General features: G+C 32.3%; 5 protein-coding genes and 1 long non-coding RNA gene across 6 annotated transcripts; 1 reads left to right on the top strand and 5 right to left on the bottom strand.

The window, feature by feature from the left end:
- Positions 1–30565: 30565 nt before the first annotated feature.
- Positions 30566–46524, bottom strand: LOC132732089 (ADP-ribosylation factor-like protein 5B). Its single transcript, XM_060718436.1, is given in 7 exon segments — positions 30566–31650; positions 32732–32841; positions 32844–32885; positions 34794–34877; positions 38006–38153; positions 38710–38770; positions 46292–46524. Coding segments are annotated over 7 exon segments (540 nt in total). The 5' UTR covers positions 46338–46524; the 3' UTR covers positions 30566–31601.
- A 1062-nt stretch (positions 46525–47586) lies between these two features.
- On the top strand, positions 47587–72561 carry LOC132732090 (ATP-binding cassette sub-family B member 6-like). Its single transcript, XM_060718437.1, has 19 exons — positions 47587–47769; positions 48686–49217; positions 49738–49876; positions 50654–50840; positions 51742–51867; positions 52793–52895; positions 53301–53390; positions 57051–57172; positions 57720–57829; positions 58540–58605; positions 59502–59716; positions 60688–60751; positions 61604–61689; positions 62181–62238; positions 62720–62824; positions 63336–63510; positions 64946–65058; positions 65608–65771; positions 70683–72561. The coding sequence occupies exons 2-19, from the start codon at positions 48721–48723 to the stop codon at positions 70819–70821; spliced, it is 2559 nt and encodes an 852-aa protein (XP_060574420.1). The 5' UTR covers positions 47587–47769; positions 48686–48720; the 3' UTR covers positions 70822–72561.
- A 4492-nt stretch (positions 72562–77053) lies between these two features.
- On the bottom strand, positions 77054–80035 carry LOC132732091 (synaptosomal-associated protein 47-like). Its single transcript, XM_060718438.1, has 3 exons — positions 79893–80035; positions 77942–78938; positions 77054–77226 (listed from the first exon to the last, which is right to left on the bottom strand). Exons 2-3 carry the CDS (start codon positions 78921–78923, stop codon positions 77054–77056), a joined length of 1155 nt encoding a protein of 384 aa, XP_060574421.1. The 5' UTR covers positions 78924–78938; positions 79893–80035.
- A 7427-nt stretch (positions 80036–87462) lies between these two features.
- Positions 87463–89019, bottom strand: LOC132732094 (uncharacterized). The gene is made up of 3 exons (XR_009625982.1): positions 88853–89019; positions 87954–88065; positions 87463–87640 (listed from the first exon to the last, which is right to left on the bottom strand). It is a non-coding gene; the product is annotated as an uncharacterized LOC132732094 (long non-coding RNA).
- A 2160-nt stretch (positions 89020–91179) lies between these two features.
- Positions 91180–97260, bottom strand: LOC132732093 (uncharacterized). Its single transcript, XM_060718440.1, has 3 exons — positions 97088–97260; positions 94777–94837; positions 91180–93179 (listed from the first exon to the last, which is right to left on the bottom strand). The coding sequence occupies exons 2-3, from the start codon at positions 94820–94822 to the stop codon at positions 91666–91668; spliced, it is 1560 nt and encodes a 519-aa protein (XP_060574423.1). The 5' UTR covers positions 94823–94837; positions 97088–97260; the 3' UTR covers positions 91180–91665.
- A 7600-nt stretch (positions 97261–104860) lies between these two features.
- LOC132732092 (scavenger receptor cysteine-rich type 1 protein M130-like) lies at positions 104861–111537 on the bottom strand. Its single transcript, XM_060718439.1, has 4 exons — positions 111240–111537; positions 108824–108998; positions 106294–106451; positions 104861–105763 (listed from the first exon to the last, which is right to left on the bottom strand). The coding sequence occupies exons 1-4, from the start codon at positions 111535–111537 to the stop codon at positions 105372–105374; spliced, it is 1023 nt and encodes a 340-aa protein (XP_060574422.1). The 3' UTR covers positions 104861–105371.
- Positions 111538–117297: the final 5760 nt, after the last annotated feature.

Here is a 117297-nt window from a genome sequence, read left to right as displayed (position 1 = left end):
TCCCAATATAAGGCCACGAGATACTATGGGTCGTGGCCTACGAGTTACTAAAAAGTCGCGGCCACGAGTTACTAAGTCGTGGCCATTGAGATAGCTAACTTGTGGCCACGAGATACTATGTCGTGGCCACGAGTTACTAAGTCGTGGCCACGAGATAGCTAACTCGGTGGCCACGAGATACTATATCGGTGGGCCACGAGTTACTAAGTCGTGGCCACGGAGATAGCTAAACTCGTGGCCACGAGATACTATGTCGTGGCCACGAGTTAGTATAACCAATCAGATTACACCATTTATATGAATTTCCCTAATTAACTAGACATGTGCTATAGTACAAGGATTCCCCTATTTCACAGCCTGTAGAAGTGCCATTTATACAACTTATTGACTGGTCAATAATTTTACATTTAGCGTCACTGTGACCCTGATTTTGACCCAGTGACCTCGAAATTATTAGATGTTATCTACTGATCAAGATGCAATGATCTTTCTAGGTTATATAAACCATGGCCTATCCCTTTCTAAATTATTCATCAGAACAAGGACTATACCTTATAGGCTATCTACTGTCCATGGCAATGTCCCTTCCAAATAAAATAAACCAGGACTTATTCCTTCTCATTTTATCGTATGAACAAGGTTAACAGGCCGTAGTACGTACAAACAGACCAATTCGATCCCAAAATTGTCCCAACAAAGAGCTATAGTCAAAATTAATGTCTGATGGGCCTTGGAAGGTGACTTTCTAATATGATCCAAAAGACAATTTTAAAGTGAATATCTTCAGTATTTTCAAAGATTAATGTTGCATGTAAAAGTAAGTTGTTAAGCTAAAAAAAAACCCATAATATATATAGTGTATTCTGATTGGTTAATTATCTCGTGGCCACGACATAGCTATCTCGTGGCCACAACTTAGTAACTCGTGGCCACGACATAGTATCTCGTGGCCACGACTTAGCTATCTCGTGGCCACGACGTAGTAACTCTTTATTATAATTTGTAACGTTGTTATAGTAATGGAACGTACTTTTTATTTATAGATGTATATACTCATACACAGATATCTGTCATTATCACAAATCCAGGACGTCTGAAAATAGATAAGTTTATATAGATTGAACCAGCGCGGTACCTTGACAACTTTGTAAATTTGATTTAACCTGCCTTCACATGATTATAATTTTGTAAAGAGCCAGACATGTGACCAAATATTCATGTCATGATGGATTACACGATTACTGAAGGTCTATCTTCTCCTGTAACATACTCACCATGACATAAACTATTGACGTATATTTTCCAATTCAATATAATACGTAATTGCAGTTGTAAGGCATTGGCCCACATTTCTAAAGCTGTTCAATGTAAAAAACAAAAATAAAAATCAACAAGGCAAAGGAAAAGTTCACAGGACGCATAAGACATAAATAACAATATTTAAATGATTTTTTTATAAAACAATTACACATATAATGTCACATTCGTGTATTTGTTTTTTGTTAATAAAAAACGTATCGTCGGTCGGTTAGTATGGAACAGAATTAATGCATTTATTCTATCTTGCTTGATGACATTGAAACTTGCATTATTCTTAATTCCATCTTGCTTGATGACATTGGAACTTGCATTATGCTTGATTCCATCTTGCTTGATGACATTGGAACTTGCATTATGCTTAATTCCATCTTGCTACATGACATTAGAACTTGCATTATGATTGATTCCATCTTGCTTTATGATATTTAAACGTTGCATTATTCTGGATTCCATTTTTCATTATTTCGTAGTGACCAATTCTTTCATTGAGTGATAACTATTAAACTGGAACAAGCCATTTGGAATACTAAAATGTTAACGTCTTATACCTTTATGTATAAGCTACCTTTCTTCATGCTCTATAAAAACTTTTTACGGTTTATTTTTTTGTATTACTTTTATGTAGAAGTCATTTAAAATTGACTATTTTTTGTTCCCTGATGGATTTTGTTAAAATGTGACTTATTTGATTTACAGCTCGCATGGCGTGATTACTATTAGCTTTCGCTTATATCCATTATTCAGTATTTATGCTTAATAAAGCTCGGTGTCTGCAAAGGGGTACGGCTCATTGAATGTTCACAAAATATGTATTTGATGGTAGAAAACATTTATCCTAAGTCAGAAATGAATTCTAAGTCCATTCCCATTACACTATATACTAATATATAGACAAGGGTAACAACTCCCATAAGAAGGTGTCTATGCCCAATCAGGGGTTTTTGCCTCGCATTTTTTACACGATACAGCATAAATAAAAAGGAATTATGCTATTTGTAGTCGAATGATTTATCTATCGAACCAATGTAAAACTTTTCTTATATCTCTTATATTTAACGAGTACTGGCCGTCAAAGTAACAAAAAACTGTTCATTTCGCGAGGTCGACATCGATCGTGGCTACGCAGGAAAACACAAAAGTTACACGACTGTTGCAATCGTTGGAGATAATATCACAAGCATTTATCATGCTGGGCAATTAAAAATACATAAAAGTAATCAAAATATACCAATAACCTATAATGACAATGTGATATAAACTCACCTTCAGCTTCAAAATATTTCCCCGTTGAAATTTCTATAAAAACACGCCATCTTGACGAATGTAAAACAACCGTCATCTGATTGGTCGGTATTTTTCGGAAATTAACGGGTATATTTTCGGGAAATAAATCGACCATCAAATGACGGTTGTTTACATTCGTCAAGATGGCGGTGTTTTATAGAAATTTCAACGGGGAAATATTTTGAAGCTGCAGGTGAGTTTATATCACATTGTCATTATAGGTTATTGGTATATTTTGATTACTTTTATGTATTTTTAATTGCCCAGCATGATAAATGCTTGTGATATTATCTCCAACGATTGCAACAGTCGTGTAACTTTTGTGTTTCCTGCGTAGCCACGATCGATGTCGACCTCGCGAAAATGAACAGTTTTTTGTTACTTTGACGGCCCAGTACTCGTTAAATATAAGAGATATAAGAAAAGTTTTACATTGGTTCGATAGATAAATCATTCGACTACAAATAGCATAATTCCTTTTTATTTATGCTGTATCGTGTAAAAAACTGCGAGGCAAAAACCCTGATTGGGCATAGACACCTTCTTATGGGAGTTGTTACCCTTGTCTATATATTAGTATATAGTGTAATGGGAATGGACTTAGAATTCATTTCTGACTTAGGATAAATGTTTTCTACCATCAAATACATATTTTGTGAACATTCAATGAGCCGTACCCCTTTGGGTGTCTGAGGCTTTGTGGATTATGTTTGATCATCTTACATTATGATAAACAATTTAAACAATGTCTAGCGATTTGTGAACTGTTTAGGGGCGAGAACTCTGTTATCCGATATCAACGGATTTTTTCCATGATTCGCCTATCATCGGAATTTTCCGTACATGTATATATTACGGAATACCGTTAGGGCCATCGTGGTTATACGTTAAAATACAGAGGGGCGACAATGCTATCAATACGTACCAAGCGCTTAATACATAAATTGCAGTGGAAAGAATATAAATACAAGTAGTAAGGATTATGTAATATAATTTTATACATGTATATGTATACAGTCTAATAGAAAAAATATGCTCGTAAACAGTTATTCAATGGGGCAGTTATACGTACAGTGGCGGATTCAGGCTTTGGCTTAAGGGCTGCACCTACCCCTAAGATACGTTGATGAGCTGGGATGGAATATATACGTGTAAGTTTCATGCAATAGTGGTCATTAGTGTACTCCCTTATCAAAACATATAATGCTGTCATCCAGTTGTTAAGCAACCTGCCTAGGTACTGCGATTGCGAAGGTCTTTATCTAATGACTTGGACATTAAAAAGCAAAACTTATTAATTGGCCTTTTAACTTAATAAATGTCTCAGAGTCACTAATAGTGGCGAATAGGTATGTAACACATTAAAATATACATGTATAATAAGGAAAGAAGGAAGTTGTTTATTTTTGTGACATGTGCATAGTCAATTACAAATGTTGGGCATATGTGTGTCTGATTATAGATCAGACATCCCGCACACACCACCACATTCACATACATTTGTGCTTCAGTAATATATTTTTATCACAGAAATTTATTGAAATCTATAAAATTCTTACTAAATATGTTTTATTTAAATAAAAACACATACACATAATGTATAGGAATCTGCTTTCCTTATTATAAGGCCCATAAATCAGACATAATTTTGACTAAGTTATAGCCCTTTGTTGGGACAATTCTATGATAGAATTGGTCATTTTGTACGTACAAAGGCCTGTTAACATTGTTTACTAGTATACCATAACTTGAGAGGGACTTAGTCCATGGAAGGGACATTGCCCATGGACAGTAGATATCCTACAAAGATGTTTGAGGTCACAGGTCAGATAAACATGACACTTCATGTAAAATCCTTGTCTGATGAATGTTTTAGAAAGAATAAGCCGTAGTTTATATAACCTTAAAAGATCAGTAGATGACACCTAATAATTTTAGGCAATTTGGTCAGAAATCAGGGTCACAATGACGCTAAATCTTTGACCAATCAATAACTTGTATAAATGGCACTTTTACGGGCAGAGTAAAGTAGGGGCATCCCTTGTTAGGAACATTCATATAATAGTGTAATTTGATTGGTTATTTATTCGTCACACGACTTAACTTTCTCGTAGCCACGACTAAACTTTCTCGTGGCCACGACATAGTAAACTTGTTCAACGACTTATTTATCTCGTGGCACGACTTAGTAACTCGTGGCCACGACTAAGTTATCTCGTTCCCACGACTTAAATTACCTCGTGGCCACGACTTAGTAACTCGTGGCCACAACATAGTATCTCGTTTCCCACGACTTAACTATCTCGTGGCCACGACTTAGTAACCTGTGGCCACGACACAGTATCTCGTGCGCACGAGATAATAAAAAAAATACACAAATGTCACCTTTGTGCCGACCTTAAGTTTGATAAAATTCAATTTTCACTTATCACACACGCTCAAAAAGAAGTGTAAACAATTGTATAAGAGGTGAGTTTTTGCCACTGTTGATGAGTTATTAGAGACATATATAACTTTTTTTCCACATGCTGGCGGAATCTTCAAAAACGCACTTTTCGTCTGTCGCATCGTGTTCTCTTTGTTTTCAGTAAATTTACATGTCAGTCTCCAACTAACACTGTTCTGTATACGCCCCTATATAAAGTGGACGTAACTTTGCCAAAATACGGGATCATCGGAAAATAACGGGATGTACCGACAAAGCGACACCTGCTGTCATAATATGAACACAACTTATTGCAACTCGCATTATGCTTACTGCCAACTGCTTAGTGCGTACTGTCACATGCGACTATAATATCGTTATCGTTGTCATCTTCGTTGTTGATGCGCAGTGATCATGTATGCATTGTATTTGTAATCAGTGAATATATTGAAGCATGTGAATGCTAAGACACATTAAATCAGCCAATTATTGATCAAATGAATAGTTTAATTTGACATAATGTCGACAATATAAGTGGCAGATTTATAGCAAATTAAAGATACAACTACCATGTTACATATAGTTATAAAGAATGTTATCTTAAACACCAAACATAATACGTTGTCCTTAAAAAAAGATGCAATTAAACATATAGCATATTAAAATATGTGAGTTTGATGGTTTAGTAGGGAACACACAAGGTTGCAATTACATGAAAGTGCATTCAGTAATCATAAGGCATGATTGAATTCAGCAAAACGAAGGTTTTCATTGTCATAAAGAAGTATAGAAGCAAGCATAATGTAAGTTCCGATATCATAAAGCAAGATGGAATAAATGCATTAATTCTGTTCCATAGGTTAGCCACGGTATATAATCCGTACATGCTACGTCGTTATTAAATATGTACGGAATAGAATAGAATAGAATAGAATAATTTTATTGAACAAAAGGCAAATGCCTGTGAGTACATATATACAAACATATAATACAATATTTTTTTTACAAAATAATCAGTGGCGGTCCAATTCTATATAAATCATCATAAATGTATGTAATCGTAAAAAAATATCAATCATCACTGCATGCAATCATTATCATTTTGCAAACTATAAGAGGTAAGGTCTCAACCCGGTACGGAATTAGACCCAGCCCATTGTAGTCTAGAAAGTAGTTCTTTAAAATTATGAAATGGCCCAATTTAAGTCATCTCTAGTTAGATTGTTCATAATTAAAGTGTATTTATTGCATGTGTGTAGTTTTTGTGTGTTATATGATGACTTTAAAAGTTGTTTTTTGTGTATTCTCCAGGAACTCATTTGTTGGTGGAAGGATTAAAGATGTACTACCCACCAGCTGTCAGGAGTTTTTAAAGTGGTGAATTTAAACAGTGTTACAACAGAATGAAGATTTCTGAAAAAAAGTAGATGGCTAACCTATTATATTTTGGGCATCATTTGACTTAGATAGTGTTAATGTTTAAAGTTGAAGACAGTATATAATTCATCAAGAACATTGGAATCCAGAATTAAACCTCAAATTTGACTGATTTACTAAGAACTAATAGTACGAAAATTCACCGGGCCGAGTCCAAGATAAGAAATGTCAAAAATGGGAACTGGTCGATGGATATGGGATGAAACTTTGCATCAGTGTTGTGTTTATGAATAGAAGTCAGGAAAATAAAGGATTACTGACAGGTTTGAAAAATTTTTAAATTTTATTTCAAATTTTAAAATTTGACATTTTAAATTGGGACATATGTTGTTGTTGTTATCTCCCCTTCAAATGTAGATGTCTGCTACTGTGTCAGTAAGCAGGGAGAAGGGTACAGAGCTTTGCATGAAAGAATAACCACATTTTTATTGAATTAAAAACTGTAAAAATAAATTTAGAATTAAAAAATGTAATTTAAATTTTGTAAAAAGCAGTTTATAAATTGATAAATTTATTTTTGCACCTGTGTGTTAAGCAATATGCTATAAATCTGGCTTATTTTTATAAGATTTATATAGAAAATGATAATTTTTAGAGAAATTTATCTTAAATTATGGATAAATTATGAATTGAAGGAATTGGGGAGTGTGTGGTTTCAGATTGGTTACATTGGTAAAAAAGTGATTGGCAAGCTCATTCCAGAGATCTCTAAGGGGCCCAAGATTCACCGGCCATGGGATTCGAACAAGCACCATAATAGCCTATTGCTCATATGGACCACACATTATATGTTTTGATGTTTTAGCAAAGGATTGATGCTGTAGTAATCAGTATGTAAATATTCACTATTGTCCTGTATTTAAATGAAGAAGAACTTACAATTGAACAGGACAAATGTGATTTATATTTTGGAAATCTAGGCATTTTCAGTGTAGTGAAATTTGATGTTTTGCTGTGTTTCAGAATGTATTTGCTAGTAATATATACACATAAAAGATTTTCTAGTCATTTATGGATAATTGGCTCATTTAGAATAACACAGTTGATATAATTGTTGTTGTTGTTGTTGTTGTAGCTGCTGCTACAGCAGTTAAATTAGGTTAGGTTTATAATGTCTAAACTGCTATTTTCATGCAGGCATGCATTTTTCAGAACACACACAATATTTATATCAGCTCTCCTGTGTGAATTAGCAAATCTAGCCATTTATTAATTAAGACATTATTTTCTTTCTTTTTCAGATATTAGAATTACAGCATAAATGCCCCTTATAATTTTCTTAAGCATGTACTAGTGTTGCATATTTTTTCAGACCATGCAGTTACCAAAGCCTGGGTTTGAGTATATGACCTTACCTTATCCTGGTAAAGATCTATAAAAGGACTCCTTCAGCTCTGTTTGGCAGCAGCTTTGTCAGGACACATTGAAAGGTAATAACTTATGTCTAGTTTGAAAAATTCAGCTATTGGCGGTAGCGCCTCCCAATGCTCGGGCAATATTTGATAGTTATTTTGATGTATTTCAGGAGAAAATTTTCTCTAATTCTGACTATATTAAGACTTCTCAATGATTTAAAGCGGGGGACAGTGTGTGTCATCTTTTGAAAGCCTTATTTGTGTGAGAGTTGGCTAATCTTACTTTGTCAGAAGACATAGGCCCATGGTGATATGGTAACCTCTTTGCTAACCTTAAGATTACCTCTGTTTGTCTTTATTGATATCTTAAGCAAACAATGTAGGATGTGTATGTTGGTTCTTTACTTTATTTACCATGGTATATAGGTAAAAATCATAATCAGTAAGTTTTATTACAATATTGAAGGAAAAAAAATTTGAAAAAAGCACATTTAATTGTGATTACTTGTATTTTAACCCAAAATTTCATGCTCTCATTTAAAAGAAATTGAGTTTCTATTACAATTTTTAAGCAATAAGGTCTTATTCTTTCATAGAAGTAACTGTATCACATTAGCCGGTAACATTAAACTTTATTCAAAGAAAATCCATTTACAGAATCAAAAGATATGACAGAATTTGTAATATAAATTTTCGCGTAAAAATTCTATTGGCCGAGCCTGACTTTCGCATGAAGGTTCATATTTAAGAAATTGTACCGCATTAATGTAATTTGTTAGAGACATGTCAAACCTATATGACTGTATTTGTATAACACTAAATTACTAGGAAATGAGTATAAAAGTTTGGCTTAAACTTAAATTTTGGATTCATTTAGGTCTCAACCCGGTACGGAATTAGACCCAGCCCATTGTAGTCTAGAAAGTAGTTCTTTAAAATTATGAAATGGCCCAATTTAAGTCATCTCTAGTTAGATTGTTCATAATTAAAGTGTATTTATTGCATGTGTGTAGTTTTTGTGTGTTATATGATGACTTTAAAAGTTGTTTTTTGTGTATTCTCCAGGAACTCATTTGTTGGTGGAAGGATTAAAGATGTACTACCCACCAGCTGTCAGGAGTTTTTAAAGTGGTGAATTTAAACAGTGTTACAACAGAATGAAGATTTCTGAAAAAAAGTAGATGGCTAACCTATTATACTTTTTGGGCATCATTTGACTTAGATAGTGTTAATGTTTAAAGTTGAAGACAGTATATAATTCATCAAGAACATTGGAATCCAGAATTAAACCTCAAATTTGACTGATTTACTATAGAACTAATAGTACGAAAATTCACCGGGCCGAGTCCGTAATTGGTGAAACAACAGTATCAATCAATAAAATATAAATGCTTTTATGTTAATCTTCTCAAATTTTCAAACAGTTATACAACTATTATAGACATCGTCAATAAGATTTTGAAGAATACAGAAAGTATACGCGAGTATTCAACTTCGCACACGCACGCACACACATGCACACACGCGCGCGCGCACACACACATGCACACGCATACAATAATATTATTTAATATATCAAAATAGAGTCTTCCACAAGAGAAAAATGTAAAAATATACTACATGTTGTATTTTGTGCTACGATATTTCATTCTCACCTCATATTTGGAATCTACTCATCTTTTTCGATGCATGCTGTTATTTAACATCACAAAACAATAAACAAACAAACAGTATTAGAATAACATTGATACAAATCGGGGGGGGGGGGGGGGGGTGGTCCGGGGGGATAATTATACTAAGTTAAACGTTGAATGATTTTGAAAAAAAAATATGATAATTAAAATGAGTGTCGCTTTAACAATAATGTACATACAAAACAAACCTTTGTTTTCAGACCAAAAAGACCACTTGAAACGGTCTAACGCACTAATTGGCATTACATTATCGAAGAAAGGGACCTATTCCTTACCAACATATTTATATCACCCAATAAAAACTATATAGGTTATAGCACAGCTTTAACTGGGGGTATAATTAATACTGTTTACAAATATTTCATTTTGAACGTTGATTGTAATTCAAAAAAAGTGACTTCAGTTAAATGTTTTAATTAATGCACAATATGACACAATGTATATTGTGCACTGACCCACAAACATAGATCCGACATCATTGTCGTGTAATTCATGTTTAATTAAGGTGATTCTGCTTTGTCAGCCATGTTTGTTTTCACTATGTGGGTCCAAAGTGAAAGTAGGCCAAAATTCATATAACAACAAAGCTCACATTGTTATATGATGAGCCATTTGCAAGAACACTTCCAGTTCTATGTTTTAAAGACTATTTTAAACAAAAATAAAAATGTTAACAATAAGAAAAATTACCTTGAATGTGCTACATTTCTGAAGACCAAAAACATTTTGTTGCAAAGTTTTATGCACATTTCATGAATGGCAAAATCCTTTTTAAACTCTGTTTTAGTGCCTACAAAAGCTACTTTTTGCAGAAAATACAAAAAACTTTAAAAAATATAAACCTTAGGAAAGTAGTTTATCTGACCTTGAAAAACATGGCCACCATGACATGTGTAAAAAAGTAGTACCATGAAAATAAACATCATTTATCTATCTCTTGTGTACATGACAAACAGACACACTTCACTGTTACACATAAAAAAGGTTAGATTTTAAAGTTTGATTGTGTTTTCATTTTAATTGTAGTTCATAAGGCTATAAATGATGATTGTTTTCTTGCACTACTTTTTTACAAAAATAATGGAGGCCATGTGCTTAGAAGGACATGAGATATGGATTTATTTGGAGTTAAGTTTTGAAAGATTTTTGTATTTGCTGCAAAAAATAGCTTTTGTAGGCACTAAAACAGACTTAAAAAAGGATTTTGCCATTCATGAAATGTGCATAAAACTTTGCAACAAAATGTTTTTGGTCTTCAGAAATGTAGCACATTCAAGGTAATTTTTCTTATTGTTATCATTTTTATTTTTGTTTAATATAGTCTTTAAAACATAGAACTGGAAGTGTTCTTGCAAATGGCTCATCATATAACAATGTGAGCTTTGTTGTTATATGAATTTTGGCCTACTTTCACTTTGGACCCACATAGTGAAAACAAACATGGCTGACAAAGCGGAATCACCTTAAACAATTTACTGTCACCATTATAACGAATGTTTGTCATGGAGAAAAATAAGATCGATTTGTTAAACGGTTTTTTCTGTGATTTATGTTGAAAATTCACTAAACCCTAATGGTATCTGTTGAAAAGATAGTCACTGAGAAAAAATCAAATTAATATCAGCGATCAGTTATCGTGTTATTATAATTTGAAATAACTGGTACTAGGTTAAAACCGCTTTCAGGACGGATTTGAATACATTAAAATAATAAGACGTCGTCGGAGTTTTAATAAATTTCATAAAAAAATAATAATTGGATGCAAAAAAAGGTATGTAGCATTTATGTTTGGATCAATATATTCGTAACTCAGATTGAAAGTGTGTTTCTACACTTTTAAGTAAACTTTTGCATTTGAAATGTCTTTCATACCACATTATTTCATTATGTTGATAGAATTTAGTACCTTACATGGCGCACAAACACAAAACAATAACTCTAAAAATACTAAAATAATCCACACGAAAATACCCAGGTGCACAACTTCACATGCTGAGCAACATTCCTGTAAGGTTTCATGACTCTAGATCAAATACTTTTGAGTTACGTGCGACACAATATGAGAACGGACGGATGGAAGACGGGCGGACGGACAAGGGTAAATCTAAATGTCTCACCCCCCCCCCCCCCCAAAGTGGGGGCACAAAAATAATTGATTAACTCTCTTGTTTTTGACAGGCCTAGTATAGTTCAGCGTCGGATACCCACGGCCGAACCATTAACATTTATCAGCCGTGGGATTTTTTGCCGATATTCAGTCGATTAGAGGTGTGTCAAAGGCAGCTATTTCATTGGCTGCCTCATGATTTCATGAGGCGATTAAAACCAATCAAAACGCTTGTTCTGTACGACGTTCGGTATAACAGACAACCATAAACGACGTTAAAAGTTCAACATCGAAAAATTAAACGATTTCCAGCAAGAAAGTATTGATAATTTACTTTTACAGCGTGATGTTTTCCTTTTTGATTGATATCTGCTTGAAGAAGAACTGATTTGGCGATAGTTTTTGCCATTGATTTCAGCAAGACACGTACAACAGTTTTTAATCGTGGGCGCTGCCATTTTGTTTCTTATTGTTTTTTACCTCCGCTGTTGAAGAATGTAGATTTGTTAAACGCGATGTCATTGGTAGATATTTTACGCACCTGTTGCCGTAAATCGACGCAAATCGATTCATTTTACCCACGGTTGATTGCATGTTATGTGACATGATTATCAATCGTGGGTATCCGACGATGAGTATAGTTTAGTCAGATTAGCTCATGATGTACCACTATGTGTATGATGCATTAATTGCTGTATCTATGATACACCATTTGGTGTATCAGTCTATTATGCGAATATTTGACGACACATTATTTCAAATATATAGTAGTGCGAATAGTTGCATGTGCACTTACTATAGATAATATTCCTAGAAATATCCTGAAATATGCATGAAACACTTAAACTGGCGCATTAAAAATTGGATGTATGTCACAGGGTCATTTTGTCTTTGCTAGAATACTCTGTAATTCATACCCATACTCTATATCATTCCCCTATCGTCTCTTATTCAATCATTCATATCATTATTCAACTTCATACTAATAACTTCATTTGACCTGTAACGTTGACGGGCCTCATTCACTTCATTTTTGAATTCGGTCATGCTAACCTTTACGCATGCGCGAAAGAAATGAGAAATTTTAGCGAGAGCTGTTGTTTTTTTCATTGATTCCGTATTACTATTTTATTGTGTGCCAACAAGATATTTACAGGTTCCTCTTTGAACGCCCTATCCGGAGTGAGAACTCACGTATATCCGTGACGTGTGGTTATTTTTTTTACTTTCCAGTCAAGAAACAATTTTAAAACTAAGTATGTCTCATCAGAATAAAAGCTTGATATGAAATATGGAAATTAATTCATGGCTGAAAGTGGATAAAACAGTAAAATCTCTTGAAGTTCATTTACAACAGAAGTGTTTATTCCTTGTTGATAAAACAGACTAAAAACAATATCATGTTCTGGTCCAAAAACTAAACAACAAACAATTTACAAATACACATTCATCCAAATATTTAATAAACACCGATCGGTGTGTGATTAAATACACCAATTTGTGATGCATCATACACTAACCTGGCAAAAATGTTTGGTCCCCGCATTGGGCCAGCTTTGGCATTGGGCTTGACGCTATAGGTGGTGGGGTAAAGGAAACAGACTGTCAGCTGTATTTCAACAATTTCAAATAAAAAATATTACCTCTTAAACGACTTTCCTAGAGATTTCCACAGGAATTGGCTTTTTTCATTTGCGCTGGTTAATTCAAAGCAAAACAGAAGAATGAGTTGTAAAGTGATTCGCCATTTTCAGACAGTTTCTGATTGGTCAGGAGGCAAGCGTATTAATATTGCTACATGTCATATTTCAACACGCGTTTTCAAAACGGTAAAAAAATAAACCCGACTTGAAATAAGTTTATAATTAGAAAATTATCCATCAATCAGTTCATCATAACATAACAATCCTTTGTGCATACTACACATTATAAACATAAATTTCGTGATTTTCGTGCAAAATCAATGATGTACAGTCACGTGTTCGGTGCCACAGTGTGCACGCGGCGGTGAACGCGGATAGTAGAATGCATTCGTCCATACAGCAATGGGGCAAATTTTAGGCTTGCTTTTGTTATTTTTTTTAAACAAAATAACACTGTTTCAGCTTTTCTGATTTACAACTGTGACTTACGTTAGAGGGTTGCCGCCTTTTTGTCGCGCATTAGCATTCGTAGAAGCACAAGGCCTTTAATACTTTGCGGAAAAGAAATCAACATAACGGAACAAACATTGGGGCGCAACACGGGGCACAGCAATTTGTTTTCCTAATATGTTTCCTTAAATGAAAATTGAAACTGCCGAGCGAACAGTCGATCGAACTGAACCGTCTGAATACTCACATCTAAATGGACATAACTTTTATAAAATCTTCGAGACTGCAAACAGCTATTCCGTTTCGTGCCGCAAAGTATAAATATGCCATAAGGAATTATGATATTCTACTAACGGAACAAGACATTTATTTTTCTTGTCAATGGAATTTTGTATCACGTGTTCATTAAGAAAAGATCAGGATCAAGTCATCCTGATTTTTGATTTTCTTTTTATTGTTTTACGTTAATAAAATTATTTAGATGTTTTGGTAGAATTAAATGGTAAAAATGTAGAAAATGCTGATTTACAAAGAAATCAAACTATTTGGGGATAAAAACAACAAATAACAAAAAAATTAAAAAATGTTCCAATCAAAACAAGGATCAATTTTAGGATCAGGATCAATTTTTTGATCAACTGTAAAATGGCCTGCAAAAATAAAAATAAATTTATAATAAAATTTCATAAACTTGCTATTGCAAGTCCAGCTTTATCAAATTAATATTAGATATTTAATCTATGAGGATAGACAATGAAAAATATTAGAGTTTTTTTTTAATGTGATTCTGATCTTGATCCTGATCCTTAACCCATTACTTCATGAGCATTTTGTGAAAAATGGCTGTTTTCATTGAAAAGTCTCCCGTTACAAGTTCAAATTGCTATAATACTATAAAAACTGCTTCAACACTAATCAAACTTGGCACAAATGTTGACTGGACCATTGCCCTTGCAACAACATGCTCAGGCTTAAATTTTCTGTTACCATGGCAACGAGGGGACATCTCAAAATTGCCAAAAATCACTATTTTGCGTTGATTTTTTCCATCAAAATTGATTTCAAAGTAGTGCAACTTCTCAATGGATTGAGATAGAGTCAAATGCTTTTCAGCGTTGGTTACACGTTACCTTATGATCAATCTGGGGTCATTTACAGCCTCTCACAAGTCCAAAATTTTCTTGGCGATGAGGGGGACTCCGCCCCCCTTCAAACCCCCCAAACAGAAGGGGGCACATCCCCCTTCTGGCAACCCCCTGATGTATCTTTTGGTTGGGGGGCCGCGCCGAAAAAGAGGTCACTTTTTTAACAACATTTCTCAAACAAAAACAAGTGTTGGGGGCCTAAATAAGGCATTTTTTCATCATTTGAGACAACAAAAAAGGGGGGGGGGGGTGAAAAAGGCGTTAAAAGGCGTGTATATGAAGAAATGGGTTAAAACTTTGTGAACACGGGAGTGGTTTATTACAGATACATGAATTTATTACATGCAAGCAGTTTTAAAAATACTATGTTCTTGACTTATTCTATCTAGGAAATCCTATTGCCATAAAATTTATATATTTAAATGTTTCGCACTTGTTGCAGTTATTTAATATCTATTATTCATAACAACTGACAAAAAAAATAATGGACAATCTAAATATTTTGGCAATATCAGGACCTCTTTAATATGTATCGGATGGCCGTCCTATCCAGTACACACCTTATTATAAATATATAAAATTCTAAAAAATATTAATAATCATCGTAAATTAATTAAATTTAAAAAATGTTTGCCAAATATAATTTGAAACAGGCACCAATAAAGCTGAAATAACACTACTATTATTTAATTTGTTTACGATAATTGTATAAGTTTCCAACCCGCCCATTTAGATCAATAGGTAGGAGCGTCGATGTCGCGAGTTCGATCTTTGGCGGGCAATATTCTCCTGGCATTGTGTATGACATTATTCTTCCTCCACCTAAGATTCACGTGGGGAAGTTGGTGAGAACTCGCGGAGAACAGGTATGTACGGTTGCAGAATCCAGGAATACTGGTTAGGTCTACTGCCCACCGATATATAACTGAAATAACTATTAAAAAGGGTAGAAGAAACATATATAGTTTCCACATTTCTGTATTTGATTTATATGGTGTCATTTCTAAAAGTGATCAGTCTTCATTAGCAGGATATATATAGATAGCTTGCTGTTTTGTTTATGCATCGTGAATGATTATTTATGGCGCGAACACTCTATCAACCGGTATTTGGAAGGAAAACGAATCGTGTAAAAACAAAAAAAGAATAAGATTTGAATATTATTTCTTTTGCAAAAAGATGTCCTTAACTTCTAGTTTTAATATTCCAAATGCCTTGAAACAACTCTTCCCTATCTCGTCAGTATTTCACGCTGAAATGCGTTTGGATTCTGGATACTGTGTACACCCGGCGTTGAAATGTTACACAAATTGAGAAGTGTCGATTGAACTGACAGTTTCTGACGATTCTTAGTTATGTCATTGTAGAACGATTTCAAAACGTATTTTAAACCTTGTTCTTTCTTATTTGTCCGAAAAATGTTGATGGCCCATAATGACCTATGTAGTGAAGTGGCTTTTCTGACTGTCACATATTTGAAACGTCATTCCTCTGAACACAAGTAGGAGGGGGATGATCCAGATTTTTTTACCTGGAATTTGCTTATAATTCTGATAAATTTCATGTTTTCTTCATTAAATTTATTACCCGCGTAAACATTGATGTTTCATCTATTTAATTGCAAAATATTATTGATTTAATTTCATTTAGTACCATTTCGGGCCTCCTTCAATAACCATGGAAACGTCACAGCGGCACAGCTCAAAGAACGCGCCGCCCGTTGAAACTTTATAATACATCGAAGTGCCTGATACAAAAATGTATCTTGTCAAAAATTTGCCGGAGCTTGGTGTAAACCCCGAAAAACGTCATATTAAAAATTTACGCATTTGAACAATTGAATATTCTGTATTCAAGTTTCAACGGTTTATAGGTGCAACGTTTATTTATTCGAAAATGTCGTCATTACGTCACTTTCACAAACATTTGTCAACAGTTCGGATAGTCTCCTTCAGAATATGTAATAATTATATTACTAGTACGCATAAATATAGTTTGAAAATAGATATCAATTCTGAGTGCATTGTTGTAGAATAATGCACGGTTTCAGTTCAAATGCATAGGAATATAGTCACGAAGGCCGATAAGAGTGATTAATTACAAAGCAGTTGAACTATTATACTACATGTATAATGCACGAAGAACGCAATCGCATTCATCGCGAAATACTGACTAGAAAGGAAGATTTGTTTCAATGCATTTGGAATAATAAAACAAGAGCTGTCGGTAGGACAGCATGCTCGACTATTCTAAGTGCTTGATAGTAAAAGAGCCTTGATAATGTTAAATTGTTTAAGTTCACAAAAGGGCTAATTTTTTTTTATAAATTCATGTTATAGGCCTTAGAGAGAGTCTAATTATACAGTATTGGCTTGACTATTCGGAAGGTAATGTCACAAGGGTGTTTTATTGAGTATAATAATACTAATTACCTATGAACACATAAATTTGACAGACAAGGTACAAAGGCTTGTTATAAAGATGTTTTATCAAGTAAATCACTGCTTTATTATTATGAATGCATAAAATTGTCCCAAAAAAGGCACAAACCCTTCAGTAGTTATTGAGATAACAGCTTACAAACAAAACTTTACCATGAATTTCTAAGTTGAAAAAGGGGAGAAAAATCAGCCTAAATGCAAGATAGAATTATGGATCTTTGTCAGTGACCTACAATTATGACCCTAAATGCATATGTGAAGTTTTAAATAAATATCTTTAATAGTTATTGGGATATGTAAAACTTGCATGTAAACATTAACCAAGAGACTAAGTAGAAAAGGGGATATGAATCAGCCTTAATGCAAGATAGAGTTATGGAACTTGGTCAGTGACATACAATTATGACCCTCAAATTATGACCCTAAGTGCATGTGTAAAGTTTCAAGTAAATACCTTTGAAGACCTTTAACCTTTAACCAAATTTACTAAGTTTCAAAGGGGCAAATAATTCTGCAAATATTGCAGGCAGAGTTATGCAATTTTGCAAACCGATGTACATTGTTACTACAAAAAGTATTTTAAATTTCAATTGAATATCTCAAGCAATAATTGAGATATTTGACTTTACAAAAAAACTTTAACCAAAATTTCTAAGTTCCAAAGGAGCATAATTCTGTCAATATTGTAGGCAGAGTTATCCAACTTGTCAATCTGATGTACCTTGTTACTATAAATAAGTATTGTAAGTTTAAATTGGATATCTCAAGCAATAATTGAGATATTTGACTTTACAAAAAACTTTAACCAAAATTTCTAAGTTAAAAAGGGGCATAATTATGTCAATATTGTAGGCAGAGTTATCCAACTTGTCAATCTGATGTATCTTGTTACTATAAATAAGTATTGTAAGTTTAAATTGAATATCTCAAGCAATAATTGAGATATTTGACTTTACAAAAAACTTTAACCAAAATTTCTAAGTTAAAAAGGGGCATAATTCTGTCAATATTGTAGGCAGAGTTATCAAACTTGTCAATCTGATGTACCTTGTTACTATAAATAAGTATTGTAAGTTTCAATTGAATATCTCAAGTAATAATTGAGATATTTGACTTTACAAAAAACTTTAACCAACGCAGACGCCGACGCGGACGCTGACGCAGACGCCGGGGCGACTACAATAGCTCTCATATTCTTCGAATAGTCGAGCTAACTAGAAGTAAGTACATTTTGCAATAGGAAATAAATTCAAATCTTTCATTTTTTACATGATTCGTTTTTCTTCAAAATATCAGTTATATCAGAATTTTTCACGAAAATAAACATGAGTCGGAAGGTCTAAAGCTCCATTCATTGCAATTCAAACAAGAACTGTCAGTAGTACAGCACGCTCGACCATTCTTAGTGCTTGATAAAAGAGCCATGTTAATGTAAAATTTTCTAAGTTCAAAAAGGGCAATTTTTGTCCTCAAAGAATTGTATATAATTTCAACTTGTTTCAAAGCCAGATTTCAATGGAATATGAAAATATCTGAGGTGGTACCCAATCTTTAAAAAAGGGCTTATTCTGTCAAAATGCTTGATACAGTTACCTCCTCCTGTTTACAGGTTTGGGTCATGATGGTGAACATGTGTGCAAAGTTTCAAAGCCATATGTCAATGGACTATGAAAATATCTGAGGTATTACAAAAACTTTAACTTAAATTCAAGTCAAAAAGGGGCATAATTCTGTCGTAATGCTTTAGACAGTTACCTCTCCCTGTTTACAGGTTGGGGTCATGATGGTGAACCAGTGTGCAAAGTTTCATAGCCATATGTCAATGGACTTTGAAAATATTTGAGATATTACAAAACTTTAACATAAGTGGTTACGCCGACGCCACCGCCCAGTGGCCTCGACACTCGGGTGACTAGAATAGCTCTACTTTAAAAGAAAAGAAACGTCCTATACAAATATACATATTTTATTTCATTGTTTCTGTATGGTCAACAATAGAGCACATTAGATCATACATGTACAAATTTAACAAGATGATGCAAAATAAATATAATACGCAAATCAACAGCTAAAATACAATAAAATAAGGGGAACAACTCATGTTACACTTTAACCAATTCTACACTCAAAGAGAAACCATTCACATAATCAGAAATATAAATGGAATCAGGGGCAATAACTCAGTCAATCATCAAAAACACCAGTACCAGTATATAAAGGATCTCTACAGGACTATGAAAAAACAATTTTTCTGCAATAAAACTGTAGTACCTCTAGTTAATGAAAAGGGGGATAATCAAATTTTCTTAAACAGTAATAACACAGTTACTGACATGTAGTTTTTTTAACATATATAATGAATTAGAAAGAATTCTGTAGACCTAATAATACTTAGCAAACCAACAAAAATGAACCAGTTCAATTGCTTCATGATATCCGTAAACCACTCAGTTATATATTAAAAATTTCAGAGGTCTAACCTACTACCAAAACAGCATGCAGAGAAATCTAGATTTAACAATACTATTAACTAAATAACAGTTCATTTTTCAGCCGAATTTCAAAATATTAATAAGGAATAATATTAAAAATCAAATATAGAACTTTATATAAACAGTATTGCACTTTTTATGAATTTTTTTTCAGTATTACAAAATAAAAGTTGAATTTTAAGCATTATATAAAGTGAGTTTTTCAGTAACATGTAAAATGAAGGAACATAAGAAATACATTTTATAATTTTTAGTTTTCCAAATAAACAATATTTATCATCTTTTCAACCCTTTTCTGTTTATACTTTTTGCAATCTTAGGATATGTTCAGAAATTAAAAAAAAATACATAAGTACATGTTTAATCAATTATGGAAAAAACTAATTATATTGAAGTCTCTTTATAAATTTTGAAACATGAGCACAAATTATGATAACATTGAGAGACTTGAACATTTATGAAAGGTGCTTAAAATAATCTATAAGGCAGTTTTTTATCTATTCCAATTACTGAATGACCTTTCATAATACATCAAGTACTGTGTACTTGGCACATGTTATAAAAGAGAGATATCTGACAGATATTTTATACATTTAAACACTAAAATTCAGTGAGTTTAGACACCTAAATTTTACATAGACACGAAGAAAAGTTCATATTCTCCCAAATATTTCTCCTACACTGCTTAAATATGTTCTATAAATAAACTCCACATGTTTTCATTACCCTTTAATTAATCTGTTATTTGACAACTAAGGCAGTTCAGACAACTTAATATTTAAAGCATTTGGTCTTCAACAGTGTACACATGAAAAACCATACAAATGATAGGAAAATTCATACAAATGATAGGAAAAACCATACAGATGACAGGGGAAAAAAACAATGATAGGGAAAACCAATACAAATGATAGAGCAAAACCATACAAATGATTGGTTTTTAAACCTTACAAATGACTGGTAAAATCATGAAACCATTGGAACACTGTAAAAATGACAGTAGAAGCTAGCTAGATCCATTCAAATAAAGGGAATTTCATACAAATAACTTGAACTCAATGCAAAATAAAACCATACAAATGACAGAAAAAAAACCTCACAAATGACAGGGGAAAAATGCTGATGCTTAAATAAAATGCTGATAAAAATTAATCTGCTAGTAGCTATATACAGTATGAATAACTCTACAGTGACCATGAAAGATATTTCAAATTTTCTACTAATTTTACTTGTATTTTCATTGATTCAAGTATATAATATCCAAGTTATGTATGCCTGAAAAATCAGCAGCCACAATAAAGATGAATAGCTATGTGGAAGCCTCATTCACAACAAAATATTTAAAATATTCAGTCACATGACATCAACCTCTCTCATTCTTAACATTCAGAAGCGCTTTTGCAATTTAAAATTTCCGAGTCGCGAATCAATTATTTACAAATGTAAACACTAAAATTATTGCAGTTTCAAACACAGAGATACCAAATTGAAGTCACTGCTAGTGAAATGTTGTTATCATATCACATAATTAGTAAGCTTACCGATCCAATTAAGCCATTGTGAACAAATAAATTTTCATTTATCACAGAATAATTAATTCACTAGTTAAACAATAACATCAAAAGAGTTCATTGATTAATCTGACAGCACTGAACAAAATGTCTTACTTTTTTTGCCTTTCTACTATAATTTAACCTTTTCGACCCCAAAATTTGTACAATAGACTTTTCTTTTGAATTTGTTTTTGAATTTGGATGAGTCCATTTGTAATTTAGGCCATTTCAGTATCAAAATATTAGTAACAAAATTGTGATGTAATTTCTATATAGATTTTGCAGTACTACAATTATTTAACCTTTCCACCCCTTAATTTGTACAATAGACTTGCCCTGCCTTGGTCTTGGAACTGTACATTTATAAAGTAAGGGGTGTCAGTATCAAAATGATAAAAAAATTAACAGCTTATATTGCAATATTTATCAGCCTTCACAGAAATAATGACTGGTCTGGCTTTATACTGGTTTAAACAATCTAAAAGTAAAAGTTAATTGCATTAAAACAGTGTACAGGCATTCTTACATACAGGAAAGACATTTGAAAAAGAAAATATTTGATATAAGGGAGACAACAACTGAGACATTCTTAGGTAAAGCTATTTAATGCCCATTGAATTACCTCCCTTCACACTGAAGTTAAAGTTAATATCTCTATGACACACACACACTTCAACAAGCAAACTTTTATTATAGGACACTTAAAAACTTTCTAGTAAGGTTAAATCATAAAGAATTATTTCAAACGGCACACCTAAAGAAGATGTTCCAAAATGGTGAAGACAGATTTATAGTTCTAAGTTTCTCTCTCTCAACTTTTGAAAGCAATACATGTACATGTACATAATATGTTCAATATGCTAAAAAACATGCCACTGAATAAAAGGTCAATCTCCCATCTTACTACTATAAATTACATAGAAAGGGCCAGAACTATCTTGAATTAAACAACTACATTTTGTTTCACATCACTAAATTATGTAATACAGACGGATGCATCTTTTTACCTATATTTAACAATATGGTTTCTGTTGAAAGAACTGGTAGATCTATATAGGTTATGGGGTGACCGCAACTTATACAACCCTAACCCACAGCCAAGAGCACTTTATCCCCCCTCAAGCTTTGTATGATATAAGGTTTTACTAGACTGATAAAAATATCTCGCCACATTATTATCTATTGCCTACTTTTTATCACCTTTGATCAACACCTTATGGTAAACGAACACTTTACATATATATAATTCAACATTTTAACCACACCTGAATAGCCAAAGGCAATTAAGAAATGACTTAAAAAATATATGTGAACAAATGTGTGAAATTAGTGTTTTTTCTGAAGCATTTTAAGCCTATATACATTTGTACATTCATATTTATTTGTAAAAATACTATTTATTTGTGTATATATGTAAACTCAATTAATTATTTAATTAAATTAATTCATGTATTAATGATTTACTAAATTTGTAACTACATTTGCATGTATTTTAAATAATTGAGCATAGCGTTCTCTATTTTTGATAAAACCCATGCTATAATGCATTAGAGATCTTGCATTATCCAGAATTTCCAACAAACGACTTGATCAAAACAAGCCCACGATCTTTTCACAAATTATTTTAACTTTTGTTGATCTCAAGGCTTTACCCTCTCAATAATTATTGACTCAATTGCTTCTTTTAATGAATAACTCTTGAAAATCAACCTTTAATGTTGAATGGAAAATTTATAAAAAAAATTGATCAGGATTCAAAACATATCAATATCAATGAGGAATGAGACAATAACATTTTCCACACCACTGCTTGCAGGGCTGATGGAATTCTATACGAGAATCTATTATAAATATTGCCACAGCGTGTAAGATACTCTATCATATTGACTTATCAATTAGCATGGATGATTGATGCTGGTGTAATGTCTCTGTATTGTTTCACATAAAAACAATAGATTCCAAACTGCTCTAAACTTTTCTTTATATATTTACAATCTACAGTTGAGTTCACACAAAGTGCACTTGGTATGCACTACATGTGCACTTCAATGTGAATATCAAGTGAACTTTGAAGAGCACATTGAAGTTCACTTCCAGTGCACTAGACCATTTATGCACTGGAGAATGTTTCAGTTTGTATAGCAGTTACCTTTCATTTCAACAAATATGTTTACGACTTTCAAAAAATAGATTCACCAAGAAAAACGTAGTATGTATTCAGGTGCTGTTACCAGGCTACCAGGTTTGAGGATACAGCTTTTTGCATGTATATACTCTAGGCTTAATGAGGGTCCATCTGCCCTTTCAGGCACTGAGAGTACGGACCCCGGATATGACATCATTCATGTCCTTAAATATTATTATCTACCCAAAAGGTGACCTATACATTGTGAATTTAGTTATATGAATGATACTTTTTTAATTATTCAATGAATGATACTAAATATGTATGCAAGTTGATTTTTGTGATGATACTTTTTTGATGCACAAGGAGGCCAATGACATAAAAATTATGCATCATGGGAGAAAAATAAGGTATTTTCTTGATATTTCAGTTAAATATCAGTGTGACAGTAACTTTCTTACTATAATTTAATATACCATTGCAAGAAATCTTCATGTTTATCAATAATAGAATAAAGAATCATTTTTCAAAAAAAACCCCTTAAAGAACCCCCTTTGCATGTGGAAAAATTCAGTAGATTCAACTTGGTGAAGTGTTTATTGGTAAAGTTTGATAAAGCACAGTGATAATGAAAAATTAACAACAAATCTATCACTAGCATCAGATCACTGACTTATAAACTGTCATAGACTGAAAAATATTATCATCTTGATATGTATTTTTGTTATGTCCTGAATGGATGCAAAAAGAAGTAGTTGGTTGCTCTTTGGCCCTCATTTTTACTCAAAAGGGGGAGGTGAGACGAGAAAATGAAGGGGTTACCAAGTGTAAAAGCATCTTGGAATAACTGAGGGATATCCTTATTATTGAGTTTAAATCCTCATTAAAAGAGCTTAAAAAACCTAAATCAATGAGTCATCCAAACAAACCAAATCATACATTGGGAGGAAATTTCTATAAATAACATCATATTTTCTGAAAAATTCTTACACTCTCACTTACACTGTTTAAAAACAATTCATATTCTAAATACATGTACAATCATGTAGAATACATCACACGATGCACCGTAGAATAAAAACTGGCCGATATATGAGAATTATACAAAATGAACAATGTAAATAAATGATACAGTATTATATGAAGAACGTGTAATGTGAAGAAAAGTTCATGTGGTCAACACAAACAGTCATATTTCCAGACTATGATTTATTCTTAGTGAAATTATGTTCATAATATTTTGCAGTGATGTACATTTTAAGTTAAAGGGAAAAACAAGGTTAGAATAAAAACTTGATTTCAGAAAAAGAATACTATAAATAATAAGTCTTAAAATTTTCTGCCGCCAAATAATAATATTAAACGAATGATAACAAAATTTAAATCGCTAAATCACCGATTTCTACAAATCTGTAAGCGCGGCCATTTTGTGTATTGGCCGTATAAAAACAGGTGCGCGTGATGTCATTTCCCCACATCTTTAGATTCATGATAAATCTAGTTGAATCGTAAGGAAATATCAATATGATAAAGTATTGATCAGACAATTTTATTTTCACAGGAGGTGTACAGGAGATTTTTTATGGTTCAAAATACGTAACAATATCAAAAAAAAAAAAAAAAAATAATAATAAAAATAAAGAAACGTACGGCTAGCCAAAAGTTCTAGCCGTACGCGAGTCACGAACGACTAGCCAGGATGCACTGTATTGTCTAGCCGTACGTCAATTTTCAAAATTATATGGAAGTCGAACGTAATAAAATTGTTGATTTACGTGCTTATCATTTGTTGTTTAGTTTGTATGAATTATTAAATCATTTTTGTTTTTATTTTATTTTTAGCACATGAATCGAATAAAAAATGATCGGAGTGGAGTAAATAAATAAAAAGAACATTGAATGGAAAAAAAAAACGGTGAAATGCAAAAATGATTATATAATTTTCAAAACAGTAGATAAATATCGAACATAAAAGCACAGTCAATCAATTAATTAGCCTTAATTAAAACCTATCCAGGGACTGACAATAGAATTTTAGAATGCCTTTCACGTAACATACAAACTTTCCTTGATACAGTACCGTCGGTAATTGTCGCAATTATCAAGAGCCTAACAACAATCATTTTCAGTGTTTGTTTTTTGTTGTTTTTTTTTTCATATAAAAGGTGTCGAAAATTAAACTTAATGAATCAAAAAAGGATTATATATTATCAAAAATTTGTAAACTCTTTCAATTGGTGTAAATGCAAGCAAAGGCTATTTTTTCTCGACATCTTGCGATGACAAAGATCGATATATATAGCGATCAAGGCGATTAATCTCTAAAAAGTTTACATCCAAAGACAATTAATGCTGTTTCTTGGTTAAAATCCTCGCTTAAAGTCATAAAATAACATATGCATTTTCGACTTCCATAAAATTTTGAAAAGTGCCGTACGGCTAGCCAATACAGCGTGTCCTTGCTAGTCGTACGTGACTCACGTACGGCTAAGACTTTTGGCTAGCCGTACGGGCCCGTGCGCTAGCCACTTCCATTATAAAAACCCTACTAAAACGTGTTTTAATAGTACATATAATTCATTTTTTTGCAGTTTGATTCTGACTTTCAAATTTAACGGTGTCAACATATGTTATAATTGATGTACACATTTCAAAAATATAAGCAACTGTTTTGAAAAGTAAATTGTTAACATGTCTGTCAACGTATGATGCTGCGCATCGTAATCGTAGCCTAATATTAACTGCAAGCAAATCATTTTTATTGGCTGCTCAAAAATCTAATTTGCATAATTTATTCACACAATTGCTGGTTCTTACTACTTATGTCTAATATTGCGCATTGTCCATTTTAATTGTTCCTAATTTGCACCAAATGCTCCTGTCATACTGTGTACTGACGATTTTTATTGGCCCTTGTATGCCTCTGTGCCGGCAGACCTTTTGATCATGCACAATGTTGCCCTAATTGGTTAATCACCCTTGCCAAATATTATAATGACGAAATAGACATCTATTTTTTTACGCTTCATCAGTGAACTGAATGACCTTAGGGGGAAATCGGTTCCACACCTGTCAAATTATACTGTAGTAAATTACAGCACGTCATAAAATAGCAACACATTTTTTTTCAGTTACCAATAATCATTTTTAAACATTAAGTAGATTTATGATTTTTTGTTTTATTGGATTAAATTTACGGTAGTGAATGCGTATCTGTCGGGGAAAGGAATTTGGTAAGTAGATAACGTGGAAAAAAGCTTTGGGGAACTGGATAAACCCGAGAATATGCGTAATTATAGGGGAATGGGCAACCTAGCTGTTGGTACCAGTTTTGACTGGGTGCCTAAATAACTTTACGGACAGTTTTGTTTTCATACGATATAAGTCTGGCTGCCGATTTTCCTGCGCCTTTCTCATTTTTAGCGTCAATGGCGGAAAATCGCGTCCTCAGCATATTGGATTTAGTTGATATTTTACCTGAAAAAAAGTACATGACCGGCGATGTACCCTATTTGGACAGCTTGTCTAGCGAAAATTAAGTACAAAATAAAAGGATATATCGTCAATTTGAAGAAGTTTCTCGTAGTACCCAATGTAAATTTATGGTTTATCTTTGAAAATTAAGCAGTCATTGCTTAAATCATGTGGTGGGATCATCAGCAAGCTTGAATATCGGACAAATGATAATTAATGTCGCGGCGTCTTCAATTAATTAATTAAAGCAATTCAGTTCCATATGATGTTTTCATAAATAATATATAATGTACGCAATTTAATTAATAAGTTCTTCATCAAGATATATTTCAGTTGTACCAGCGTGTACACCTATACCGGAAGTGGGTATAACACGTCACAATCTCGGTCTCGTCTGTCTCGCGAGAATGACAGAACGCCAAAATGGCGGCGCCCATGAACTTATTTCTCAAGTAAAAAATAGTGTCTTTAAACACGAATTTCTCTCTTATATGGTTGATGTCAATAGGAAAACTGTCATGGTTCCTCTTTTTAAATGATGAATATTTATATTAGACAAACATCAATCCATCCATTCTTATTCCTTTAACAATATTTTTGAGTGTGTTTTTTTTAATAAAATAAAAATTTTAAGTTTAACTTAAGAATGGTGGCAAAGGCAACAACTATTTTAACATTTCATTTTTAGGATACATGTTATAAATAAATTTACCAGATAGTTGCTTTTTATTTGCTAAACTGTTATAATCAAAAATTAAAATTTCTTGTCCGACTATAAAATAACTTAACTTCACAGTTTCCATGGAAACATGTTATGTACAAAGTCAGTGACAAAAATGAACATTCATGAAATATAACAACAGGATGATGATGTAAAATATAATACATGTTTATGAATACTGGGTATATTTTTAATGGTAAATGAGGAAAAATGATATGATTTTATATCTTGATCAAAACAACAGCATTTCATTAAAAAAAAATCAAAAACTAATAAAATGAACAGACATTTTCACGAAGCCAGATTTTTTGCCAATATTAAATAAGTCAGGGGAAAAACACCAAAGGAACCATAAAAGCTAAAATCATAAAATTCTGCAAATATGCATCTGGGCACTTAATGAAGATTATTCTGTGAAATTTGAGTTGAAATAACCTTGGGAAATATAGGAGTGAATATTAATTTACAAGCCAGCCGCCTACTGTTATTTACCAATCAAATAACAAGAGTTTTCTGATGGAAAATCTGGTTAAAACATCGCCAAAATCTCGCAAAAAAAAACAACAAAACAAACTAAAATGATGATAAAATCACAAACAACATCATTTATTACACATGATAAAATACTGAACTTTTTATAAATTATCAATAAAGCCGTAAAAACAAAATAGTTACACGCATGATATATACACTCTTAAGGCAATCTACAATCTTACACCGAGTCGGAAAATGTTTAATATTATCAATTTAGTAATGTTTTGTTATCTGAATGTAGGAAAAATGGTTTGAAAAATTCAAATATATGAAACCGTATCAACCTATTGTCTAACTTAAATGAAATAAATTCCGATTTTCATACCAGTAACAATGAGACATGATGTTCTTAAAATAACTTTCAGTATTCCCAATTAAAATGCTAAGTAAGTTTTTTTTTCTTAATGCTGAAATTTTTTGCTGGAGTTATAGTAGAGTCTGTGCTTCAGTATAACCTGACAAAATTTGCACAGAATTTATATTTATATTAAGAGTAGTTATATTTTCAGTCAACAGCTAAGCTTCAAACAGGTGAAACTCTTAATCTCTACCTAGCATATTTTTTATGGGACTTACCTTTACTTTGAATTTGGAAAATTTTATTTATGATTTAAGGTATTTCAGTCTCAGAATACTAAGTGAGTAACTGTATTTAAAGTATTGTCTGATTGCACAGGCATGCAAGGCTGTCCTGGCTTTATTCTCAGACTGCATGGACATGCAATGCTGGCCTGGCAAAGCAATGCTGGCCTGTCTTTTTTAAAGATGACACTCAAACAGTAAATAAACGACACCTCTAATATACTTCCATCACAAATATAAACTGATCTACATTTTCATGTTTATCAGATATAATGTGGAAAATGATTATACTAATGAAGCTTCACATTCTTCCAAAATTTCACTTGCTAAGCTAACCGTCCTAAACTATAAAGTGTACAAGAATAACAATATAAGAATGACTAGGTTCACTATATGGTATGACTGAATAGACAAGTTTACTTGGAATAAGCAAATATCGACTGTATAATGAACTTAAGGCAAGCACATTCAAATTGATTCAATCAAATTAAGCATCACTGGTCACTCTCTTATACTTTCACAGTCACCCATGCAACTTTCACAGTTGCCCATGCATGATATCTTCATTTTTTTTTTGTTCATCATTCTTACCTGATGTTAGATAAAAAAAAAGTTTGCAATATAGATACTGCATAATATTACAGAACCCAAAAGCTTATCATGAAAAATTAGAAAGTATATAAAAGATGAGAAAGGAAAGGAAAAATTGTTCTTTATTTCTTCTGAGTTATGGCAGTGTTAATTGCCTTAAAACTGTAAATACTACTGTCTCATAAACGATTCAAAAGATTAACCCCTATTCTAATTCTAATATGAGAATGGTTGGAAATAGTTGTTTTTTTCTTCATTGTAAAATGAATTGACAGCAAATCTAGAAGATCATCATGCCAAAAAAAAAAAAAACCAAATCCGCCTATCAAGCCCCCTTAAAAGATACCTAAATTTATGTTGACTTCATTAAATTTCAATTGATAAAAATAAAACAATTGACTACATATTTCTGACAGCATCCCCTTATTTCCTTGTTTAATTTACTAACAATTATATTTAGTTTAAGTTGATAACAAATATCCTTAATTGAGCCTTGTCATCACAAAACCAACATAATGGGTTTGCGACCAGCATGGATCCAGACCAGCCTGCGCATACGCCCAGTCTGATCAGGATCCATGCTGTTCGCTTACAAACCGTATAACAGGTAAAGAAACTGATAGCGAACAGCATGGATCCTGATCAGACTGTGCGGATGCGCAGGCTGGTCTGGATCCATGCTGGTCGCAAACCCATTATGTTGGTTTTGTCATGACGCGGCTCAATTGTATAATTTTCTTCATCATATAAATTTCATAACAGCACTTCAATGCTCTCTGCACTTTCATTGACTCTCATATCTACTACTGTTCTATAAATAGAATCACCTAAATCTAGCTATATATACAAATATAACCCTGTAAAACCTAACCACTCATTCTTATAATAGGTCAATATATACAAAAGGTAAAACATGCACCCATCCTTCTCAAACTATTTTTTTTGTCTAAGAATAATGTTGGCACATGAATAAAGATTCCTACACCAATAAACTAATCCCTGGCTGCTTGTTGTTGTTATTGTTGAAATACGTTTTCCACAGTTGAAACTGGACCTGCCTTTTTTACATCTTTATGCACTTCTTTTAAAAAATTATCAGAACTTTTTTCATCTTAATGCACTTCCTTTTGAAATCATTAGACATCCTTTTTTTCATCTTTACAAAATTATTGGACTTGTTGTTCTTTTTCCCCATCTTTATGCAATTCCTTTCGACAATATTGGACCTGTTTTTTTCCATCTTTATGCACTTCCCTTAAAACTTATTGGACCTATTCATCTTAATGCACTTCCTTTTGAAATTATTGGACCTGTTTCTTGATCTTTATGCACTTCCTTTTGAAATTATTGATCATGTTTTATTCCCCATCCTTTCACACTTCCTTTAGAAATTATTGGACATGTTTTCTCTCTCTCTCCTTTAGACACTTCATTTTGAAATAATTAAATCTGCATTATCTTATTAGTCTTCCTTTTGAAATTATTGACCTATTTCTTCATCTTTATGCACATATAAAAGGCTTTCAGGTAATGTGATGAATCATGTAGTGTTTGAGCCAAATAAACTTTGAGAATGAGATAAAAATCCTATTTTGACTAAAAATATATCTAAAACATTCAAATTAAAACCATTTTTAGTGTGTTTCTCTATTTAGTATCATACACATTTTTCTTCTTGTTCAAAATTTCCTTTTTTTCATGCATGCCATTCAAGTGGTTTCCCAAATTCATATTTTCCATTACAATCTAGAGTGATGTTTTCTCAATAAATTAGGCAATAAATCACAGGACCAACAGATCTTGGTCAAAATCAAATCACAAAATCACCTTTAAGCATTAACATTGACTAATGGCATAAAAGGTGAAGGTGGTAAAAAGGAATCAGTTGATTTGAATATTTCAGTAAATGACAAAACTATAGTTTGTTATTGTCATTATGGCAGTATTTCGCTTTGATTTTCAATTTCTTGTCCTTCAATCACACACTGTTTAAATACTGGTACTTTTTTGTCAATATCAAATTCACCAGCCTTCATATTAGGAACACAAAACTTTGTATCTACTTCCTGTTTCCTGAAATACTCTCCAATTTTGAAGGAGAATTTTTGGCTTTCACTTCCTGTGGCAGATCTATCAAAAATCCACCAGGACAAGAATGCCTTTATAATCTGGCAAGTATTTATACACTTATATATAATAATTTCCTAATATAAAACAAGACCTCTAGGTCATCGTTTCTTTAAATTATTTGTGATCCACTCCAGTCCCTGATACAATCTGAAACAGAAAAGAAAAATTTCTCTTATTGTCTTTATACAAACATAGATTAATATGAACAAGAGGGCCATGATGGCCCTGAAGAGCGGGGCATTTTTAAACCCTTCTTTTTCTTAACAAATTGGTAACACCAAATTTAAAAGATGTTTATTAACAAAAACTCAACGTTATTTTTAAAAAAGTTTTTCAGTTTACCCAAAAATTAGTTGAAACAATGACACCCCCCGGGGATTTTACCCCGGATTTGAAAAATTAAGACATACTAGAAATGCGGCATTTTATCAGAATTTGTTTTTCGAATTTTTAAGTTTTTTGGTCCCACAAATATAAGAAATTTATGTAGGGGCGGCAATTATTGACCCCTTTTTTTTTTATTTGCCTTTTAAATACTAAAATTTAGTTTTAGTATCTAAACAGGGATTGGCCTAAGATGATTTTTTTTAAAAATCAAACAATTAAAGAAAAATCATTCCACGGATGACCAAACCATTTTTTGACCCCAGGGGCCAAAACAAATTTTTAAAATTATCACCCTCCAAAATAAAATTTATGGTCAGCTTTTGTCCCTTTAAGGGAATAAAAAATGATTACTAATGCTACTAACAATAAGCTTCTGTGGGCCCAATTATTGAAAAAAAAAAAAACCAAAAATTTCATTAAAAATATTTTTTCTTAAAAAAAGAAATTTTTTAAAATTTTACTTATCATATAAGGGAAAAATTACCCCGGGGGGCTACCCCACTGTATTTGAACCACTTGTAGACAACATGGTGTTCCCTGCTCTAAATTTTTGTTATTTAGTTTTTAAGAAAAATTACTTTAAGTTTTTTTTCTTTGGTTGGCAAAAAAAATCTGCTGTTTAAATCTTTAAAATTTCAAGGCAATAAAAATTCTTTAATTTATAAATTGACTCTCAGATTTTAATGAAGAGCAAAGTTTTTTTTAAAATTCGGCAAACCCCAGGATGCCAAATTACTGTTGAGTCAAAATAAGTTTAAACATACATAATACAGATTTAAATGTCAATGTATTCTATTTTCTACATGGATGGATGGATGGCTAAACAGAAATATGAACCTACCCTTCACCAGTTAGAGCACAGCATGCCTGTATATGCCAGGGTGGTCTTTTTATTGTTGTCAGATTTAAATGTTGAGAAATCTCAGCGGCTGACATTGAACCTTTGATGTTCCTTGTTTGTTGGCAAATATTAATACAGCTGACTTCTTCAAGTCCTAAAAAAATTACAGAGATATATAATTATTTATATATACATGTACAATAAATATAACCTCATCAGAATTTATATAAAAGGTCATCAAGAAGTAAGCAGAAAGGTTTTTTTTCCTTCCAAAATTTGGCAATATTTCCTCAGGAGTGCAAAATCAATCGTCTGTATTGCCAAACTTTTTTTTTAGAATTCATTATAAATTTTTAAAATATAAATATCATAAAGACAAATAAAGAAACTTTCAGATAAAATGGTCAAGGTAGTTCAAAACAAATTTTTCTCGCACTGCCTCATACTAGAATAAACCAGTTTAGAATGTTAAAATAGACCATAATTAAAATGTCAGAACAACTGATATTAACAAAATACATGTATATTGATTTATAATTATGAAACATACAAAAACACCAACAAGTAAAGATTCTACTTGAAACAGTCAAATTATAATATAATAGTATAAAGATGGTGTTTTTTTCATGACTTTTTATGAGAAACTTTACATTAATTTTTCTCTTTGATCAATGATGTAATGACAGTTAATGGATATGAATATTCCATTAACTTTTATGATAATGCTTTAACACACTGTAAAATATCCTTTTTTACAACCCTACAGCTGTTTGTAAGTCTAATTTTTATGCCAATTTCCAGTATTAATTATCAATTTCTCTGCAAGTGACTGACAACTAATCTCACATGATTTCCACTGACTTAGAAATATTGTGGGATAAGTAGCTGCAATCACTTGCTGAGAACTGGAAAATACTGGTCAGTAAAATATCAAGAAAAGCTGGAAAGCCGGTTTGGTGGAACATGCCAAGATATGACCAAAAAAGGTTAAAACTGGCGTAATAAATAAAACTACTGTAGCATTATAGCATCCATAAATGAAAGTTAATGAAATATTCATATCCCTTAATAACTGTTACAACGTCATGAATCAAAAAGATAAAATAAAAATTTCTTAACAACACCCTGTAATGATGCCTCTAACATAAGCCTACGACATAACATGCCATATTAATGCTTTCGTCAATAATTTATTATGGTTTTTAATTGAATAAAGCAGGTGTTATACTGAAGCTGAAGTAATTAAAACTCCAATTCCTGTTTTATAACATCTTAGTCGGGGAACAAATTGACATGAAGTTTTCTAACTTGAGCATTCTATGAACAGATATCGGCTTTCTGCATCACTTATTTATGTCAGTAAATTGAACATGCAAGCTATATACATTTTAACTTCAAGTTTTCCCTTCTCACTTTTTGTTTGTTATTGGTGTGTTTACGTTAAATGCTAGGTTGTAAATTAGCACGCCTCTCAATTTCATGATATTTTTTTTCCAGAGAAATTTAAACAGTACAAATATTGTCAAGAGATTTTACCATTTAGTCTGCTAGAGACATCATGAATGTGCTATATCCAATGTAAATCACACATGTTGGGTAAATAGTTTACACAAACAGTGATTTTTAAGACATACATTGTAAATAAGAATCTTTGTAGGTCTTGTCTATTGGATAAGGCCTTCATTCTCTTTCACATTAAAAAATGACAATCTACTGTTTAGAAATACTGTACTGTCAAAAATTGTCAGAGTAAAACATTGTGTTTCAACTAGTACTTCAATTCAGTAAATCCTGAGACCAGACACTCCCACTGCTGTTATAAGATACTCCCCCCTGCTGTTAAAAGACACTCCCCCTGCTGTTATAAGATACTCCCCCCCTGCTGTTAAAAGACACTCCCCTTGCTGTTATAAGTTACTACCCCCTGCTGTTACAAAATACTCCCCCTGCTGTTATAAGATGCTCTCCCCTGCTGTTATAAGATACTCCTCCTGCTGTTATAAGAAACTGTAAGATGTTGGATTATGGAAGATTACTGTGTTATATTTTCATACATACGTACCTCATTGGCCATCATTTTGCACAACTCTTCTTTGGTAATTGACAATCTTTCCCTATCTGTACTGTCCACCACCAGTATTATATACTGAAATATAAACAATGTCATCAGTAACTATATGTATAACTGGTAAAATTTGATCACGAAATCTAATTTACAAAAAAACTACTAAGAGGCTACATGCATATTTTCATTTGAGTGAAATATGAAATATATTTTCACACTGAACATCTGGATTTTCTGATCCCTGATAAAGGCCTTATACTGCATTTTGATTCTGATGGTAAATGCATGACTGGGAGTTGAACATATCCCCCAGTAATTTGGTGCCGGCACAAAACCACCTGACTGACCTGGATGTGAGGCTAAACACCAGGCTCAATTACCCCTGCTTCCACTTACAAGTCCTCAGGGTTGATGGGAGGGTCTGGGATGTTGCATGATTACACATATATGACACCCCTTTTTATATAGATACATCTTCATTTATATAGATACATGTATACATAAAAATACTCAACTTCAAATGAATTTAAATCATAGTTCATTCCCTCTACAAATAAATTTATATATATTTCTACCCTTCAAACAAGTTTTGTGGCGCTAAATATCTGCCACCACCCATTTTGTCAATTTGTCAATGCACTGTCAACAATTATCAACAATATGTTATATACAGAGTAAATATGATATCACAGTTACATTCAGGAATTAATGTATACAACCATGTTTTCTTACAACTACAGACTTTAACATGTTATCAAATTACACATCAAAAGTTTGAAAAGCAATTCAATATAGAGCTCTTAAAATAGTTCTCTTCTTGACTCAAAAAAGTTTTTTTCTGAATTAAAATGTTTGTCTGTTGAATGCTTGAGTTTTAATTTATTGTCCAATACATAAAACTACAGTATTAACTAAAGGATGTTAGAATGTTTATCATTTTGTATGTTGCTATTCATGTCACCTGACTATGAAATTTGGCCATCTTTTATATTTGTGTTGTCTGACAAAACTGTAATGCAAAATGGCATATATATTGCTCTATGTACATTGTTAAGTATAACATAGGGACCACATAAGTTCTGACTTCAAAATTTTTATGTACAAATTTAAAATATTTTGCTCTTTCATTTTGATGGGGCATTCCTGTCACAATAATAACAATAGGTATGCTGAAGACCTTATGTTAAGGTGACATATTCATTTGAAAGAATGCCTCATGTATGTAACTCCCTGAACTTTAAACCTTCAACTCGAATTCATCTACAAATCAAGCAAGACAGCAAATTACATGTATCTCACAAGCTAGGTCTTATTATAAGGTTCTAAACTCTGCATCAGGTATGCATCTTTGTGGTGTATATGGTCACACTTGTGTTTTAGTAAATGACTTCCTTTTGAACTTTTTTTTGAACTTTTCAGTATTTTAGTTATGATAAAATTATATCTTAATTGATATGCTTGATAAAAGATGCATACCTGATGCAGAGTGTAGAACCTTAAAATAAGACCTAGCTTGTGAGTTACATGTATTTTGTAAGATTCACTTACATGAAACAATTATGGGCAGCAAATGCATTATGGTTAAGAAGTATAATCAAAATCAACCTCGGGATCATAGGACAGGGTATGAATCAACAACCTCAGGATCGTGGGTTTGAATAAAAACCACATCAAACAATTTGCCACATCCAATTTATATACAAACTTGCAAAAAAGTGTCTATTACTACAGAATATTATACAATGCGCACTGACTGCTATTGCCAAAGTTAATTGGTGAACATAAATCCTCTCCAGAAATTCTGTCATCGGAGGAGACAAACGATACCATAAAACAAGATTGTAAAATCGTGACCGAGGTAAATTAAGACTTTATGAACATAATTCCACTGAGAATATCTTGTTTGTCCTTTCACCGATGTACATGTTCAAAGCATTACCATACACTGGGACAAGATAAACTTGCAAATAATCTCCCTGCAGGAATATAAAGATGGTGAAAGGTTTTTGTTTCAATTTACAATACAAAAAGGTTTTAACAGTGGGGAGAGGGACATTATGTGTGTGCCCGATTAGTTTAATTTTTTTATTTTCCTTGTTTTTTGTTTTTTTTCGTTTTTTTTGTTGTTGTTTTATTTTTTTTTCAAAGTAAGTCTAGATATATGACTTTTACTACAAAAGCGCTTGAAAAAGCATCAAAACAAGTTTATTTTCATTGGTTTTAGAACTATTATTAATTTCAAAACGTTAAGTCATATGATTTAAAAGATTCTCATATTACTTTCTCATATAATTTAAAATTTTTATTAAAACTCATCTAAGAAAATGCTATAAAATTTATAACAATTTTCATGAACATGTTAAATAAATTTTTATATAATATGTTTATGACAGCTCATGGGAGATCCAAAATATATTATATATAAGTATGAAACTTAAACAATCAAACCTGCAACTTCAAAAGCATAGAAAAGTATGAGCATGCTATCAAAAACACAATCCCCATGATGACAATGTAAAATATATATAAGGTCTAACTATTGTCATCTATGGTAAATGATTTTCTACCATACAGGGGAATTTTAAAACTCGTACACATATTTGGGTGGTTAAAATTACACCTACCAAGCTATAAATGTTAGTTTTGCCTATCAGGATCATATACTCACAAACTTGGTCAATAAATACAAATTCAGAATGTAATATATTTTGTTTGATAGAATTGTTTTGTTCATATTTGATCAGATAGACAAGACAGGAATGGACATTTTGTTTGACTGAAAATGTTTGACATCATGTTATCAGAGGGACTGACTGAAGGGACATCTTACTTATGTCTAAGGTTTCTTACCAAAGAATCCCCGAATTGACATTTTACTTATGTCTAAGGTTTCTTACCAAAGAATCCCTGAATTGACATTTTACTTATGTCTAAGGTTTCTTACCAAAGAATCCCCGAATTGACATTTCACTTATGTCTAAGGTTTCTTACCAAAGAATCCCTGAATTTCCTTTTTAACCACTAGATAACATCCATATACATTCAGAGATCCAAAATACCACTCGTCTACTTGAAATTATGAGTAGAATTTAAGAGAACTTGATGCAGGACGATTTGTACATTCGATTTGCAGGACAAGTGACACTAAAATATTTTTTGATGCCTGACATTGTTCAATGAGAGGAAGTCTTATTTTGTTATTTGCCTACCTGAGCGTTAGTGTAGTATGTATTCCACGCAGAACGTAGAGACTCCTGCCCACCTATATCCCACATCAAAAAGTGTATATTTTTCCATACCACTTCCTCCACATTACTGCCTATGGTTGGTGACGTATGTACAACTTCATTCATTAAACTGAAATAGAAAACAGTAAAAATTGTGAACAATATTCAAGAAAGAGGACGGATTTCAACTATATTACAAGAGCTATATAATTAATAGTAGAGACTGTGATATGTTACTTTCCAAGGAACCTTTAGAAAAAGGTCATATATAACAGGGAGTCCATGGGGACCAGACAATTAGGGATATGGTATAATTCAGACCATTTATATAGGAATACAAGTTGAGATGGGGGGGGGGAGTGAAACAAGAGAGTTGCTGACATCCGGGGGTCGCTCAGGCAGTCTCTACTGTATTCAAAGCTTGATTTATATATGTAGCAAAATTGATATTATAGAAATTCAGCAAGGTAAAGAAAATAAAGAGCTCCAGTTACCTTTAGCTTGCAAGCAAGAGATATTTTAACTTTGTTTAAATTTGTTAACATAGACTCATGTATGGAGGCAAAGAGTACAAAAACACTATTTATGAGTATAATGACCACAAATCAAGTGATGTAGGGGCATAAATTATTAGTGTGCTACTTGTACTTTGTTACAATGATGATAATCTAATATATAGAACTTACAACTGGTATAATATAGTAGTTTTTCCTGCATTATCTAGGCCAACGATGATCACTTTATGTTCTGAAAGAAACAAAACAAATACATGTAATAAAATTGTAACAAGAATACTTAAAATATTACAAGCTCGTTTTATTTCAGGCCACATTAATATGTTATAATTCATACATGTTCATTGTATAGCAGAATTCCAGTTTCCACTGGTCAAAATTTTATACAATATCATAGATGCATATGTGCATTATTTCGGAGCAAACGCCAGAACCATGGTTCCGAATTCACCTTCAAGCTTTACTTGAACACCAAGTGTATATTTTCTTTAATTTGATGTATGGACAAATATCCTCTTTGAAGTGAGATTCTGACCCTAAACTGCTTCTGACCCTAAACTTAAGTTGCAAAAAAATCTGCTTAATTAACACACCAAACTATTCTGACTACAATTAACAAACCCACCAACTTAACCCAGCAAATAGCTAAATAGCTTCCTCTAACCAGCAGCAGTGAGGGTCAAATGATTTAAATTATAGCAACCTTAACCCTTTCCATGCCTTTAATTATAGCTAAAGATCTAAAATGGACATCTTTCAACCTGAACAAAACCATTTGAGCCACGTCATGACAAAACCATCATAATGGGTTTGCAACCAGCATGGATCCAGACAAGCCTGCGCATCTGCGCAGTCTGATCAGGATCCATGCTGTTTGCTGTCAGTTTCTCTACTTGTTAAGGGTTTGTAAGCGAACAGCTTGGATCCTGATCAGACTGCGTGGATGCACAGGCTGGTCTGGATCCATGCTGGTCGCAAACCCATTATGTTGGTTTTGTTGTGATGCGGCTCATTTATCATAATTATTTAAGGGAGAATGTCAAGATGAATACATGTACTGACAGAATAGCAGAAAGTTCAGACCATGATCAGATGGCAAGAATACCACAGCTGATCTTGGTCTGCACTGGTGGGATCGCATGGGTAGATTCAGTCATAACCAGCTGGCTAAAGTGTTAAACCACTCAGCCATTTATCCAATGAAGTCATTCAAACATATATCATTTAATATTTTTCTTACATACACCACTCACTCAACTTTTTTTGTTGTTGTTGTGCTTCAATTCATTATATGTATATTTATACTCTTGCTGTAGCTTGGATAAAACATTGGCTCAACAAGTATTGTGTTGAACTTAAGTCTGACCTTTTGTGGTATTTGACCTACATGTATACTGTTTTACTTTCTCTTTATCATCTTCATGATACTATCATCACACTAGCTTAAAGCTTCAGTTTTTCTTAGGGTTAAATAATAATGCTATTTTTAGATAAATCGTTTTCATAAAATAATAAAATCAAAAGAATAAAGGTGAAAAATGAAATTTGCGGACAAAAGAATACATGAACAATAAGGAAATCCCTCAATACTAATCTACCGGTCTGCTCCTCTATATTTAAATAAGTAAAGCGGACGGTTTGTTTCCTGATCTTCTATTTTTAGAAACAGAACATCACTGACATGTTATAAATAGCTCTTGGGACCCTGTTTTGAAGAAGGCTTAACAGTGATAAGGTGCATTTTTCCAAGATAAAATTACTGAAATACCAGTAGTTTGAAACAACACAGAATTGTTTAAGTGTAACTATTTCCTTGAAACAAAACAAAACATTATATGAATGACATTAAAGCATACCTAATTAAGTGTAAATGCCATTCTTTACACATCATTCTCACTGTATATAATATGCAAACATTTATCTCTCTTAAAACAGCTTGTTATTTGCATTCTATTTACATATGAAAAGATTTCATGGCATAAAACAAAATTATATATAGATGTACAAGGACAATGCACGGAATTTTCACCTTATTACCACTGGAATTGGCAAATTGGCCCTACTGGCTCTCTTTTATCTGGTGACAAAGGCAAGTCTGAAGTCTCCATCTGTGAGAGAGCTAATTATTAATAAGATAAAAGCAATGTTAACCTTCCTGTCACACTGCAGAAAACACTCACATCTCTACATTAACAATAATCAATCATACAGCATTATGGTTAAATAATTTAAACACTATATACCTCACCAGTTATAATGGCAGTCTACATGTATATGACAGTTGAGACAGGGTCAATTAACAGGCTAATTAATGTTGTTTACCAGGGACTTGAACTTAAGTACATGTGTGTATTTTGTGATCATAGGTTAAAACAACCATTTGATGTAATGTCTAAAGTCCGTTTATCCTGTAGGAAAATTTAATAAACATCTTCCCCACTCTTCGTTGAATTTTTGTATCATTTTAAGTACTATATTGTATAATATAATATGAGACACATTTTTATAGCAATATGCAAATTCATGACTTTATACTACACTCTACTACTTTATTTTACTACTTCAGCAGTTATTTTATTACTCAAACAGCCAATTTCTTCCTAAATGAGAAATTTGAGTGTTAAACTTGGATAAAAATGAATAAATACTTTAAAGGACATCAAATTATTGTTAAGTTGTTTGAAAAGCCATTCAATTATCATTAAAGGCATTTATATGTATTAATATTTGCATGAGGCAGATGCCTCTATTAGAATCAACCTTAATTTCTTCTAAATTTTGGGGAATTTTCAATGTTTAATTTGAAATTTTCAACTATTTTGCTTATTGTAAAAAGCACCTATATTTGGTAGATGTATTTTAGGCAAGAAATCACTATCAAATTGTATTGATACTGTGTCACTCTTACTGCATTGTATTAAATTTTAGTCATATATGAGTCACTTTAAAGTATATGTACCTTAAAAAAATGAAACTGTGCCTTAAGTGATGACATTAGTGTAATAAGTTTCATTTCTTGTTATGAAGTAATATCAATTTACATTCACTGCTTCACTTGCACAAGTTTGTTAGTGTAAAGAAAAGGTTAAATGTACGACAGCATTTTCCTATTTTGTCTTGCATTTTGCTAGTTTGCGAGTGCTCAATTCCAGCCACTGACCCGACACCAAAACTGTATTTTAATTTACCAGCTTCATATATTTTCACAGTTAATAAACCAAGTAACTAACACCTAATTCAAAGTAATGCCAATATAGCTGAATTGTCTCATGTCCACTCTGATTTATATGCAGGAAATTCTGTTAAACTGAGGTGGGAAATTATTGACTTCCAGACATAACATGAGATAAAAATATTAAGGTGATAATTAAGAATGTGTGATATTACCAGAGCTGTCAAAGTAGTAACATTTTAGTAGCTACAAAACAACTAACAATACATGGGTCAGATTTGTAGTAATCTGATAAAGCAGGGCTTCTATTAATGTAATTTTGGGAGTAATCTCCTTTATTTTGGCTTACGACTTCCAAAATAGACTTACTCCGGAATCAAGAATATTTTGGGTTTTTCCAGGCATAATTCCGGGGGTACAAACAAACTTTTACAGTTACAGCTTCGAAAATATGTGCAACAACTTATCTTTTGTGACCAATGGTAAACTGTGAAGCTATAACAGTAAGAGTTAGTTTGTACCGACAAACATTTGCCAAGTTCCGGAATCCGGATAACATCTATTGTAATGCTTTTCTTTCTTTACCTATATAATGATATATATCAATAATCATATTGATATAATGTGACTCCCAATATCAGAGATTTTGCAGTCTCTAACCTCCAGATTTAGGAACTTAACGGAAGCCCTATGAAGTCTAAAAATCTCACCTGTTTTTATTAAAAAAAGACGACCAGGATGGTATAATTTTCACTTAACTGAGTATGTCACAGACTATGGCTTTATTTACATCTGGTGATACTCGGATGGGTGTGAGTTGTAATATTTGATAAAAAGTACAAAGTTCCCGGTATATATATAAGTTCACATTCAGCGTTTGTTTATGTAACTTTCATCAGGTGATTTAAGTTTTAACATGCTCTTTTTAAACTAGTATTAAAAGTTAAAAAACTCAAACTTGTGTGTATTCTAAAGAAGGAAACATTTATTTGTTTTCAATGGCATACATTGTAATGGGCCATAATAAATTTCTGTCAGACAACTTATATACAATGCATATCATAATATTTCTATCTCAGCCTATCAAATTTCTTAACAAGGTATAACATTTTTTGGTCAGCATAACCCCTATGTACAATATCATTTTCTTTACATATATAAATATTGAATTATATAACTGACCTATATGGTGATAACATGGCCTAGATGTATTTATTCTCACATAACCAAGATTGCCACTATGTTTAATGCAACGCTGATTATGAACAGACTCTGGACAAAACAAATAGGTCTCACTATTTATAGATAACCCTATCTACCTTAGTAATATGAATTATATAATCAAGAAAAATATAAGCACTTAAAGACAATGGTCTAGTTTGAGGAAAGAAAAATTTTAGCATGCTTACTCAAGCAGGAAAGTTGTAAACCACAAGAATATAGTAATTTAATTATGATGTTGGTAAATAGTAATATACATTGTAAATGTCCTATTTCAAGGTCAGGGTGTAAAAACAAAGAATCTTGCTTTTCCATACTGACTTTTAAATTAATATATAATATTTCACATTCAGGGACAAGTGGTAATCACTAGCAGTGTAATTATTTTTTATAATTATGTAACTAAATGTTTACACCTGGAAAACCACAAGAACTAACAAAGGAGGTTGGTCATGTTTTGTAGGAAGCTATTTAACACTGGTTGTGGTTTAAATCACTGACTGTGGTCTAAATTGCTGACTATTTAAATGAGTTCATTCAAAAAGTGCACTGTACTGACAAATTCAGGAAAGACACAACTTGGCCTTTGTTAAAAGAAGGTCTTTGAACTTAACACTGAAGTTTAAAAAACTTTACACTGAACAAAGAACTTTAAACATTTTGAGAACAAAGAGCAGTCGTAAGTTTACACAGTACATGATACATATATGTATTTTGAAATAACTTAAAAATTGAGCTGGCACTATAAATAACGTAACTGTGACAAAATAAAGAGTTACATTTTGATAACAAAAATTTCTATGGTTTAAATCACATTGCTATTTTGGTGTATACAATCATAGGAACTCGAGAACGGGACCGCAGATTGCGGCGTATATTTTCGATCTTGTAACGGTGTTTAAATACGTTTCTGCTACATCTAAATATCTTTAAGTATTATCCGAGTGTATGGACTCAAAAAATATATTATCAATTGAACCCAATCTGTCTCTTTTAAAATTGGTCAAATTTTACGGTATTATAAAAAAAGACAAGGAGTGACATCCGCCATTTGCCGCAACGTTTTCGGCATGAGTTTTTCCCCTTTGGCTACAATTGATTACTATTTTTTCAGAATTTTGTTCCCGTTATTTTTGTCAACTATCAGGTATCGTACGGATATAACGTTAACGGTTTATTGATTGTACACGTGTTGACATGTATAGGCGGCATTATAACCGGCGCATTCGTGTATTGATTTGTTAAAATGGAGAAAACAGACACTTTAGTAATATGGTCCAACTGATTTTGTCCAACTGAAAAAAGGAATATTTAAACATGATCCATAAATAAATATTTTAGGCACTCATCTCGTATTCATTACTAGAAAAATTAAAACAAAAATCAAGTATATCAAGGGGGGTAACTTACGCCGAACGTTGCGGCAAATGGCGGATGTCACTCCTTTTTTTTTTTTCAAATATACCGTATATTTGACTGATTTTTAAATTAGCAGATTATATTTAATTGAGATTAGATAATTAAAGACCACCCGCTCGCATAATATGAAAAGATATTCAAAGGTCGGACAAACAATATGTAAAGCCGGTACGGATTCGGATTTATGCGCCGCAATATGCGGTCCTGTTCCAGAGTTCCTATGTATACAATACTGTCAGGAATGTACCTTGACCTTTTTCCAACATTATTCTTAAATTAACAATAAAGAATGAAGGTAAAACTATGAAAAATATGAACATTATCTCAATATTGACAGAGATGTACCGTAGTTCCATAACATTATCTATGTCTCTGCTATTGACTTGAATCAGTGGCCTCATTTTTTTACAGCCACAGTAACTTGTTTATTATAGCAGGGAGAATTAAAAGGCTTCTTTCCCAAAATGTAATTATCTTAAAAAGAACTTTTCCCCTTAAACTCAATCAAAAAATATTTCTTTTACCATCCCCTTTTACAAAAAAGATTGTTATTTTTCTCAAAGGATCATAAAGGAAGGACCATTTCAACTATCTATGAAAAAAACCCAACAAGCCTGATTATTACTATTAAAATGTATATATCATATCATACACAAATCTACTATCCTAGCAGGGAAGTACAACCAATCCTGGATATAACATTGAATCATTTACATTGATTTCAATATGATTTCTATTCAATAATAGACAGTTACCCCCTTTAACTGGTCATTAATTACACCATAATTAGTTGTGTACAGGCAATAATAATCTCATTACCAGTAAGATATGACAGGTGTATATTATCTTGAAATACAACCCTTAGGGGACATGTGACAACATATTTAAGTGCACAATCAGTGTGACTCAGTGCACCATCATGTAATATTCTTTTTACAATATCTCATGGCCTTGATATGTCTTATAAACCTACATGTATTTGTAGGAAAAATAAGTTTCACCTTCAAAAGACTTTCATTTTAAAAGTAATATTAAACAGAAATCATTTTTTTTACTGAAAACTTTCATTAAGTTATATTAAACAGAAATTAGTAAACTCAAATAATAGTTTTTAATTAAAATACAATGGCATGAAATATTTACTATATATGACATATAATATTGTCATGGTAATCTCTTACAATAAAGACAAAAGGTTGCTCCTGAAAAAAAGATCATTTGTTTAATCAATACGTAATTAATATACATAAACTAGAGGTAGCGGAGGACTAAGAGAAACCACACATCACCACCTAATAGGTTAAAATTATTTATTAAAGTCTACAAATACATATGTTTAAAAATATTGTATTTAATGTAAAAAGAACCATGGTCCATTTTGCTTACATATATTTAATTTTGCTAATGGTAAAAAAATGAAAGTGGTTCACCAATCAATTAACAGTTTAACACTGACCTCTAGACAAATACAATAAACGTATTCGATTTAAAAGCATTTAAACATATATTTTGAAATTTTGTAAAAAAAAACCTTAATTTTTTTTCTACTGTCATTTGAACTGATCTATCAAAATAAATTTATAATAATAGATTATGAATTAGTTCTGATTCGCGAATTTACATCTCTTGTTCTCTGGAAAGAATTTGAATGTTCATACTCTTTATTGTCCAATAATAGTTTCAGAATAAAGTAATCTATTTAACCATAAATTAAGGAAAATATACTCACATATCATTCATTAAATAATTGTGACTATTAATTTAATTTGAGCATTTACATTCTTTTTTAATTACCGAAACCTCATTGTTTTTCTAAATCATTTGACAACTTCAATAGGAACAATTTCCTTTAAAAGCATAAACATATTTTTATATTAGCTTCTCTGTAAATAGATTTAATTATTAAGTTAACTTATCTAAATATATGTACACCACTCTTACCTTCATTTGTGAACAAATTCCACAGTCTCGTAAACAAAAGACCCATTCTATTCTTCTTTCAATGAACACAATTATAAAGTCAAATATCAACTAAATGAACACTCTTGGATTACTCGATACTAAATTTTCCCATTTCAGGTTGACTAGATCATGACTAAACAAGGAATTCCAAAATTTTCAGTTAAATGTTGTTGACACGATACATCGGAAGTATTATTTAATCATTTGCTGCGCTTGCGCGGTATGAAAAAAAAACTAGACTAAATGCCGTCCAATCCGTTTTTTGTCATATTTGACTCGTGCAACCCGTGCTTGCTGCATTGAGTCACTGAAGAAACTAAAAATCTTAAGATTTTTTTCACAGCTATAAAACTAAATTATAGATTAAAGTCGATAATATATCAAAAACTTTACGTTGTCCTAAAAAGAAATCTCGCGAGGCTTTGAATCAAATATAAGCCGTCGCTACCGATACTAATACTTGGACAACCGATGTTATGTCAGAGGTAATGTTCCTGAATATATTATTTAATTAACGATTTTCCTTTGCAATCAGTTTATGATCAAATATTATTCCATCTGATTTAAGGTTGTTACATAAAACAAAACTGGCCACTATTCAAGTAAATGCCATTTATGTGAATTTAAAATAAAAAAAATATATATCAAAGCATTCCAATTATATGAATATGTTTGGAACTTTAAAATTATCCCTACAGTGCATTTTTGATGTCTTGGTGAAGTTTCAAAATTACCTTTTAGTTATGAATTATAATATGATCATCTATGAAAGGCTTAGGCCTACTATACTTACGTGCACAATGGACGACAGCACTGAATGTTTAACCAGATGATAATTGGATTTTTAAAAAAAATCTTATTTAGTAAGCCCGATATGGTCGCTATAAACAGGTAAGAAAGTCTCTTTTTAGTCATCTTAGAAATTCATTTTATACTTTTACGTAATACTATGTGATACATTTGTAATTCTTAATCATTTGATTGTTCAAAGTGTTATTCCAGTGTATTTTCAAGAAATTTAACAATCTTATCCAGAAGTTCAGAAATAACATGCAAACTAGCCAAAAATGTATTTTAAGTAAATGATTCATATTCGGCTATATCGGGGTCTTTCTACTAGAATTTTTATTTGAATGACACTGGTTACATGTATGCATATGATACTCAAGTCTAAAATCTGACGTCTTTCTAGCTAGAATGCCGAAGACCGGAGACCGTCGATTAGTAGTAACCGGTGTTTGCGTAATTATATTCAATTGTGAATTTTACATGTACTTACTTATGTTTTTTGAACATTTGTTTTATAATCAGAGGTTATAATTGAATTGCAGTTTAAAACAAATTATTTTGATAACTTGCATATCACAGATGTCTCAAACACTTTAAATGTGATTTGTAATGCAGATATAGAAAGAGAGACATTAGCCAGCTTTGGCATGAATGGCTTTGGAAGTTTGGTAAGAGCAAAGAGGACAATATTCAACCTTTAATCGGTTTTATCTCATAAAGAAAAGTACTTTGAAGATTGCTCTTAGAAATTGTCTTTTGCAAAAAAATAATTCGAAACATTGTATTTTTATTGATTGTTATTGTGTTTTTACATAATTTGATGAGATCATTTAAGTGACATTTAGCATTTTTAAGGGCAAATGTCAAAATCAAGAACTTATTCCTTTACATTACTTCACCTAACAACACTGTCATACTACTAGTTTTTTCTTTATTTTACCTGTATATTAGATGGGCAAGGTTCTTGTGTAATTACTAGTTAATACCTTTGAATTCAAGTAGTGGAGAGAAATATTTTTGAATTACTCTGTTCTTTAATAATTAAATTGATAGACTTACAATGTACAGTAACTTACTGACAGCATCTCCCAGTTTTGTTTTCATTGTTTGTGAGTATCGAGAAGAAGATTGTACAATAATATAAAGAGGTTTTTGAGTTGTGAAAAGATCATTATTATAGTTGCGAATATGAAAAATTCGGTAAAACCTTCTTTGTTTATAATTTATTGTAGTTACAATAGATGTACATGTAGTGAAAAAATAGTAATTAAAAATGAAAATATTTCACTTTTAAGATGAAAAAATAAACAAAAAAAACTAAAGTCAACGTTCAGGGATTTGTTTATATTAATGTCACATGCCAAAAACCTGTTGGTGAATATATATTAGATATGAAAATATGAAATTATGTATATTGACATGTACTATTTCATTATTTATATTGTATGACTAAGATTATATTTTGATTTTTTTTTATCATGCCATAGATATTTACTTTAAAAGTTGCATTTTGAATAAGCAATTAAGTATCAATAAATAGTGTTTTTAGCACATGTTCTTTAAGTATGTTGTTATATTTTTCAGTTGAAGTATTAAGTGAAAATCTGTAAAGGGACAATATGGAGTTTTGTACAAACGGCACAGAATTCACTGAAGTGTGGATTGATGAGGGGCTTAACCAGTGCTTCTTGAATACAATAACATCATCAATTCTGTTCCTTTTCATCTTTGTTTTTGGCTGCGTTCAATGCTCCATGTATAGGAAATACGCGACCAAAATCGACAAGAAGTATGTTAACTCCAATTTTGGTTCAGTGGTGCAGATCTTTTTGACGGTACTTCTTGTACTGGAGTCGCTGTCTCACATTGTGACGAAAGATTTGTTGAAAGAGAATGGAGGAGTTGTGGGCGTGGACATTCTTACATTTCTTTGTTTGTTTATTGCGTGGTCAAGTTCTTTGAAAGTTTTGTCATTAGAACGAAAACAGATGTTACCTACAATTCCGACAAGGGGACATGGTTTACTCCTTCTTGTGTTTTGGACCTTGGCATTCCTCAGAGAAAACCTAGCTTTCATCAGCTGGTGGAGTCATTCATGGTTCTGGTATTTTGACAGGTAATTTTGTTGTTGATATTTTATTATCTAGTTAAATCAGCCCATGTTCATGTTGGTAAATCATTTGTTCCATTTTGCAGTGAGTTTTGACACTCATATGAAGAAGTTATTTATCTAGGATAAAGCTTCAAAACTTCTACCGAGGTGCTTGCTTGTGTCTGTAACATTGTACAAATGGGCACTCAAAGATTTCTTCATCAGTAATTATGGAGTGTTTGCTGAAGGACCTTTATAACGGTGTCCATGCATAAAAAACTTAAAACTGAATGTTAAAAAATTGTAGTCATTTATATTTGATTAAATAAAAACCTGTAACAGCATTGCATACTGTAAGAAAATTGTATATGTGTACTACTAGTTCCTGAAGACTTACTGTTTGTGTACTGCAACTGCAATGCTTTTTAATACACTGAGTATGTTTATGAAATTTAATATTTGTTTGTTTCAAAGTGTATCTGAGAAAATGTCTTATTGTTGAAACTGGCATGTTGATAAACATATTTTTTTTTCTGTTTTTCAGTGCCTCTGATCATGCTGAGTTTATACTGTGGGTTGTAAGATATTCATGTACCACACTTTTGTTCTTGCTTGGCCTAAAAGCTCCAGGATTACCTATCCATGGTTACAGAGCCCTGCAGTCAGAAGATGATGACAAAAAGGTATATTTTGTCTTGAAATACACCTAACTTATTTGTTAAAGAGAGTTAATATAGTACTGTAACATTCCTATCACACACCACTCCCCTAAAAAACGCCCCCAGGTTTTTTGATATGAAAAAAATCTACTCATCAGTGCTGAACTCCTGAGTAAATCCATAATTTTATTCGCATCCTTCAAAATCCATTTTATTCTATAGTAAACACAAAAATGTATCATATAAACTTGAAAATCTTAACACTTTTTAATGTTATTACCAACACTTGCTAATACTGAATGTATTTTTGATGAGTTTAGATTTAGGAAAGACTGTGTGGTAATAAAAGCCCTCCTTTTGGAAAATGTTTAGCCCCTCGGGTGCGTTTAATAAGAATTTTACGGTATGTCTGCGATACATTCTTACAGTTAGTGAGTTACTGAGTAGTTACAGAGCCGAGTATTTGCAAGATTTTGATAAAACTTTGTCTAGCATTGTTTTATTTAAGATACATACAGTTATGTGTGTTTGTTATGGGTGTTTTTTTACATTTTGTAGAATAAGATATAGAGTGAGCCCTTGGATATATATATATCTTCATAGTATCTTAGTCGTTTTATAAGAATGGAAAATATTTCACTGTCCAAAGCCCATAACTCTATCACAGATTTGACAGAATCATGGCCATTTTTGAACTTTCTTTATTTTTCAGGCTCTTGTTTTACTATTGAGCACCAAGAATAGTTGAACATGATGTCCTATCAACAGCTTTTGTTTATTTTAATCTTCTTTTTTTTCAAGGGAGATAAATCTGGTAGACATGAAGGTTCAACATGGAGTAATGTTTTGAGCAAGTTAAAGATGATGGCACCGTATGTATGGCCTAAAGGAAGCTGGTGGAGACAGTTAATTGTGCTAGGGTGTCTCCTGATACTAGGGGCTGGGCGTGGAATCAATGTGTTTGTTCCTATTTATAACAAATATATAGGTAGTGGTTTTACTCTGAAAAAAAAAAATTATATGTTTACATGTTAAACACAATAATATTGCATTTATATATTTCATGTATTTACCGTATCAATTACGACACAGGTACAAATTAAAACATTAGAAATCTTTGTAAAGATTATTAATAATGTTTGTATTTAGAAAATAAATGCTAAGAAATTCATAAAAAGTTCATAAATAACAAAGTAACTGATCCTTGTAAATCATACTGATTACCATATTTTTGCAGATTTAGGTAGCCATGTAACCTATCTGTGTGTCTAATATAAAGTATTAAAGCTTCCTTTGTTTGTTATTGCTCAAAGAAAGGAATTAATTGAAAATTATAGGTCATTGGCCAAGACTTAGTTGCTCTTTGTAATAAATTCAGAAGTGGACCATTGTAGAGAGGCAGACCTCTAAGCTGTAAGGTCATTGCCCTTCTGTTTTGAATTTATGAACTTCGTTGGAGAAGCAATACCAAAAGCTGAAATGAGCAGTGCACAATTTAGAGACTGGCAATTTGAGTGGCAAGACGTTGAAAATGTACTGACTATCAGTAGTACAAGTTGCATACTAGGCTTTTCATCAGGCTAATATATAATAATGGCAAGGTTGTTCCATATTTCATTGCAGTATTGTTATATTTTTTGTGTTCTTCAGGATAAATGATTCCATCACATTTGTGTTGAAAATTGAATACTGCTTATGCTGGTGATGGGGGCTAAAAAAGATGTTGCACTTATACATTATATCTCATGAATAAATTTAATCAAACCAAGTCTGCAATTTCCCTATAACATTGATGCTTTTGAAGGATCACTCCTTGCCCAGATGTTTTACTACTTATGTTCTTATTTTCATCTACCACTGTACACATTGGTATTCTGTAATAATTTCAGTGAACAGTTTAACCTATGACCAGAAGACAACTGTTGATGGCATGCTGGGAGTGAAGGTACCGGAGTTTAGATGGGACTTTATCTGTATATATAGTGCTCTTCTTTTCTTTAAAGGAAGCAGTGGAGGTGAGTTGTTAATATTTGTTTAAAGGTCAGCAACTTCTGTGAAATTTTATACACCCTTTTCTTAGGGATGGGGGTGGTGGTAGAGGGGGGAAGCATATAGATTTCACAAAACAGTGAAATGTGGGAGCTTCCATGTCCATAAATCCGTGTCCTGTGGACACAATTCTTTTGTAATGGATTTGTTTTGCTTTGCATTTGGAGCTGTCCTTTGGAAATGTATGGGTTTTTTGATAATTTCAATATAGTCACCTTAGTGCAATAACATGTTCACTCCTTTTGAATTATATAAGGAGTTCTTTTGTTACTGCACTAATGTGACTATATTAAAAAAAACAAAAATTAAGCCATGAAGAGTATAAAGCCTGGTCAGACAGCACAGATGTTCAAGCTAGCCTAGGTCTATACTAGTGACAAAGGCTGATCACTAGGTTCCTACAGGTTCATGCTAACTGTGATGAATTTGAGGGATTTTGATCTGACAAATGATACAATTGAGTAGCTAGCTGTATAACGTGTGATTCAGACTGCACAAGAGTGCAAACTGACCTATATGCTTGAACTTTCAATGCAGCACTGTCCAGGCATTATCTGTACCACTCAAAAAATAAAAATGTATGAAATTGAATTTTTTCAATATGAATTGTCACCAAAATACATAAATTTTTCTAATTTCTGTAGAACAGCTAGTGATGAATACTTACATACTTAATGTCAAGATTTGTTGGGCCTCATTATTATTCATTTAATTAAGTCACTACGCTGTTCTATGAAGTACTATGAAAAATAAAAGGCGACTTTGAACAGAATTCGATATAGTATTGACTTTTGTTCTTCTATGAAAATTAACACACACAATTTTTAAGAAATACAGCATTTTCATTGGATGGCAAATAAGGCTAGAATCTAAATATATTTTTATTAACAGGAGGTTCTGGATTTCTTAACAACATGCGAACATTTCTATGGATCCCTGTACAACAGTATACAACACGTAGAGTTCAAGTCAAACTGTTTGGCCATTTACATAGGTAATACTCTCATGTTACAGTTTTATAGTACTGTCTTATTTAGTTAACTTTGTTTTTACAATAGCACTATTATGTTACATTGATGACTTTCATACATAATTTATAAATCTATAAGATTTATTATATACATATATTGAGGGATTGGTGCGAAAGCGTTTTTACTCATTAAATAATAAAGGAGTTACGACCCTTTCACACCAAGCTGTCAAATTAAGCAGTTTTTACTCAATAAGGCTTTTAGTCAAACTGACACTTTAAAGATTTGCAGCATTTTTTCAGCTTTACTAGCTGGGGAAAACCTCAGAATTATTTTTTGCACAAGCATGCACCTATTTCAATGTTTTAATTTACTTTACAGTACAATGTTTGTGGTGGGGGTTTGTACTAATGTTTTCTATATTCTAGCCTATCATTGAGTTGGCATCTTAAGAGAAAGACTGGTGAGATATTGAGAGTTGTTGACAGAGGAACAAACAGTATTAATAATCTTCTTAAGTAAGTTTGTTTACCTTATTCAAATTAATGAAATATATGGACTTTAAATATAAAGTACAGTTGACTCTCAATAAGTCAAAATCGCTTTACTCAAATTACGCGTTAGTCGAAGAATTTCTAAAGTCCCGTCAAATTTCCTTCTTTATCTTTGTATTTTAACTCCGCTTAGGTCAAATTTTGACTTACCGATACTCCTGTTTAGTCGAAAAGAAAATTTGGTCCCGTCAATTAAAGCCCAACATATTTTCATCTCAATTAGTCGAAGTGCGAAAACAGCCGACTGATCAAAGGTCGGCGATATCAAGGTGAGATGTTGTCACTCGTGATTTACACGTATCATAGTAATTTTTAATTGCCGGTCATCACTTATTTATAACACATCGTATAAATGGCTTTAATCCGTTTCAGCACTTAATTGGTTTTAACAGTAAGATAATTAAATTAAGATTTAATTATATTTTTTTAAGAATGTTGACTGGTGCCAGTCTGACGGGTGTAAGTCAAATAACAGCCTAGGTATGTGTGTTATCAACGTAAATGACATTTGTATAATTAATGTTCCATCGGTTTGCATACATTAATTTGTACTTCCGGTTCACGATAGTTGCTACTTTCGTTTTCGTCCGATGATCAATCGAATCAAATATAATTGTGTGTTTATGTTTCACTATTAATAAACATGTATTAAATTTTGAATGATATATTTTTGTTCATTTATAATTTGTAGTTGTAATTGATTTACCGTTATTTCAACGGTTAAATATTGCAGCATTGCCGCTAACAACAATAACAAACCTACTTCTTTGCACATTTAATCAGGCACATGTATATACATGTACGAATGTCAATGTAATGGCGGCAGTTCCACGTTACTCGAATTCCGTTTCATTCGAAGTAAAATGCCCAGTCCCTTGGATTTCGAGTTACCGAGAGTCAACTGTATGTATTTCTTATTGTCCAAACGTAACTGTTTTCAAGTGAAAATCTTCAGGTGAAAAGATTGTACATTATTCATGATATGGAAAATTACCCATTTTTGTAGGGAAAAATTCAATGTTCCACTTGCTGTATGTTTGTTAGAAATCTTAACCTTTAACCTGCTGACCAGGCTCTATACTGTTGGCTGACCAACTTCAAAACCTTGATATCACCTAAAATTGATATCAGTGATTTTTCTAACTTAATTGGGAAGAGGCCTTAGCCACTTGATTTTGGGAAAAATTATCGCTAAATTTGCTGATTTGGGAAGTAAAAAAGGTGGTTTAAGTTCAGATTTTTGGGAAAACTGCATGATTTTAAAGAAATTTTCAATTGGGAAGATGCCTTTTTTCGGAGTCTGTTATATAAGTAGGAAAATCACTGGATATTGAACTGTCCCAAAATGGAAATTGGAAAAGTCCATTTATAAAATGCAGCAAGTTAAAGGTGAAATTTCTCAGGTCCACCCATTTAGCTCAATAGGGAGAGCATCAATTTGTAATGCAGGAGTAACTGGTTTGTTCCTCGGACAGATTTAAATTTCTCCGTGACAATTGATCTGGGACATTGAGAAATGTGTAATCGTCATTTGTCAATTAGTAGTGTTGAGTAATTTGTAATGGTCATTTGTCAATTAGTAGTGTTGAGTAATTTGTAATGGTCATTTGTCAATTAGTAGTGTTGAGTAATTTGTAATGGTCATTTGTCAATTAGTAGTGTTGAGTAATTTGTAATGGTCATTTGTCAATTAGTAGTGTTGAGAAATGTGTAATGGTCATTTGTCAATTAGTAGTGTTGAGTAATTTGTAATGGTCATTTGTCAATTAGTAGTGTTGAGTAATTTGTAATGGTCATTTGTCAATTAGTAGTGTTGAGTAATTTGTAATGGTCATTTGTCAATTAGTAGTGTTGAGTAATTTGTAATGGTCATTTGTCAATTAGTAGTGTTGAGTAATTTGTAATGGTCATTTGTCAATTAGTAGTGTTGAGTAATTTGTAATGGTCATTTGTCAATTAGTAGTGTAGAGTTATTTGTAATGGTCATTTGTCAATTAGTAGTGTTGAGTAATTTGTAATGGTCATTTGTCAATTAGTAGTGTAGAGTTATTTGTAATGGTCATTTGTCAGTTAGTAGTGTATCACTTGTTGAAAAAAAAATTTGTAATTGCTGGTTAGTAATTAAGGAAAGCCAGATAGGTGTCCCAACTGCTGAGATATGACCAAAGATGTGTTAAGACAAAAACCCATTTTTCAGTAACATGCCATACATACTTATTAAAAGCAAACAAATATTGTGAATATGATAGGTGAATGAACAGTGTAATAGTGAACTTTACTCTTAACCAAATTAACATGAACATGTATAAAGTTTTGATCACCTTTGTTCAATTAAAATATGTATTAATTAGGCATGACTGAGAAATTAAGACAGATCTGATTATGAGCTTATGAAAAATGTGTTACTTTAATTTCGATTTCTTCAATAAATGATTGTTTGATTTTTTATGCCCCCACTTCGAAGAAGAGGGGGTATATTGCTTTGCACTTGTCGGTCCGTCCCGTCCGTCGGTCCGTCGGTCCGTAGACCAAATGGTTTCCGAGTGATAACTAAAGAACCCTTAGGCCTAGGAACTTCAAACTTGGTATGGTGATTGGTCATGACCAGTAGATGACCCCTATTGATTTTGAGGTCAAGGGGTCAAAGGTCAAGGTCATATTGACCTTGTAGGTAAAAACGGTTTCCGATCAATAACTAAAGAACGCTTAGGCCTAGGAACTTCAAACTTGGTATGATGATTGTTCATGACCAGCAGATGACCCCTATTGATTTTGGGGTCAAGGGGTCAAAGGTCAAGGTCACATTGACCTTGTAGGTAAAAACGGTTTCCGATCAATAACTAAAGAACGCTTAGGCCTAGGAACTTCAAACTTGGTATGATGATTGTTCATGACCAGCAGATGACCCCTATTGATTTTGGGGTCAAGGGGTCAAAGGTCAAGGTCACATTGACCTTGTAGGTAAAAACGGTTTCCGATCAATAACTAAAGAACGCTTAGGCCTAGGAACTTCAAACTTGGTATGATGATTGTTCATGACCAGCAGATGACCCCTATTGATTTTGGGGTCAAGGGGTCAAAGGTCAAGGTCACATTGACCTTGTAGGTAAAAACGGTTTCCGATCAATAACTAAAGAACGCTTAGGCCTAGGAACTTCAAACTTGGTATGATGATTGGTCATGACCAGTAGATGACCCCTATTGATTTTGGGGTCAAGGGGTCAATGTCATAGTGACCTTGTACTTAATGACCGTTTCTAACCAATAACTCAACAACTCAAGTTGCCTTGGTTGATATTTTTATGTGCTTTTGGTATACACATTTGAAGGTCTTATGTAATATTACAACTTGGCTGTCATTAATGAGGCCTATGTGATTCATAAAATTTATGTATATATTATTTGGTAAGACTTTTAATAACTTTAATTGCTGCACACAACCTATGGGGTCACAATAATTATTACCTTTTGACTAGTCATGACCAGTAGATACTAGATAACCCTTATTAATTGCTTGTTCACTGGGTCAGAAGTCATGCATAATAACCTGATCACATGACAAATTGGCTGCAGATAGGGGGCATACATGTTTTACAAACATATCTTGTTTTATATTTATTTCAGTTATGTAGTGTTTCAGATATTACCAACTATAGTAGATATATTAATAGCCGTTGTATACTTCATCACAGCATTTAACTATATATTTGGACTGGTTGTGTTTCTTGCCATGGCTCTTTACCTTGGTATGTATTTTTTTAATGTTTGTTATTTCTATAATTGACTTTTTGAAAAAATGTTTGTTAGTTTTAAGTTAAATGTATTTGTTGATAGACAGGAGTTTCATTGTTTTTTTTAGTGTTTGCTGGTCCAACTGTTTGTCATGTTTCATACCATTTTATAAAAATTAAGTAGTTGGTTATCCAGGCAAGCCATTTAGGTGGATCTATCTCCATCCAAATATGTGTTAAGATTGGTGCAACAAACCCAGAGAAAATGAACCAAACAAAACTTCAAATGTCAAAATGTGACCTGAAGTGGTCAATTGTGAAAAAAAATGGCAAATTACCTTTACTTGTTGTAACTGTTATTCATTAACAAATTGCTTAGCTCCAGCAGGTGAGGTGGTTTTGACCCCTAGTGTTTTATGCTTTAAAGTTTGTTACACCGAGGTTAGTCGAAATCGTCTTTCCTGTTCCGGCACCTTAAGACCTATTCTTTGTTGATGGGCAATAAAACTAAACAAACAATCGAACAATATAATATTTCTAACATATCCTATTGACTTTTCAGCGGTGACTATATGGGTTACAGAGTGGAGGACAAAATACAGGCGAGAAATGAATCTTCTTGATAATGAAACTAATTCAAAAGCAGTTGATTCTCTTCTAAATTTTGAAACTGTAAGTGCATGGTAATTTTTTTACTTTAACAGTTAATTCACCAGAGCAGAGTTAAGCCATCACATAACTGCTTATGGCAGGCTGTCAAGCAATTTACCAGTACTAGTTGCCTTCATTTTTTCAAGGAACTTATACCTATTGTACCAGAGCAGAGGTACAGCACGAATGACCGTAGGCAGGATTTCATGATCAATCGCAACAGAAATGACCTTCACCATTTGGGAATCAAATCTAGGTTGCTGTATCAACAGTCCAATGCTCTACATATTGACCTAAGTGGACAGTTACATTATAGGTTAATAAAGATTTTTGACAAGATATATGGTCCAGTGTAATCAGTTGTAAGTCATTATAGCAAAATTAATATATGACCATATAAACAGTCAAATTCAAAATTTATAATACTTGACAATTGCTTTCTTAGATAAAATAGAAATGATTTATAAATAAGCACCAGTCATATGTTATATGACAAATACAAACATCATGATCGTCCAATGAAAATCATTGTTACAAATTTGCAGTAGAAAATATATTGTATAACTTTAATATCCTTACAAAACTATAAAGCTATTATGCCAGTAAATTGGTTGTGGTTTTTGTGTATAAAATTACATATTTTTGCAGTATTTTTTGTGATAAGTAATTATATTACCCTGTACCTGTTTATCTTATGTTTAACTTCTTGATATTTGTTGAATATATTTCAGGTAAAGTACTATGGAGCTTCAGATTTTGAAGTGGACAGATACAATAAAGCTATTCTAAAATATCAGGTAAATTTATTAAGGTGTGTGTTTGTTTACACAAAATGATTTTAATGTTTTGGTTTACAGTCTGACTCCGTTTTGAGTGTGACCATAAAACATTTTGCTGTCAGTAAGAAGACTGATCCTACTTTGTAAGGGCTGTTATGTAAGTCAAAAATGAAGGTGGGGGAAAAGTTATCATTTAAGTGCAGACAAAATACAACATAATGACCTTAAACCTCCTTAAACATGGGGGAATATTGCCATAGATATGGGAGATTATATCCATAAACATTGGGAGTAATGTTCATAGACATAAGAATTATATCCTTAAATATGGGGGATTATATCTTTAATGATTGAAGATAATGTCCATAGACATGGGAAGTATATATTCAAACATGGGGGATTTATCCTTAAACATGGGGGATTATTTCCTTAAACATGGGGGATTATTTCCTTAAAAGCAGCTGATTATGCCCAAAAACATCAAAATTATGTCTTTAAACATGGGGGATTATATCTTTTAACATGGGAATTATATCCTTAAAGGTGGTGGATAATGTCCATAGACATAGGAATTATATCTTTAAACATAAGTGATTATATCAAAGATGGGGGATTCTGTATCTCTAAACAAAATTTAAATCTACAGGTTACAGTATTAAATCTGGGATTTACATCATTGGCATAACATTACTTAGATTTTTGAAATATGACAGTAAAGCAAATCACTTCAGGAAAATTAAACTGTTTTACCATTGTGTCAATAAGCATTATAAAAGTTGTATTATTCTTTTAACACTAAAAAAAATGATTGGAAAAGTGCCAAAAAAATCAACCCTCAAATCAGAATATCTTGTTACGCATCAGTTTAATGAACAATATAAAAGAACTGTTACATGTACTTTCTAAATTTATAGAAAGCTGAATGGAAAGCCACTGCCTCTCTGAACCTTCTCAACACGGCACAGAATGTGGTCATTACTGGTGGGGTTCTGGCTGGCTCCCTGCTCTGTGCCTGGGCTGTGGTCCATAGCCTGAATGGTTTACATCTTACTGTTGGAGACTATGTGCTGTTTGGGACATACATTATACAGTTATATGGACCTCTGAATTGGTTAGGAACTTATTACAGGTAAGAAATGTAGGATAGGTAAACTATGTTCTAGGTTATACAGAACCTCTCTTACACTGTCAAAATCTAATTATGTTTGATTGTGTAAGAAGCTATAAGCGGATAGACACACTCTTGAATCTGTTCCTGGAGCCAACCAGTACTTGAGTAATGTGTGTAAAGTTTCCCTGCTCAAGAAAACAACACCTTGCCCCTGACTGGTCTCAATCCCTCAGCATGCAAGCCTTAGATTACTAGTCTGACATTTTACCTTGCCATTTCTTTATCTATATGTTCTCAGTTATATGCTCATGGAAATTTTGCTATGGAACATTTGGAATATTCGTTTGTTTGACTATACTTGTTTTGAACACACTTTCGTACCATTGCTTATAGCACATTTATTTGTTAACTTAAATGTAAAGGTGAGATATTTGATGTGTTGGTACCTTTCATGAATGTCTACCATTGGACTCTAGGTTGATAATGCCTCAAGGTCATTTATGCTCTATTTTGCTTCATAGACCATGTTCATAATATTGTTTTGTTTTAACATAGGTACTCCACTGAGATTCAAAGCCTGAAAACACAAAATTTGAAAAACTTAAACAGATCAAGTTGGGCACTTCAAAAGAAAAATATGAAAAAAAAAAGTGATTAAAAAATATTCTTAGACTTAAATTGAAAATTGATATTTAGTACAATTCTTAGTCCAATGGGAGCTTTTGATGATAGGTTATTTTGCAGAATAAAAATTTTCTCAGCGAAAGATCTGAAATTTGCACACAAGTTTATGATTGGTAAAGACATCCATCAAATGGTATAAAAAATCTTGAAAAAATATTTCCAATTCCATCATGTAAAAAAATTATAGGGTAGTCCCTTTAAGAAGATATTTTAAAGGGACATTTTATTGGAGAGAAAAATCTCTCTAATGCAATAATTGCCCCTAGTTAACCAACTATTAGATCGGTTATATGTTTATATTACAGAATGATCCAGCAAGCATTTATAGATATGGAAAATATGTTTGAATTACTGGATGTTGGTCTAGAGGTATGTTTGATTTATCTTGTTATATAAAATAGTCCATGTTTTGTAACACAGATTTTCATTGGACAATAGTGAGGTTTATATAAACTATAATACTTCATGTTTTGTAACAGTGGTTTTCATTGGGCAACAGTGAGAATAGATGTATATTACAGCATGTTATGTGACTCAATTTTCATTTGACGACAGTGAGGTTTATATTAACTATATTACTGCATGTTTTGTAACAGCAATTTTTTGGACGGCAGTTAGGTTTATATGAATTAATTCACATCTGCTTAAAATTCATGAATTCTGAATTCAACCAAAAGAAAGGAATTATACAGTGATAAAAATTTGTTATAAAGACTTGTAAAGTTATAGGGCTGTGTGAAAAGGATTGTTTTTAGTTTTAAGTCCATGTTATATATGCTGATAGCTATTGATTCTGGTCATATAACCTGTCAAAGTCTTGATAACTAAATTTGATAATAGTGCACATTTGTAATGTTTTTTTTTCATTGCATAATCAAGATGTTTGTATAACCTATATACACAGCTGCTGTTGATTTATGATGTCATTACTTTTTTCTCTGAGACGAGAAGTTTAATGTTCATGAATTTTAAATACATATTAAAGATTCTTGACAGGTTATATGGCTTATATAACTGTTGCTTGCAAAATAACTTGACCTGCTGCAAACAACCATATATTTAACATGTCAGAAATCTTTATAACTGATAAAGCAATGTGCTTCCTACACATAATGTCACCAGAATAAATTCCATAAGACCCTAATTCTGCTGAATTTTAACAATGGTTTTTCACTATTTTGAATGCTATAGCTATATGCTATTTATTATTTAATTGAAAAGGTTGTTGATGTGCCAGATGCCAAAGATCTACAAATACAGTCTGGACAGATAGAATTCAAGAATGTAGAATTCAAATATGAGCCCACGTAAGTTTGTTTACCCTTTAAATGCTATCGGTTAGTTTAATCTTCAAATGCTATTGGTGAATGTGACTTGCCTTTGTCAACAGTATAGAGCCATGTCAAGCTGCACTGCCTAATTCAGTGAGATCTGGCTATATTCTACAGCCTAAGTCATTTTAAGTATTTTGTTTGCTTTCCTTTAATATTGAACATGCCTGTTATACAATGAATGGTAGGACTTATTGATGCAAAAAGGAAGACATTCTTCATTTCATCTTTTACACACCCATTTTGTGAGGTTCTGGGCATATAGATATGCTTATGTGCTATATAACATCCACATTTTGAAATGCTGTTATGACAGACTGCCTTTAATTTCCTGTTTTAACATTTTAACGGTTATAATGTAAAATAGTGTAAAAGTACGTTAAGAGACCATTGAAATAGCAAGTTTTTCATTTTCCAAATCTAACAGAAACTTTATTTCATATACAAAGCTTTATTTTATATTCTAGGAAAGATATACTGAAAAACATTTCATTCTCTGTGCCACCAGGACAAACATTTGCTTTGGTAAGTATTATATGATATATATAAACAGAAGTAACCATGATTTGTTTGTTTGTTTTGTTGGGTTAGAGTCACACTGGCTTATTTAAAGTCATATAAGGACTTTCCAGCTTCTCTGGTGGAGGAAGGCCTCACGTGTTCAGGATCTTCAGTGCAGTATATTAGGCACAAGCTGGCACCTGAGTAGAACCACTGACGTTCAGTTAGCTAGCTGGATAGGTTCTTCTAGTAAAAGAATCCACAGTCACTAGTGGGATTTGAACCACAGCGATAAGGGGCAATGATATTACGGCATTGATGGCCTGCCAACCCCCGATATTCATGTCTGTAAGGGAACATTTGTAAAGTCTTATATTTACAGTTATGCATTTTCATGACTGTTTGCCTTTAGTAAAGAAGTATGAGAGACTTATTAAGTATTTATTTCAAAAATTTGATAAAGAAAATTTTAATTGTTTGATCGTTTGTTTATATATATTTATAGGTTGGTCACTCTGGAAGTGGTAAAAGTACAATTATTCGACTGTTGTTCAGATTTTATGATGTACAGGCGGGTACTATATGCATAGATGGTCAAGACATATCAAAGGTTGGTGATAGTACCACAATTATATCTGTTTCCAATGTCAGGTCAATTCAGTCAAGGTCACTGATGCTACAAATAGATTTTCCTACATTTCCGTTTTAGTGGGGCCATGCATTTAGCTTTCTCAGTGACTAAATGAGCATATACATGTATCAGGCTTTCCAATATTCTTGTATGTAAACTATGTATGTAAACTATAAGCTTAGACTTAAAACTTTGTTTCTGAGGTCAGATCTTAGGCTTGCACAACACATAAAACTTACTGGTAGTTAGTCTTTCAGAAAAATTTTCATATGAAATATCTATTATTTAAAGTGCCTTTGAATCTTTCTGCAACAGATATTTTTCATAGCTGCTGAAATTTTTACATTCCATTTTGATGTTGTTTTGAAGATGTCACTTAAGAGGTGATGTTTTTCTGAGGGTTCAATGGTAACATGTTAACCAGTTCTTTTGTTGTTTTAATCAAGTATTCTTTCTTTTGACATTAATTAATTAATTTTTATTTATGTAGGTAAAACAGGAGTCGTTAAGAAAGTGTATTGGAGTGGTTCCCCAAGATACAGTATTATTTAACAATGATATAATGTATAACATACGTTATGGCCGGGTCACAGCCTCGGACGAGGAAGTGGAAGGTGCTGCCGACGCTGCAGATATTCATAGTAGAATATTAACTTTTCCATCAAGTAAGTTCTTCATTACTTTTGTGACTGAGAGATTGTCTTTAAGAGTTGATGCAACAGAATTTCATCCACCATTTATTCTAGCATGATCGTAAGAGACTAAATGGGTTCAAATTGATTTAGTCTATGCATCTCTTTGCTTCAGCAGGTGAGGTGATTTTGACCCCTGATGTTGCTTTAAGTTTGTAGCACTCGAGATTGGCCAAAATTATCTTTCCTGTTTCGGCGACATATGACCTAAATTGTGTTGGTGCAAAACTTGTGAAATTACACAAAATATTAGATATTTTGATGTGATGGCGGGAAATATTTATGCATGAGTATAACTGACATGTATGTCAAAAAAGTTAGGCAGGAATATTCCTATGTCATTGGTGTAAAGGGTGGTGGAAATTACCAATCGCATTATGGAAAGAAAAAAATGACTCTCTAAATCACATTTTTTTTCACATAAGGACATCTTAATTGTTTATTGTTAATTATGTACCAAAATCTATTGGAAACATGAAAATATGTCTTTTTTGGCCAAAGACCTTTAAAAAATTCAGTAGGTTAAGAATCAATAATTAAATAGCAGAGTTGTCTTCACAAATATTCCTATTAGCATTGAAGGAAGCCTCCTGAAAGAACAGCAGAATGCTTTTGTTGTAATTATCTACAAATATTAAGTATGCATTAACCTTAAAGGGTCATTCAGCTTTTATGAAGATTAAATATGTTATTTTTAGATAAATCTTCTCATGTAATTTTCAAATCAAAAGTATAAGGTGGAAAATGAAATTTGCTGATGATAAAATGCATAAACAATAAGGAAACCCCTGGATACCTCAAATCTAGCGGTCCGCTGTTTATATTTTAAATTAGTAAAGCAGAAGATTTGTTTCCTGATCTTTTATTTTTCGAAACAAATGTCACTGATGCTGTTTTGCAGAAGGCTTAACAGCGATATGATGCACCTTTTTAAGATAAAATTACTTAAATACTTAGTTTGAAACAAAATGTAAATTGTTTTTCCAAAGAAAAAAAGCTGAAGACCATTTTAAGGATAAGTATAATAATCCTTACTTGAAGACAGATGCAATCTATTTCTGTAAAACTTGGTCAAATATGAACATTTTACTGAATCAATTAGGGAGAGGTGTAATTTAAATATGTGCTCTACATATATTTTCAATAAACATTTGAGCCACGCCATGACAAAACCAGCATAATGGGTTTGCGACAGGCATGGATCCAGACCAGCCTGCACGTCTGCGCCGTCTGATAGGATCCATGCTGTTTGCTATCAGTTTCTCTACTTGTAATAGGGTTTGTAAGTGAACAGCATGGATCCTGATCAGACTGTGCGGATGCCCAGGCTGGTCTGGATCCATGCTGGTCGCAAAAGCACTATGTTTGTTTTGTCATGGTGTGGCTCATTTATTCTTCTCTTCATCAGAATATGAGACAGTGGTAGGAGAGAGGGGATTGAAGTTGAGTGGAGGAGAAAAGCAAAGAGTGGCAATAGCTAGAACTTTACTGAAAGCACCTGCAATAGTATTACTAGATGAGGTAAAAACTACTCTTAAAATTTTTATTTATGTTGACTGTGATAAAGTTGTTAAAGCATCTTTTATCTCAATTATTTTTGTTGAAATTTGATGTTTAATTGGAAACCTGTCTTTTATTAAGCATGCTATCCCATGAAAGGAACTCCACTGTGGTCCAAAAACCTGAAACATAAAATCTGGAATTCTTTAACATAGACCAGCTTGGGCACTTAAACAGGAAGATATGCAAAAGACAAATAAGAAAAAGACTCAAAGATAAATCATATTTTCGTGCTAGTCTTTGCCTGATTTGAGTGAAAAGTGTTTCAGCACTTTTTCAAAATTGGGTCATTTCCTCAATTAGAGTAGTTATTCTGGAAATGCGCAGTGAGCAAATGATCTGAAATTTTGAACACAAGTTATGGATATAGACCTTCATTATATGGAAAACTCAGTCCAGTCATTTTAAATCATTTTATAAAGAAACAAACTGTGGTAACATATTAATACACAAATTTCTCAGGAATGAAGTAACTTGAGTGTTCTTTGGATACATGTGTTTTTATTACAGGCTACCTCAGCATTGGATACAAAAACAGAACGTAACATTCAGACATCCCTGGCTAGAGTGTGTGAGAACAGAACTACCATAATAGTGGCACATCGTCTTTCAACAATTATACATGCAGATACTATATTGGTTCTTGATGAGGGAGAAATAGTGGAGAGAGGAACGTAAGTTGATAAATATTTAAGGGGGCGGTTAAATGTTGTTGCTTTTACCCAGGTTGTCACAAAGCCTTAGGGATAAGTTAATGTTGTTTTTTTTGTTAATTTATTTTATAAATACCGCATGGACAAGAAATGAACATGAAGAAATGCATTTGATGAAATGGATAAGTAAGTCAAAATCAGATATTGCCATCCCTTAATGTTGTGAATCTCCAACAGTATTGATCCTCAGAAACTGTATTTTTATTAATACAAATTTTGCAAATGACTATTTAGTATACAAAAGTAAGTTGACAATGAAATATAGTAAAATATTTCTGAAATTTATCCATGTTTCCTACATTATTTATTAATACTGCTGAAATTTTGTTTTTATTCATTGTTTATTATACTGAAAAATTAGGTATTGAAATTTCAATGAAAAGAATGCAATTTGGCTGAATCTCAAGTAAAGGTTATTTGCTTTGCTTTATAGATATGCAATCAAACTAGTTATTTAAGTATTTACATGAAATATTTCCATGACAGTTGATCATGGGCATATTCAAGTCTAATGGTCATTAGTCTCCCATCACTGATTCAGTAATTATGTGGGATAACCTGTAAGTCACTTAAGGAGTAATTTGTTATTACTGGTAAGTTATCCAGGAAAGTCTGTTAGGTGCATTAATCACCTAGTTATTACCAAAAAATCTATAAAAATCAGGGTAACAACCAGAAAAACAAAACAAACATATTAAACATAATTTTATCACACACCAGTCCTGTGCTGCTTTTGTGACTGTGTAAAAACAGTATTGTAAGCTAAGTCAAAAACTGTTCAAATAACAACTTTTATTGATAAAAAGTTTAATTCCACAATTTCTTTATTCAACTCTGAAGAGTACTAAATTTGCTAGATTCAACAATAAAAGTTTCCATGAAAATATTACAAAATGCTCTTGTCACTAGTTTTCGCGACTGTCAGGATTTAAAGCCAAAATGCAAACTGAAAACAGCCTGTCATGGCTACTTATATAGACTCTGAAATAGCCAGGACTGTCACAATTGACCAATCATAACATTCCATTTACCCTGGCAGTCTGGCAGGAAAGACAGAAATTTCTTAAAATGGCAGCCATATTGACAGGAATAATTTAGAAAATGTAAATTAACAAAGTTAACAAATAACAAAATATGCAATAAACACTTGAATTACATGCTTAACTTGATGCACTTAATATCTGGACCAAAACAATCATGGTTATAGCTTAGAAAAATGAACTATTGATATAAAAAGATTCCAAGTGCCAGGAATTTGAATTTTCCCTCCTGACAAACTTAGAGGTCATACCGGTCATCAACATATTTATGAAATACAGCAATGCCAGCTAAATATTTGGAAATTAACTTAAGTCTTAGGTAAATAAAGATTACATTCATTGTTCTTACATGTAAAATGGTTAGTATTTGTATATGTTTATGAAAATTTAAGCATTTAAAGTTTTGAATCAAGGTAGACAACTCTTGTCGGCCATTTTGATGCCAGGATAAACACAGTAAGTAAATAAATCATTTCTTGAAGTTTAAACCTCCTCATAGTGCCTTATATAGTTCTAGAGCCTCAGAATGTCCTATATCATGGTCTTAATTCCTTCCTTTACCAGAAAATTATCTAAACAAATAAAATCAGCAAATATGAATGGCTGAGGCACTAAGTTTAGGAATCCTGACAGGTAAAGTTCAGGAATCCTGGCAGGTAAGTTTTAAGCAGTGACTGAACAGTATTACCTTATTTGTCAATAAATTATGCTAGTTTGATGTTCAAATTGTGATAAAACGTTATTTGTTTTAAACTGATATATCCATTACAAGGTCCTAAAAGTAATTATTTGATAAATATTCACAGTCCCTTACACTCTCCCCCTCTTAAAAGACATAAAATACTTTTTAAATGTTTTCTGTCTGTTTTTCTAATTTTTTTTTTCTGTATGATTGATTCTCTCTGTCACATTTTTTTTACGTTAGGACACCACTAGTAGAAACATCTTTGTTGTCAATAGCATGGATACAATGTCAGCATCATTTCCTTATTAAATGAATTCTTGTAGGCTTTAAAGTTTAGAAAAAGTCTTTTCATTCTTACAGTTTTGTTTGGATGTTAAGTTAAAGAAAATAGCAGTTGTTTATAAATCTTCCTCAGATGTGGGTAACTGAATATCTCCTTATCAAGTATTTATCTGTATTATTTCTCCAATGTCTCTGTCACAAATATGTCTAGTAATTCATATAAGCATTCACTCATTGTTACTTTTAATTTCTTAAATTTTTTACTTGATTCCAAAGATATCCTTATTATTATGTTTGATAAAGTGTATTGTTCACAGCATTACAGCAAATTGAGATAACCATTTCCTCTGATAATACTAATTATCATTTCCAAGTACAGTTCCAAAAGACTTAAGAGATAGATACTGAAACCACTTACCAGGAATTCACTCCTAACCATTGCCTGTCAATGGTTTTGAATTCCAATGGTTAAAGCGATGCAATATATAATTGCAAAAAAAGTTCGCAAATAACCATAATCCACATAGTGAAACATGGTTGATCAGGCCATTTCCAACTATGAATTTCAACAACACCACACAGAGCTCTGTGATTCACTTCAAAAACATCACATTAATTAATATTGTCATTTCAGTATCAATCCCATTGAACCATTGTACATGTATAATTATGTATTACAGCTAATTCCAATCTTTGCTTTACTTTACATTGTTCCAATTTCATAGAACCATAGTTTATTAATTACCATTGTTTCTGTATTTAAGCTGAATGAATTACTGTTTATTTCTTTCTGATGCTCTACTTTGTATTATTCCTATTGAACCATTGTATCAAAACATAATTAATCACTATTATTGAATATTAATGTCTTTCTGGAGCTTCTTGTGCTTTTATTTAACAGTCATAACTTAGTCAACAGTTAACTTCAAATGTAACCATAACTTTTAACAATTTTAGCATAAACAGCTATGTCCTTAAGTATGTTTTAGCTTTGTTATCCAAGTTGGGACTGTGGTAGATTTTTGATACATCCCTAGGTGATTTGCCTTCAAAGGACTGTTGTTTAATGTAAACAGGTATTCCAAAATATCTCAGGCTTTGGGCTGGATATCGATGTTTATTATCATTTCTGTCACCGCCTCTATCTAATTCACTATCTGCAATTTGTTTTATTATTCTTATTTGTCTCATATCAGCATGTGGAGTTGATTTGTTGTCTTCTTCTGTACTTGCAAACATTATTTGAATTTCAGGGTCTGACATTTTTTGTTTTGTTCCTTACTGTAAATTTACTTTTGCGTAGTTTTATTCCTTTTTGGTATTAAATGATATCATTCAAGTTCAAGGTCACTTCCAGTAAAAAATGTAAACAGTTCTTTTAATCCACTGATTCTGACACCAATTGTAAGCTAAGTCAAAAACTGTTCAAATAACAACTTTTATTGATAAAAAGTTTAATTCCACAATTTCTTTATTCAACTCTGAAGAGTACTAAATTTGCTAGATTCAACAATAAAAGTTTCCATGAAAATATTACAAAATGCTCTTGTCACTAGTTTTCGCGACTGTCAGGATTTAAAGCCAAAATGCAAACTGAAAACAGCCTGTCATGGCTACTTATATAGACTCTGAAATAGCCAGGACTGTCCACAATTGACCAATCATAACATTCCATTACCCTGGCAGTCTGGCAGGAAGACAGAAATTTCTTAAAATGGCAGCCATATTGACAGGAATAATTTAGAAAATGTAAATTAACAAAGTTAACAAATAACAAAATATGCAATAAACACTTGAATTACATGCTTAACTTGATGCACTTAATATCTGGACCAAACAATCATGGTTATAGCTTAGAAAAATGAACTATTGATATAAAAAGATTCCAAATGCCAGGAATTTGAATTTTCCCTCCTGACAAACTTAGAGGTCATACCGGTCATCACATATTTATGAAATACAGCAATGCCAGCTAAATATTTGGAAATTAACTTAAGTCTTAGGTAAATAAAGATTAATTCATTGTTCTTACATGTAAAATGGTTAGTATTTGTATATGTTTATGAAATTTAAGCATTTAAAAGTTTTGAATCAAGGTAGACAACTCTTGTCGGCCATTTTGATGCCAGGATAAACACAGTAAGTAAATAAATCATTCTTGAAGTTTAAACCTCCTCATAGTGCCTTTATATAGTTCTAGAGAGCCTCAGAAGTCCTATATCATGGTCTTAATTCCTTCCTTTTACCAGAAAATTATCTAAACAAATAAAATCAGCAAATATGAATGGGGTGAGGCACTAAGTTTAGAATCCTGACAGGTAAAGTTCAGGAATCCTGGCAGGTAAGTTTTAAGCAGTGACTGAACAGTATTACCTTATTTGTCAATAAATTATGCTAGTTTGATGTTCAAATTGTGATAAAACGTTATTTGTTTTAAACTGATATATCCATTACAAGGTCCTAAAAGTAATTATTTGATAAATATTCACAGTCCCTTACAGTATTGCCTGACTGTGCATATATTTTGATGTGCGTCATTAGCCTTATACAAACATAGTGTTAAGATACGCTAAATGTTATGTGACACTATATGCATGTCAATGAAAAAATGACTATTTTTCACTGTAAACAGTTCTAATTCTTATTTTTCACTGTAAACAGTTGTTATTTTGGGTATGTGATAAATAGTATATTATATTAACATAGATTTAATACTTAAATTATTAAACTCATTGAACTAAACAATATAATGCTTGCCAGAGGCTGGCTAAATAGTATTTTATTCAACTCATTCAATGAATTAATTATTAAATCTACACTCATTCAATATTCTCTATTTAATAATTCCGTCATTGTTGTTTTTAGGCATGATGAGCTTCTAGTCAAGCAGGGACCTTACTATGAAATGTGGCAACAACAGCAGACAAAACTAGAGGAGGCTGAAGACGATAATTCTTTAAACAATGAAACAGTATCTGTAGATATTGAACAGACTAAAACTTAAACAATTTAGTTAGTTTAGGATTTATCAATTTATGTTGTCCGCAATTCCTGCCTAAAAAAATAAATTGTAATTTTTCAACAGTTTAGCCTAGTGGCTTTGTTTACTGTCCTGCCCTCTGATAAATGTTGTGTTTTCAGTAGAGGAAAACTTAGTTTATAAATATAAAGCTCTTTCTTCACTCAACAGTCTTGAAATATTTTTGTCTCGTCAGTTTTTTTTCTTAAAAATGACTGGTTTTATGGACAAGTCCATTTAAGACGCCTAGTATGGTAAGAGTTAAAGAATTGAATTGTATCAATTAAAGTTAGTGACAAATTACTTTAAATAAAAGCAGGATACCTTTGTCTGTAAGCAGATTTTTATTGATTCACTTTATTATATATGATGAAATTGTACCATATTTTTACATAAACATGCAAGCTATATTGTTTTCACAGTATTTGTAACGATGTATTTACATTCAGATCTAGTTTTTGTTGTTTCTATAGTATTCTGTTTAACAATTTTTATGGTTTTGAAAACATATCAGTCTCCTTGTTTCATTTAAAGTGACATTATGCTCATTTAATAGTCAAGTTAAGCTGAACTGACTTTATATTTCAAAAGATTGACTGTTAAAATGGTGATTGACCAACAGTTCATATTGGAAAATATTTAGGATAAAATTTAAAAGCTGCCTAAAATATAAAAAGACTGCCCCACTCTTTTTATGAAGTGAACATTACAGGTGAATTCTAATGGATATTTACGAAAAATTTGTTTGGATCCATGCATTGTTTATTGTTAATTTGAAATAATTGTTTTTATTAAAAGGAATTGTGGCAAAATGAAAACTTATTTTGACTTTCACCTGTTCAATCATTTATACACTTGGATTGGCATAATTTCACTTTAACAAGTACCTTTCAAATTTATATAAAATCTTGAAATCTTAAAAACTGTGAAATAATGATGTTTAAATATAGTAAAATATTACCATGAAATGATAATGTTTAAATATAATAGTGAAATATGACCATGAAATAATCATGTTTAAATATAGTGAAATATGACCGTGAAATAATCATGTTTAAATACAGTGAAATATGACCGTGAAATAATCATGTTTAAATATAGTGAAATATGACCGTGAAATAATCATGTTTAAATATAGTGAAATATGCCCGTGAAATAATCATGTTTAAATACATGTATAGTGAAATATGACCGTGAATCCTTACTAAGCATCCTTTGCTGAGTGGTTAAGGTTGTTTACATTAAAACAACTGGCACCTCAGCACTGTAGGTTCAAATCTCTACAGGGACTGTGGATTCTTTAATGTTAGGAAGCTATCAAGTTAGCTGGCTCTACTCAGGTTCTTGTTTGTGTCTGAAATAAAACACAGATAGACACCAGAGGTCTTCCTCCACCAGTAAAGCTGGAAAGTCACCATATGACCTTTTTCATGTGATGTAAAACCCAATTAAAAAATCCCTCGCTAACAATTATTACACTCGTCACATACGAGATATGGTACAGATTTATTCGAACAAAATTACTTAATAATACCAGAGGTCTGTGTGACGGAGGTTGTGATCTTTAAATCATGATCATCTCATTGAGTCCCTGCATAGACTGAGACCACAAACATATTCATGTGAGACTCGGATATACACCTCTGTTTGTTTTCAACAAGTTGCACCTGAAAGAATTGTGATTTTTTTTTTGTTATTTTTATCTTGAAGATGTTGACATATACTTTTTTTGTGTCGCCTTGAAAAAGGCGACATATAGGGGTTACTTTTGTCGGCGGCGTCGTTGTCGGCGTCGTTGTCGGTGTCGTCGTCGGTGTCGGCGTCCCCTAAAGCTTGTCCGGAGCATAAGTCAGTCATTATAAGTCTGATTGACTTCAAACTTGGTATGCATGCTTCTCATAATGACCGAAGTGCAGTGCACAAGAACAGTACTCTTTTCTTCTTATTTTGAGTTATTGCCTTTGTTAATTTTTCTATACTTTATTTTTTGTCCAGTGCCATTTCTCTTAAGTGTAAAAAATTATGGACTTGAAACTTTCATAGATGATAGATCTCATTAGAAGAAGTGCAGTGCACAAGAACTGGTACTCTGCATTTCTTATTTTTTGAGTTATTGCCCTTTGTTAATTTTCATACTTTATTTTTGTCCAGGCCATTTCTCCTAAAGTATAAAAGCTATGGACTTGAAACTTCATAGGATGATAGATCTCATTAAGAAAAGTGCAGTGCACAAGAACTGGTACTCTGAATTTCTTATTTTTTGAGTTATTGCCCTTTGTTAATTTTCATACTTTATTTTTGTCCAGGCTTTTTCTCCTAAAGTATAAAAGCTATGGACATGAAACTTCATAGGAATGATAGATCTCATTAAGGAAAAGTGCAGTGCCAAAGAACTGGTGCTCTGCATTTTTTATTTTTTGAGTTATTGTGCCCTTTGGGTTAATTTTCATACTTTAATTTTTGTCCTGGCTCATTTCTTCATTAATTAAAAGCTTTGGACTTGAAACTTCATAGGATGAAGATCTCATTAAGAAGAAGTGCAGTGCACAAAGAACTGGTGCTACTGCATTCTTATTTTTTTGAGTTATTGCCCTTTGTTAATTTTCATACTTTATTTTGTCCAGGCCTTTCTCCTAAAGTATAAAAGCTATGGACATTCAACTTCATAGGATGATAGATCTTCATTAAAACCGCCTCCGTGGTCGAGGGGTTAGAGTCGATGACTTCTAATCCAGTTACCTCTCTGGCGTGGGTTCGATCCCCGGGAGATGCTTTGGTAGTTTAGCACGGAGGAAGGTAGTCTAGTACTGGTGTAACTCTCCAGGAACGATGGTTAGGAAACTACCCGCCTATATGACTGAAATACTGTTGGGAAAAGGCATAAAATGAAACAAACAAACAAACAAAAGATCTCATTAAGAAGAAGTGCAGTGCCCAAGAACTGGTACTCTGCATTTCTTATTTTTTGAGTTATTGCCCTTTGTTTATTTTCATACTTTATTTTTGTCCAGGCCATTTCTCATAAATTATAAAAGCTTTATACTTGAAACTTAATAGGATGATAGATCTAACTGATAAGAAGTGCAGTGCACTGAAACTGCTGATCTGCATTTCTTATTTTTTAAGTTATTGCCCTTTATTAATTTTCATACTTTATTTTTTGTCCAGGCCATTTTCTCATAAATTATGAATCTTTAGACTTGAAACTAATAGGATGATAGATTTTATTGATAAGAAGTGCAGTGCACAGAAACTGCTGATCTGCATTTCTTATTTTTTGAGTTATTGCCCTTTGTTGATTTTCAAATTTCATTTTTGTCTTTGCCATTTTTCTTAAACTATATTGTTCACAAGGCGACACATCCGACTCGCGGAGTTCTAGTTTGTAATATACATGTATTTATAAGTAAGTAAAGATTGATGTTTAAGAAAAAAATATTTTGTTTTGTTATGTTCCCCTTTTCCATACATATTTAATAAAAGTTTTCTTGGCTATCTCCCTATAATTTTTGGAATTGCAAGAATCAGAAGTGAAAACATTTAACCCAATGACCCATAGAGTCAAGGTTGGAAAGGTCATATATCACTATAACAATATGTACTCAAGAAAGTATTATGTATAATGCTTGATAGTAAAACAAGAGCCTGGATACCAGGCATAAGTTTTGACCCCTGGTGTTGCTTTAAGTTGGTTACACCTGAGGTCAGCCAATATCGTCTTTCCTGTTTCACCACCATATGACCTTAATTTTGTTGGTGTATTTTTTAATACAAAATAAACATAGCAGGCTTAAGCTTAGAATTTAGATGTTATGGCCATAGTTGAAGTTGATAACAATAAAATAAAAAGTAAGAACAACACAGATGTCAATTTTTAACTCAACTTTTTAGAGAATAGGGAGAGATATTGAACTTGCCTAGGCGTAGGCATCACACGTTGAGTTTTTGCATGCAATTTGTATCTTCAAAAACTTAACTAAAAGTTATGGGTTGAAACTTTTCACACTTACTTGAGAACATACTAGGAGGTCACTATACAAAGCTTGTAACATGGATTTTGACAGAATTATGGACCTTATTGAAATTAGAAATTTCTACATTATCCAGGCTCTTGTTTTAAGTTACCAAGCACTGAAAATAGTCAAGCATGCTGTCCTTCCAACAACTCTTGTTTATAACGACACTAAGTAAACAAGGAAGGTATGTAAAACAATACATCAAGAACATCTGCATAGGATAAGGCTACTTTATTCATCAACTAGTTTCAGTCAAACAATTAACTTCATCAGGATAAAACAACATCAGTACCAAAATTCAGACAAAGTACACTTCGTAATAACTTAAAGTCATGTGACTTGATCAAAATGTTGATAAATTTGGAAGTTTACCAAAATTTCTTGGATTATTGCCAATTGAATTAAATGTTGTATAATGATCATACTTGATTAATTTTGTTGTCTTAAAAAAGGAAATCTATGGTTCCCAGGGAGATAATTTTTTTCATTTGTGCTTCTATATTGTCCAATTTCCTCTTGGCATATAATAGTTACTGTTTCATTTCTTAAACAATTAAAACCATTAATTTTGTGCTAAGGGAGATACTGTTTCAGAAATAAAAAGATGTCTAGAGGTTTCTTGTGTTTTCTCACTATTCTTTTTGTTCTTTATTAGCTGTGGAGATTCTCTGTTAATTATAATGTGTATATATTTATATATGTTGGCATCTGTTTTAGTTTTTGCACATTTAGGTGTCGACTTGGGCTTTTTCTCGAGTTGAATAGTTTTAAATCGTCACCTTAGTGCAGTAACTCCCATTGAAGTATTAATGAGTTAACCTGTTACTGCATTACGGTGATGAAATGTTGTTTCATCAAATCAATGTATGTTCAATGAATAATTCTTCAATGTGTTAGCCGTGCATATTGTTTATGGCACCAGGAACACATATAATTAGTTGTTCATTATAAGAGAACATACTACTAAAATGATTCAGTAAGCATAAAGTCATATAAGAATGAACAATACATAGTATTTATAAACATTTATTCCATAAACCAAAGAACAAAATATGCTACAATGTTTGTATTAAGTTATTTCAAACTTGATATGTTAAAATTCATGCAGCTATTATATTAAATAAGAAAATAAATAAATAATGAACAAATTATTCAAATATGCAATTATTATTGAAGATTCAAATTAATGCAAACCCGCCAATGAAAATTAAACGGCCAATGAATATTAAACCTGTCAATAAATGAAAATCATTAAGGTTACATGTATGTTAGCTTAATATAACTCAAAACTGTCTTTCAAATAAAATGGTCTGGAGATGGACCAATTTACAAAATGAATGGAAAAAAGATGTCTCGGTTGTTCATGTGACTTTGCTTAAGCATTTGAAAGAACGGATGCCATAATGGTGTGAAAAATGTTGTTTAAAAATCAAAATCTATTTTTACATGACGTAACATCAAAAAATATAAAGAACATAGTCATAGTGAGTACAATTATTCAATATCATCATCTATTTGAAAGACCCTGCTCAAAAGAGTACTGTATAACGATTTTTTTTTGTGACTTGCAAATTTCACATGATTATTGTCAAAAATGATAATTTGCACTTTTTAATTTTATAAAGCTAAGTATCTAATTTGTGTTTGACTTATTAGTAATGGAAGGTCTCTCACTAACCTTCCAGCAAACATAAATTAAAATCTTTAAAAATTTTAACAAAACCTGCTAGATTTCTTAAATAAACTAGTCAAGTATGCTGCACTTGAAATGTTCAAAAGATATGAATATTTTCCTTCTATCTCAAAAGTTATGTTCCAATAGGTATAGTTTGACTTATTGAAGTAATTTTTAATGGAAAAGCCCCACCTGTTATATATTTAATTGTATAAGTACTAACATGAAAAGAGAGTCAAGTAGTGTTGAATAAGTAAGGTGTAAAGGGGGGGTGCTGGGTTCGCGACGTGTTTGGCCGTATGGGTGTGTAAGACACGTGTGAAGATTGGTCTGCAAAGTGTCGCCGGAAAGTGATTGGGGTGGTTCGCTGGCGAAGAGCTGGAGGTGGTCATTTTTTTATTTATTCTCTCTTTTACTTTGCTCTCTCTTTCCAGTCCTCCTTGATCTCAGGCCCCTGCTCTACCCCACGTTACACTGCTCACATCGAACTCCCAGATTATCATTTTTGTAATGGGATGGACTCCTATTAGTGAACTGCCAGATCCAATGATTTCAGTCCACCCAATGTTCTGCTGATTTCGTCAGCCTCACTTTCACTCACAACTTGTTGTGATTGGTCAATTTGAATCTGGTCCACGCCCATTAATCTTGTAGAGTCAACAGACCCTCTAGCACCTGATGTTACATTGTCTTTGTCTTCTAAGAAAAAGAGCAAAATAAAAAGGTGAAATAACATTTAACAGATTTCTTTTAACTTTTAAAATATTGTTCTGTTTGTTATTTAGAAGTTAAAACAAATTGCGAGTTTTTATTAAAAATTGTGATAAATAGCTTTAAATACTGTGAATGGGGCCCAATTTCAGCCCCAGATCTGTATGAACTAGATATAAAACAGACGCTTCCACTGTAAATTCTTTAGCTTATGAACAGATAAAATAATAAAAAATAAGGAGTAAATTCAAACATTATAAATGGCAAAACAAGTCTCTGTTCATTAAACAACATGACTTGTATATCTGGGTTTATTTTCATACCTATTACTATTCTGTAAATTATTCTTTGCCTTAATTACTTCATTTAATTCATGCATAACAAAATTGGTACCAGAATTTTATGGTTACAGTAGACAGAAAATTGGAATCAAACAATTTACTGTTTATAATAGGACTGTATAGGTGGATATTCTTGTGTGTTGAAAAGATAGCAAATTTAAAATTTCAGACATTTCATGTGTCAAAGCAAATATTAGTAAATTGTGCAAAGGTAGAATTTAATGACAATTTGGTTGATATGCTAAAGGAAATATTAGCGATTTTGTCAATTCGCGAAATTCGCCAATATTTCTGTGTCGCTAATTTAACCACTTATACAGTTACAACTGTAACACACATGTTACACTTTACTATTTACATACCTGTAGTGTATAAGGACTCTTTCTCCCTGGTGGTCTGTGGATGTCTAGTGCAAAGAATTGGTTCGGGTGGAGTATCATATGTAAGCTTGTATTTAGCACAGTTATCCAGTAATTTCAAAATAGCTACCATATTAGCACTGACAAGACCATAAACTAGGTCAGGCTTTCCAATCTGATATTTTATCACCATCAATTCCCACGGTGTCACGACACGCAGCTTGGATACATCAGCCCATCTAAAATGAAACTCTGTCTTCATTTTTATATTCAAAATGGTCAAACCATCGTTAGAGATCCTTAAACTCCCAACCTGTCTAGTGTTTGCCCGACTTATTTCAAGCTTCGTAAACAGTATTTCATATTCGAAAACCTCTGGAATGTCGCTCTTATTAACAACTACTGGATCAACAGTTTTATACTCGGATGGTAAACGCCATCTCCCAATCCAACTATCAATGTCCTTGACAAGATTGTCAGCAATGTCAAGGTCATTATGAAGGTCGGCCATTACATCCATAGTATGATCTATCTGTTTGCCTTGATCATACAGTTGAACTGCAGCATTTGATAATGTCTGCTCTGAGTCTTTAACAATTCCGAGCAATTTCTGCCCCATCCTTGTCTTCTGTCCTTTGGAATTTTTCATTGCGCTATTGCTTTTCTGAAAGAGCTTTGCTTGCCAGAAATGTTTCAATGTTCCATAAACGCCTTCCCGATCAGGCAAAGATGAAAACCAGATCTTCTCATTTTCTTTAGTTACGATAAAAATAGCTCCAAATACAAGACCAGTTGTAGATTTTCTTACATCTATCAAATCCTCATATGGTATTGAAATTAGTTCATCATTTTTACCACTGTTATTTTGTTGGGTGAACACTATTTCCTCTGCCGTTACTACCAATGTGCCATAATTCCATCGTCTTTTCTTGTTATTGTACAAAGATGCCGGCCATTCGCATATATTAAAGACAGGTTTGGCCATGGTTTAGCGGTACACCTATAGATAAAGAGACATATTAAGTTCAGTTTCATTTGATATACATGTACTTAAATTTAATAGTTGAATTGAATTCAGTGTGTATTTTAAATTGTTCAACAAAATAAGATGCACTTCTTAATGAATTTAATGATAAATGATAAGTGTTTTTTTTTTGACCAAATGGAAGATTAAAATTTTAGTTTAATTAACTCTTAAAAGGAAAATTGTGCTTAAGAAATAATCGTTGATTATAATGCTTAGCTGTATGCACAACAACCACTTCTAATTGTCTTGGTAGTGTAGGGACCGTCACTTATAAAGTAATTTATAAAGTATCAAATCCTTGTTGCAATCCCTGCCCTGGGAGACATTCAGATAATAAGCTGTCCTCCTATATCATGAATTGAGCATACAAAATATCACCTGCTGTTTTCACATTGTAATGACCCTATTATGTATTTGAGATACAAATTCATCATGAATCATGTATATAATGTCTTGAAGTCAACAAGATCTTTGATTTAATTATGAATGTACAGTTATTATTTTTCAATTAATTACTGTGTTAAAAACTATGTGATAGATATATCTGTGATAAATTGTCTTAATCTGTTTTGTATTATGACATATATATATACACAAATCAATCAATCAATCAATCAATGAAAATGTATAGATTTGTTCTTACATACAGTAGGCTGGCTTGTTTCCTTTTGTCCAAGGATACTTGTCACCAGGTCCCTACATGTACTAGATCTACTAATATAAGTATTCAGGAAAATCTGTGTATATCTTTGATGCATGAAATAAACAGATGGATAGCTATTTAGAATAGCTTTGACAGATGACATACCTATAAATCTCATGGATTAAACCCCTACGTATTTTTTTTAGGAGTGTTAAATCGAAAGTTCAATTTGATTTCTTTTTAATGTCCAATTTGCCAAAATTTCATTTTTTTCTTAAACTTACCGGTTTTTCTAACGTTCACTCATTTACCATAACTTGATTTTCTTTACATAATCTATGAAAGAATGAAATAATAAAATACACTTCCGATTACAACGAATCAGTACAAATGGTTGAACTGAATGAAAGGGAGATAACCGTGTCCACTGTATCATATCTATCATTTACGCTTCTCGGCGTTCTTATTCTAAGGGAGGCGACAGGAACATAATTATACATGTATACATCGTGGTTAAAATAATATTGTTGTTATAACAGACTGTAAGGTGCATTTATGCTGTCGCTTTGAATTCTTATTCAACCATATTTGATTAATGACACTAGATGAAAAAAATAAAAAAATAAATAAAAATAATATATATATAATTACCAATACAGTGAGTAGTAGCAAGCATATAATATTATGGCCGGCCTTCTATTAAAATGATTTATTTCATAGACTTCTAGAAGCTATGGTACATATACACGAACATTTAGGATGCAAAATATGATAATTCGCGTGCAATTGTAAGACAAAACGATTAGTTCCACCTATCTTCAACATTGATACCCATCTGGCAAGTGTACGATATGAAGGGCATTTTCCATTAACTAAATCTAGATACGTTTTTATTTCGGACGCGCAATTACCCAAATTACCCACGAATTTTGCAATAATCTCTTTGCTCCTCTCTCAAATCACAATGAAAACCACATGTATATAATTGACCTGCTTAAATGTTATTGCACGTGCAAATCGTGCGAAAATATAGATCTACTGTTGGTTGTATAGGATAGATCATGAGTACCAGTTGGATGTGAGATTTATCAACGAGCGAAGCGAGTTGATAAATCTCACATCCAACTGGTACGAGCGATCTATCTGACTTAGACCACAGGTAGTTTTCTCTGTTTAAGGTGAAGATTAAACATGCGTAAACGATTTCTTCTCCGACTATTACATAGGGATATCCAAATATTTCTTATTCAATCTATTTGGCCTTATTGTAGGCAATAAAATGCACGGGAAAACGACATAATTCATGTTATTTCATGAATATAGTCACTGAATATGATAGATTTCACATTCCATTATAAATTTCTACTCAGAAGAAAATTGGGAAAAAGTTAACATTTCTGAATGCGATGACATTACATTTTCGCAACTTGAGAGATTTTGTTGTTATTCCTGTTGATTCCTCATTTAAATGATTTAATGACAGCACCGTACACAGCGCTTAAATAATAATTCAAGAAGCAAGACTGCTTTCCGAAAAATACTCTTAGACAGAAATCATGGGCGAGGGCTGCTTATCAAGAGTGGGCGTGTTGGAGAAACGGGCAGGTAACTTTCATTAAACGTTTTCCTTAATGCTTAAACAATTCTATGGGACAGGATATTTATTGGTTGTCCGGCTGAAGTTGAAAATATTTTACTTGACGTATAGATTTGTTTATTTATATAAATCCTGCATTGACGTTTTTTTTACCTCATTCATGAACTAAAAAAGTATAACAAACGTCCCTCTGAAGCCTTAAAGCATAGCATTTCCTTAGCGTTGCAACTGCAGCCCAGTAACCTTTCGGAAACTCCACCCCTTCCCCACCAGTGGAATCCCCTTTTCCCAAACCAGTAAATGAATGTAAATCTACAATGTCTGCTATTAGGAGTGAGCCGGGCATAATTCAGGATGAGATTATTGAAATATGTGCCTGACAATATTACAGTAGCATAAAAGGGGTCGTAAAATTAAGATACATATATAGATTTAAGTAGTTTTTGATAAACGCATTTCATTTTATTATTGCTTGTTTTTTCTTATTTACAAATACAGTAACTATTGAAATGACGAAATAAATTGGTCAAAGGACTATTGCTATCTGTTAGGTTTTTTATTTGTTTGGGTCGTCAGAAATGTCTTTCGATGTGACGAAACAGCAGCACGTTTGGGGGATTTACTTTCTGAGAAGAAATGATCACCGGTAACCGTATTGCTGTAATATCTCGTATATTTATATATCTCCAGTACCAAAGGGCGTAGGAGGTGTATATACTGAACCTTTTCTAGAAGCAATTCCCTGTTCATCTAACGGGGCTCTAATTTCATGAAATGAAACAGTATAGTACGTTTCTGATTTCTCCGTAAGAGACGGAGGTTTTTTTTTTCATTTTTTTATTCATTTCAATTTCTTTATATAACTGTATGAATTAATATAGAAAACTACTCTGAAGATTCGTGCACATTTCGTTATGAAATTTACTACTTTCGATATTCATGTTTGCTTCAAAACGTTCGCAACGGTTTTGGCATGCCATATGCTCTTACATTCTCGTTTGATTTGCAAGTTGGTTTGTATGCAATATCAAAGTAAATCACATATTTTCTACCGAAAATGCTTAGAACTCGACCTATTATTGAAGTAAGAGATCATTCGTGCATAACTTTTCCATCGCATGTCAGCAGCGCAGAGCTCAAAATTCCCTTCCGGACAACGTCTCTAACAACGGACCGTGTGCATTTAGCCACACACTTACGATTAACTTATTTTGTTAGTGATCGCACTGGACTTACATTTCAATACCATATTTGAGCCGTGCCATGACAAAACCAACATAATGCGTTTGCGACCAGCATGGATCCAGACCGTGCAGGCTGGTCTTGATCCATGCTGGTCGCAAATGCATTACGTTGGTTTTGTCATGACACGGCTCATATGGCTATTATTGGCAGTTTTTGCCTAATCCGATGTTCTACTCAGACTTAAAAAAACACGAAATAGCTCACTTCTTGTGACAATGATTTGTGCCCGATTGCAATGAATTGTAGTCATTCTCTAAGCAGAAGATCTAAGCTGTTATACAAGACACAACATATAATTTTTGGCGAAGCATTTGTGCCACAGTGATCATTGTTTCACAACCATTATCATCCGTTCCTTGCAAAAATGTTCGCATCTAAATTTACGTTGAAATACACACGAAAATGCGGCGATCATTTATAAGATACACTTTGTGACAGTCATTTAAGCTCGATTGTAAGGAATCGCAAATATTCTTAACGCATGGGTGTTAGCTTTCTAACAAGACATGGCATATAATAATCGGTGAATTATTACCGTCGCTGTGACTGTTGTTTCACAACCAGTTGCAGTCGTACCTTTCGAAAATGTGCACATCTTAATTTCCGTTACATTTGTGCAGAAAATGGAGTTGTCGAAGTAATAGGAACAAGTACATTTTGGCAAGCCAAAATTCATATGTCTCTGACTATATTTCAAAAAAAAAAAAAAAAAAAAAAAAAAAAAAAACAGGTGCAGACGACAAAATTTTGTCATATGAATTCGCGAAAGCAATTATTTTGTACCTTTGAACTAGAAGCATATGTGCTTTTTATCTGTTTTATTATCATACCTTTTATAACTGGACAGAGATAATTTATTATTAGTTGTGTAAATTGATTATCATCATCATCATCATCAATCATCATCAATCATCATCAATCATCATCATCATCATCATACATATAATTCATCCGCATAACTTGTCATAATCGATACTATAAAATTAGACATTTTTATTCACTGATAACATAATATATATAGCATAATGAATACGTAAGGAAGTATATCTCGGACAAATCACCAAAAGAATCAGCATTGAACTTTTGGAATAAAGTGTTCCCCAAGTTTTATGCATTCACACAGGAATAACAAGTTAGAAAGAAAGTGAAAACAAATTGGCTTATCTCCCGTTGACCACGGTCATTCAGAACCTAACGTAAATGGCGATTTCCTCCCTTTAACAGTCGATATCTCAATAAAAAGGCTAATGATGCTGATACAAAAGTCACTATCTGCTGCGCTTTGATTCTATTTCTATCTTCTGCAAAATGTCTTTCGATGTGACGAAACAGCAGCACGTTTGGGGGATTTACTTTCTGAGAAGAAATGATCACCGGTAACCGTATTGCTGTAATATCTCGTATATTTATATATCTCCAGTACCAAAGGGCGTAGGAGGTGTATATACTGAACCTTTTCTAGAAGCAATTCCCTGTTCATCTAACGGGGCTCTTATTTCATGAAATGAAACAGTATAGTACGTTTCTGATTTCTCCGTAAGAGACGGAGTTTTTTTTCATTTTTTTTTATTCATTTCAATTTCTTTATATAACTGTATGAATTAATATAGAAAACTACTCTGAATATTCGTGCACATTTCCTTATGAAATTTACTACTTTCGATATTCATGTTTGCTTTAAAACGTTTGCAACGGTTTTGGCATGCCATATGCGCTTACATTCTCGTTTGATTTGCAAGTTGGTGTGTATGCAATATCAAAGTAAATCACATATTTTCTACCGAAAATGCTTAGAACTCGACCTATTATTGAAGTAAGAGATCATTCGTGCATAACTTTGCCATCGCATGTCAGCAGCGCAGAGCTCAAAATTCCCTTCCGGACAACGTCTCTAACAACGGGACGTGTGCATTTGGCCACACACGATTAACTTATTTTGTTAGTGATCGCACTGGACTTACATTTCAATACCATATTTGAGCCGTGACATGACAAAATCAACATAATGCGTTTGCGACCAGCATGGATCCAGACCTTGCAGGCTGGTCTTGATCCATGCTGGTCGCAAATGCATTACGTTGGTTTTGTCATGACACAGCTCATATGGCTATTATTGGCAGTTTTTGCCTAATCCGATGTTCTACTCAGACTTAAAAAACACACGAAATAGCTCACTTCTTGTGACAATGATTTGTGCCCGATTGCAATGAATTGTAGTCATTCTCTAAGCAGAAGATCTAAGCTGTTATACAAGACACAACATATAATTTTTGGCGAAGCATTTGTGCCACAGTGATCATTGTTTCACAACCATTATCATCCGTTCCTTGCAAAAATGTTCGCATCTAAATTTACGTTGAAATACACACGAAAACGCGATCATTTATAAGATACACTTTGTGACAGTCATTTAAGCTCGATTGTAAGAAATCGCAAATATTCTTAACGCATGGGTATTAGCTTTCTAACAAGACATGGCATATAATAATCGGTGAATTATTGCCGTCGCTGTGACTGTTGTTTCACAACCAGTTGCAGCCGTACCTTTCGAAAATGTGCACATCTTAATTTCCGTTACATTTGTGCAGAAAATGGAGTTGTCGAAGTAATAGGAACAAGTACATTTTGGCAAGCCAAAATTCATATGTCTCTGACTATATTTCCAAAAAAAAAAAAAAAAAAAAAAAAAAAAAACAGGTGCAGACGACAAAATTTTGTCATATGAATTCGCGAAAGCAATTATTTTGTACCTTTGAACTAGAAGCATATGTGCTTTTTATCTGTTTTATTATCATACCTTTTATAACTGGACAGAGATAATTTATTATTAGTTGTGTAAATTGATCATCATCATCATCATCATCAATCATCATCAATCATCATCAATCATCATCAATCATCATCATCATCATCATGCATATAATTCATTCTCATAACTTGTCATAATCGATACTATAAAATTAGACATTTTTATTCACTGATAACATAATATATATAGCATAATGAATACGTAAGGAAGTATGCTTCTAGTTCAAAGGTACAAAATTATTGAGACATATGAATTTTGGCTTGCCAAAATGTACTTGTTCCTATTACTTTCGACAACTCCATTTTCTGCACAAATGTAACGGAAATTAAGATATGCACATTTTTCGAAAGGTACGACTGCAACTGGTTGGTGAAACAACAGTCACAGCGACGGTAATAATTCACCGACAATTATATGCCTATGTCTTGTTAGAAAGCTAATACCCATGCGTAAAGAATATTTGCGATTCATTACAATCGAGCTTAAATGACTGTCACAAAGTGTATCTTATAAATGATCGCGTTTTCGTGTGTATTTCAACGTAAATTTAGATGCGAACATTTTTGCAAGGAACGGATGATAATGGTTGTGAAACAATGATCACTGTGGCACAAATGCTTCGCCAAAAATTATATGTTGTGTCTTGTATAACAGCTTAGATCTTTTCTGCTTAGAGAAATGACTTACAGATTCATTGCAATCGGGGCACAAATCATTGTCACAAGAAGGGAGCTATTGTCGTGTGTTTTTTTAAGTCTGAGTAGAACATCGGATTAGGCAAAAAACTGCCAATAATAGCCATATGAGCCGTGTCATGACAAAACCAACGTAATGCATTTGCGACCAGCATGGATCAAGACCAGCCTGCACGGTCTGGATCCATGCTGGTCGCAAACGCATTATGTTGGTTTTGTCATGGCACGGCTCAAATATGGTATTGAAATGTAAGTCCAGTGCGATCACTAACAAAATAAGTTAATCGTAAGTGTGTGGCTAAATGCACACGTCCCGTTGTTAGAGACGTTGTCCGGAAGGGAATTTTGAGCTCTGCGCTGCTGACATGCGATGGCAAAGTTATGCACGAATGATCTCTTACTTCAATAATAGGTCGAGTTCTAAGCATTTTCGGTAGAAAATATGTGATTTACTTTGATATTGCATACAAACCAACTTGCAAATCAAACGAGAATGTAAGAGCATATGGCATGCCAAAACCGTTGCGAACGTTTTGAAGCAAACATGAATATCGAAAGTAGTAAATTTCATAACGAAATGTGCACGAATCTTCAGAGTAGTTTTCTATATTAATTCATACAGTTATATAAAGAAATTGAAATGAATAAAAAAAATGGAAAAAAAAACCTCCGTCTCTTACGGAGAAATCAGAAACGTACTATACTGTTTCATTTCATGAAATAAGAGCCCCGTTAGATGAAAAGGGAATTGCATCTAGAAAAGGTTCAGTATATACACCTCCTACGCCCTTTGGTACTGGAGATATATAAATATACGAGATATTACAGCAATACGGTTACCGGTGATCATTTCTTCTCAGAAAGTAAATCCCCCAAACGTGCTGCTGTTGCGTCACATCGAAAGACATTTTGCAGAAGATAGAAATAGAATCAAAGCGCAGCAGATAGTGACTTTTGTATCAGCATCATTAGCCTTTTTATTGAGATATCGACTGTTAAAGGGAGGAAATCGCCATTTACGTTAGGCAAACTCCTCACAGTGATTACCTCCCTTGGCATTCTCTTTACTCATAGGGGGAGATCACTGCGTAGGAGATTGGCAGTTAGGAGTCTTATTTTCTTGAGATATGCAAAGCAGTCTGTTCAGCCTTGGACAGCAAAAACAAAAGACTGAATTTTCAGGCGATCTTTTTGCACAAAATTTATGGACGTGAACAGTTTATATTCCGGAAACACAAGAAGTGAAATAAAAGTTACCAGGAGGCAGTAAATATATACCAAGACTTATTGACATGATAATATATTGTTTATTTCTCTTTTTTTTTTAAATAACAATTTGAACAAGAGCCGTTAGACAAACGATAATGAAAATGAATCTAGGATAACAACATGAACATTTTAAATATGAGACATTACGAAATGTATGAAATCTTAATACATTGAAAGACGTTTCTGGTACATTATTTTCTGTACATATTTTTTATCACTAAAGTTTAAGATACGGTATGTTTTGTTTTTTAATTTATGAAATGGAACGTTTCTGCATTTGAAATAATAACAATAATAATAATCATGGTCTTTAACAAGAAAACAAGTATCACAGAGTTGCCCTGAGCCAATGAGAATCCTCCAATGTTCCATCAGGTGGATGACGTCATAATATTTAAGCGGTCGGTTTGTTTTATTCTGAAATAAAATATATATATTTAGAAAGTGTTCATACTTTGATTATTCGGTCTTTTACATCTGTTATTTAGTAACATGTCAAGTTTTCAAAGATATTTTAAATATTTATTAAGCACAATTTTTGAAAAAAAAATATGCCTAGAAAACTCTATAAATTAATACCTTTTTCACAACGCAAAAGTTTTTGTAATAAGTATCATAAAAATCATATTTTAACGTTATGAAATAAAGACAATTTACGAAACAAGTAGATTTCGCTATTTCGAATCTGTTGGACCGGAAGTGGACTAGAGCAAAATGAACGCTAACTTACCAGATTTAACCAGTAGCGGAAGCGTTGGTGATGGTAATTGTACCGCTGCTGCTGGTGTTGTTGTTACTGAACAAGATGAGGAAGATGAAGAGGAATCCGATCATAGCCAGAACTGTAGAAAAAACAACAAGAAATAAATAACAAATAAATAAAATGAAAGGCTGGAAAGTTACAAGTGATTCAGCAAAGTAATAAAAAAGATTTAGCAATCACATTCGGTCTAAATTTAAACTATTAGTATGCCATTTGAATATTTTATTTTTTTTGCAGACGACATTACAAAATAGCTCGAGAACTGCATTTGCAGGTTGAATCGATCGTTTCTGAAGGTATAAATTCAAAATTGTCAATGTTGATTATAGCTAAAACTGTAGAAAAAACAACAAATAAATAAAATGAAAGGATGGAAAGTTACAAGTGATTCAGCAACGAAATAAAAAGAAAAAAAAATCTAAATTTAGCAATTATATTCGGTCTAAATTTAAACTATTAATATTACAATTTTTTGCAGACGACATTTTCAAATAGCGCGAGAACTGCCTTTTCCGGTTTAATTGACCGTTTCTAAAGTTATAAATCCTTATTTTAGTCTCAAAATACTATTAATAGATATATTAAAAAATATTTTTTGCAGACGACATTTTGAAATAGTGCGAGAACTGTTTTTTTCGGTTTTATGACGGCATTTGAAGTTTAATTTCAGTTTCAAAATTGTCAATGTTGAAATATTATGGTGCATTTATAGTTACGGTATAGGCTACTGTAATAAAAACTTTGCAGTGCAAATATATATAGTTAGAGTGCTAAAATCTACAAAACAATGCACGTTTATTAAAGTTGACAGTAAAATTCAAAAAATAGTTTTGAGCTGTAAAATCGTTTTTGAAACTTGAACTTACTTCCTCCGTTTCCGAAGCCACTGCCACCAGTTGCTGGGTAATAACCATAGTTGGCTGTAGCCAGACCCAAAACACAAGCAAGGGCGAGAGCAACAATGATCAGGGATTTCATCTTGTCGGTTGTTGACTGTAACAAAAAGAATTTGAATTCATATATTATACAGCTTGTTAATTTATAGTTAGTCATGAAATATACTTATGATTTATAACAATTATGAATTATTTGTTATTCCTGCTCAATCTTAACAAGTTAATAACGAATTTCATGTAGGCCACAAACGTTTCTAATATTGAAAGAGGACGAGCTATATCTTAAATTTACACCAATAAACTTTAGTTCAAAACAAAGAAGAAATGAGTACGATATTTGTACATTAATGAATATCCAAATGTAATTTTAGTAAACATTCTAAATCTGTCATGTTTCAACAACTCAGCTGGTTTTATACAAACATGTACCTTACCGTTCTTCTGTTGTTGACTTTTATTTTATTTTAAAAAGTAAACTAAAATAAAATATGAAATTATAATTTTCATAAATAAAACTGAGAAAAATTGTATTTGAATACTTACTTGAATGATCTATATCCAAAGAATATGATACTGTTGTCGTCTGCGAACGAGAATATATACCCGTATTCACTCCGTAACACCGGAAGTGTACTTAGCAGACGAGACGTGAGATATCCGCGGGCTCTTCCTCAACTCGGTAGTGTATCGGGAAAATTGACAAGTAAAGGTAAATTACGTATTAAATTGTGTAATAGTATGCAAATTGAAAGTTTAAGGTCCGCCGATCTTTTAATTAGATGAAAATAATAGTGAGGAATATACATGTATGTCATTATTATATATGTTAGATTTTGTCATTATCATGTATGTTAGCTTTTGTATCTGTATTATAATTAAATACGCTTCGAATAGTTGCAATAAAATATTATTAAATTTTACTGAAATTATAATCTATATCGAAAAGTGAAAATTAATATAGAGCTTTGTAAATTAATATTTATATCGTTTCAAATATGAAAAGATTCTTGTGTTTGAGTAAATGTTCCATTATTACTGCTTTTCATTTACTATAATTTCACAATATGATTTCATGTACCACGATGTAGTTCTTAGGCAGTATAATTATTTTAGAATCAATACATTTTAATCCAAAAGAAAAAAGAAAGGACAAAATTCAGACGGCTTTCTTGAAAATTTTAAAACAGTATGTTCATTGATTCACGACGATTTTCATGAAAAGTTTTCAAATGTATTAAAAAGTAATATACCGGTATTTGCAATTGAGCAAAGAAAGTAGTTTACACATTGCAAATGGCATCTTCAGTCCACGTAAATTACTTAATAAATCACAAACTATCAAAAAAGCGCTTACTGGGTTAGTCACGCAGTAGATATATGGTGAAAAATTCTGCAAAATCAATTAATTATCATAATAGATTAACACGATGTCCATAAATTTAATTCAAATACTATTGGTACAATGCAAATTTTTGTTATTTATTTATGATTCATATGTATGCAAGCATTGTATGTCGATAAGCTGTACGCTTAAGTCTTGTTATATTTTTCTGATCTGTTCCTAAGGGACCGTTGATACCATCACCTTTAAGTGTTGAAAATTGAGTAACGTTCAAGCCGGTGCTAGGGGGCGTGAGGAATACATCAGTACATTTAGATGGTTACTTCGTTTTCTTTTAAAAAAATGTCTTGGTTAGTTAAAACAATATTTTTTTTATAGATATTTGAATTACACGATATATTTCTGTACGGATTGAGTAGGAAACTTGTAGCTTAGTTTAATTTATGCGATTTGATTTCTTAGCATATTTTTTTGTAATTAATCGAGTCTATAAATTTTGGCATATATGGTATCTGTAAAGCTTGTCTGAGAACAAAACTTTTTATAAAGTTAAAATCATAAATAAGCATATAGACGTTACTTTAAATAAACTTGCCTTATTTTATAGACATCAAAGGAAGGCGTATTTAAGTTATTCATAATGTTTCCTACTTGTAAAATTACGTTTGAGAATGAAAATTGAGATATTAAACTAAAGTGTTCCCTAAATTCTTAAAAAAATAGCCAAATATGTACAAATCGATCAATGTAAGTTAAAAAAAATGTTTTAAGGCTTTTGTAACTCAGTGGAGCTCCTTCAATGGCAATAAACGCCAGACATGATATGTGGGAGGTCAAATAAAATGGTCATAATTTGCTTCCGTAAATTCGCCACTCGATTAACAATTTCAAATTCTAATGTTATGAAGCTGAAAATATTACTTATCAGCATTCATAAAAAATCAAAAAGCATGTATCATTTAATTGTATCATTTAATAAATCAGTGTTTTTTATAACCATAACATCAAAATTTTTTAACAATGACGATTTTTTGATACATGTACACCTTAGGGGTACAGTCTTTTTTCTCCAACTCATAACGTTCTTATCCTTTATTTAAAAGATATTCATAACAATACACCTACTTATCATAACAAAATATCTTTCCTTACATGTGAGTATATAAGATTCAGTACATCATACTAAATTGAAAGATTTGTGGCAATCAAGTACTCGTTCATAAATAATAAATAATAAAATGTCCAGAAAATGATACGCACAGCAATTAAGTCCATGTTGCACCGGTAATTTTGTAACTAAGTTTTGATAAAACGTCATGAGACACGGTATTTCTCTATTCAGCTATTTTGTCCCAAAATTACAGAAGAAAACTATCGTTTTAAAATCACCATAGAACATTTTTATATATTACATTATAATTTTTTAGGAATAAATGCATACTCAGTTAATTGTTTGCGTCTGTGCTAAAGATGTCCTCTGCTGATTATTTCCAGAGGAACTACTTCCGGACCTTCTGGCTGTCATTCGGGCGACTGTTTCTACTGGTTTTGTCTGATGGGACCAAGAACCGCTCCCTAGTACAACTCTTGTCGCTCCTCCAATTTCATTATGACCCATTTTTCCTTTGACTGTCTGTAAAATGTGTCCCGGCTTTTCACGGTCGACAAATCCGGAAGTAAATGCTTTGCCAAAATGTCGGTTCCACTCTTCCTTCCATTGTCCAGCAGCAATCTTTGCGCGTAAAAGAGCTCTTAATCTTTCGAGAAGTGCAGCATTTTTACCGGAAGTTGACATCCACCATTTTGATCCGCTTCCGGCTGCTCCACCTTGACCGGCACCACCAGTCCATGAACCATGACCAGCTCCTCCTGTCCATGAACCTTGTCCTGCTCCTCCTGTCCAAGAACCTCCTCCGGCACCGCCCCACATACCCTGACCAGCTCCACCTCCGGCACCGCCCCACATCCCCTGACCAGCTCCACCTCCGGCACCGCCCCACATACCTTGTCCTGCTCCACCAGTCCAAGAACCTTCTCCGGCACCGCCCCACATACCCTGACCAGCTCCACCTCCGGCACCGCCCCACATACCCTGACCAGCTCCACCTTCGGCACCGCCCCACATACCCTGACCAGCTCCACCTTCGGCACCGCCCCACATACCCTGACCAGCTCCACCTCCGGCACCGCCCCACATACCCTGACCAGCTCCACCTTCGGCACCGCCCCACATACCCTGACCAGCTGATCCAGTCCATGAACCGCCGGCACCTCCCCACATACCCTGACCAGCGCTTCCCGATCCAGTCCATGACCCTTGACCTCCTCCGCTTGATGAACTTTGGCCAGATGAGCTCTGACCAGCTCCGCTAGTTGAAGAACCCTGACCGGAAGTACCATAGCCGTATTTTCCATTCCATTGACCAGAACCTGCAGTACCAGAAGCTGAACCTCCAAATTGTCCACTTCCACCAGCCCACGATCCTCCAAGACCCACACCAGCACCCGCACCAGTACCAACGGCACCTGCACCAGTACCAATGGCACCTGCACCTGCATGGGCGCCACCACCGAAGATACCTTGACCAGCTTGCGCTGTTTGCCACAGTAAACCACCATCGAGGTCAAATTCATTTCCTAACATTTCAAAATCGTCAATGCCTAGTTCACTCCAATCAATATCTCCGGCTTCATTAAACATGTCTGCGAATTCCTCAATCAGTTCATTTAGTTCGACCTCTTCACTAGAATCGGAGTCAGAATCATCCGCTTTCTTTTTCTTTGCACCTACTTGGCCGAGTGGAGTAAAATCTTCATTTTCCTCACTACTGCTATCGTCATCATCCGAGCTGCTTGAATCATCTTTGGCATTTAATGCAGCAATAACAGCATTGACTGCCTTATTCGCCTGACTAGATGCTACCGCCTTCTCAACACTGTATGCGTCTACATAAACTGAAATATGCAATAGTTTACAATGTAAATGATACAAACAGAAATATTTTAGCTATGGTAACAAAATCCGAAACATGACGTAAGTTCCATTGTTAGTTTAGAAACTAAATGAATATAAATATGCTCAATTAACGAGTGAGGTACAGTAGTCACTACACATGAACAATTTATACTTTGATTATCAATGAAAGAAAAAGAAATGGTGTTGAATCCCTTGGTAAGAAAGTCAAACAACTAAATAAAAGTTATTGCTCTACATTTCTATTATTAAATATGCAATGCATTTTAATATTGAAATCAACTTAGGTAGTAGCTGTACAAGTAAACACAAACTTCATCAAAGGGAACCAAAATTTCTACAATCAAACATTTCCCCATCAGCATGTTCATAAGATCATTCCAACACAAATCTAGTTTTTTCCCCAAAACTATGCTTTGTAAAGAAAGTACTTATCATTCATATGTAAATAGCTAGTTTAGTCTTTCTGCCAAGACCAGGTTTACTTCAGGGTTCAAGGTTGTTTCGTCTTCTTTACGTAAAAGACATATAAACATCGGTCAGTAACCCAATAGCTTACGATGGCTTTGACCATTTGTTGTAGTTCATGCCCGTATAACTTAAGCGCTTGACTGCTTTGTGATAAATTATCTTTTTTTAAAGAAGAAAAAAAACTTCATGCGCATATTTTGCGTAAGACATTCTTTAAGTTTTTGTTTCGTTTTTATGTGGGTTTTTATGTTTTATGTTACGTTTTTTTTTCAAAGCATAATTTTATGTTACAGTGAACCTCGTATGTACTTTTTAAAATGTATCTGTTATCCATGATTAATGGTAAAACATTGCACTTCTTCTTGTGACAATTTTGCGCTTATTTTTCAAGTAATTAATATAAATCATTGTGTTAATGCGTAGTTTGGTGTTGTTGTTTTGATGTTGTTTAGTCGGTGTAAGAAAATATATTAAAATGAATAATTATTTTTGGCCATCGGACAAATTTGTGTAAAGTCTATTTATTTACAATACAACAGTCAAAATACCGTTGGTCGGCAAATGTCACTCCTTTAAGTGATATTGTTAATGGTTCAGAACAGGTTTTTTTTCCAGTTAGAATATAATTTGACTACATGCGAATACTTAACGTTTGTTTCGATTAAATTGTGACGCAGTTGATCTTGTTTTCATTTGTTAAATACAATTTTTTTTGTTTGCAACTGTAAAACTATTAATTTGTAGTTAAACGACATTTATTTCAGGCATAAGAACTGTTACATATATTTACATTCTATGAACTTAAATATACATGTATAAACTTATATATGTATGTGTATTTGGCTATTTGCCCCATGATTTCAATTTTTGTTGCGAGAGAAAAAAAGATAAAAAAGGGTATTTGTATAATTATTATCGAAAAGAAGCTATTGTTAAACTTTAGACCTAACCATTCGTTTATTTAATGCTTTTTTGAAATCCACGTGTACATGCCACTGAAAAATAAGGCAGAGTCGACCATACAGTAAGAAAGATAGATAGATATTAAACTAAGTGCATGCAATATATTACTAGAAATATAAATAATAAGACAAAATATTTTCTTACCAGTTATCGAAAGCGAAAGCAGTAGAATCATTACCGAAAACTTCATCTTTATGTTCTGTACCTGCAATAATAATAACGATATATTTTTGTTTGCTTTTGATTTAAATCTGAATTCAGCATTTATGAAAAATGTTTGTTTTTAAAATAGATAAAATGAAAACATTAAAGAACGCTCCGATACTATAGAATTGAAAATGTTACAGGCTTAGTTTTACCGGGCTTGTTCATGGACATAAAATCAACCTCGCCATAACGCACAGGCTTAAATAGAATTCAACTTAGAAATATGGCGTTAAAGAATTTAGAAACATGTACTAATTTTATCATTGAGCATTTAATGTAACACCTTTGTGTCATTCGTAGAACAGCGGCGTATGGTCCTTATAATATATGTGTGCCTCCAAACGGAACGCGTAAATAGTGCGTGGAGTCAAATAAAATGGAACTTATAACTTATTTTAATTCAAATCAGATCAGAGGTTTTGAAGACATTAACAGCGTTATATCTATATAACATGCTTAGCGCTTTACCTGACGGAACCGGAAGTGGTAATAGTCTGGGTTGCGTTTCATGAAAAGTCCTAAGTGTATCCTAAGTCCTAGGACATAAACTAACTTTAGGTCTAACTTAAGACCGTTTCAATAAACATTCTAATCTTCAGTTAAATACTGTAGCTATATAAATAATTCCATTCTCCTGAGAAAGGTTAAGAAATACGATGACAGACCCTTTTATTGGCAATGTGTAAATGCCCATTAGCATAGCTATTCAGAAATTAAAAGAGGTCATAAGTTAGAACATTTTCTATGAAATGCAAAATTGTCTCAATTTTTGTCTTATGATTTTAGACTAAGGACATTCTAGGAAACGCAGCTCAAGTCTATACTTTGGAGAGTCATTTTATATTTGATATTGAAATCCCTTCAACTTTGAATGGCCTGTTTCAAATTCAAAAGCGGGCAAATCCATTACACAAATTTAACAGATTAAGGCCGGGTAATTTAAGTGTTGATATTTTACACAGAACTAGATAAGCCATCAAAGCTGTATGCCTCCAATTGTACCAAAATATTTCAAGAAAATCAAAGAAGAAAAAAAAAACCCTTACATTTTAAGAAAAAATATATTCAAAAAATAATTTACATGTTATGCGCAATTAATGACTACTTTGCAGTACATGTATTTATCTCCATATTTCTACTGAGTTACTTTTTTGAACTTTGTGTGGTTATTCAAGAGGATCTTAAGTGTTGTATGCAGTGTATATATTATTTTCTTTGTTCACTTCACAAAATTTCACTTTTAAAAGCATTTATCAAAATTTTCCTGAAAATAAGCATGAATTTGGAGGCATGCTGCTAGATCATCGCAAAACTGTACGATCTTGTCGTTGTATACGGCGTTCATTTTTTATTTTATCTGCTTAAATTTCACATTAATCTTGTTGGTAGTGAAATTTCATTTTATGCTATTTATTGTTGTTTATTGTTGTTATTGTTTGACAACGAATTAGATAAATGATCATTTTAGATAATGGTGATGAAAAATCATTCTGTTTCTAAAAGCATTGGGAACTTCACAAAATGAATTTTCAGGTAGTGATCGGAGTAAAGAAAGAAATATGAAGAATATACGTGTATATAGAGAAAATATATCAATACAAAGTGGCGTGTTTACATTTTTATCATTTCAAACACATATAAATTTCATTTTCAAAAAATGAAGACAAAATCATAACAGATAAAAAAGTTAACAAAAACAATATTTTTTAGAGCTATACTAATATAAGGATGGTTATAGCTACAATGTAGCACATTGCAAACATACTATATTTGGTTATTGGTGTCAATTTATTATTAAAAGATTAAAACATTCATTTTTATTACCGAATCGTGAAATTTAGAAACACCAATCACTAATACCACTAAGCGCAGTGCTGCTTAATATCATAGAAACACACAGCTTTTGGCGGGGAATGTGGTGGGGCGCATAACATAACTCTGAAGAAATTCTAAATAGATGTTAAAAATTTTGTGTTACAATATAAAAAAAAAAAATTAAATATATTCTCATCGGCCGAAACAAAAATGACGAACTTTTTTCAGGCCATTTTTACTGCGCAATAATTTTAAACCAGCTGTGGAAATTGTTATATTTGTCGCATGTAATCCTAAAAATACGTATTTTAAAATTCACGTTGCAAGAATTCATTTAATCTATATCAGAATATTTCTGAAAGTTATCTTAGTATATGTATAAAATTAATATCATATTAATACTATCAAACAAAAGAAAAAAATAAATATTTACCTTCAATAATAATTTGTTATTTTTTTGTATCTATTTTCTCCTTTTTTATTCTCACACACCACTCAGGAACTGTCCTGTTTCGTATTATATATTAATATTCAGAACCTTCCTTCACGTGGGGGAATATGTATTTTTATGAATTATTCACCCTCAGATTAAGTGGTGGTCATTATCTAAAACTGGAGACCAATGATATAAGTAAACGCCCAGTTTTCATTTTTGTCCTAGACAACACGCAAAACTGACCTAAACCTAGCCTCCTGTGCTTATAGCTTATTTGCTTGTTGAATGGCTTAAGATGTAATAAATTACTTGTACATTTTCAGTGCGAAGTACAAGCTAAATTGCCGAAAGATTATCATTTGTCACCCGTACATACCTGGCTCTGTATCAGGCGAAAGATAATTACGAACGAACCCTGGGGCGAAACATGATTATTCTACTGACCTTAATTGCTAAAAATAGAATATTTCGAAAGAGGACAAATATGCGAACAATATAAAAACACATTGTCCACTATAATGGATATTTTCTAAAACAGGAAATTAAGACAAGGTGTGTCCGTTCATGAGTACATTCATCTAAATATATATGTATATTATACAAACATTACTTCACCTTCCTTAATGCCCACCAAATTTGACGTCATCATTTCGAGGACAACATTTTAAACGTTATAATGTATTTTTTGTTTTTCTTTTGGTAAATAATGTTTGTACTTTAATAACGTTAGTTATATAGTTATGTTTGAAGATTCTCAAATATTCTGGTAAAAAAACTAAAGTAACATAACTTTCATTCTCTTATTGTAATAAATTAAATCAAATGTTGTCAAAAACTCATGCTTTTGGAATATTGTAAGTTCATACTTTTAATGCTTTAATATTTAAAATATTTTTTATCATCGATTACAGTGCTTTAAAAAAAGAAGAAGAATACATTATGCTCATCATGCATTCAGCAAAATATCTTAATCACAGAAATTAATTGAAATATATGAAATTCTTACAGAATATGTCTAATATAAATAAATAAATAAATAAATAAATAAATAAATAAATAAATAAATAAATAAATAAATAAATGAATAAACTATGTATGGGAAGCTGCGTTCCCTATTAAAGGTCAAGTAAAATTGGTCTTATAACCGCCAAGTCTCTTAAAAGACATGTAATTTGCGTACATTTTGACGTAACAAAAGATTAAGACCATAAAATGTAGACATATATGTATGATATTACAGTCAATAGGTGGATTAAAGAACTGTTTGTCAAACTGTCAAACATTTTTGGCATAGATAAAAGACAAAGTATTAAAGCAGCATGCATTTTTATTTTGAAGATGTAATAAAAGTAAAATATTGTGAAGTGAAATAAAATTATTTACACATTGCAAACGGCACATACATTCCATGTTAATCACCAACAAGAGGTCAAAATATGCAAAAATAGCTCTAACTGCGTTAGTCATGCAATAGAAATATGGTGCATATTATCTCACAAAGGTGCATATTATTACAAAATCGACCATTAATCGCACAAAAACATTCACATTATTACTTGAATAATAAATCTCTTGACATTTCTAAACATCTTAGTGCAAGTCATTTTTCTCAAGTTTAATTTTCTGGAAATATCTTTGGCTCATCTGGAGGCAACAGCTTAAATGATACACATTTCAGCACTTCTTTGAATTGTTCAGTTTATTATTTTGTTAACGTTTTCACCTTATAAATTTTTTGAATGATTTCGGCTTAAAAATGGTGCGAGCAAAAACTTTGGTATATTGTAATGCTGAACAATTGTGTTTTTTTTTATCTGTAAGCCATCTTTCTGTCAATGCTGACAACAAGAATACGTACAGTATTTTCATACGAACCTACCTATCAAGCTATCTGAGCCCTTCGTCCGAGGTAAATATATTTGTTATCATTTATATAAGAATGCAGTTTACTTAATTGTTGAATATGAGCCAAATAACATTTTCATAAGACTGCTTGCCTTTCACCGCGTGCTGTGTGGGATGAAATGTATTTAACATGTTAAATGATGTCTAGGTTGTAAGCAAACTTGTTTTTATAATATCTCAAATACTGCTACTTAACAAATGATGTTAAACCATACATGTTTTGCCAGTCAACGAAGCTTTATATAATATCTTTTCAGGATATTTATGTACAACTTACTCGACCAGTTTAATTGTAACATTTTGTATACAAATATGCTAGTAATATTAATGCGTTAGTCACTATTGTTACATGTAACACAACAATTAATCATTCTATTGCATATAACAGAGCGTTTTTATAGTATATTAGTAGAAACTAATGTAGAAATTATTATAACTCATACGACGAAGTGTGCAGCTGTCTTTCATACAAGGGGTGCAGCTGTGTTTACCGAAGGTAATGCATAAGGTCTTTGATTTAGATGATGTATATGTAGTACTTATGACTTTTAAAATCATGCACACGACGGGCGCAGCCCTGTGACAAAAATGGCGATGCGGCAGATTAAGTCTTATAATTATCAAGGATTGCACAATTTATTTGTAACGTTCTTCCCATATCTTAGTTTAAACATATTTATTTAAGCTCGGTTGGTTGCGAAACAAGTTCTTGCAACTTATATTAATCACTATCCAGTCCGCTTCCTGGAACAAACCAGTACTGGTGTCATATGAAGAAACATGGTCGTGACCCAAGTATGGCTCTGACCCTGGAGACGTTATTTCCATTTATTTTGCTCCATACTGTTGTATAGTGTATATCTTGTGTCAAGAGCCTTTCACAAAAGACCCACAAATAAAATTAAATGTGAAATAGTTGTGACTTTTCTTCATTTTGTATAATAAGAATTAAACATAATGTATATTCAGTTGAACATGTACATAATACATATGTATACATAATCTGTGTAGCAAATATTTAAATATTATGCTTCTAAAACAATTTTAGAACATCGGAGAATATGTAAAATATGTTCTGCAAATATTTGTCCTCATTATGTGTAATCATTAAAATATATGCATTAATTTATTATTGAAACAATTGACTTAGACTTTATAGAAAATAAATTTCTAATTACCTCCCTTTAACATGAAATGTAAATTCGGTAATATCTTTACAAATAATGCTTTTTGGAACTTACAATATTGATAAATCTTCATTGGAGCGTTATATTTATGCTATAAAACCATAAAATTCAGTTAAACAAAAACTAAACCATAAAATTCAGTTAAACAAAAACATAGGCACAAATGCATTTCTAAATTGTCCACAAACGTATGTAAGATACGACTAGTTTTCATTTTAATTTAAAGTGACATTATGTCCATCCAATTGTAAATGGTGAGTGCACTGGTTAAACGCAAAATAGCTTTACATTTTTTGTCATAATTGTGCCCATTTTTTATCATTTTACTTTGCAAAAATAATCAGTAATTCGCATGAACCACGGAATTTTCTATAAATATCGTTTGGAATGTAAAAGTAGTGCTTAATTTTTAAAAATTAAACACTACTTTTACATTCCAAACGGTATTTAATCTTTTTATAATTTAGATAGTTTTAATTTTTTATACTAAATATTCTTTACATTATCAATCACTGGTCAATCACCAATATAAAATTCAATATTTTAAAAATTACAAATTCACCTGAATTTGACAGCGACTTAATGTGCATAATGTCACTTTAAATGCTTAGGTTATTCAAATATTTTAAAACTAAGAATATTCTGTTCATTTTGTTTGTACGTGTCCCACTATTTATCAATTTATCAAGATGTTTAACCTATTTTCCAAGGTTTGCTTGATTGTGCCACCATCACAAACAACTACATCAACAAAATAAAAACATTTAGATAGAAAAGTAAAAAAAAAAAGCAACAGCATATTAAAGACTGTATGTTGTAATTCAAGTAGCGAAATTTTATATATGTATATAACTATGCTTCTAAAACAATATCCAAACATCCAAGACTATGTTAAATATGTACTGCAAATGTTTTTGCGCATTATAAGAAATCTTTGAAATATATATGCATTCATTTCTTATTGAAATATTTGGCTTACACTTTATCGAAAATAAATTTCTAATTGCCTCCCTTTATTTACATGAACTGTAAATTCGGTAATATCTTTACAAATAATGCTTTTTGGAACTTACAATATTGATAAATCTTCATTTGATAATTATATTTATGATATAAAACCATAAAAAAAATGAGTTACAGGATCTTTAACATTTTACCCATTTCTGCCCTTTTCAAATTAAAAAGTTAAATCTGTATTCATAAAGTGCAATCATCGTAACCCTTCAAAATTACAAGACCATATTTTAAATAGTAGCAACAACTCAATTTAACCATGATTTGCACGTGAAATTACATGTATAATATACCGTTGGCAAGATTATTGATTTTTCTAACCAACCGTCTATTTTCGCACGATTTGCACGTGCAATGCAATTTTAGCAGGTCGTTTAAAGACATGTACATGTGGTTGTAAACATAGCCGAGTTGCTTGGAGATGCAAAATTCGTGGGTTATTGGGTAAATGCGGGTCAGAAATAAAAACGGATCTAGATTAAGTTTATGGAATAAAATGCCCTTCCATATCGTGCAATTGCCAGGTGGGTGTCAATGTTTAAGGAAGATAGAACTAATCGGATAATCCCTGTCATGCACCGTGAATTTCCGATCTCTCTCCTTGTGACTTTTGGTTAATACTAAAAATCAAATCTTGACTTCGCGGTCGCCGGTTCGAAACCCGTAGTGTCATCGGAAACGCTCTCTAGCAGTGTATAAACAGTATACCCAATTAACAGTTCAAAAATGCTTTGTCGGAATTGATTCTGAGGCTGAAAAGTGTGAGCTTTGTAAACTATATTAACCCGATAGCGTTTTAATGAAAATTCAGTTTAGGAACGGAGTAAATTTCGACAATCTTACAAAGCATGTAACAAACCTGAAAGTTAATTAATGTCAATGGCTCAATAATTTATTTCTTTATCTTAAAGTTCATTTTAAACCTTTAAGGTTCTCTTTTAACTCCCTCACCCCTTGATCTATACAATGTTTTCAGTCATTTTATATCCCGCGTAGATGTGTCTTTATTTTTAATATATCTTTATAATATAGTTTAATTTTGACGTCTCATTTTAAAGGTTTGAGAAACCCAAAGACAAAAGCTTTCTTCAGGAACTATGCCAATCAAGAAAGAAAGTGGAGTATGTCAAACCTTGAGGCGGTGTATATACCTTACAATTGACAAGATAAAAAGTAAAAGCACACGTAAAAAGCAGCATCATGCAGCTTTAGGTTACATTTAAACGCTTTATGTAACAATTTCTACATAATAGGGAGGTTCTGTACCAGTGCAATGCAGTGTTTATGCAAGCAAATTTGCTTAAGGTAATAAGAAAAAGCTTTATTGTACGGCCGTCTTGAGAAGATGAATTCGCGTAATGCTGCGTTATGTTTAAACTGTTATATGAAATGACCAGAGGATAATTTTAAGGATGACAGCTAAAGTAGCCCAGTAATTAATTAGTAATTAGTCACCTGTCAGAGAAAAAGTTTTAGGGTTGTCAGGAGTCTTTGTGGAGTAATAACGAACTTTGTAATTAATGTATAGTCACTGAAACGTGTTTATTATATTAATTATTTCAATATATAAAATTGTAAAACAGTCGGCTCTTCTAATGCATTTTTAACATGGTTTATGGGAGACAGAATCAATCACGTGTAATCAGTACATTTATTTATAATACCATTGTTAACATTACATTCTTAATTGTATATATTTATATAATAAGCATGCATTATTTATGGTTATAATAATTTGCTGATGATAAATACAAATGTATAGCATATATTTATTTTGCGACATGCTTTGACATTACATACTTGGGAATTAAGAGAAACGAAATTTTAAGTAGCTTTAAAATTAAGTAGTTTTTTAACAACACAAAATATATAGAGGACATTGTATTCACAACAATTTTGTATTTGTTAAAAGATTATACACTTTGATGTGTTTAAGGTTATACACTTTATTGTGTTCAAGATTATACATTTTAATGTGTTCAAGATTATACACTTCAATGTGTTCAAGATTATACACTTAAATGTGTTCAGGCTATACACTTTAATGTGTTCAAGTTTAAACACATTAATGTGCTAATTTTATCCCCCTTTTTGATGTGTTCAAGATAATAAGTATTAATGTGTTTAAGATTAAACACGTTAATATGTTCAAAATCATACACTTTAATGTGTTCAAGATTATATATTTTAATGTGTTCAAGCCATACACTTTAATGTTTTCAAGATTATAAACTTTAATGTCAACAAGAGTATAAACTTTAATGTGTTCAAGATTATACACTTTAATGTGTTCAAGATTATACATTTTGATGTGTTCAAGATTATACACTTTGATCTGTTCAAAATTATACACTTAAATGTGTTCAAGATTATACACTTTAATGTGTTCAAGATTATACACTTTTATGTGTTCAAGCTATACACTTTAATGTGTTCAAGATTATAAACTTTAATGTGAACAAGATTATAAACTTTAATGTGTTCAAGATTATACACTTTAATGTGTTCAAGTTTATACATTTTGATGTGTTCAAGATTATACACTTTGATCTGTTCAAGATTATTCGATGAAATGTGTTCAAGATTATACACTTTAATGTGTTCAAGATTATAAACTTTAATGTGTTCAAGATTATAAACTTTAATGTGTTCAAGTTTAAACACATTTATGTGTCAAAAATGTTCCCTTTTGAGGTGTTCAAGATTTTACATTTTAATGTGTTCAAGATTATACACTTTTAATCGGAAATGATCAAATCATATTTTCATTACGTTCCTGTCAATGCGTTCAAATTCTCTAGGATTTAATCTGAGTATGTCTTTTTTTCTGTGAAAAGTTCAAATGAAGCTGGTTTGAGTTTAAAACCATCTGCGTGATAATTTGTATATATATTTAAATATATGAAATTTGGACGAGGAAGCAACTGGCGAGTACATGCTTTCATTTGACAAAAAATAGAACATCATAAGGGCGAAAGGCGTTTTATCTAATGATCTACCATAAGTCACATCTCCATCGCCACGTGTAATACGTGCATTACTGATTGTCGAGGAAATTTTTTTCTTTGTATAAATAATTATGAACAATTAAAGCAATTAAAAATCAATTTATTATTATGATTGCACATTGTAATTCTTAAATTAAATTTATAACCATAAAATGCAATGAATCGAAAATATAATTATAAAATAAGTTGATAAATGAATTATAATAATGAATTGAAACAATATTTCATGGTCCATTATCACTCATAATTTGTTATAGTAATTACATGTTAAATTGCAAATGTCAGGTTAATAAACAGTTTAAAAATATGTAAGTGCTTTAAGGTGTATAAAGCTATATATCTGCTTTAAAAAATATTGTATGAATTTATAAAAAAAGAATACTTCAAAAATGCTTGTATGAAATGAATATGGTAGAAAATTGCCTTGAAAGTGAATGTGACATGCACAAAATCATTGCTAAATGGATAAAATCATACGCAAAATAGCAGAATAATATTTTGTCCCGGATCATTTTGTTCTGTTTACGTACATTATTCACTTGTAGACTTAATTTCAAAGACTTCATTTACTGCAACTCTATCGAGAATCAATCATAACATTGTGAGACTAATAGAATTTTACTGTTGATTAATTTTATAAAAATAAGATATAGCTTTATACTCTTAAAGCAAACGCCTTAAAAGAGTTCAATAGCAGAGTTGTAGCTCTTCAATAATTAAAGCAACTAAAATTCTTTCTTGTGCTTGTTTTTAACCCTGTTATATTACATGTATTAAAAGGGAAAGCTGTAAATGTTTCTAACATTTTGCATGCTGGCAAACCTGATCAAGGACAAATTTGGTGCACCAAACATCTTTCCGAAAATAAATCATGTCTCTAAATATTTCTAAAATCACAGCGAAAAGGGAAAGGTGAAATGCTTTTTCACTTATTCCAAGAGATAGTTCCTTAATACAAGTACCATTTGTGTTGATTCATCTCGGGATCACGTGACTTGAATGCAAAATATAAATGAAAAATCGTGTTGAAGAAAACCTTCTTTTGCATAAAATGCTTCAAATTGATTTAGCAGAGAGCTACAGCTAATGTTTAATGTAGGTAGAAGTTCTACCTTTGCATTTGGAACATTTTATCGTACATTTTCCCTTTATATAATGCACGGCACATCATATCAGGCACTGCACGGCGGACGCGTATGAATTTGGCTTACTGACACATGCCATGTACTCATTTTTGTATCTATTGTTTCTGTGGTCCATTAAATCCACTAAAATATCTTCAGTATTTAGAATAAGACTACATTCCAATATTGAATGTTTAATGTCCGCTCCGTCCGTACACGAAATGTACGGTAACCAGACTTTAGATAACCTTGCCTCGCCGAGCATTCCCCGGTCTATTGCTAAACCGCCGGTAAAGTTCATGCTTCGGCACAAAATATCAGCCACGTCATCGTCGAAATTTCTGATTGCACACAAAGTTCCCCACTCCTCGCTGACTTTCATTTCCACCATGCCGGAATCCGGATTTATACCGTTCACCAGGCGTAGCTCGTACGCTGAAAATGATACAGAAAAAGTGATTAGTATATCAAAATGTACGTGTAATCATAAGCATGTTGTAAAGTGGTGAATCGACCGGTTGATCATTCTATCGTTGTGCCAGTTAGAAAATGCTAATAAGAAGAATTATATGGGTTTTTTTCTCAGCAGTTGCGCAAAATGAATTAATTTTGCTCAAGTTTTGTTTACAAATGTGAAGATTTGAAATGGATATATATGCATTTTTTGTTTTAATAGCATGGACATATTTAGATTTCTTACAAAATTTCTAATTAACTGACAACAAATTTTTAATATAGTATATTTATGACACTCCGTGACATTTTGTTAGTAAGGGTTTTATTGACTGTAGCAAAATATAAATTACATGCATTCGCATAACATGATTTCTCACATATTAATTAATGTTTGGATTAGAAATCTGGATGAAAATTTTAATATAAAAAAGATTTAAAAAATAGCCTGAATTAGCATTTTGGGCTTAGATATACCATTTTGTTTATAAAAAGCGCAGTTTAAAACTTACGCTTGTTATTGTAGCAAAGTGCCGCAGCAAACCACGTGCAGGAAGTTACGTTATCCAACCGGAAACCATTGCAATCCTTTAATCTAGCCTCGTTTCCGATGCAATTCAAATTTGAAAGAATCGGCTCGTCTTCTGTGTAACGGCTGTATGGAAACGATCTGTAACATATAAAATGATGTTAAAATAATGGTGTTCATAAGATCACAGTTGAAAAAGTAAGGACAATAATAAGAAAAAAATAAACAAGATCATGTCTCAAATGTTATTTTCCCGTTGAAATCATTGTATACTAATTTTGGATATTTTTCAGCAAGTTTTGTTGACAAGAAAATACGTATGTAAAGTTTGATTGTATACTTAACGCGTGCTTAGAACTTTTAGTATGATGTGCATGTGAAACAAGTGAACTCAATTCATTTATATACGCCACCAAAAGTTATTTTGAGTTAACGGACAATAACTCCTGAACTATTTTGGATAAAAATAATAATAGTAATAACAATAATAATAATACATGTAATAATAATAATAATAATAATAATAATAATAATACTGATGATAATAATAATAAAAACTGTCCAAATTTCAGTTAGATGGTAAAAAATTAATTTTAAGAGATAGAAACAAGATAGAAAGGTGTACACTTCCGAGTGTGTTTTTTTATTTGTTTAACACTTTTAAATTATTATTTTTTATTCAAATTATTTTTAGATTTTTTTGAGAGCATACAATGCATGACTCCTTCATTTTACTTTTTATCGGAGTAATTACGCCCTTGAATAAAAATTGGACTTCTAAAGATGATTTATAATAAATATCCTATTAACATTTAACTCAATCACAATAGGTACTGCATCTTACTTTCGGGCTATATATCTTTACAACAATACCATTAAATGGCATATTAGCCACTAAATCACTATATGCATGTATGTTTTTTGTATGTTTTTTGTTGAACATTTTGGAAAGTGTATTAAATTCTGAATACGATGCGGTGATCTATCAATGAAAATGCATCCAGACAGTTTATCAAGATTGATGTAGGGTGTTTGAGGACTGCAAGTGCAGAAAATTACTCATTAAATGTACACATGTACAATGTGCATAATGCATTAGTCATTTGTAACAAATGCCCTTATTCTCTTGGACATGCCGGGTGGGGGTGGTGGTGGTGGTGGTGGTGGTAAGGGGTGGGAACGAAAGGATGAGTGGTGGTGGCCGTGAAAGCGCCGAGTTGACCCCCCCCATCTATCCCCACTACCATATCAATGCGGTGGAGATATGTCCGATTTGCAATGTGGGGACAAAAGTTAAAGTCTCCGCTATTCCTGCATGGTTTTGTGTCGGTTGAATAAATTACTTTGATCCGCGTTTCGCCCACGAGAACATCGTGCAATGTCTTTAATCGAAATTTTTTGAAAACAAGTATTTGATTTATACAAAAGTTTAATCAAAAGTTGTTTGATTTTATATATGGTTTGATTTTTTATATGGTTTGATTTTGTAGATAAAATTCATGTTCATACAGCACTCAACGTATATCACTCATTGTGAATACGAGCTCAATGTTATATATCAAAAGCAAATTGTATTAATGTTTCGTGAACATAAGATATACTTCATTTTAATGTCAATAATTTCTATAACTCTCCCGCTAACAAACCACAGTACAACACCATAAAAACAACAATAAAATAATAAAAAAAAACAGTTTTTGAACAGACGTTAACGTTTCATTCAAATGAGTTAGCAAATTAATTTTAGAAAGTGGTGAAAACATTTTTTTACTATAAAACTATCAAATTGTTTTACAATTTAACAAGGAAATACAATCATATGAAGATACTCAATCCGGCGTTTCGATAACACATTATATAAATAAACAAAACACCTACATTAAAAATTCTTTTAATAGGCATTGTTTTTTTTTTCTTGTTCAGTTTTATAACAGTTTTTTAACAGGTTTAACCCCCAATTTGGATTCTGTTTTTCAATAAAAAAAAATTAAATTTTTAATAATGGAAACAAAAATTTTCAAAAAAAAATTATCCAATAAATATACAATTGGGAAAAAAATAAATTTTGTTTAAATTAAAATTTTAAATCTTGAAAAAAATGGTAATTTAATTTCCAAATTTTTTTTTAAATGCACAAAAAAAACTCATTTTGGGCCCAAAAAAGAAATAAATTTTTGTATAAGTTTTAAATCTCACCCTATGGGAAAAAAAACATTTTTTTAATACAATATCATTAAAAGCCCCAAAAGAACTTGATTTCAGTAAAAAGGAATGCAGCTCTTAAACATCTAGTTGTGCTTTTTTCTTATTCAAATTAGACATATAAAGTAAGAATTTCCTTGATTTCAATATATTTCTGCAATAATCTTTAACAAAATTAATATAAGGACAATATTATAATAATGAATTTTTTTTACATACGCCACTAATAAAAGTTACCCAAAGATGAGAATAGTATATCTTTAACAAAATTAATATAAGGATATAATCATAACAGTGGCAATTTTACTTACGCTATCAGGTTGTAAGCCAGACCATTTTTAAAGCCAAGTTCTTTGCAGACGACTTTAGCGTCTGCGTGGCTAAAGTGATCACTGCAGACGAATCCTGTCTGGCCATCGTGCTCTACCAGGACCTTGCCACTTGAGGCTTCCTGAACACCACTTAGTTTCACCCGATAACTAGGTCCTACTTTAAAAAATGATATTTTTTTTGATAATATCTTATATTCTTAACCTTTGAACATCCCAACAAATCCCCTAAAAACAACAACAAAAAAAACAAAAAACATCAAACACACAAAGACAAAACAAAACATAAAACGCCAAATCAAAACAATCTTTTATAGGCTTATTCTAGAGATTACACACACAATATCAAAAAATTATCAAATTAAGTGCTGGGGGACACGCGGCGGGGGTCATCAGTTTTATATTCTTGATATATATTCTACATACATGTTATTATCAATTTTTGTTTGCAATTTTCCAATGAAACATTATTACACGTTCTCCGAAATAAGCTCTATTGCGTCTTTTCATGTTTAAATATTGAATTCTACTTAAACCGGTGCTAGGGGGTGTGGACGGTAACTTGCACTAAACAATATTGTCCACAAACAGGCCAAAGAAACCGAGCCTGCAACACTATTTTCAAATTTTTTCGGGTTTTTGGGGGTTCTTTTGGGAAATTTTTTTTTTCTCTTTTTTTTTTGACTATTAAGATTTATTTTGCTAAAAATAGAAAAAATATGCTTTGATAGGGAAATCCCCTATTAAATTTTCCAAAAACAATTTGAAAAATAAGCCGTTTTGGGAAATGATTTATGAGTGTTTTTATAACATGGGCCCCCAAACTCGTACAGACGAATTCCCCACCAAAGTTTCAAAAATCAAAAATTGTATCGTTTTACCTTTTTTTTGTAAAACATCAGCGAATGGTTTACTTTTTTTTTACATAAAACTTTAAATTTTACAAAGTACGAACAAAAATTTTCGTTTTAATAATTTAAAATCTTTTCCCTAGTATCAAATTCTTTAAAAAACCCCAAGAAATTTACAATAAAAAAATTTTAAAATTCATTAAGAAGTTGACAGTTTGATAGATTTCACCTGAAAATGTAATGTAAATTTCTTATCATATTACAATAAAAATATTGTATTCAAGTCATAGCTTTCCCCCACTTCATTGAATCAAATTAGTTAAATGTCACAGTGTTTATCCTCAACTTCAGTGAGTGTTTGAAGGTCCCATTTCTAGTCATCTAACTGATTTTACCATTCCTGAGATAAAAGCAACAGTGATATGTAAATATGTCTGAATTATGACACCTTGTCATTTATAGGTAATAAAATAGTCAATTACATGTATTGAAATTCGTTTTAAGCTGCCTTTCCACATAGAATCCTAAATACCTTCTGAAGAATTAAAAATTAAATCAACAATGTGGTTAATGCAATGTTGCAATGCGATGCAGAGAGAAGCTGAAACGAGTAGGACTACTCTCTTTATTCTACCCTTTGCGCCTAATAAGAATGCCTAGATTTACAAAAAACTCTGTCTATATCGCATAAACTATCCTCAATAGCGTGTATCTAACAATTCATTTAAGCGTCTATCCGAATAAACATTATACCTACAAAATATAAGTAAAAAAGAGTCAATTTTTAAAATCTAGGCCTACTCACAGGACGAAAAAGTAGGAATAATTAGACACCAATAAAAAAATGAACGTTTGAATTAGCTACAGCTCCTAAATCTCTTCTTTTGAGGAGCTGTTTAAATCGTTATTTCTTTTTCTTATTGGCGTCTAATTATTATTACTTTTTCGTCTGATTATAAGGCTTCCGGCAGTCTTTTTCACATAAACTGTCTTTTAAACTGTGCATTTATTTTCAAGTTAGAAATACATGCCATGTATACTTTCACGATGAAAAATCAAACACGAGTTTGACCAAATTACGTTCTTATATGACGTCAACTGTTTTTGGATGTGATTAAATTTACCAAAAAAAAGGGTAAAAATTGCTTGGTTGCCGGCATATCATACAAAGCCTCCTTGAAGAATTAAGATGATAGGTTTTTTGTCTATTGTCAGTTTTAAACCACAAAACATTGTGGTAAACACGACGATTCTTTTTTGCAATGTTTATTGAAATATGACAAAGCAATGTTTTTAATTAATTTTATTTTGCACCTTTGTCTCAGGTGGGATTCGAACCCTTACCGTTAACCGTTAAGTGGGCGAGTGATTCAAAGTTAGCAACATTAATTACCCATGCAATGGAAGTTATACACACTGCAGGGCCTTACGCTCAACATTTGACACAATACTTTTTAAAATCATTGTGGACATCTCTGAAGTAGTAAAGCAAGCAAAGGGGAAGCAAAAGAAACAAAGAAAATGCGAAACACCACAGTATTACTCACCTGATTCAGTTGTTGATGCTTGTTGTGCTGTTGTTGTTGTTGTTGCTACTGATGTTGTCCTCGCTGTCGTCGTCGTCGTCGGAGCTTCTGCATGTTCATTATGCGAATGTAAATGCTCCGTGGTTGTATCAGTGTCCTCCGCGTTACGTTTACCACTGTACTGTTCACTCCGTACTATCTGTTGATTATTTGATGATTTAACGCTCCAAATATAAACAACACAGAACACAACCAGAACAAACAACAAACACACTAATAAAATTATTGTCAATGCTTTACGAATTGACGTAGACTCCATATTTTTTTCTATCCTAAAGAAATTCACAACACGCACGTGCATTTGCACAAAAGGTCTTAGTCAAATTTAATCATTCTTGCAATTTGCAACAAAATAAATAATCACTCACTAAATTATCCGGTGCACGCGTTTATTTCATAAGTTCAATAAATTAATACAAATTTGAAAGAGCAGCGAATTGTAGGCTTTTGAAATTTGGTGGTAAAAATGTTAAGAGAACTATCATTTATCATATTTTATCATCATTACATGTTGCTTTTTCCCCCCACATTTAGTTTGTATAATTAGGTGTCAAAGAATAGATTTGTCATTGTCGACTCATTAAAATTGTTAAACGTTTAAAAAAAAGGCGTCACGGAACATTGGATAAACGGCCAATAAAAAAACACCATACGTTTTGTATTACTTTCATCAAATTCGTCGGTGTAAATGTATTAAACTTCGAGCACATACGAAACGTTAAGCACGAAGAAAATGTCATCTACAGGATCCATCACATAAATGCTGTACGAATAATAATATGTGATGCATAATTTATAAATAGGATCTAAGTATTGCTTTTTTTAATAGCATTGTGTGAGACAATGCAAGGGGTGACAGTAAAAGTGTAACCCCGGAAACAAAGGTCAAAACTGTAATTGTATAAATCAATCATTACTATAGTTAAGTCAACCAGAGAATAGAATAAAGTTCAAAAATGACAAACGTTATGTTTTGAAAAGAAAACACCTTTGCAAAGCATTCAAGAATGATTGATAATGGGAATTTTACAATTTATATCAGAAAGTTAGAATCAAAATAGATTTGTTTTAGGTACAATGTATATACAGACATAGTTTATGAATTGTTATATGTATATCATCGCCTAAACTAAAACACTTTTATTTATGGAGTCCAAATATTCGCATTGTACGCACTTATTTTTTGGTTATCAAATGTTCTTTATTTCTATTTTATTTAAACAACATACGATAAATACTTTAAATGAAATCTTATTTACATATTTCAACATCAAGAAATAATTATTGTTATCATAATAATGTTAGTGATATTAAAATAGGTTAGTACAATGTCACCCTAGCGCTACCAGTTATTGTCCATCAACTGGAAATGTATGCATTTCGATTCCACGACATTCGTTTTGTTTCGTTTTATTCTCCGTGTGCATACACGTGTGCCCCCTATGTGCATACACGTATGCCCAGGTTGCATACTCAGAAATACGACAGCAATATAGTATATCAATAAAACATATCAACTCATTTTTTTCTCTTTTTGTTTGGTTTAACGGCGCACGAACACAGTTAAGGTCATATAGCGCCGAAACAGGAAAGATGATTTTGTGTGTTACATTAAGTCACAATGATGGACGACATGCACTATTCCTATGATGATAACTAATTAATAAAATAAAACATAGTATTGTTTGATCAGTGTTTAAACTGAATACACAAGTACTTAAAAATGTTAAGTACTGTAAAAAAACCCCAATTAAGACCACCATCGGGGCTGGACCAAAGTGGTCTTAATTGCGGGGTGGTGTTAATTGTGAATATTCTTATCATTTCTTACACACTTTATGACCATTGTCTTTTTTAGTTTTGTGTGAACAAACAATATGTATCTTAACCTGCAAATACAATATAAAAGTATGTTCTAATGTTACATCTGATGGGAAGAAAACATATTTCTGAAGAAATTTAATATCAAATTCTATTTGGTCTGATTTCACGGTGCACCAACACAGTACAGGACATATGGCAGGAAAGATGATTTTAGCTAAGGTGTTACAAATCTCAAAGCAACACCAGGGTTCAGAACCACCTCACCTGCTGGAGCTAACAGATGCATAGGCTCCAGTTATTCGAACCCATTTAGTCGCCTCTTACGATCACGCAGGGCTGAACGGTAGCTGCAATTCTTATGCCCCAACCATTAAAGGCAGCCCCTCAGCCATAAGGGGCAAAAAGAACATGCCCTTAAATCTCAGGTTGCAATGGACTTTAACATGAATTTAAGTGTTAAAAAAACTTAAAACACAATTAATATATAATAATAATGCTAATTAATTTTCTCGTACGTATATGCAATAGAAATCAACAGATGTAAATATGCATAATTATAAACTTGATAAATTACTATTCGACTTATTTTACACCACATGTATTTATTTAATAAATACATACACACATACTTAAACACCGATATCTCTTAAAAACGAGATTTAAATTGAATTAACGTTGTTTTTCAATTGTTTCTGGTCACAATGTTTTTTTATGAAAAAAGGTAAAAAAGGCTAAACAGCTCTTTAATATTTATGTTTAAAAACAAGAAGAAAGACTTCAATGTTATTGACCCAGTGGGTAAACAAATCAATGGCTATCAGTAAAAAAGAGTTTCTATAAGTGACTGGTCTACACAATAAGTTGGCTTTAGGAAAAGGGTTGACTGTACTTTATAATAATCATGTTTTCAATAAATAGTTTTAAAGACAAACAATATTAGACGAGCATTGCCGGGCGTAAAAACAGGAACAAATAAGTAAATAACATAATTAAAAATATAAAGAAAGGAGTATTTTAGAACGTTAAAAACAAATAAGCAGGTAATATATTACGACTTGTTAATGAAATATTTGAATCATGTGATATTTATGATGCAATATAAGTCAACACCGTACTTAATGCACCTATTTTACATACAGTCGCTTTCAAGGTAAAAATATAAAAGATCAATCACAAATGCACTTCTAATTGATATACCGTTGATGAATTTGAAGTAAATTAGACAATATTCTATCAGCGAACTAAATTCAATTAAAAGAATTCCAATTAAAAAACAACAACATATATTACCATCCTCAAAGCAGCAGCAAGAAGAAGAAGAAGAACAACAACAACAGCAACAGCAGCAGCAACAACAACAACAACAAAAACAACAACACTTGCCAGACTTGTATAAAGAGACCGCACAAGGAAAAAAACAAGATATTCGCTTCATACAACCGTCTCTCAAGACAAAGTATGAGAATCAAAGTCATAATTTATTCATGACATATTTCATTTGAAGTGTAGGAATTTGTCAACTGCATTTATATACAAGCTAAATACTGGTACGAGTTATAGAAATGCTTGCGTTGCTTTGCTTCTGGGATTCTAAAAATAGTAATTAAGGGTATCCATAACCAAACGCCAAAAATGGCAAAATTGAATTGTAACAGGCTCCGTTTGAATGAGCCTGTTCATGGAAGGTAGTGGTAATTGAATGACACCGTCCACGCCACCCCCCAGCACCGACTGAAGCTGAACATGAAAACGGTGAAAATTTGGTTTATACAGAATTTATTTGAATTCGGTCATGTAGGAAGCTATAAGCTTATAGACACACTGAAACTTTAGAAACTTCTGTAGACATATGGCGGTAACCATGGAACCTTCAATGTAACATGTCCGTGCCATTCCATGAAAAAGCGGCGAATGGTCCTGAAGTCAAGTCATTGTCGTTAATTTAACCGGGAAGCTGATTGTATATTTACTCATAAATGTATAATCACCACGTGACTTACTAGTAACGCATAACTGCAACATAATAGATATATTCCACCGATTCGGAAATAATTTTAAGGTATTTGACGCCATATCACTCATATCACTAGCCCTTAACATAGAAGATCTTTTACAGCATAAGATTGGTGTACCTGGGTCTCCTTCTAGCCTATCAAATGAGTCATATAACGGGAAATAACAATTCTATTTAAATTCAACAATGAGACATATTACTCACTTCCTGTTTATCTCTATGAATTTGAGATAACTTATGTTTTTTCTTAATTTTTCATTAATAAATACTTCAAATACTTCAATAACAGCCTTGAACTGGACTTATTACGGACTATAAAATATTTTCGAAAGTTTTTACTGTACGAAAGGTATAAGGTTCGTCACTAATTTATGTTTGCGGTTTTGATTCGGAAACCGTTTTAAAATTGATTACGTAACATTTACCATTACATGTCAGAAATGAAATAAAATATTCAGATAAATGAATATATTAATACAAGTTAGAAATGTTTTTTGTGACCTTTATTCACTGTTTGTCAATCAAATCAACAGATGTCTGATGTTAGTTTTGTCACACTTTTGCGTCATATATAAAAACGGGGAAATTGATAACATTTGTTAACTTGGACAATTTAAGATCCATTGACCGGCCACGCCCTCTCTAATTGTTGAGAGTATGGCCTGAATCGCAAGAAAGCAGGGCAATAGAGTTTAAGTTAAAAGACATCAGATCTACAGGGGCAAATCTGACCGACTCTGTACTGTATGTGAACAAGAGAAATTAATAACTAATATATATTTATGGTTTTACATTTTAAAATCGATTAAGATTTACGATCAAATGTCAAAACTGTTAAAAAGCACAGACGCTTGGGGTTTGGAGCTCAAAACGCCTTTAAAATCCAAATAAAATGCATATTTGGCAATCCCAGCACATGTACTGATCATATATATATAAAAAAACTTAATATAAGCCGTTTTGAAAAAAAGTCATATTTCAACATCTATAATAATACACAAGATAAAAATGTTCGCCGGAAAAAATCCGCACCCCTACCGTCATAATCACCATGTATTTTAATCCATTTCCAATATTTTCACATAATCCTTTGGTCCCTCGACACAGAAGATATAATTCTTCACGATGATGGTCAATTTTAAACTTCAACGGTAATATAAACAACGCAACAGCCGAAATAAACATCAATATTCTCGCCGTTTTTTTTCAACGACAAAAACTTTCGATAAATTCAATGGACCAGACGGCTATGAACGAAGCTATCCGATTATGTGGCCCCAGCTTTGCCGTGTGCAAAATGCGCAGCGCTTTTAAGTTTGGGAACCACATAATCGGATAGCTTCGTTCATAGCCGTCTGGTCCATTGAATTTATCGAAAGTTTTTGTCGTTGAAAAAAAACGGCGAGAATATTGATGTTTATTTCGGCTGTTGCGTTGTTTATATTACCGTTGATGTTTAAAATTGACCATCATCGTGAAGAATTATATCTTCTGTGTCGATGGACCAAAGGATTATGTGAAAATATTGGAAATGGATTAAAATACATGGTGATTATGACGGTAGGGGTGCGGATTTTTTCCGGCGAACATTTTTATCTTGTGTATTATTATAGATGTTGAAATATGACTTTTTTTCAAAACGGCTTATATTAAGTTTTTTTTGATATATATGATCAGTACATGTGCTGGGATTGCCAAATATGCATTTTATTTGGATTTTAAAGGCGTTTTGAGCTCCAAACCCCAAGCGTCTGTGTTAAAAAGTATGTTAAATTCTTTCTCAAATCCCGAATGAATTCAGCAATCGGTTTCTTTAGGTAAAGAAATCACCACAACGTTATATGGCCATTTATGGTTTTCATATCGGGTGGAAGTCATGTATGAACCATGGATCATTTACCGATGAAAACCTCACTTCCTAATTCGTTCTTAACAACTATATCAATACATTGTATATCGAATAGACCTTGTCGGAGGTAGCTTGCGAAAAACAAGTTATGTCTGATACATGTACACAATTCACAAGCAACTATACGTTAAGAAGATGAAAATAAAAAATAAAAAAACAAAAGATCTGGAAATATCGAAGAAAGCAAATGTGATGAAAATAACAGAACGTAAAATGAAAACTTGAAAAATAACACGCAATGTAAAGTCATGGCGATATTTAAATTGTATGAG

This window comes from Ruditapes philippinarum, unplaced genomic scaffold (assembly GCF_026571515.1).
Source record: "Ruditapes philippinarum isolate M1 unplaced genomic scaffold, ASM2657151v2 ctg7645_1_1_1_1, whole genome shotgun sequence".
NCBI classification, from domain to species: domain Eukaryota; kingdom Metazoa; phylum Mollusca; class Bivalvia; order Venerida; family Veneridae; genus Ruditapes; species Ruditapes philippinarum.
This window is presented reverse-complemented; position numbering and strand designations above follow the sequence as displayed.

Excerpts from the sequence above, each read along its gene's own strand:
- LOC132732090 (XM_060718437.1), top strand. The coding sequence starts at position 48,721 with ATGGAGTTTTGTACAAACGGCACAGAATTCACTGAAGTGTGGATTGAT. Across the intron at positions 51,868-52,792 it reads CTTTAAAGGAAGCAGTGGAG|GAGGTTCTGGATTTCTTAAC; the intron begins GTGAGTTGTTAA and ends TTTTATTAACAG. Across the intron at positions 63,511-64,945 it reads AATATTAACTTTTCCATCAA|AATATGAGACAGTGGTAGGA; the intron begins GTAAGTTCTTCA and ends TCTCTTCATCAG.
- LOC132732091 (XM_060718438.1), bottom strand. The coding sequence starts at position 78,923 with ATGGCCAAACCTGTCTTTAATATATGCGAATGGCCGGCATCTTTGTAC. Across the intron at positions 77,227-77,941 it reads AGAGTCCTTATACACTACAG|AAGACAAAGACAATGTAACA; the intron begins GTATGTAAATAG and ends TCTTTTTCTTAG.
- LOC132732093 (XM_060718440.1), bottom strand. The coding sequence starts at position 94,822 with ATGAAGTTTTCGGTAATGATTCTACTGCTTTCGCTTTCGATAACTG. Across the intron at positions 93,180-94,776 it reads GCTTTCGCTTTCGATAACTG|TTTATGTAGACGCATACAGT; the intron begins GTAAGAAAATAT and ends TGCATATTTCAG.
- LOC132732092 (XM_060718439.1), bottom strand. The coding sequence starts at position 111,537 with ATGGAGTCTACGTCAATTCGTAAAGCATTGACAATAATTTTATTAGTG. Across the intron at positions 106,452-108,823 it reads CTGGCTTACAACCTGATAGC|ATCGTTTCCATACAGCCGTT; the intron begins GTAAGTAAAATT and ends TATATGTTACAG. Across the intron at positions 105,764-106,293 it reads ACTTTGCTACAATAACAAGC|CGTACGAGCTACGCCTGGTG; the intron begins GTAAGTTTTAAA and ends TATCATTTTCAG.